The sequence below is a fragment of the Oncorhynchus gorbuscha genome, linkage group LG26, assembly GCF_021184085.1.
Source record: "Oncorhynchus gorbuscha isolate QuinsamMale2020 ecotype Even-year linkage group LG26, OgorEven_v1.0, whole genome shotgun sequence".
Taxonomy (NCBI): Eukaryota; Metazoa; Chordata; class Actinopteri; order Salmoniformes; family Salmonidae; genus Oncorhynchus; species Oncorhynchus gorbuscha.
In genome coordinates this window covers 10,938,245-11,079,975 of record NC_060198.1, presented here as the reverse complement: position 1 = coordinate 11,079,975, position 141,731 = coordinate 10,938,245, and the positions used below count along the sequence as shown (strand labels likewise).

Below are 141,731 nucleotides of genomic sequence, written 5' to 3'. Positions count from 1 at the left end.
TTGCAATTATTTAAATTCAAGACCAGAAGCAACATGAAATGATTTGATAACATTAAGTGCAAAAGCCATTTGACCCTTGTCTTTTAGAAACAGAGCGGTATTGTCCGCTAATTGAGATATGTATTTATTTTCCAAATATTGAAATACCCTTTAATTCAGGGTTGTTTAAAATGCTAATAGATAGTCATTCTATAACTAAAATGAATAAGAAAGCTGAAATAGGGCAACCATGGCTGCGGTGAATGAAATATTTGAGATGTGTTACGATGAATCGTAACTTCATATCTTTATAAAACATATTGATAGACAAAACTAGTCCCGAAGCCAAAAGTACACATCGAAAGTATTAGCATTGTGTTGAATTGTATCAAATGCTTCACAAAAGTCGAGGAATAAAATAATAGCCTCGGGGTCAACTGAATCAATCAAGTCTAAAACTAACCCAATGTCACAGCTGATGTGGCGACCTTTCATGAAACCAGTTTGGGTTTCAATAATAAGCCGGTTTAGGCCCATTTTAAGTCTATTAGCATATGCTAAAATTATCAATTTATATTTCACCCTTGCAGAAGGCAGGAATTGTGGTCACACGCAGGCAATGTTCATACACAGGTAGGCAAACAGGCAGGTGAATCAAAAGTAGGACTGAAGGCTATAACTCAGGGGTGTCAAACTCATTTCGCATCGTGGGCCACATACGGCCTAGGGAGATGTCAAGTGGGCCGGACCATTAAAATTATACCATACTCTGCTATAAATAACCAAAATATCATGTCTTTCCTTTGTTTTGATGTAAAGAAGCACAAGAACATTAGGAAAATATTGAAATTTAATGAACTATCCTTTTACAAAACATTTCATGAAACACCTCATATTTCCTTAGACAAATGTGCAATTTACTTTTATCATTCACAAATATGCATTGCAACTGATCCCACTGATTGTACAAAGGCACAAAACTTTAATTGGTACTGAAAAATATAGTAATGCACTTTAAGATTAAATGAGACTTTTAAAGAAAGGAATTTTTAAACCACTTACACATACGCATATAAAATCTAAATGTAATCCCTGCGTACACCTTACAAACTAAGGAGAGTGATTTTAAATGTGTAATGAAGAAAGTGTTGCCTGTCCTGTAAATCTGTAAACTTCATACATGAAACATACATACACATACAATACATACTGAAAATTTATGGAGTTGTATGAACAGTAGAATTCCATCACACAACTTTTGTTTTGAAGCTGCTGACTAACATTAAAGTGCACATTTTTTAAATCACCACAGTAAGGATTCATCTTCACAGAGCTGTATTCTTTCAATGCAAACAGTATCTAAGGCAGCATTTTAAAGGTGTTAGTCTAGTCTGGACTTGTATTTGTACCTGAAACTTGGCATCTTTTGACCTGTACAAGTGCATCAACACCAGGTGTCATGTCCTGACTAGCTGTCACTTTCAGAATGTCATTTAAGTGCTTGTTTGTGAGCCTTGAACGCATTTTTGTTTTATTGATATTCATCACTGAGAAAATTTGGTCACAAAGGTAGGTTGTCCCAAACATGCACAAAATTTTAGCAGCCAGGGCTGTTAATTTGGGGTACCCTGGTAGTAGATACTGATAAAATCTGTCCAGACCTACAGAGGCAAATTTGCCCTTCAAATCTGCATCACACTGCAAATCAATTATCTCTAGCTGAATTTCGACCGGCAGATCAGAAGCTTTAACTGTGAAAGGTGAGCGAAAAACTGAAAATTCTGTCTCAAGTTCACCAAATACCTGAAAACGTTTCTCAAACTCCCGCAGTAGTCCTGCAATTTTGTCTTTGTACCGTTTCATGTCCGCATCAGGTCTGGTCACACACACATCTCTCAGACAGGGGAAATGAGCAGGGTTGCCATTTGCCAGTTGCATCTCCCACAAAGTCAGCTTCAACTTAAATGCATGTATGTTGTCAGAAAACTGTGTGACAACTTTTTTTGCAGCCTTGCAACATTTTGTTCAGATTGTTCAAGTGTTCAGTAATATCAACCAAGAATGCAAGGTCCCGTAGCCATTCCTGAGATTGTAATTCCAACACCGGTTTTCCTTTTTTCTCCATGAACTGTCCGATTTCCTCTCGTAGATCAAAGAAATGCCTCAGCACAGCGCCTCGGCTTAACCATCTCACTTCAGTGTGGTATGGCAGGCTGTGGGTAATGTTGCTGTCGCTGAGAAGTTTGTCAAACTGACGATGGTTCAGACCTCTGGACCGGATGAAATTTACAGTGCGAACAACCACCTCCATGACGTGGTCCATTTTCAGCGACTTGCAACACAATGCCTCCTGGTGCAAAATACAGTGAAATGTCCAGAAACGATCTCCTCCATTAAGGGCTTGTACTTTGTCTTTGAACTTTGTCGCGGCACCTGCTTTCTTTCCGACCATGGATGGCGCGCCGTCTGTAGCCAGGCTGACAGCGCGGGACCAGTCCACTCCAACTCTGTCCAATGCAGCAACGACAGAGCCGAAAATGTCCTCGGCTGTTGTGGTGTCCATCATTGGCACCAACTCAAGAAACTCTTCAGTAACAGTCAATGTCTCATCAACTCCTCGAATAAATATGGCCAGTTGGGCCACGTCTGTGATGTCAGTGCTCTCGTCAATTGCCACGGAAAATGCAATAAATGACTTGACTCTCTGTTTCAATTGACTGTCTAAATCTGCCGATAGTTCGAAATCCTCTCTGCTATAGTATTCCTCGTCAGGCTAATATTGGCAAAAGCTTGTCGCTTCTCGGGACATACAAGTTCAGCCGCCTTCATCATGCATCGTTTAACAAAGTCACCGTCGGAATACGGCTTCGATGCTAATGCTATTTCGCTAGCAATTAGGTAGCTGGCTTTTACCGCTGCTTCACTGACTTCTCGGCTCTGGATGAAAGTTGACTGCTGTTTCCTCAGACCCGCCAGCAATTCGTTAATCTTATCTCTTCTCAGTTGTCCTTGCAAGCCGTCATATTTTTCGCTGTGATGAGTCTCGTAGTGGAGTCGAATATTATATTCCTTCAATACCGAAACTTGTTGCAAACACACCAAGCACAAAGGTTTTCCGTGCATCTCTGTAAATAAATAGGACGTGGTCCATTTTTCTTTGAAAATTCTACACTCCTTATCTACTTTTCTCCGTTTGGATAACGACATTTTGGCTAAAGAAGGTGTAGCGGAGAGGTAGAGACCAAGGTATTAACAACGTCGTAACAAGCAGCAGATGGCGCATTGATACCGTCTGCTGTTTTCAGTCTGTCTCAGTGATGCGGCTTGTCTTCTACTCTGATGGAAAGAGTGCGCCCCTTAGCGGATAATCCATGAATTGCAGCGAATTAAAAATATTAATTCCATGTCTTTTATGCATTTTTTCCACTTTCAAATTATCCTGCGGGCCTGATCGAACCTCCTTGGGGGCCGGTTCCGGCCCGCGGGCCGTATGTTTGACACCCCTGGTTCTCACACACGCGAGAACGTGTGTGAGAATGTCTTAGTAGGGTCAAAAACGAACAATACCTCACAAAGGCACAAACAGAATCAACTGAACTAAATAAGGAGCTGATGAGACCAGGTGAGTAACGAACACAGGTGAAATCAATCAACACAAATTAAAGACAGGGCTACCTTCAAGAATACAAAGAAACATAACACACGGTTGACTAAGAAAATAAATACAGAACCTTATACTTAGGGTTTTTACACAAGGTATTGTCAATATTTAAGGCAGAAAGATATTTTATCTTAAAGTTAATTTCTTTTCACCCTCTAACCCATTTTGCTCTTGATCTAATAAAGTCGGTTTTAGCTAAATCAGTTTACATTTGATCTAGTTCTATTCGAGATGTATTCAGATCTGTTTCTTCCTTTTCTGAAGGGATACGCTTTTCTAAAAGAACATTCCATTTATTCATATACTCATATTCTTTCAAACATTTCTGCTACTTGAATTCCTTACTGCGTGTAATGGCGATAGATCTTACTTTGAATTTAAATATTTCCCAGCTACTTCCATGCTTTGGTTCTAAAATAATTGAAATTAAACGAGTCTATGATCAAGTTCTTTAAGCTCTTGTTCAAGACTGGATAATTTAGGAGTGAATTATTACATTTCCAGTATCCTCGAACGCCACTGGATTTTTCTGAAGAATCTAACTTAAATACTATAATTTTATGATCAGTCAAAGAAGCAGGTTTTATGGCTTACTTCTTGTACATATTGTAAAAGTGGGGGAGAAATGAGATTGTGGATTTGACCATCATTTACCTAGTACACACAGGTGTATTTGTTTAAGTGTATTTGTTTAAGTGTATTAAAGAAGCGCCATGCATCAAGTCACTGTCAGTTTATTGCAAAATTAGGTTATGATGTCACTATTCTGAGATCTTTGCCCTATTCTAGGTGGAAATATATCTAAAGAGTTATAAGGTGTTTCGTTAGTCTCCAGCTATTATAAGCCATGCATTTGTGTACTTGTTTTGCAGCTCAGTAAGCTTATCAGTCTTATTTGAGGTAAGAGTTGTACCTATACACATTGCATATAATAAAAAAAACACGTATCTTGTTTGGAGATCAATATAACCCATCTCCCATCTTTGGACATACAAGACTCTGAAATATCACCTCTAAATTTTGAGGCAATATCATAGTACCAGCTGAGTGGTAAGACCCGTGACTATAATAAACAGTATTTCCCCATTGTGATTTCCAAAAACTAGAATCTGAATCGCAGGAGCGAGTCTTCTGGAGTAGAATGAAATCTGCGTTTACAAAATAAAATTTATGGTTATGGTTCGTAAACCCCAGTCATTTAGAGATACAATATTTAGTGCATCGAATTCAATGCGCCCTGTGCTTTGGAGAAAACATACATGTTGCGCGTGACCGGAAGTTGTAACACTGCTGATGCTACGTTCCGTTCCCCCTTGAATCCAAAGCTGTGAACAGGTATTTCAATTTATCTTGACAATTGTGTTACCCCAAATTGCAGAGAGAGTCTTGCTATATATATATACGCTTTATATCATGCAAAAGGAAATGTTTCATTAACTTGACGAACAATAACACACGCCGCTGGTGAGAGATTTGCCAGCCACTTATTCCAATGTTTACAAATGTCCCCCTAAGCGAGTGTGGCTGACTAGTGACAGTGACAGCTAGCTAGACTGCTTATAGAGACACAAACACATTTCTTATGACCAGCCAAAACAAAACATTTAGCTACATACGTACTGTAATTAGCTAGTACATAACTGTGTTGTAGCCTATGTGAACTCACCCTTAAAAGCCCAACCTGTTTGACGAGCTAAACACCGGTAGGCCTGGTTGTAGTCAACTGCAAGTGTTGCTGACAGATTTGATCAGACAGGTTGAAAAACGAATTACAGAAGTAGTATAGATATCTGCAATGTTTATAAACGTTTCCCTAGATGCTTGGAGAATGGGGAGAGGTGTGGTGGCTTATTTTGGCCCCAGTGAGTTGTTCTCTGGCCTGTGCCACACGGACACCCTTGACCCGTTCCCAGTGTGGCGGGATGGAGCCATCAGCCCCTGTTTTAACCAGCTGGTTCTGGGAGCCCTGGCTCACGCTGTAGTGGCCGTCTTCAGTGCCATCTACCTGAGTGCTCAGAGGTAACGTTAGGTCACACAGTCAGGCCCCTCACAAAATCACAAGGCATATACGATATGTGATACAGACCCACATATTTACCTACGTGTACCTAGATGTTTGATTTCTACCTCCAGAACAGTAAGTTCATGTCTGTACTAGATCCCTTTCTGTATATTGGCATCTTTATTATATCTATTATATCTAGCCAGGCCATATTTCAGACAGTTCATCGACCATTTTATCCTTTTGCATTACACAGATGCAGCCTCCTCCGGTCCTCTCCCCCGTGTGGTTGGGGCCTCAGGGTGGCCTCAGCCCTGCTGGTGACCCTGCTCTTCCTGGTGGACTTGGTCCTGGTGGTCCTCCTCCACCGGGGGGACATGTACCTGGATGTCCTGGCTGATGGATGTGCCATCCTGGCATGGCTGGTCCACTTTGGGGCCCTGCTTGTCCTCCAGAGGTCCATCTATAGAAGAACCAGGGGTCCCTCTGTGTTACTACTGCTGGTCCTGTTGCCTATCCCTAACCTGGTGGTCACCCTGCTGGCTTACGCCCATGAGGCCACCTACCTGGACCTGGCGGAGCCCTTTAGAGTGGCACGGCTGGTGCTCGCAGTCACCCGGGGACTCTCTCTCCTTGTCTACCTCCTGGCCTTCGCTGCTCCCTGTGTCGGTGAAGGGAGTTACACCTCCATGTCCGTCAATGACGCAGACAGCTCTCTCCTCATCCCAGAGAGTTCCTACCAGGACACGGGAGAGGTGGTGGCAGAGGATGGCAGTAGCATCATCTCCCGCCTGATGTACCTGTGGTTGAACCCTCTACTGAAGCGCGGCCGGCGTGGGGAGCTGGAGAGGCCATGCAATGTCTATCTCCTTCCCCGGAGGCTCCGCACCAGTGCAGTGCGCCGACACTTCCTCCGCTGCTGGGAGGACTGCCAACAGAGGGCAGCAACACAGAGAAGGAACACTACAACCAGGCCTGCAAACAAGAGCCTACAGAACAGAACATGGACTTCACCCCTCCAGGAGGGTATAGCAGTGGAGGAGGTAGGACTGTTAAAAGTGTTGCACAAAGCCTTCGGGCTACGCTACTACCTGCTTGGTGTGCTGAAGCTAGCGGGCAACATGCTGAGCTTCGCAGGACCCCTGCTCCTCAGCAGCCTGGTGCACTACATGGAAGAGGAGGGGGCCCCCGTCAGCCAGGGGGCCTGGTGTGCCACGGGCCTCTTCTTCAGCACCTTCTTCTCCGCCCTCATCCGGAACATCTTTTCCTTCGAAGTCTCGAAGGTCTCACTCTCAGCGCGCGCCGCCCTCATCTCAGCCATCTACGGGAAAGCACCGCAGGTCAGCGGCGGCAGCCTGGCAGCGCGGTTCACCCTGGGCGAGGTGGTCAACTTCATGAGCACGGACACGGACCACGTGATCAACTTCTTCAACAATTTCCACGAGGTGTGGAGTCTGCCCTTCCAGTTCTCCATTGCCCTCTACCTGCTCTACCTGCAGGTGGGTGTGGCCTTCCTAGGAGGACTGGGTGTGGCTCTGCTGCTGGTGCCGCTCAATAAGGTGCTGGCCTCGAAGATCATGGAGAATAACAAGCACATGCTCACACATAAGGATAGTCGTGTCAAGGTGAGAAATTCTCTATGGCTTTGACTATCTTTTACTTTTATCTTAACACTCCAACCATAGCAACACCTATATGAATGATATTATTTTTATTGTTTAGAGCAGTGCTACTAAGTAGTAATGAAGTAGTAATTACAACATACAACTTCTATAGCTTTTATATTAGAAGTCTTCGATGTCAAGCTGCGAAACTGCTTGCAGACGTTTCACCTAAAGATGTGAGCTCAACAATGTCGTCTGTCTGCCCTGTCCTTGCCTTCCAGCTAATGACAGAGGTCCTCTTTGGAATACGAGTCATCAAGTTCTACAACTGGGAGGCCTACTTTGCCCAGAAGATAGCAGATTTTCGGAGGCAAGAGCTGTCCCACCTCAAGGCCATTAAGTACCTGGATGCTGTGTGCGTGTACACCTGGGGATCTCTACCCATAGTCATATCTATTATCACCTTTGTCACATACGTGCTGCTCGGCCATGAGCTCACTGCAGCCACGGTAGGCATGGTCCATATTTCATTTTGTGAAACTAGAGTGCTTCATCCGATAGTAGTTACCATTTAAAAGTGAGCAAAATATTTTGCAATCAATCTGTTCCAATGTCCTCACTAGCAATACCACCTTGTATGAAGTAATGTTTCGGATAGAACATTCCAAGTGGTAGCTATGCTAGAATGGACATTGGAACAGACATACTAGCTATTTAAAGATCTACTAACTGATACCCAGGAACACAATGATGATGTGGCTGCATGAGACGAATTCGAATAGGGACACTTTCCCTCCTCCATTGCAGGTGTTCACCACTCTGGCCCTAGTGGGCATGCTGATCGTCCCCCTCAACAGCTTCCCCTGGGTCCTCAACGGCATCCTGGAGGCCAAGGTGTCCCTGGACCGCATCCAACGCTTCCTCAAGCTTCCCAACCAGGAACTCGATGCATATTTCAGTCTCGGTAGGTGTGTGTGTGCGTGCTCAGCATAAATAAAGTACATTTTGCTTGTACATACATTATTAATTAATACATGTGCAATAATTGTGTCTATGAAAGTGAGATATGCAAATATGTGCATTAAATGTTTTTCATTGACTTTGTGGCTCCAACTTACAGTGGCCCCTGAGGACCCCCAGGACACCATTGTGATGAGTCAGGGCATATTCTCATGGCAGGGGCCTGGGGGGCCAGACCACCCCACAAGCTCTGATACTGAATCCCCCAAAGGAAGTCTGATGCTCCATAGCCTCAACCTATCCATCACTAAGGTGTGTACCCTGCATCACAAACTATGTAACCTATACAGCTTGGAAATCATGGGGTCAACCATCTTATCACAGCAAAGATGTAGTATTTTTTTTTCTTGTCTGCCAGGGATCCCTAGTTGTTGTGGTGGGCAAGGTGGGCTGTGGGAAGAGCTCCTTACTGGCAGCCATCACTGGAGAACTCAACCGGTAGTGCTCACCGCCTCATTTACTAAGCTTACAAAGCTCAAGTAAATTTGTTTTGTTGGTTTATTTCAATGACCTTTTTGGATCTATCGTTGAGTTGTTACTTCCCTCTGTAGGCGTGGAGGTGATGTATACGTCCAGGGCAGGGAGGATGGGTTTGGTCTAGCCGCTCAGGAGCCGTGGATCCAGCATGCAACAGTTCGGGACAACATCCTGTTTGGCAAGGACTACAACAGTTCTTTCTACCAGGCCGTGGTGGAGGCCTGTGCGCTCACGGACGACCTCAATGTGAGACTCGCCTCTCTTTTTCACTTTCTTTATTTGTTTCTCTCTCTCTGCTTCAATCTCTCTTATCCTCATAGACAACCTCAATGCTAGCTTTATCCCTTGTTCGATTTTTATTTTGGCCAAGTCCAAACTTTACTTGACCAACCTCTAATATATTTGTTATATATCCAACGAATGTTAATAAACACAAATTCCAAACTCGGTGCATTTGAAAATATTTGACTGAATTGTCTTGTTTGTCCAGATTTTGCCTAATGGGGACAGGACCGAGGTGGGAGAGAACGGAGTGACTCTGAGTGGAGGACAGAAAGCTCGCCTGGCCTTGGCCAGAGCTGTTTACATGGTAAGAGTCCTCACCAGAATCCATGGTAACACAACAGCCATCTAGAAAAGACAGAGACTGTGTATCAGTGACTCTCCAACTTTATTTAACAAGCAAGCTTTTGCCAGGTTAGAAGTATGGATGGCAGAAAACATTACATCATTTGCTTTTTGTATTGAATGTCAATCTCTCTTTTAAACGAACAAGGAGAAAGACATTTTCCTCCTGGACGATCCACTGGCAGCAGTAGACTCTGACGTGGCCCATCACCTCATGAAGAGATGCATCATGGGGATCCTCAGGAGCAAGACCAGAATCCTATGCACCCACCGCATAGAGTTTGTGGACAAAGCTGATGTGGTGATTCTCATGGACAATGGAACAATTATTAAAACGGGTAGTGAACTCTGGCCTTACGTTCGTCTACTGATAATGGAATAATGAATTACATTTCTGTGTAAATGCATATGTCTGAATAAACTCTGTCCTTCTCATTCGTTTTAAATAGGTACACCTGAAGAGGTCCTTCCTTTGGTAGAAGCAGTGCCCAAGAACCGGAAGAATGACAGTAATGCAAAGGAGAAAAGTACCAGTATTCATTTATGTCTCTTAGCATTGTGTTTTGGAATATATTGCTTGCAACACAGTGCTAATATCACTGATGCAGAGGAATGAAAGTCCATTTGATTATTTTCTACACCTTGTTGTTGAATTGAGTGATGGACTACTCCATGGAAAAATTGGCAGGTGTTTTTATTTGCGTTCTAACTTGAAACAGATGTCATTGAGCGAGAGGAGAAGCAGGGTCCATCCAATGAGCTGTTTGCGGGGGAGGAGTCTACACTATCAAGGGAGGAGCAGAAGGGTGTGGGTGGGCTGGCCTGGAAGGTTTACCACACCTACTGGAGAGCGGTAGGAGGGTCCTTGGCTGTCTCCATCTTGCTGTCCCTACTCCTCATGCAAGGTACAGCTACCACCTGGCGCCTTAATATGACATCACACTTCTGTTGGCTTTGCTGGATTGTTTATGAATTTTACATTTTGCTGTCTCTGTCTCAGCCTCTAAGAATGTGTCTGACTGGTGGCTGTCCCACTGGATCTCTAACCTGAAGAACAATGGTTCCGCCCAGAGTGTTCTCATGCCTGCCTACAGCTCACCACACCTGCTGCTATTCTCTCCTGGAGGACTAATGTAAGTTAGAGGTTGTTACAACGTTGAGACTGATACACTGGATTAGATTCAATCACTCAGAATGTGCAGTGTCATTCCTCTTATATAATCCACTGTTAGGTTCTAAATAACATGGAAAAAACTGATGGACAACTATAAAAGCTCAAACCAAGTTTATTCACCCAAAGGGTCGGACAGCTGAGCAGACAAAAACAGCACAAGTTTCCCCCAGCACGAGTATATATACCCCAATTAGGGTGAAGTATCCTCCTCTTCTCTAAACATGACATTATCTTTATTGCTAGGCAGGAAGTTAAGTGATGCGGGCAATAAACAGTTCCTTCTCCCTTAATCTGACCTGACCTCTGCCCCACATTCCTCACTAAACCACAGCTCTCCACCCTTATCAGTGACTACAACGATGTGATTGCCTTTCCTTTACTCAGTACATTCCAAGCTTAATTGCCTCCACCATATACATTCCTGCTACAGATAACCATTTACTTCTGGTGTAGAAACCAGACTATGGCACTCTATATTTCAAGTTTAGGAGTCAGAACCCATCACCACTTATGACTCCACACTGCTTTAAGTCATACTTAGGTACTCTCCATTGATATTACAGAGCCTCTAAATCTAAATCCTTTAGATTGTGCAGTAAAAGGATTAGGTGTCAAATCGCAGAGACTTCCATGATGCAGCACACACGCATGACAAGATAGATTCAAATGTGTGTTTTATCCCCAGGTTCCCTGTCAATATTATGGAAACGACAGCTTTCGCCAACATGAGCTCGGAGGTGAAGTTCTATCTGACAGTTTACTCTTCCATTGCGGGTGCCAACACGGTCTTCACCGCCTTCCGAGCCTTCCTCTTCGCCTTTGGAGGCATCCGTGCAGCATCGGTCGTCCACAACAGGCTGCTTGACACAGTCCTCAAGGTTGAGCGTCTTCTGTTCAGTTGACCCCTCGGGAAACTGGTTTAGTCATGACCATGGTCATGGTTTCAATCATGTAAAATATGTATTTTACATTTTATAGCATAATTTTTTGGAAAAATTATCACGGTTCAACTCATGCTGTGGGAGCAGTGGAGGCTGCTGAGGGGAGGATGGCTCATTGTAATGGCTGGAATGGTGTCAATGGAATGGTATAAAACATCTCAAAGACGTGGTTTCCATGTGGTTGATAACACTCCATTCCAACCATTATCCATTCCAGCCTCTACTGTGTGAGAGTTGATGTTCTGTAGATAATTTACAGTGTACTTGTTTTGTCCACACATTCCTAATGTTGGGTACTGTTTGTAAAAAAACAAATATATATGTTTTATACACTTTGTAGTATTTATTTTAAAGGTATATTTTTTTGTACATAAACAAAAATACTTTATTGGATAGAGGTGAGACAGTGGGAAAGATAGTTTTAGGCTGAAAAGGCATTGATCTTGCTGCAGCCATATATATGATCTGAAGGCAGTGGTTCAGACTGCTAGACTACCTTAATACACGTGTTTGTAGTGTTTACATTGCCATGATGGAGTACAAACACACCTAACTAACCCTGACCCGCCTCTCTCTATATCAATCCAGGCTACAGTTACCTTCTTCGACAGTACACCGCTGGGCCGTGTCCTTAACCGCTTCTCCTCCGACCTGTACAGCGTGGATGACACTCTCCCTTTCTTCCTCAACATCCTGCTGGCTAGCATCTTCGGCCTGCTGGGCATGTTGGTAGTGATGAGCTACGGCCTGCCCTGGTTCCTAGTGGCCCTGCTTCCCCTGGGCCTGCTCTACTACCTCACACAGCGCTTCTACCGACACACATCCAGAGACCTGAAGTGTCTGTGCAGCCTCACCCTCTCGCCGGTGTATTCACATTTCTCTGAGACGCTGAGTGGCCTCGGTACCATCCGAGCAAGTTCCAGTGCCTCCAGGTGAGGACGGTAAAGTTAGAATGAGGAATTTATATTTTGGACCCACCCTCTAGATCTGGTGGTTACCAACCTTGATTTGGCTAGTTGAATCAGGGGTGTTAGCGGTTAGATCTGAGCTTGCACAAAAGCCAGTTCAACTTGTACCTCTCTAGGACCAGTCCAAGGTCCAAGCCAAAACATATATATATATTTTTTTGGAAGGAGGTTCATGTTCTCCGTCTGTCTGTTGTGGCTCTAGATTTGAGGAGGAGAACGAGAGGCGTCTGGAGCAGAACCAGCGCTGTCTGTTCCTTAGCAACGCCGCCATGCAGTGGCTGGACATCCGCCTGCAGATGATCGGCGTTGTCGTGGTGACGGGCATCAGCGTGATCGCCGTCGTCCAGCACCAGTTCAAATCCATTGACCCGGGTGAGCACCCAGCTAGCATGTTAGCATGTGTCCCATAGTCAGCACAGGTTTAGCACAACACAGGCCTCGATTACACTGTTGATGTCTACTAGTTGTTGAGGCTGCTGTAGAGAAGAATCTAGAAGTAGTATCAGTACATGTACTCTGAGTATACAAAACATTAAGAACACCTCTTTCCATGACGTAGACTCACCAGGTGAATCCAGGTGTTAGCTATGATCCCTTATTAATGTCACTTGTTAAATCAACTTCAATCAGTGTTGATGAAGGGGAGGAGACAGGTTAAAGAAGGATTTTTAAGCCTTGAGAAAATTGAGACATGGATTGTGTATGTGTGCCATTCAGAGGATGAATGGGCAAGACGAAATATTTAAGTGCCTTTTGAACAGGGTACTGTAGTAGGTGCCAGGTGCTCCGTTTGTGTCAAGAATTGCAATGCTGCTGGGTTTTTCTACGCGCAACAGTTTCCTGTGTGTATCAAGAATGGTTCACCACCCAAAGGACATCCAGCCAACTTGACACAACTGTGGAAAGCATTGGAGTCAACATGGGCCAGCATCCCTGTGGAATGCTATTGACACCTTGTAGAGTCCATGCCCCGATGAATTGAGGCAGTTCTGAGGGCAATATTGTTTTGTATAGAGTATACTCAGTGTATGTCTTGTTTGCTGTGCCTAGGCCTTAATAACAACTGTTTGTCCTATGGTTGTTCTCCCTGCCAGGTCTGGTGGGTCTGTCCCTGTCCTATGCTCTGTCCATCACAGGCCTGCTGTCAGGCCTCATCTTCAACTTTACCCAGACAGAGATGCAGCTGGTGAGTGTGGAGCGCACCGAGGAGTACTCCACCACCCTGCCCACTGAGCCACAACACAGCAACCCACAGGTGAGGAGTCCTGTGAGGACGTGTGTCTTATAGCATGCTACTCAGTTGCACCCCATTGAGGCTTCATAATTCCTTTTTTTCAATGTCAGAAGTGTACGCCACACTGTAGACCTTTAGAAGGTTATGTGGCAGGTTTTCAGTGGTTGTCTTTATGAGGTGTTGGATAGGTGTTATTTCTAAAATTACTAAATCTTTTTGTTCAAGTTCTTTGGGTATTTTAGCCTGGTCAGTTACTTCTTACTGAAGTGGCCATTCAGGGGAATAGAAAACAAGTAAGTTTGTTACATGACTGAGGACCCATCTACTTCCGTCTTTACCATAGGTGCCCACCTCGTGGCCGGAGCAGGGTTGGGTGGAGTTCCGTGGGGCCGTGCTGTCCTACAGAGAGGGGCTGCCCAACGCCCTGGACGGGGTGAGCCTGGTGGTCCGGCCTGGGGAGAAGGTGGGGGTGGTAGGCCGGACGGGCTCAGGCAAGTCGACCCTGTTCCTGGCCCTCTTCCGCATGGTGGAGCTGAACCAGGGTCAGATCTTACTGGATGGAGTGGACACCAGCCATGTGGGACTGGCCCAGCTCAGGTGAGAGGATTAAGAGATTATGGTGGTGATATGATTTTTTATTTTTATTTTTTTAACTGATGATGATGGGGATCTGTGCATCTGTAATAAAAGCTCTTTATAGGTGATGACATTCATCAAGCATGTCTGCTTATTTTGAACTACAAAAAAATCGATGACTCTAGAGTAGTTGACGGATCCATTTCCACTGTATTTGTGGCTCCCCCTTCAGGTCCAAACTGGCCATCATCCCCCAGGACCCTTTCCTGTTCAGCGGGACAGTGAGAGAGAACCTGGACCCATGTGGACGTCACCCTGACCCCCGGCTACTGGAGGCCCTGGAACACTGTCACCTCAGCCCTGTCATCAACCGCATCGGTGAGAGGGAGTGAGGGTGGGAGAGAAAGAGAGGGGGAAGAGAGGATTGAGGACAGTAGAGGAGGGAGATTGTGAAAAATCATGCAAATGAGAGGGTGATCTAGCAGATGAGAAATAGGAAGAGTAGTTGAATTAAACAGAGAAACTGAATGAGAGCCCAATGGAGAGAAGAGGGGTATCAAACAGAGGTGAAAGTAAGCCGGTACATTCCGGTACCAACAAAATAAATAGTGGTGGTACGCCGTACCAGTAAAACGTGACCCATCGCAATAATTTAAAGGAAATGCAGAAAAAACTATATTGAATTACACCATTATTTAACATTACCGCATGTCGGCTGCATGAAAATGAGCGAGTTGACTTGAAATTGGTCCGTATACCTGTGGTTCGAAGAAAACACTAAAATGTTGGAAAGACGGAGATAAGTGACCGAGATGAATGCGTACAGCATGGGATGCATAATTTCGGGATACAAGTGTAGTGGGTCTAATGACAATCGCCGAATGTCATTACACATTTAGTTTTTTTGTAACAGATTTGTCTTTCCATTCAGCAAATTGCAGGTGCACTGTGGATGCTGGAATTATATTGTGAGTGGCCAAACGTGCGTGGGTAGCCAACAGGAGTGCCTTTTGAAGTGATTGTTTCACAATCAAATGAAAACCTCATGACTGGTTAATATAGTTAATAGGGATTCTATATGTAATCTATGCATCTAAACTAAGCAAAAAAGAAACGTCCCTTTTTCAGGACCCTGTCTTTCAAAGATAATTTGTAAAAATCCAAATAACTTCACAGATCTTCATTGTAAAAGGTTTAAACACTGTTTCCCTTGCTTGTTCAATGAACCATGAAGAACCATAAACAATTAATGAGCATGCACCTGTGGAACGGTTGTTAAGACACTAACAGCTTACAGACTGTAGGCAATTAAGGTCACAGTTATGAAAAATTAGGACACTAAAGAGGCCTTTCTACTGACTCTGAAAAACACCAAAAGAAAGATGCACAGGGTCCCTGCTCATCTGTGTGAACGTGCCTTAGGCATGCTGCAAGGAGGCATGAGGACTGCAGATGTGTCCAGGGCAATAAAGTGCAATGTTCGTACTGTGAGACGCCTAAGACTGCTACAGGGAGACAGGGGAGACCGTGGCAGACCACGTGTAAGAACACCTGCACAGGATCGGTACATCCGAACATCACACCTGCGGGACAGGTACGGGACAGGTACAGGATGGCAACAACAACTTCCCGAGTTACACCAGGAACTCACAATCCCTTCATCAGTGCTCAGACTGTCCGCAGTAGGCTGAGAGAGGCTGGACTGATGGCTTGTAGGCCTGTTGTAAGGCAGGTCCTCACCAGACAACAACGTCGCCTATGGGCACAAACCCACCGTCGGTTGACCAGACAGGACTGGCAAAAAGTGCTCTTCACTGACGAGTCACGTTTTGTCTCACCAGGGGTGATGGTCGGATTCGTGTTTATGGTTGAAGGAATGAGCGTTACACCGAGGCCTGTACTCTGGAGCGGGATCGATTTGGAGGTGGAGGGTCCGTCATGGTCTGGAGCGGTGTGTCACAGGATCATTGGACTGAGCTTGTTGTAATTGCAGGCAATTTCAACACTGTGTGTTACAGGGAAGACATCCTCCTCCCTCATGTGGTACCCTTCTTGCATGCTCATCCTGACATGACCCTCCAGCATGACAATGCCACCACGCACAGAACGAGCAGGATGGCTGATTTCCTGCAAGACAGGAATGTCAGTGTTCTGCCATGGCCAGCGAAGAGCCCAGATCTCAATCCCATTGAGCACGTCTGGGGCCTGTTGGATCGGAGGGTGAGGGCTAGGGCCATTCCCCCCAGAAATGTCCGGGAACTTGCAGGTGCCTTGGTGGAAGAGGGGTGTAACATCTCACAGCAAGAACTGGCAAATCTGGTGCAGTCCATGAAGAGGAGATGGACTGCAGTACTTAGTATCTGGTGTGGCCACCAGCTGCATTGACTATTACTTTTGATTTGGAACCCCCCCCTCCCTTTGTTCAGGGACACATTATTCCATTTCTGTTAGTCACATCTCTGTGGAACTTGCTCAGTTTATGTCTGTTGTTGAATCTTATGTTCATACAAATATTTACACATGTTAAGTTTGCTGAAAATAAACGCAGTTGCCAGTGAGAGGACGTTTATTTTTTTGCTGAGTTTGTGTCATTCTATGATTAGACTAGTGCTGTTAGGGTGAAACATATTACCGCCACGCCGGCAGTCACGAGCCAGGAATGCAGTCAAATTCCACGTAACCGTTTAGTCATGGTATCTATGCTTCTCCAAGCTCTGATGCTGCTGCTGATCACTAGTAGCCTACCAAACTAGCTAACTGCCTGGTACTCAGCACTCAATTGTCACTCTGATGCAAACGTAATTGATGAGCTCATGTTGCGCAACATTTCTATAGGCTATGCAATTGTGGGGGAAAAGTGTTTTGATGGGATCCTCTTTTTAATAGAGGCCATCAGCTTTCTATAGGCTAGGCTTTCCTAATATTAAACACATTGTTTTGCTTTAAAACAGAAGTATAGCCTACCTGGCTGGCATTAAAATTAACCACGGGAAAACTCCATTCGCTATTTAAGCTCATAGATTACATGTATTTTTCCCCCTGCCCCTGTTCCGAGACAGGTCCATGATAATGGTCCATTATAAATGAAAACTAATTTGACACATATTATTTAGTATATGTAAAGGCAAGATTAAATCAAGAATAGTCTAATGGGTGACATTATTAGCCCTTCACTTGTGAATGATCCCACTTGTGTGCATTAAGGCAAGAAACAACTCCCTGTAGCCTAGCTCATAGGCCTATATGTTTTTGATAAGGTTTGAATCACAAGTAAAGTGGCCAAATAACTTCTTAAAATTTAAGCTCATTAATCAGTTTTTACAACCGGTGTAGAGCCTAACGTACATACATAGGCAGTGCGTGAGTTACACATTTGGGGAAAATCATTTTCACCATAAAAATGCACCTTTTATAATAAAGAATTACATGCATAATTGCATTATGGTCACTTTTGAGAATGGCATTTTCCCGCTAATTGATTGCATTTTGGAACATTCGTGCTTATAGCCGACTGCCGTGTACTCCCTTTAGAAATCGTTTGGAGAAAGCATCCTTTCTATTTTATTCAGCTATGTTCAATTGAATTCTTCATACTGTAAAATAATGCCACTGAATTCTAAGCAAATCTTGTCTGCTAAATGAACTAGTGTAGCCCACAGTCATATGGCATCGCCAGATCATTGCCTAACAAAAATGACAACTCAGAGGATGCTATTCTGTTCTTCTGAAACAGACTACATTTTCTTAATACCATGTCTCTTTAGACCTGTCTAAAATAAATAATGGATTTATTGTGATGGTGTAGGTTATATTACATAGACTTATTAGAACATGTAGAGGTCCCAAAGGTCTGCATCGGTGTGGAAGCCAGGAGATGCCAAATGTGTTTAATAACGGTCAATTACTGTGAGACAGGCAGTTATTTGCTTTAAAATCACAAAATGTCATGACCGCCACAGCCCTAGATTAGACCCATTTAAAAATGTTAAAAACGTGGCATGTCCTGTGCGGTAAGAAATGAATTCTACTTTCACTCCTGGTATCAAACCAAGTGAGAGTGAAAGAACAAGGAAGTAAAGGAGAGTGAGGAAAGGAAGAGAGTGATGGTAGTAATTAGTTCATGTTTGTGTCTGTAAGTGTTGGGTCAGGTGGCCTCACTAACCTCTGAGTGTATTTGTGTACCTTAGGTGGTCTAGGTGCTGAGGTGGGAGAGCGGGGCAAGTCTCTCTCTCTGGGACAGAGACAGCTGCTGTGTCTGGCCAGGGCTCTGCTGACTGAAGCTAATGTAAGAACCAGCCCACACCATCCATCCATATCGATTGCTAACATGGCTTTGAATTCTCAACCATCCGTATCAATTACGAGCATGGCTTTATTTCTCAACCATTGTTTCCTCTCTTTAGATTCTGTGCATTGACGAAGCTACAGCCAGCGTTGACCAAAAGACTGACAAACTGCTACAGCAGACAATCAGAGAGAAGTTTCAAGACAAGACCGTCCTCACCATTGCCCATAGGTAAATTATTCAGTGAACACAACTTTACATAATGATCTTAAGTGCTTTAGTAGACATTTATACTGAACTATACATAGCTTGAGTTTTTATGGTACATTTTTAACGTAATTTGATGTCCTAGTTTAATAAAGTGACACCTTGATTCTCTCTTTCTCTGTCACCAGAATCAACACCATCATGGACTCAGACAGGGTGCTGGTGATGCATTCTGGGAAGGTGGTGGAGTTTGATACCCCTGCTGATCTGTGCCAAAGAGATGACTCCATTTTCTGCAAGCTGGTTGGTGGGAGGGGAGAGTGAGAAGAGAAGCTATCAGAGGACTAATGACAATGGTAAATGTCAATGGGGATCTCTCTCTGTTTCCCCACAGGAGGCCAGTGGTGGACCAACCAACGTCCAACGTCCAACGTCCAATGGAGGTGGTAGAAGTTGGCACTATAATAATTACTGGTCCAGGGTCAGATTATATATTTTTTTATCCCCATGATCGTTAAGGTTAGGATTTGGTGTAGGGTAATTTGATCCTAGATCTGTAGTTAAGGGCGGCGACTTCTGCCTTGAGGCCCACCGACTGACATTTGACCTCAGAGAGTAAGGTCTGAATAGTCCAACCCGAGCGAGATTATTCTTTTACTACATTTTAGGGTGTCAGGTTAATTTTCTAACCTGGGCGTCATGTGGAATTTCTCTGCTTTTTATTCATGAAACACGTTAATGTGGTACGAAAGAACTGTCGATGTGTCAATGGCACAGAGGTAATGAAGAAACAATGAAAAAGTACTTGAATTGCTTTTGTATGAAGTGAGTATTTTATAGCACTATAATGATTTGGACTGAAAAGTTGTCATCCTAGACAAGTCAGTCATTCACTTTGCAGCATCGTCAATCATTTATGAATGTCTGAGATTCCTTTTGCACCTGGTCTGTTGACAGAATGATCTGTATAGCTAGAGTGCACAATAATGGACATTCTTCACATAGATAAAACACATGTTTACACACTGTTTTCTGTACGGACATGCTACAGACGAATATCATTTGTGATAAATAAAGACAATTTAAAGTTGCTATTTCTCTATTTGTTTACCATTCTCACAGAGCACATTTGTTTGGAATACAGTATTGTTACGTCTGAGGATTTCAAGCCATTCTGTAGCAGAACTACTGTATATCAGTCATTTGAGAATGTTTCTGTTTTGTAATATACTGAAAGAGAGAACATCTCAGGGAGAATCGCCTTTACATGCAGTGTTTTCAGTAGTGGTCAGTACTCTCATGTACAGTAATATGAAGGTGTAACATTTTCAAAATAAAATGGCTGCACTGGTTTTACACGTCTGGTCACTTTTTAGATTTATTGAGTTTGCTTGAACATCATTATGACAATCGTCATAATCGTCATATTTCTATGATTTACACATCTCATGTTATTGTTTTGTTGAGTTTGGGTTGATCAAAATGTCAGTGCGATTACATAATTGTCATTTAATGGTAATTGGAAGGAGTAGCCCCACCTTAAAGGTATAGTTACACAGTAAGAATGTTATGATGTCTCATAAATCAGTTCTATTCAAGTCGTAATCCCTAGATCATGCCACACCTTCATTGTTGTGCCTTATAATTACCATGAGTCATGAATGAACGCCTAGCAGTCCCTCCCTTGAAACGAGACAACTCTTTGGCACACCTGTATTTTTGCTATATCAACAGACAATCATTATTTTCCACCTGTCTTGGTATGTCAGAGAAAAACAGAGCACTCTCCATCTCACAGTTCCAATCTTGGGAGGCCAGGTTTCAGTGATCGCCCTGCCTACCTGGACTGGAGAATGTGTGTGACAGTTTGTGGCTGGGAAGGGATGCTGAAGATGGAACCAGTTTGTCTGTTTTGGGGAGGGTTTGTTTTCACTGAGTGATGCACCTGGAAGGCATGCCGAAGGTGGAACCGGTTTGTTTGCTTTGGGGAGGGTATGCATTCGCTGAGTGAGGCAAGGGGTAGGCAGTCCTACAGGAGTACGGAACAGCATGGACTGCTAACACTGTCACAACTTTCTCACATCGCTGGTAAAACTCCTCGGTGGCGGAGTAACAAGAAACTGCATGGTCAAAACAACCCAATGGAGACTAAGGTAAGATTTTGATTTGTTGTCTATTTACATTTTGAAACCTTTGCTGAAGTACTCTATCCAGAATATATGGTGCCAGGTACTATTGTAGTGTTTACAAAGTCCACAATGATGTCATTGTAAGGGTCAGTACAACTGAATGCATTCAACTGGAATGTGTCTTCCGCTTGTTACCTAACGCCTCTGAATCAGAGAGGTGCAGGGGGCTGACTTGGGGAAAATCTCAGTCGGCCTCTAATCTCTTACAGCTCTGCACAATGTGAATGAATGTCAAACAATAGGAATTATTTGAACAGAGTAAATGTCAATAATGTGCCATGTTTCATGAAATATGATTGCAGCATTTAGCTTACTGTCAGTGCACTCGTCTTTATGAGTGAATATACAGGTAACTGACAAAATAAAGGAAACACCAACATAAAGTGTCTTAATAGGGTGTTGGGCCACCATGAGCCACATCAGCTTCAATGCACCTTGGCATAGATTCTACAAGTGTCTGGAACTCTGTTGGAAGGATGCGACACCAGTTTTCCACTGGAACTTCCATAATTTGGGGTTTTGTTGATGTTGGTGTAAAATGCTGTCTCAGGCGCCACTCCATGGCATTTGGTTTTCATTGTTTTCATGCTCATCAAACCATTCAGTGACCACTCATGCCCTGTGGATGGGGGCATTGTCATCTTATGGGTGCATAGCCAAAATGGGGGCATAGCCATGGTAGCCAAAATAATGGGCAAACTAATGGCCTACAAAGCATACTTTGTATCAATATACCCTTATTTATTCAAGTGTTTCAATTATTTTGGCAGTTACCTGTAGTTATTGTTGGGCGTGTGGCATAATTACATTCATTCTCTGCTCCTGATTTAAGTTATTTAATTCAAAACATTATGGCGGACTTAAAAGCAATAGGGGAATACTGAAACACATAGTTTAATAAGTCTGAGTGATTCATATTTGTACATATTCATGTTTTGGATGTACAGTATTTGATGATGAAGTTAATGATGATAATTGTGGAACAAATGATTGTTCTTAGAGCAGCAGTCTCGCTAAGCATGTGACACAAATCACTTACAGGACCTGAAAGAACATACTGGAAGTGATTGTTTACAAATCGCTTTATTTGAGCCCCTGCCACGGCAAGCTTTTCATAATAGAAACTGATGGGTGTGGTCATTTCTGAGTTTACACCCGACTGTAGTGCACTTATATATATATATATATATGGACAAACCTGTTGTTCCCTCCATGTCCCAAGGCCATACCTCGAATACCTCAAATGGGCAGCTACCTGGGTGTCAACCATCTGCCAATTTACATATGTAAACAAGTTACAGCCCCACTTTAATTATGGTATCAGCTGATTTAGTGTTTTATGTTCAAATGGGTAAAATGAGCTGTGGCATTATTGTCTAATTATGTTCTTTCTTTACATTTGATACTCTTGAAGGCTATGAAAGTATGCTGCAGTATTTAGGCCTACATGATTTGATTATTATAGCATGAAAACAAGTTGAGCATTTCTTTTCAACTGATCCTGTCCTCCTCAACAGGTTTAGACAGAAGAGCTTTTCATAAAGGATCATGGTATGTGAGATCATTCATCCATCAGCCATGATGACAGTAATAACAAGCATATTCCAGCACAATAAGCTAAGCAACAGGAAATGTACTTTTTGAAAAACACCTATGCCTCAGCATTACTTTCTAGAAGTGTATGCCATTTAAAACGTCTATTTAGAAAGGTGATTGTATCATAGATTTGTAAGTTATTGTAAATAACATGTATTTTTAAGTTTATTGTTCATTGTTGGCATTTGATGTTCGGGTTATTGAAACATGACCAATGCTGAGGCCACACGCCTGTCTGCACATTTCTTATAACTATGTTTGTATGTCTGCTTTTAGCCTGGTGTCCGCAGCGGGTGGAGGCTCTCTGATGGGCTGATGCTGGAGCAATCAGAGAAAGGACAATTGGTCGTTTCCAGTGTTGTCGATGGCTCCTTGGCCAATCAGGGGCTGAAAGAAGGTATGACTTTTGAGTCTCTTATTTAATACATAAAAATGTTGTTGAGTCTCAAAGCTCCCAAAAAAACTAGAGATTTCACTCTTGGAATTTTTCTCAGGCATTTGTGCACAAGTAAAATACATAGCTGTTTTTAAGGACACATTTGGAATCATTTACATATTCAGTCACCATGCTTTAACTGTGTTTCACTTTGAGAAACGTTTTGTTTTTTCAGGAGATGAAATTGTGGGTGCCACAATCAACTTTGACCAACTTTCGAAAGACGATGTGTTGAAAATACTGAGGTTGATGGATGATAATGGATTTGATGAGAAGGTTCAAGTTCTGACGAAAAATAATTTGCGCAAGAGTATGGGGACCTTGGACAGCATCAAAGCACCAGAGGAGGTTTGTGGAATACATTTAAAGTTAAACAGAATTAGCTGAATAACAATTTAAGTCCAAAGGTTGTTAGATCAATTATATCCATTGTTATTGGATTGCTTCTCTTTGCAGATGTTGAAGGATTCCTATGACAGACTCAATGCCAAAATAAAGAGGTTCATGAAGGAGGACCGCTCTGGACAACCTACAGCTTCTGGGGAAAGACGCTCTCCTAACGCGCAGGTACCGAGACCTCTCTGGGCCAAGCCTGATGTCAGAGGAACAGACCCTACAGTGACTCTCAATAATCCTGGTGGAGAACTTTCGTTGCCTAATGTCAACATGAATACAAGGGATCTCTTCCTAGCTCAATTGAATGGGTCTATAGAGGCTGATCCTGATGTCAATATCTCCAATTTACCTTCAGTAGACCTTAAAGGTTCCAAAATAGATCTAGAATTTCCAAATTCAGACATTGGCATCCCATCTGGGAAGATCAAAACACCAAGTCTTGGTATGGCTGACTTTGCTATATCTGGACCAAGATTTAGGAATCCAGACCTGGACCTCTCAGTGGATGAGATGTGTGTATCAGATATCAGTTTGCCTGACCTCAATAGTCCAGATATTGACATACCCCCAGGTAAATTCAAACTAACGAAACCACATGCAGAACTCAAAGCTTCTGATTTTGATGTGAATGCCCCCTCTGGTAAACTGAAGATGCCCAAATTTGATAATGATGTAAAAAAAACAAAGCTAATTCTCAAAGCTCCCAAGATAAAAGGTGGACTTGATGCACCTGACTTAGACTTACCCAAAGTCGACCTGAAATCACCTAAATTAGATGTAAACACTCCAGATATTGACATTGATTCACCCACAGGGAACTTGAAAATGCCCAAATTGAAAATGTCAACATTTGGAATGAAGGGGCCACATATTGACAAAGATGGAGGCATAGAAGGACCAGACCTGAACTTGTCATCTCCCCAACTCAAGGGTTCCAAATTAGACCTCAACATTCCAGATGCTGATATTGGCCATCCATCAGGAAAATTCAAAATGCCAACTATCAAGATGCCACATTTAGGTTCCTCTGGACCAAAGGTTAAGGGGCCTGGCTTTGATCTTTCAGCCCCCAAGTTTAAAGCTGGGATTGATGCCCCTGACATGGATTTACCAGACATGGACCTCAACGCCCCTAAATTAGATGTAAACACTCCAGATATTGACATTGATTCACCCACAGGGAAATTGAAAATGCCCAAATTGAAAATGTCAACATTTGGAATGAAGGGGCCACATATTGACAAAGATGGAGGCATAGAAGGACCAGACCTGAACTTGTCATCTCCCCAACTCAAGGGTTCCAAATTAGACCTCAACATTCCAGATGCTGATATTGGCCGCCCATCAGGAAAATTCAAAATGCCAACTATCAAGATGCCACATTTAGGTTCCTCTGGACCAAAGGTTAAGGGGCCTGGCTTGGATCTTTCAGCCCCCAAGTTTAAAGCTGGGATTGATGTCCCTGACATGGATTTACCAGACATGGACCTCAAAGCCCCTAAATTAGATGTAAACACTCCAGATATTGACATTGATTCACCCACAGGGAAATTGAAAATGCCCAAATTGAAAATGTCAACATTTGGAATGAAGGGGCCACATATTGACAAAGATGGAGGCATAGAAGGACCAGACCTGAACTTGTCATCTCCCCAACTCAAGGGTTCCAAATTAGACCTCAACATTCCAGATGCTGATATTGGCCATCCATCAGGAAAATTCAAAATGCCAACTATCAAGATGCCAAAATGCCAACTATCAAGATGCCACATTTAGGTTCATCTGGACCAAAGGTTAAGGGGCCTGGCTTTGATCTTTCAGCCCCCAAGTTTAAAGCTGGGATTGATGCCCCTGACATGGATTTACCAGACATGGACCTCAACGCCCCTAAATTAGATGTAAACACTCCAGATATTGACATTGATTCACCCACAGGGAAATTGAAAATGCCCAAATTGAAAATGTCAACATTTGGAATGAAGGTGCCACATATTGACAAACATGGAGATATAGAGGGACCAGACCTGAACTTGTCATCTCCCAAACTCAAGGGTCCCAAAGCAGAACTCAACATTCCAGATGCTGATATTGGCCGCCCATCAGGAAAATTCAAAATGCCAACTTTCAAGATGCCACATTTAGGTTCCTCTGGACCAAAGGTTAAGGGGCCTGGCTTTGATCTTTCAGCCCCCAAGTTTAAAGCTGGGATTGATGCCCCTGACATGGATTTACCAGACATGGACCTCAAAGCCCCTAAATTAGATGTAAACACTCCAGATATTGACATTGATTCACCCACAGGGAAATTGAAAATGCCCAAATTGAAAATGTCAACATTTGGAATGAAGGGGCCACATATTGACAAAGATGGAGGCATAGAAGGACCAGACCTGAACTTGTCATCTCCCCAACTCAAGGGTTCCAAATTAGACTTCAACATTCCAGATGCTGATATTGGCCGTCCATCAGGAAAATTCCAAATGCCAACTTTCAAGATGCCAGATTTAGGTTTCTCTGGGCCAAAAGTTAAGGGGCCTGACTTGGATCTTTCAGCCCCCAAGTTGAAAGGGGGAATCAGTCCCCTAGATCCGAATCTGCCAGATCTCAAAGGCCCCAAACTAGGCCTAAATGCACCAGATGTAAACTGTAATATGCCCTCAGGTAAAATCAAAGTTCCTACATTGAAGAAACCAAAGGTTGATCTGAATGCTCCTGATCTGGACATTGATGGCCCCTCTGGTAAACTGAAAATGCCCAAATTTGGGCTGTCTGGTAAAATGCCAAAATCCACTAAACTTAATTTCAAAGCCCCAAAGATAAAGGGGGGAATTGATTCCCCAGACTTGAATTTACCAGATGCTGACCTGAAAGCCCCTAAACTAGATAGAAATTCCCCCGATTTTGACATCAATGCATCCTCTGGGAAATTCAAAATGCCCAAATTCAAAATGTCTAAATTCAGAGGCCTAAAAAGACCAGATGTTGACATTGATGGAGACTTAGAGGGTGCAGATATAGATATCAATGCCCCCACAGCTAACCTCAAAGGTCCCAAAACAGGTCTAAAAATGCCAGATTTGAAGATGCCTGATTTCAGGCTATCTGGGCACAATGTAGATAAACCGAACTATGACTTACCCGATATTGATCTCTCAGCCCCAAAGCTAAAGGGAGGCATCAATCCCCCCGATTTGAAACTACCTAAAGGTAAAATCAAAGGACTAAAACTAGACCTCAATGATCCAGATTTGGATGTTGACGCTCCCTCAGGAAAACTGAAAATGCCCAAATTTGGACACTCAGGCACTTTGCCAAAAGGACCAAATCTGGACATAAATGCAGGTGCGAAATCACCAAAGTTCAGTCTAAACATGCCAAAGATAAAAGCTGGGATTGATGCGCCTGACATGGATTTACCAGACATGGACCTCAAAGCCTCTAAATTAGATGTAAACACTCCAGATATTGACATTGATTCACCCACAGGGAAATTCAAAATGCCAAATTTGAAAATGTCTACATTTGGAATGAAGGTGCCACACATTGACAAAGTTGGAGATATAGAGGGACCAGACCTGAACTTGTCATCTCCCAAAGTCAAGGGTCCAAAAGCAGACCTCAACATTCCAGATGCTGATATTGGCAGTCCATCAGGAAAGTTCAAAATGCCAACTTTCAAGATGCCAGATTTAGGTTCCTCTGGACCAAAGGTTAAGGGGACTGACTTGGATCTTTCAGCCCCCAAGTTGAAAGGGGGAAACAGTCCCCTAGATCTGAATCTGCCAGATCTCAAAGGCCCCAAACTAGGCCTAAATGCACCAGATGTAAACTGTAATATGCCCTCAGGTAAAATCAAAGTACCTACATTGAAGAAACCAAAGGTTGATCTGAATGCTCCTGATCTGGACATTGATGGCCCCTCTGGTAAACTGAAAATGCCCAAATTTGGGCTGTCTGGTAAAATGCCAAAATCCACTAAACTTAATCTCAAAGCCCCAAAGATAAAGGGGGGAATTGATTCCCCAGACTTGAATTTACCAGATGCTGACCTCAAAGCCCCTAAACTAGATGGAAATGCCCCCGATTTTGACATCAATGCACCTTCTGGGAAATTGAAAATGCCCAAATTGAAAATGCCTAAATTCAGAGGCCTAAAGGGACCAGATGTTGACATAGATGGAGACTTAGAGGGCCCAGATATAGATATCAATTCCCCCACAGCTAACCTCAAAGGTCCCAAAACAGGTCTAAAAATGCCTGATTTGAAGATGCCTGATTTCAGGCTATCTGGCCCTTATGTAGATAAACCTGACCATGATTTACCTGATATTGACTTCTCAGCCCCAAAGCTAAAAGGGGGCATCAATCCCCCAGATTTGAGACTACCTAAGGGTCATCTCAAAGGGCCCAAATTAGATCTCAATGCTCAAGATTTTGATGTTGATGCTCCATCTGGTAAACTGAAAATGCCCAAATTTGGGCTTTCAAGTACAATGCCAAAAGGACCAAATGTGGACATTAATGCAGGTGCGAAATCACCAAAGTTCAGTCTACAAATGCCAAAGAATAAAGGTGGGATTGATGCCCCTGGTGTGGATCTACCAGACATCGACCTCAAAGCCCCTAAATTAGATGTAAACACTCCAGATATAGACATTCATTCACCCACATGGAAATTCAAAATGCCCAATCTGAAAATGCCTAAATTTGGAATGAAAGGGCCAAATATTGATCTAGATGGAGATATAGAGGGACCAGACTTGAATTTGTCATCTCCCAAACTCAAGGGTCCCAAAGCAGACCTCAACATTCCAGATGCTGATATTGACAGTCCATCAGGAAAATTCAAAATGCCAACTTTCAAGATGCCAGATTTAGGTTTATCTGGACCAAAGTTTAAGGGGCACGACTTAGATCTTTCAGCCCCCACGTTTAAAGGGGGAATTAGTCACCCAGATTTGGATCTGCCAGATGTTGCCCTCAAAGGCCCCAAAATAGACCTCAATGCACCAGATGTAAACTTTAATATGCCCTCAGGTAAAGTCAAAGTACCTACATTGATGAAACCAAAGGTTGATCTGAATGCTCCTGATATGGACATTGATGGCCCCTCTGGTCACCTGAAAATGCCCACATTCTTGCTGCCTGGTACAATGTCAAAATCCCCAGTCTTGAGGCTCAAAGCTTCAAACATTAAGGGGGGAATTGATGTTCCAGACATGAATTTACCAGATGCTGACCTCAAAGCCCCTGAACTAGATGTGAATGCCCCAGATCTTGACATCAATGAACCCTCTGGGAAATTCAAAATGCCCAAATATAAAATGCTTAAATTCAGAGACCTAAAGAGACCAGATGTTGACATTGTTGGAAACTTAGACGGCCCAGATATAGATATAAATTCCCCCACAGCTAACCTCAAAGGTCCCAAAACAGGTCTAAAAATTCCAGATTTGAAGATGCCTGATTTTGGGCTATCTGGGCCAAATGTAGATGAATCTGACTATGACTTACCTGATATTGACCTCTCAGCCCCAAAGCTAAAAGGGGGAATCAGTCCCCCGGATTTGAGAATATCTAAGGGTCATCTCAAAAGCCCAAACTAGACCTCAATGCTCCAGATATACCCTCAGGTAGATTCAGAGTTCCAACCATAGAGAGGCCAAATGGTAGCATCAAAGCCCCAGATTTTGACATCAACACTCCTACATTCAAAATGCCTACATTTGGGTTGTCTACACCAAAATTACCAGATCATGATATCAGTGCTGACCTAGGTTAAATTGTCAAAGATGAAAGGTGGGATTGGTTCACCAGATCTGGACCTACCTACAATTGACTTAAAAGCCCCTAACATAGATTTAAACACTCCAGATATTAACATTGGCTCACCGTCTTGGAAATTCAAAATTCCTCACCTCAAATGCCTAAATGAGGGCCTTTCTGGTCTGAAAGGTCCAGATGCTGGAATAGATGGAGACATTGAGGGACCGGACCTGAGCTTGTCAACCCTGAAAGTAAACACAGGGATTGGTAGTCCAGATTTAGACATAAATGTTCCCTCTGGTAACCTCAAAGGCCCCCAAGCTGATCTCAATTTGCCAGACAGTAACGTTGCTATACAATCTCGAAAATTCAAACTGCCGTTGTTAAAATGGCCTCAGTTTGGAAGTCCCAATTGAAGAGCAGTATCAGCTATGGACTTTATGAAAACAAATGACATTTCTCCTCCAAAAGCTAAAATGGATCTAAAAGCACCAGACTTGAAAGTTAGTCACCCAGATGTCAGCCTGAGCTTACCCAAAGCTGATAATCAGAGGCCCAGAATACAAAGTGGCATCCCATAGTAAATGCAGATCTGATATCCCAGGTAGAGCGCATATAAAAGATTTTGAATGCCAGGTGGAGTATATATAAAAGTGCCTGTTGGGAATTCTAGGAAGGTCAAAGGTACGGCTAGTTATCCCATTGCAGATATTGACTTGCCAAAAGTTGATTACCAAGTGTTTGGTGTGGATCTCAGAGGTTCAGACCTTAACCTTGACGACCTCACAGTGAAATTCTAAATTCCCAAATCCAAGACTTCTAAATTGGGTAGTTATACAAGATATACCAGATATAGACTCAAGTCTTTCCAGTATTAACACCTCAATCCCTATATTCCCACCCCAAAGTGTGGATTAGTGGTTTCACAGACAGATTTTAATTTGAGAAGAACTGACCTCAAGGGCAATAAACAATCTGAAAGCCCCAACTGGTGAAACCGGCAGATAAAAAGAAAAGTCCAAAACAGTCTAAAATTGTAGTTTGTGACCAATTTGACTCATGGTTCAAACCCCCAAATTTCTGAAGATCAATCATATTTAATCGCTGTACAGTATTTCCCAAACATGTCAAAGGGGATGTACCAGACGGAACTGGGAGCCTGAGAAATCGGCACAAGGAAGAGTCAAACCATAGATCTCAAACACTCAGATGTCTCGATTTCAGTGCATCAAATGTGGACCTTGAAGTTCCAGAAGATGAGAACTTAAAAGGGTCAAGGCTTACAAAGCTTATATAGCATTCAGACAACTGACTAAATTTAATTTTAGGCTTCTTTGAATAACAATCTTCTGTTGACACATAATGCAGAAAACTTCTGTTACTAGCACTTATTTGTACTTTTTATGTAAATTGATTGGTGTTTGTTTTGAACATGTTGAAAATGTATGTGTAAAGGGTTCTCATTTTGTCTTTGGTTTTACAAAATGGATGAAAAGCTATTTGAAAATGTGTTTTTACTGTACACTTGCTGTTTTACAATCATTTGTTTTATCTTTATATTAATGTATTAACAGTAGGCCTTATTTTCCATATTTTTGCATTTGAAATAACCTCTGGAAAATTAATTCTGTCAAGTATGATAAAACATTTAACTCAACTGCTATTTTTGTAGAACTATTTCTTTATTCGTTTGATTTAAAAAATTATAGTATTGCTTCACCTATTAGAGATCTTCACCTCCGCACCGCTCGGTGGTAGTCTTATCACGCTTGACTTTACAAAATATAAACGTCATCAGTACAGTATCTTTTGCACCACCTCACAACCTTTCTGGTATTTCATTCCAAATAATGTGTTTAATAAATTGGGAGGTCTTCAATTTTTACTGAAATGTAATTATATTCCTGAAAGATTACCCGCTAAATTGGCTAGGTTTCCACAACAAGCTTTAATCAAACCAAATCAAACTTTATTTGTGATATGCGCCGAATACAACAAGTGTAGACGTTACCGTGAAATGCTTACTTTACAAGCCCTTAACCAACAGTGCAGTTCAAGAATAGTTAAGAAAATATTTACCAAATAAACTAAAGTAAAAAGTAACACATTACCATAAAAATAACGAGGCTAATCGTAAACTGATACTTCCTGCTTTAGTTTTTGCTTGAAAGCAGGAATCATGAGGATATAATTATGGTCAGATTTGCCAAATGGAGGGTGCGGAAGAGCTTTGTATGCATCTCTGTGTGTGGAGTAAATGTGGTCTAGAGTTGTTTTTCCTCTGGTTGCACATGTGACATGCTGGTAAAAATGTGCTAAAACTGATTTGTTTGCCTGCATTAAAGTCCCCGGCCACTAGGAGAACCGCTACTGGGTGAGCATTCTCTTGTTTGCTTATGCCTTATAGAGTTGGTTGAGTGCGGTCTTACTACCAGATTCGGTCTGTGGTGGGAAATAGACAAATAATATAGATGAGAACTCTCTTGGTAGAAAGTGTGGTCTACAGCTTATCATAAGGTACTCTACCTCAGGCGAGCAATACCTTGAGACTTCTTTAATATTAGACATTGCGCACCAGCTGTTATTGACAAAAAGACACACACTTCCACCCCTCGTCTTACCAGACGTAGCTTCTCTGTTCTGCCGGAGCATGGAAAATCCCACCAGCTCTATATTATCCATGTCGTCGCTCAGCCACAACTCGTGAAACATAAGATATTACAGTTCTTCATGTCCCGTTGGTAGGATAATCGTAATTGTAGGTCATCAATTTTATTTTCCAATGATTGCATATTAGCAAGTAGAATGGATGGCACTGGGAGTTTACTCGCTTGCCTACGGATTCTCAGAAGGTAGCCCGATCTGCGTCCTCTTTTCCTCCGTCTTTTCTTCAAGCAAATTATGGGGATTTGGGCCTGTTCCCGGGAGAGCAGTATATCCTTCTCATCGGACTTGTTAAAGGAAAAAGGTTCTTCCCATTCGTGTTAAAGGAAAAAGGTTCTTCCCATTCGTGGTGAGTAATCGCTGTTCTGATGTCCATAAGTTATTTTCGGTCAAAGGATATGGTAGCAGCAACGTTACGTACAAAATTACTTTATTTATTTATTTATTTTGCTCCTTTGCACCCCATTATTTCTATCTCTACTTTGCACATTCTTCCACTGCAAATCAACCATTCCAGTGTTTTACTTGCTATATTGTATTTACTTCGCCACCATGGCCTTTTTTTGCCTTTACCTCCCTTATCTCACCTCACTTGCTCACATTGTATATAGACTTATGTTTCTACTGTATTATTGACTGTATGTTTTACTCCATGTGTAACTCTGTGTTGTTGTATGTGTCGAACTGCTTGGCTTTATCTTGGCCAGGTCGCAATTGTAATTGAGAACTTGTTCTCAACTTGCTTACCTGGTTAAATAAAGGTGAAATAAAAAATAAAAAAAGTTACAAATAACGCAAACAAACTAACAAAATAGCACAATTGGTTAGAAGTATGTAAAACGTCAGCAATCCTCTTCTGCGCCATCTTAATGTTGTCACTTCTGCTCTGCTTCTGCTTTGTGATCAAAGCCATTCCCAGAGAGTTTATTTCTGTGATCAAAGCCATTCCCAGAGAGAGTTTATTTTTGTGATCAAAGCCATTCCCAGAGAGAGTTTATTTCTGTGATAAAAGCCATTCCCAGAGAGAGTTTATTTCTGTGATAAAAGCCATTCCCAGAGAGAGTTTATTTCTGTGATCAAAGCCATTCCCAGAGAGAGTTTATTTTTGTGATGAAAGCCATTCCCAGAGAGAGTTTATTTCTGTGATCAAAGCCATTCCAAGAGAGAGTTTATTTCTGTGATCAAAGCCATTCCCAGAGAGAGTTTATTTCTGTGATCAAAGCCATTCCCAGAGAGAGTTTATTTCTGTGATCAAAGCCATTCCCAGAGAGAGTTTATTTCTGTGATCAAAGCTATTCCCAGAGAAAGTTTATTTCTGTGATAAAAGCCATTCCCAGTGGTCTAACTACACTAATGAAAACTCATCTTAGCTTTGGTGATGATCACAGAGCTTATCCAGAACTTAGTTTGGAAGGTGTGGGCATACTTGAAAAATCTTGTTGTAACAAAGACATAAGTCAAATTTTCCATTCACGGAATCAGCTTACGCCTAGAGGAATATTTTTGGTGGGAACATGCTTATTCCTGACATTGCCTGGAAAAAAGCTTGGTTGATGCCTTACCAATATTGTATACCAAACAAATGTAAGGAAGTGCACTTTAAGATTCTACATAATATATATATATCCATGTAATTCTATGTTGTCCAAATGTGTGGCTGTTGATGATATCTGTGTTTTCTGTGAAAAAGGTGAAAATCTGATTCACTTGTTCTAAGAATGTATAGATGTGTATAATGTGATAGATTTTGGGGGGAAACCGTGCAGAATACTTATTTACCTTTTTGAACATTACTTATGTTTTTGTCATGAAGGATATAATATGTTACTATTGCAATGATAACAAGACCATTGAAATGATTGTGATTTTAAAATTCTTGTTGCCAAATACTTCATACATAAACAAAAATTCCAGAATTCTATACCAAAATATGTTTTATTGTTTTATTATATCATTATAATTAGATTTTTTCCAGAGTGAATACAATTGCACTAGAATTGTCGTTCTTTTTTACAATTATTTTGTATATATATTAAAAATGACAGCACACAGTAACATAAAATGTGCCCAAAACACGGAACATAGACAAAAAGTAACGTGCGTAACATTATCCACAATATCCACACACCTTGCCTGACGAGGATTCAGTCTCCTAGCTGGCCAGTTGTACTCCAGGTTGCGATGGTCAATCCAGATGAGGAAAGGGTTTTTAGCCCCTCAAGCCAATGTCTCCACTCCTTCAAAGCCTTAACTACAGTCAACAGCTCCCGGTCCCCCACATCATAGTTCCGCTCCACCGGGCTGAGCTTCTTCGAGAAGAAAGCACAGGGGCGGAGCTTCGGTGGCGTGCCTGAGCACTGAGAGAGCACGGCTCCTATCCCAGCCTCTGACCCGTCCACCTCCACTATAAATACCAAAGAGGGATCCGGATGGGCCAGCACGGGAGCCGAGGTAAACAGAGCTCTCAGCTGCCCAAAAGCCTTGTCCGCCTCAACCGACCACTGCAGACGTACAGGACCCCCCTTCAGCAGTGAGGTAATGGGGGCAGCCACCTGGCCAAAACCCTGGATAAATCTCCGGTAGTAATTGGCCAACCCTAAAAATCGCTGCACCTCCTTTACCGTGGTGGGAGTCGGCCAATTACTCACGGCTGCTATGCGGTCACTCTCCATCTCCACCCCTGATGTGGAAATGCAATACCCTAGGAAGGAGATGGCCTGCTGAAAGAACAGGCATTTCTCAGCCTTGATGTACAGGTCATGTTCCAACAGTCGGCACGTGTAGCGGAGTATATCAGAATGTCATCGATATACACCACTACACCCTGCCCATGCAGGTCCCTGAAAATCCCGTCTACGAAGGATTAGAAGACTGGTGGAGAATTCATCAACCCGTACGGCATGACGAGGTACTCATAATGCCATAAGGTGGTACTAAACGCTGTCTTCCACTCGTCTCCCTCTCGGATACGCACCAGATTGTACGCACTCCTGAGATCCAGTTTAGTGAAGAAGCGCACCCCGTGCAATGCATGGGGGCAGACCTCCATCCTTCTTCTTCACAAAAAAGAAACTCGAGGAGGCGGGTGAAGTGGAGGACCGAATGTACCCCTGATGCAGGGATTCGGAGACATATGTCTCCATAGCCACCGTCTCCGCTTGCGACAGGGGATACACATGACTCCTGGGAAGTGCAGCGTCTACCAGGAGATTTATCCCACAATCCTTCTTACAGAAGGCGAGAACTAAATCGGCATATTCTGGGGGAATGTGCACGGTGGAGACCTGGTCTGGACTTTCCACCGTGGTAGCACCAACGGAAACCCCTACACACCTCCCTGAGCACTTTTGCGGCCACCCCGTGAGAGCCCTCTGTTTCCAGGAAATGGTGGGGTCATGACGAGCCAACCAAGGAAGGCCTAGTACCACGGGAAACGCAGGAGAGTCAATGAGAAAGAGACTGATTTTCTCATTCTGACCCCCCTGTGTCTCCATGTCCGTGGCCTCCATGATTAGCCCGGACCCTAATGGTCGACTATCCAGAGCGTGAATCAGATAAGGTCTATCCATGGGAATAATGGGGATCCCTAAACTAAGTGCTAACGCTCTGTCAATAAAATTCCCAGCTGCGCCTGAATCGACGAGCGCCATATGCTGGGAATGTGGGGAGAACTCAGGGAAACAAACAGGTACAAACAGGTGGACAACAGAGGACTCTGGATGAGAGTGGTGCATACACACCTGGGGTGACGTCAGAGTGCCCTGCCTGCTGCCTCGACTCCCAGAGGGACCAACCCGGCACCGACCAACAGTGTGACCTCTGCGGCCACAGATGATGCATGTGAAGGCCCCTCCTCCAGCCTCCCTACGCGCAGCCCTTCCCAACACCATGAGCACCGGAGCGGAAGTGCTGGGAGGTGGAACTGACAGAGCCCACTCAGGACGTCCACGGATGACCAGCAGGTTATCCAACCTGATGGACATATCCACCAGTTGGTCAAAGGTAGTGGTGGCATCCCTGCAGGCCAACTCCCGTCGGACGTCCTCACGTAAGCTGCATCAATGGTCGATGAGGGCCCTGTCGTTCCATCCTGCTCCCGCAGCGTGAAATCCTGTGCGCTCCTCGTCCCCTGCCTCTTTGCGGCGTTCACCCGCAGCTCTACCTTTGGGCGGTTGGTCAAAGACGGCCCGGAAACGGCGGGTAAACTCCTCGAAGTGGTCCAACACCGAGTCTTCCTCTCCCCACGCGGCGTTTGCCCACTCCAGAGCTCTCCCCGACAGGCATGAGACGGGGCGGATACTCTCTCCCTTCCTGAGGGAGCTGGGTGAACAGTGGCCAGGTATAGGTCCAGTTGGTAAAAGGAACCCCTGGCACTGTGCGGCTGTCCCATCCTACTCCCTGGGAAGGGAGAGACGTATTCCACTGGAGCTGGATCCAGGCGGGACGGGTAGTGTAAAGAATTGCTATTCTCTTATGCAAGTGATCAGCCTACTGCTAAATACATGGCTACAAATCACAGTAAAGGATGTGGGGCCCCCTACAGGATAACTCACGCACACACACCCCCATCCAGCACACACACAGTCCCCTTTAGCTGAACGGATGTGACGGCGGGATTCGAGAGTGACGGACGGCCCAGCTGAGCCAATGGCGGAAGACTACAGACGGACGGCCCAGCTGAACCAATCCAAAGATCCGATCTCCCAGAATCAACCTACTTTCTGTTTTGTATAAATTGTATTGTAACGGTTCACTCTTTCTCTTTTTCCTGCTGTTCTGTGCGAGCGAATGGGAGAGCCGTATATACGTGTACCAGATATTCTCACTCTGAATAAATCTGTCGCTTGTCGTACAATCTACCACCTTGTCTGAATCGATCCTTAACCGGCTCACCCTTCTACATATCTTTTATCAACAGTAGAGATAACCTGGTTGAGACCTCCTGCCTCTCCCAGCGGTTCATGGTCTGGACATTTCGATCCATCATGGCACCAAGATGATGTAGCATAGCCGCGTGTTCCTGGACGCATTCCTCAACTCCTCTACCGGGGTACCTGTAGGATTCTGTTAGGATTGTGTATTGGAGATGAAATCAGATGCAGGAGAGCAGAGTGTAGTGAACAGGCACACTTTTCATTCCGGTCAAAATGACAGCACACAGTAACATAAAATGTGCCCAAAACACGGAACATAGACAAAAAGTAATGCGCGTAACAATATCCACAATATAAAAATACAGGTAACACAAACAATCCTACACAAAGACATGATGGGGAACAGAGTATAGAGGAATAAATACATATGAATTGATTGGGGAATGAAAACCAGGTGTGTGGGGAACAAGACAAAACAAGTGGATACATAAAAAATGGAGCAGCGATGGCTAGAAAGCCGGTGAAGTCAACCGCCCGAACGCTGCCGAACAAGAAGAGGAGCCGAAGGCGGAAGTCGTGACAGTTACAGTGTGTGGTAGAGGCATTACTAAAAGTTTGAGTATTAAAACAGGCTAATGCTAACTTAGCTAGCTATCACTTTATTGTAGATATGTGGTGGCTGGTATGACCAGTAGTACATATAAATGCTGATCATCAAATGTCCTTTTTTAAGTTGCCTTTATCTTTCTTTGGAGTGAATGCTCTACCCTTGAATGTATCCATTCCTTACAAATTTGTCGACCTTGCAAGATCAAGTAGGTCTGCTTTTCATTCATTGCCTTCTTATTATGCACTTAGCCAGAAAAGATTCTGGAATCCGCAGTATTAAGGGTCAGAATCTATTAAGGCTATCATGCACTATTTATGATGTATCGTTGAACTGATGGTGCGAATTTAATGGGGCAGGTTTGCAAGTTCTTTTTTTTACATCACTAAGTTTGGTGTGGAAATCAGCCTTACAATACAGGCAGTATGCCCGTGTATCATCTCCAATAAACGGATTCAACCAGCCTTTGAATTCAGGGTTTGATTCCCACTCCTTTCTGTATTTTTGAGTGTACAGTTTAGACTGAGACACGATGAGCTAGCCAGCTAGATGTTTCGTTTATGTCACGGAGAGGCATACACACAGTGGACAAGGTGAATAAGTGACTGAGGCTGTGTGAGTCAAATGCAGTGATCTATTTTTGTGCAGTGATTTATTTTAGACAAAGAACATTTTACATTTACATCCCGCCCTGAATGTAAGCCAGGGCGGAATCAGCCAGTGGCGGCTTCCCGCATGCGCGATTCATTTACAGTCTGGTCTCTGAGGTGGGGGTGGGGCCCCCGGCAGCACCCACTGCTCATTGAGAACTGTAAGAACGATACGTGCTTTCACGTCAGTCTCCAAAAGTCTCCAATAACAACAGAAAAAGTCACTAGATTTGTCGCTAGTCGATTTAGTTTTTAAATGTGGCGCTAGAGGGGTCTGAATACTCGCTAAATATAGCGACTAAGTCGCTAACTTGGCAACACTGCGCACATACCCAGAAGCAAAGTCATTTACATAGTTTGAGTTTGAATAAAACCAGGTCATTTGGTAAATCTAGCCTGCTATAATCTTTTCAAGACATAGACCTAATGCCTGCGCTTGTGTAAAAATAGTCTTAGTTAGCTTGTCAACTATAAAACAGGTTGAAATAGCTTTGGCTACCGTCTATTGGAAAGAAATGGTAACTACACTGAGTCAAAGTAGACTTAAATAATATATGCTATTTAGCAGGCGCCTTTATCTGGGTACATGGTAGTCTAAACAGATCATAGAAACAGGATTACAATGTTGATGTCAAGGATGGTCAGTCCTTGCATCTATTGCTCTGTCTATGAATTTGAGAGTGAATACATTTCTCCAGCCACACCCCTCAGCTTTTTACCAGAAGAGGAGCAGGGAGTCACTTTGTTATTGTTGCTGATTGCCACTTTAAGAAGTTAAGATGCAGATTAAATACACACCAGAATATGTTACAGATCATATACAAATGTCCCATCACTCAGACAGTTAGTGAATACACAGCATTCAGCACAGCAAAACAATCAATCAATCAATCAATCAAATGTATTTTACAAAAGCCCTTTTTACATCAAATGAATAACCACAGTGGTTATAGAGAGTGCAACAGTTCATTGGCTTTTCATAGCTGCGCATTCATAGGTTGAGAAAGAGAGGTGAAACAGCAGGACCGGAACAAGGTAGCACATCCGTTGAAACGAATAAAAGAAAAAGAAGTGGAACAACAATTCCACTCCGATTCCCTTCATGGATGGATGTATCTTTGAATTTGTTGTTGAACGTCCTTTGCCATTTTCGGAACATCAGCCAGCTCCCCCAAGGTGATCTATAGTATGTCTTGGCTCGCACTGGGATTATTGTGATTCTGAGCTCACAGGTTCATACAGGGAGTTATGGTCTTCACTGATGTCACTCTTCGTCAGCTCCGTCTGTGGCGTATAGGGGCATGGCCTCTTCTCCACCGCAGCACAGGAACACTCTGGCACTCAGGGGTCAGTTTGGCATGCTGTACTAACCGTTCTTTCCTATTGGTAGAAAACAATTAAGGCATCTATAGTTATATTCAAGAAACACTGTATATACTTGAAATAAACAATAGTCTTAGAAATAACATTTGCATGTACCTCCTCTGCCTCCTGCACAGTCTCCTCCAGGATGAAAACATTTTCAGGGATGAAGATGTCATCCTGACACAAACAAATGTTTTGTTAAGACAACTGAACCCAAATATATCAGTTGGCATTAACAAGCTTCCGGTCTTGTAGGCTTTGTCAACACACACACACACAGCAAATACAGAGACATTTATTTTTCAGAAAACATTAGCTATGTCAACTTCAGTCTAGCCAAATGAGGTGGAGCTAACGAAACATTACAAAAACAAATCTGTCAACAAAATGTATTCCAGTACTTGACTAACTGAGGTGGAAGCTAGCTACAGTAACTATCTAATAACAGGAGTACACAGAGAAACTATGTTGCAATTTTCATTGCAGTTCAGTTGCTTGCTAACGTTATTTGCTGGAGGGTGTTACACAAAACACTTCAGACGCAATTAGCTAGCTACCTTCAACTAGAGTTGCAACAAAGTTATCCAGTATCTAACGCTAGCCTAGTCAACAACAGGCATGACCGGTTAACGTTACATCACTGCATTGACTGGCGTCGCCTCCTCCGTTCAGTCGCTTTCGCTTGACTCCAAAATCAGCGAAGTTGATGATGATCGGTCGGTAACACCAACACCATAAACCTCAAAATGTCAAATCGAGCCGTTAAATTCTACAACCACCGAAAAGGAAGTGATTCCCAAACCTTCCAAAACAAAGACATCATCTACAGAGATGAACCTGGAGAAGAGTTCCCTAAGCAAGCTGGTCCTGGGGCTCTGTTCACAAACACAAACACACCCCACAGAGCCCCAGGACAGCAACACAATTATACCCAACCAAATCATGAGAAAACAAAAATATAATTACTTGACACATTGGAAAGAATTAACAAAAAAAAAACAGATCAAACTAGAATACTATTTGGCCCTAAACAGAGAGTACACAGTGGCAGAATACCTGACCACTGTGACTGACCCAAACTTAAGGAAAGATTTGACTATGTACAGACTCAGTGAGCATAGCCTTGCTATTGAGAATAGTGATGGGTCGTTAGCGAACGAGTCAGCTCAAAGATCCGGCTCTTGTAGGTGAACGTTGGGAGCCGGCTCGCATATCAGAAGAGCCGAATCTATTTATAAAAATAATTTAAAAATTAAGATATGAATAATCAAAACATTTAAATTAATAGAATTAACTAATTCAAATAACGAAAAAAGAAATAAGATAATATAGGCAGGCCTACATGCTCAAGCACACACACATTCGTTCTGAAAGATCTGCAGATCCTCTGAGCTGGTGGAAGAACAAGGCCTTTGTCTACCCACGGCTTACTAAAGTCATGACAGAGAGACTCTGCATAGTGGCCACATCCGTTCCCTCTGAGAGGGTCTTCTCGAAAACGGGACAAATAATTACTGAGAGAAGAAACCTCATCAGCTCTCATAAGAGCAAAATATGGTCAGCATTGCTGTGTGTGTTATGCTGGTGAATGAGGACCCAAAAGCGACTTTACAGAAACAGAGTCTTTATTCCAGTCTATAACAAAAATGATAATCCTGGATATAATCTCAGGTAAAGTCAAACAGGAAAACTGAAATCCTCTAGGCAGTAGAGGGGAACAACTGGATATGCGACCACAGACTGCAGGTCGCTTCGGGAAGGCGCAGGCCGTAGCTGATATAGATACCTGCTCACACGCAGCATCTGAAGAAGGCAGAAACACGACAGGGCGGAACAAGGACACTGAACAGCAAACATCAAACAAGGATCCGATAAGGACAGAAGCGGAAAACAGAGGGAGAAATAGGGACTCTAATCAGAGGGCAAAATAGGGGACAGGTGTGAAAGAGTAAATGAGGTAGTTAGGAGAATGAGGAACAGCTGGGAGCAGGAACGGAAAGATAGAGAGAGAGAGCGAGAGAGGGAGAGAGGGAGGGGGAGAGAGAGGGATAGAAAGAGGGAAAGAACCTAATAAGACCAGCAGAGGGAAACTAATAGAAGGGGAAGCACAGGGACAAGACATGATAATCAATGACAAAACATGACAGTGTGCTGCTGGTTATAAAATGGCAATAAAGAAGAGAGAGAAAAGAGGGACCAGTCTAATGTTTTAAGTTGGATGCTGCAGTTTTGCACATTGTTATTTTTTGTTGTTGATATGGTGCAATATTCTATTATGCTGTTCAGATTGTATTAATTTTGAATGATTAGATTTATATGCACTTTGTTTATATACATAAAAAAGTTCTACTTTAAATGCAAATGCTTAATAGCTTTCTTTTTCATAACAAACCAATGCATTTTTAAATACATTGTGGTTAAGGTAGAGTATGATTTCATGTAATAATTTAATTAGAATTGTTTTAACACCAATCATAGTCAAACTATCGCAAACTGTTAGACTTGAAAAAAAATACGAAACATATTTTTTTTGAAGAGCCGTTTGAGAGCCAAAAAAGCCGTCTCTTTTTGGTGAGCTGAGCCTAACGTGCCGGCTCACTGAAAAGAGTCGGAATGCCCATCATTAATTGAGAAAGGCCGCCGTAGGCAGACCAGGCTCTCAAGAGAAGACAGGCTATGTGCACACTGCCCACAAAATGAGGTGGAAACTGAGCTGCACTTCCTAACCTCCTCTCCAATGTATGACCACATTAGAGACACATATTTCCCTCAGATTAGATTACACAGATCCACAAAGAATTAGAAAACAAACCCAAATTTGATAAACTCCCATATCTACTGGGTGAAATTCCACAGTGTGCCATCACAGCAGCAAAATGTGTGACCTGTTGCCACAAGAAAAGGGCAACCAGTTAAGAACAAACACCATTGTAAATACAATCCACATTTATGCTTATTTATTTTCCCTTTTGTACTTTAACCATTAGTACATTGTTACAACACTGTATATATACATAATATGACATGTGCAATGTCTTTATTCTTTTGGAACTTCTGTGAGTGTAATGTTTACTGTTCATTTTTTTATTGTTAAATCCACTTTTGTATATTATCTATTCCACTTGCTTTGGCAATGTTAACATATGTTTCCCATGTCAATAAAGCCTCTTGAATTGAATTGTTCTACTCCTCCAGGCTATCTCTATCTCGGGTCACACACACCACATCTTATCTATGGAATGCCAGCTGTAGGTCAGTTGTCAGCTCAAGCCCTAGAGGCCCAACCCAGTCCCACAGACACAGATGAGAGAGTACTCGTCATAGCTATTCGATGCATAAATGGTATTAACATCATCTTGTAATTTTTCTCTCACAATATATTTTGTTGACACTTCAATGGTCTTAAAATTCCAAGTCAAATAGTTAAATGATCCTTGGTGTGACTTTCTTAAAACAATTCCCCACACACATACACTAGCCTCCACACTAACACTCAATGGAAATGATGGGGGCATGTGAGCATGTTGAAAAAAAAGAAAAGAAATGTCCATATCACCTGAAATCAATGATGTCATTGTTGTAGGAGCTAGATGAGTATGTCAAGTCAGGGTGAGGTTTGTCTACACTAACTACTGGCATGGATGATGTTTTAATATGCTGATATGAAACATTTAATACCTGAAAAAAAGATATCAAGGATGCATATAGAGTAGGTAAAACCATACATTTTGAAGAGACACTCTGAATTGACATATTTTTGTATAGTGGTATGTAGAGTACAGTACATATTAAAAGTTAAATATTCACAAGCATACAGTTTGTCTTGAGTCAATAGAGAGCTCATAAAAAAACAACCTTAGATTTGGAGAAAATCTCAGTCTGCCTCTAATCTCTTACAGCTCTGCACAATGTGAATGAATGTCAAACAATAGGAATTATTACTTGAAATCAATTCAAATCAATTCCATATTTGGTTTGATGTAACTTTTTTAAAGGTGTTTTGGCCATTAAAAAAAAAACATTCTCATATGCTCACTTCCATTAAATGTTAGGTTGTGGTGGCTAAAGTTAGCTGAAGGTTGTAGTGGATGTTTAAACTAAACTGAACCATCAATTACAGTTTCTCTTGGCCCATTGTCACGTTCTGACCTTAGTTCCTTTGTTTTGTCTGTCAGGATTTGGCCAGGGTTGTTCCGGTTTTTGGTCACTAGATGCCCCCATTGTGCCTTTTGACCTTTTGTTTTCCCTTGATCCCCATTATTATTTGCACCTGTGCCTCGTTTCCCCTGATTGTATTTAAACCCTTTGTTTTCCTCTGTTCTTTGCTCTGTGTTTGTATGTTAGCACCCAGCCCTAGTACTCTGTGAACTCTTATTGATCCCGGTGGACTCTCTTGTGGAATTCTGTTTTTTGTTCTTGTTTGTTTTTGTGCTATACCTTCCACCTTGTGGATTTACCTTTTTGTCTTGGAGGATTACCTTTGTTCTTGTGGAATTCCTTTTGAGGTTGTGGAGTTACATGTTTTCCTGAAGAACTTCACTTTTTACTTCATTAAATACACCTTCTCAAGTACTGCTGTGTCTGCCTCATCTTCTGGGTTCTGCCGACTATTCGTGGCTCAGTTGGTTAAGTGACTGTTTCTCACTCCGGAGACCCGGGTTTGTAACTGGGTCCTGACATTGTCTTTGTTTTAGTATGGTCAGGGCGTGAGTTGGGGTGGGCAGTCTATGTTTGTTTTTCTATGTTGTATTTTGCGATTGACCTGGTATGGTTCTCAATCAGAGGCAGGTGTCATTAGTTGTCTCTGATTGAGAATCATACTTAGGTAGCCTTTTCCCACCAGTGTTTCATGGGTGATTGTTTTCTGTGTCTGTGTCTTCCACACGGAACTGTTTCGGTTTTTATTTCTGTCTTTCAATTTGTTATTTTGTATTTCCGTGTTCAGTGTTTTTGTTCATTAAAACATGAACACGTACCACGCTGCATATTGGTCCGATCCCGTTACACCCATAGACTACTTTCAGAGTGAGGAACCATCTAACATAACTGTAAAACAGTAAGCGACTCCTTTAAGTCATTTAGCAGAGGCTGTTATCCATAGCGACGTACATATTCAGTGCTTGATCGTTTGGTGGGAATAGTGACTCATAAAGACCTTGATTCTCTCTCTCTCTGTCAACAAGATCAAATCAAATCAAATTTATTTATATAGCCCTTCGTACATCAGCTGATATCTCAAAGTGCTATACAGAAACCCAGCCTAAAACCCCAAACAGCAAACAATGCAGGTGTAAAAGCACGGTGGCTAGGAAAAACTCCCTAGAAAGGCCAAAACCTAGGAAGAAACCTAGAGAGGAACCAGGCTATGTGGGGTGGCCAGTCCTCTTCTGGCTGTGCCGGGTAGAGATTATAACAGAACATGACCAAGATGTTCAAATGTTCATAAATGACCAGCATGGTCGAATAATAATAAGGCAGAACAGTTGAAACTGGAGCAGCAGCACAGTCAGGTGGACTGGGGACAGCAAGGAGCCATCATGTCAGGTAGTCCTGGGGCACGGTCCTAGGGCTCAGGTCCTCCGAGAGAGAGAAAGAAAGAGAGAATTAGAGAGAGCATATGTGGGGTGGCCAGTCCTCTTCTGGCTGTGCCGGGTGGAGATTATAACAGAACGTGGCCAAGATGTTCAAATGTTCATAAATGACCAGCATGGTTGAATAATAGTAAGGCAGAACAGTTGAAACTGGAGCAGCAGCATGGCCAGGTGGACTGGGGACAGCAAGGAGTCATCATGTCAGGTAGTCCTGGGACATGGTCCTAGGGCCCAGGCCAGTTGAAACTGGAGCAGCAGCATGGCCAGGTGGACTGGGGACAGCAAGGAGTCATCATGTCAGGTAGTCCTGGGGCATGGTCCTAGGGCTCAGGTCCTCCGAGAGAGAGAAAGAAAGAGAGAAGGAGAGAATTAGAGAACGCACACTTAGATTCACACAGGACACCGAATAGGACAGGAGAAGTACTCCAGATATAACAAACTGACCCTAGCCCCCCGACACATAAACTACTGCAGCATAAATACTGGAGGCTGAGACAGGAGGGGTCAGGAGACACTGTGGCCCCATCCGAGGACACCCCCGGACAGGGCCAAACAGGAAGGATATAACCCCACCCACTTTGCCAAAGCACAGCCCCCACACCACTAGAGGGATATCTTCAACCACCAATTTACCATCCTGAGACAAGGCCAACACACTCATGTACTCAGACAGAGTGCTGGTGATGCATTCTGGGAAGGTGGTGGAGGTTGACAGCCCTACTGATCTGTGTCAAAGAGACGACTCCATTTTCTTCAAGCTGGTTGGTGGGAGGGAGGAGAGAAAGTAGAAGCCATCAGAGGACTAATGCAAATGGGAAATGTCAATGGGGATCTCTCTCTGTTTCCCCACAGGAGACCAGTGTTGGATGGAATCGGTGGACCAACCAACCACCCGTCCAATGGCGGTGGTAGAAGTTGGCCCTATAAAAATTACTGGTCCAGGGTTAGATTTTTTAAATCCCCATGAGCGTTAAGGTTAGGATTGGGGTAGGGAAATCTGATCCTAGATCTGTGGTTAAGTGCGGAGACTTCTTCCTCGAGGCCCACCGACTGACATTTGACCTTTAACCTCAGAGTAAGGTATGAATAATCCAACCCGAGCAAAATTATTATTTTATTATCTTTTAGGAAGTCGGGTTAATTTTCTAGCTTTTTATTCATGAAATGCGTTAATGTGGTACGAAAGAACTGTCGATGTGTCAATGGCACAGAGGTAATGAAGAAACAATGAATAAGTACTTTAATTGCTTTTGTATGAAGTGAGTATTTTATAGCACTATAATGGATTTTGGCTGAAAAGTTGTCATCCTAGACAAGTCAGTCATTCACTTTGCAGCATCGTCAATCATTTAGGAATGTCTGAGATTTCTCTTGCACCTGGTCTGTTGGCAGTATGATCTGTATAGCTAGAGTGCACAATAATGGACATTCTTCACATAGATAAAATGCATGTTTACACACTGTTTGCTGTATGGACTTGTTGCTGACAAATAGACTGAGATAAAGACTATTTAAAGTTGCTATTTCTCTATTTGTTTGCCATTCACACAGAGCACATTTGTTTGGAAGCTACTCACAGTATTGTTACGTCTGAGGATTTCAAGCCATTCTGTAGCAGAACTACTGTATATCAGTCATTTGAGAATGTTTCTGTTTTGTAATATACTGTAAGAGAGAACATCTCAGGGAGAATCGCCTTTACATGCAGCGTTTTCAGTAGTGGTCAGTACTCTCATGTACAGTAATATGAAGGTGTAACATTTTCAAAATAAAATGGCTGCACTGGTTTTACACGTCTGGTCACTTTTTAGATTTATTGAGTTTGCTTGAACATCATTATGACAATCGTCATAATTAGTCACTATATTTCTATGATTTACACATCTCATGTTATTGTTCTGTTGCGTTTGGGTTCATCAAAATGTCAGTGCGATTACATAACTGTCATTTAATGGTAATTGGAAGGAGTAGCCCCACCTTAAATGTATAGTTACACAGTAAGAATGTTATGATGTCTCATAAATCAGTTCTATTCAAGTCGTAATCCCTAGATCATGCCACACCTTCATTGTTGTGCCTTATAATTACCATGAGTCATGAATGAACGACCTAGCAGCCTCTCCCTTGAAACAAGACAACTCTTTTGGCACACCTCTGCATTTTTTTACTATGACCAGTCTATTTGTTTTCCTCCTGTCTTTGCGTGGAGAGTGCTCTGTTTGTTCCCCCCCCCCCTGTCTCACAGTTCCAGTTTTGAGATGCCAGGTTTCAGTGCTCACGGTGCCTACCTGGACTGGGGAAGTTGTGTGTGTGTGTGACGGTGTGTGGCTGGGAAGACATGCCGAAGGTGGAACCAGTTTGTCTGCTTTGGGGAGAGTATGCTTTCGCTGACTGAGGCACGGTGTAGGCAGTCCTACAGGAGTAAACGGCAGGGACCAAAAACATTGTGTCGCAGCTCTCTCACATTGGCGGTTAAACTCTTCAATGGCTGACTAACAAGAACAAACACAGTCAAAATAGACCAATGGAACCTAAGGTAAGAGTTGTCAACTTTTGCTGAAGTACTCCATCCAGACTATATGGTGCCGGGTACTATTGTTGTTGTTTAAGAAGTCCACAATGATGTCATTGTTGTAGGAGCTAGATGAGTATGTCAAGTCAGGGTGATGTTTGTCTACACTAACTACTGGCATGGATGATGTTTTAATATGCTGATGTGAAACATTTAATACCTGAAAAAAGATATCAAGGATGCATATAGAGTAGGTGAAACCATACATTTTGAAGAGACACTCTGAATTGGCATATTTTTGTACAGTGGTATGTAGAGTACAGTACATATTAAAAGTTAAATATTCACAAGCATACAGTTTGTCATGAGTCAATAGAGAGCTCATAAAAAAACAACCTTAGATTTGGAGAAAATCTCAGTCTGCCTCTAATCTCTTACAGCTCTGCACAATGTGAATGAATGTCAAACAATAGGAATTATTTGAACAGAGTAAATGTCAATAACGTGCCATGTTTCATGAAATATGATTGCAGCATTTAGCTTACTGTCAGTGCACTCGTCTTTATGAGTGAATATACAGGTAACTGACAAAATAAAGGAAACACCAACATAAAGTGTCTTAATAGGGTGTTGGGCCACCATCAGCTACATCAGCTTCAATGCACCTTGGCATAGATTCTACAAGTGTCTGGAACTCTGTTGGAGGGATGCTACACCATTCTTCCTCAAGAAATTCTGTCATTTGATGTTTTCTTGATAGTGGCGGAAAACGCTGTCTCGGGCGCCAGTCCGGAATCTCCCATAAGTGTTCAATTGGGTTGAGATCTGGCGACTGAGACTGCCATGGCATTTTGTTTACATCATTTTCATGCTCATCAAACCATTCAGTGACCACTCGTGCCCTGTGAATGAGGGCACTGTCATCCTATGGGGGCATAGCCATGGTAGCCAAAATAATAGCCTGCCCAGTATTTTTTTTAATACATGATGGTATGTTAATTGCTTAATTAACTCAGGAACCACACCTGTGTGGAATCATCTGCTTTCAATATACTTTGCATTACTCATTTACTCAAGCTTTTCCGTTATTTTGGCTGTTATCTGTAGTTACCTTTCCTAAATGCATCTTTCATAAGGCGTTGTTGGGGGTGTGGGATAATTACATTCAATCTCTGCTCCTGAATGAAAGTTATTCCATTCACTGTCACGCCTGCTCCTGCTTCCCCTCCCAGGCGCTCAAGGGCGCCAGGCTGCCCATCATTACGCGCATCAGCGCAATATTGGACTCACCTCAGTTTGTTCCCCGTGTCAGCATTATTGTCGGTTTTCTTAAATGTTCACTCCCTGTACTTGTTTCTCGTCTCCAAACGTGTCTCTTCACAGAATGCTGTCACCACAATTTGAAGCATCAGAATTTTTTTTGTTTCTTTTGATCGGTTCCGGGTGCTGCTGCCGGTGCCTCCGCTGGCTCTTTGGGCTTCCACGTCTTAGCTGGCTCGAGAGGTTTCCTTGCTTCGGTTGGCTCGGCAGGCTCCCACCCCACGTCATGCCTAAGCCGGCTCGTCAGGCTCCCGCACCTCAGCCACCTTATCAGGCTCCCATGCCTTAGCTGGCTCGTCAGGCTCCCGCGCCTCAGCCGGCTCGTCAGTCTCCCGCGCCTCAGACAAGCTCGTCGGTTTCCCACGCCTCAGCCGGCTCGTCTGACTCCGATGTCTCGGCCGGCCCGTCAGGCTCGCCCAGGTGGGACACTCCTGCCCCCCTCCCTGGAGCTCGAGGGCACCAGGCTGCCCATCAATACGCACCCCTGTCAGCATCATTACGCGCATCAGCACAATTTTGGATTCACCTGGACTCCTTCACTTTGTTGATTGTCCCCTCCATACCTGTCTGTTCCTCCGTTTGTTACCTGTGTCAGCATTATTGTCATTATGTTTTCCCTGTCCAGACACTGTCCTTGTTTGTTTATTGTCGGTTTTATTACATGTTCACTCCCTGTACTTGCTTCTCGTCTCCCAGCGTCTGTCCTTATAATTCACAATGCAACAGATTGATGAGTTGGCTGACGTAAATGCAATAGAGAAAAATTTCAAGCAACACATACAATGAGCTTGTAAAACATTAAGGACACCTGTTCTTTCCATGACATAGACTGACCAGCAATGTTCCCTCAATTGTTTTGCATCACTGAGCAAATTTCAGCATTGTGAAATTTCTGTGCGCATTTACTGTAAACACTGAGGCTTTCCCACTTTAAGTTAGTTTTAACAGTGGCCAACAGTGGCCACAGTCTGGCCTACCAGACAGTGGCGGTCAGTGCCATTTAAGATGAGGGAGGATGATTTTTTTTCCTTTTCATTAGTAGGCCTTATTTCTATTACAGCATATTTGATGACTGTCGATCATATTCCATTCACCCAGTTGGTTGTAACTGCGATAGGTTTAGGCTACTTACTACATGATACTCCCTATACCCATCATGAGGTTGCTACAACCTAGCCTATGAATGAAAGTTTACAACGTAGGTGCACACAGGTCGAGAGAAAAATGTGAGATGACATACAGTGACATATTCAATACTGCCTTGCACACTTCTTGCCTGCTTCTAGCTGATATAGGGTGTAATTATTAGTCCAACAGTTGCAAACGAGAGTTTCTATTGGACAAATTCAGGTATGTTTATCCCTGTTTGATCAGTTTTCTTCAGTTTAATAAACTTTTTTCAACAGAATCTGCAGAATGAATTCACCCCTGATCACGCTTTAACACAGTTCACTTTCATAGCAGCCTTGTTGTATTCCTTCTCGCATCTATGCACTCTCCGGCTCTCACATTTTCCCTTCGCTTGTGGACTTCAATGCACAACCAAGGTGAAAAAATATTTCCAAGCCAAACCATATCATAACACACAGCCTACATCCTTGTCACCATATTAGCTAAAGCAATGTCATAGTCAACATAGCTAATAGAACTAACGCCTTAGTAAACACGCTACAATCATGTAGTAACGTTAGTGTGCAGTGAGTAAGCAGTTTAGCACTTACACTGGCAGTCCCCGGCGGCAAAACATTAGTAAAACCAAACGCGTACCTTGACTTGGAAGAGTTCCAATGTTGTGTTGGATAGTCATAGCTACAGTAGCTAGCTAACATAGCATTCCTCTGTTTGAGCAGGGTGTTTGAGTAGGCTGAACTAGCTAGCTGCATTTGCGAGCTAAGTAAGTGAAACTGAAAGTGGAAAAAATATGAAATCTCTCTCTCGCTTCTCCATTTTGAAAGAAATTAATTTGTTCAAAACTTAAAATATTGTCTTTCTCTCTTAGAGTAAACTACTCACAAAATGTTATGCACTGCAGTGCTAGTTAGCTGTAGCTTATGCTTTCAGTACTAGATTCATTCTCTGATCCTTTGATTGGGTGGACATGTCAGTTCGGGCTGCAAGAGTTCTGATACTTTGGACAACATCCTCCGGAAGTTGTCATAATTACTGTTTAAGCCTATGGAATGGGGTGGGAACCATGAGCCTCCTAGGTTTTGTATTGAAGTCAATGTACCCAGAGGAGGATGGAAGCTAACTGTCCTCCGGCTATACCATGGTGCTACTCTACAGAGTGCTGTTGAGGCTACTGTCGGCCTTCATTTCCAAATAGTATGTTTTAATGAATTACTTGGTGATGTGTTTTTATTTTAGTATAGCTTTATATGAAAAAACATACCTTTTTTCATGTTTATTTTAAGAAACTGGTCCTCTCCTTCCTCCTCTGACGAGCCTCCACTTCTACCAGAGTGGCCTACCCATAACATTTGAACATGAAATAACCTGTTTTATCATTGAGCCTACAGTAGCAGCCGATGTGTGTTGTTCAATGTAGACCAACATTCCATTAAACTTTTGAAAAAAACATGCAGGGCTCGACATTACCCTGTTTATCCACTTGTCCTTCAGACAAGGGAGGTGACAAAAATGTTGTTGTGTTGTTTGATGCAAGAAACCGCTTTACAAAATAAAATTGATTATTATATTCATACCAGACAAATTATTGCTACCCTCTGCCTATTTGCTACTGAGCTTATTAAAGCCTGTCACAAAATACAACATTCACCTTTTAAGACTAAAAAAACGATTTTCCTGACTGCTTTTCAAAGATGTCTAAAAATGTACTCCCTTATTGTTGACTACAAATGATCTATAACTGGGCTAATAACTCACTAACTAGCAAAGGAAATGAACAAAATGTGCACACATGGCTACTATCATGACACAAGGCGAGACCCAGATGCAGACACGGGAGGCAGATGGTTGGAGTCTTAAAGTGTTTATTCATCCAATAGGGTAAGGTAAGAGAATGGTTGTGGACAGGCAAAAGGGTCAAAACCAGTTCAGAGTCCAAAAGGTACCGAAGGGCAGGCAGAATCGAGGTCAGGGCAGGCAGGATGATCAGGCAGGCGGGGAAGTAGTCTAGAGTCAGGCAGGGGTCAGAACCGGGAAGACGATCAATAAGAGAATAGCAAAGGAGTACGAGAAAACTCCTTGGTTGACTTGACTAACATACAAGACGGGGTGGCAGCGTAGCCTAGTGGTTAGAGTGTTGGACTAGTAACCGGAAGGTTGTGAGTTCAAACCCCCGAGCTGACAAGGTACAAATCTGTCGTTCTGCCCCTGAACAGGCAGTTAACCCACTGTTCCCAGGCCGTCATTGAAAATAAGAATATGTTCTTAACTGACTTGCCTGGTTAAATAAAGGTAAAATAAAAAATAAAAAAAGACAAACTGGCACAGAGAGACAGGAAACACAGGGATAAATACACTGGGAAAAATAAGTGACACCTGGAAGGGGTGGAGACAATCACAGGAACAGGTGAAGCAGATCATGACAGCTACATGCAGGGCATGACAGCTACATGCAGCTCTTGCTTTGATCTCAAAACAGTACATCTACTCAAGACCACCCATGCTGTAAACAAAGTCCAATTCAAAGTAAATGGCATAGATCCATATACGGCAATGGTCTATTTGCATATAGGCCTGCTACAGCTCTGATTACATCCCTCCTCTCTCCCTTTCCATCCCTCCTCTCTCCCTTTTTTGACACTGGCCAAAAAGGGTCACTGTCTTTCAGCTGATGGAAAAACTCGAGTCGCACCGCATTATTTCTGCCTCATGCACAAATTCATGCTGTTACTCCTATGTTATATTTGAGTAAAAGTAAAGATACCTTCATAGAAAATGACTCAGGTAAAAGTGAAAGTCACCCAATAAAATACTACTTGAGAAAAAGTCTGAAAGTATTTGGTTTGAAATATACTTAAGTATCAAAAGTAAATGTAATTGCTAAAATATACTTAAGTATCAAAAGTAAAAGTATAAATAATTTCAAATTCCTTATGTTACGTATAGCCAGGGCCACGCTCCAACTCTCAGATATCATTTACAAACAAAGCATGTGTTTAGTGAGTCCGTCAGATCAGAGGCAATAGGGATGACAGGGATGTTCTTTTGATAAGTGTGTGAATTAGACTATTTTCCTGTCCTGCTAAGCATTTGAAATGTAATGAGTACTTTTTGAGTGTCAGGGGAAATGTATGGAGTAAAAAGTACATAATCTTCTTTTGGAATGTAGTGAAGTAAAATAAAAAGTTGTCAAAAATATAAATAGTAAAGTACAGATAACCCAAAAATCAACTTAAGTAGTACTTTCAAGTATTTTTGCTGAAGTACTTTACACCAGTGCTCATTCATTACGGCTCCAGTGCTGGTTGTAACGCTGAGTGGAAATAGGAAGAATGCACTGGTTTCTGGTTTATAAGTGTTGAATACAAAGCCTTAACAGTGCTGAATAAGAACTTACACATGAACTCACTCATAAAAATTCCTTGACAGTCTCTCTAGTCATGGTTTTCAACGGTTTGAAATATCACAGTATCAACTTTGCTGTTAGCTTTCTTTTATGCCTGCTACGTTACTGCAGGCACGGTAATCTGAGCCCTCGGATTGGCCAGCAGTAGGTATATAGTGGAACTTGATTTGCTCTCCGGGCCAGCCGGGAAGGCAGAGTTGTAACTTCAGACACATGAAATGGTTCAAAATCACAACAGTTCACCTACCAGGTGCGCAGGGCAGCTGAATTGGGTGCACCTACTGTCAACAGCCCGAGACAAATGAAAAAAAAATAGATTGACCAATTGGTGACCACTGCTCTTGAACGTCTCTCCATGGGCTGATATTTCTCCCGGGGGAGCTGCGAGCGTGCAGTCTAGAGGGAACATTGCTGACCAGGTGAATCCAGCTGAAAGCTATGATCCCTTATTGATGTCACTTGGTAAATCCACTTCAATCAGTGTAGATGAAGGGGAGGAGATAGGTTAAAGACAGATTTTTAAGCCTTGAGACAATTGAGACATGGATTGGGTATGTGTGCCATACAGAGGGGTGAATGGGCAAGACAAAATATTTAAGTGCCATTGAATGGGCTATGGTAGTAGGTGCCAGGCGCACCAGTTGTGTCAAGAACTGCAACGCTGCTGGGTTTTTCATGCTCAATAGTTTCCCGTGTGTATCAAGAATGGTCCACCACCCAAAGGACATCCAGCCAACTTGACACAACTGTGGGAAGCATTGGAATCAACATGGGCCAACATTCCTGTGGAACGCTTTCGAAACCTTGTAGAGTCCATGCCCCGACCAGTTGAGTCTGTCTGAGGGCAAAAGGTGGAGAGCATTAGGTGTTCCTAATGTTTGGTATACTCAGTGTAGTTTAGTAAGTCTGAGTGATGAATATTTTTTACATATACATCTTTTGGAGGTATTTTATGATGAAGTAAATTCTGATTATTCTGATCATTGTGGAATTGGTTGCTCATAGAGCAGCCGTCTCACTAAGCATGTGACACAAATCACTTACACGACTTATACTCTTAACGATTGTTTACAAATCACTTTATTTGAACACCTGCCCCAGCAAGCTTTTCATAATAGAAAGTGGTGGGTGACGTCACTTCTGAGTGTATACCCGACTATAGTGCACTTGTCTCTATTTCCCTGGGCAAACTTGTTCCTGTTGTTCCCTCCATCTCCCAAGGCCACACCTCGAATACCTCAAAGGTGCAGCTACCTGGGTGTCAACCATGTGCCTATTTGCTTATGTAAACAGGTTACCTCTCCATAGCCCCTCTTTAGTGGTGATTTCAGATGATTTTGGTCTTTATGGTAGACTGAGCTGTGCCATTATTGTATTTGTTTTGTATTTTTTATTCTAGAGTGTAAATATATATATTTTTGCATGTGATACTCTTGAAGGCTATTAAAGTAGGCTGCAGTATATATTCCAATATGATTTGATAATTATAGAATGAAACCAAGCGGAGCATTTATTTTGAATTGATTCTTTCCTCTTCAACAGGTTTAAACAGAATCACTTCTCATTAAAGGCTCTGCTGTGAAAACATCAGAAGGATCATGGTATGTGAGATCATTCAGCCATGATGATAGTAATAACAAGCATATTACAACACAATAAGCTAAGCAAAAGGAAATGTACTTTTTGAAAAAACACCTATGCCCCAACATGACTTTCTAGAAGTGAATTCCATTTTAAAAATCTATTTAAAAATGATTGTAAATGACATGTATTTTTAAGTTCATTGTGGAAATTCTGTTTGATGTTTGGGTTATTGGAACATGACCAATGCTGAGGCCACACACATTTCTTGTAACTACCTTTGTATATCTGCTTTTAGCCTGGTCACCGTAGGGGAAGGAGCCTCTCTGAGGGGCTGATGCTGGAGGAATCAGAAAAGGGAGGATTGGTCGTCTCCAGCGTTATCGGTGGCTCCTCTGGCAATCAGGGTCTCAAAGAAGGTATGAGTCTTTTATGTAAATGTATACTATTTTTGTTGAGGTACTTGTGTTTCTTTGAGAAAATGTAAGGTTTCACATTTTGGGTTGTTGTCTGAATTTTGTTGAATAGTAAAACACAGTGTAACAGTGAAGAAAAAAATGACATAAAATACATAGACACATTTAGAATCATTGAAATGTTCAGTCACTATACTTTGAACTGTTTTTTTCAGGAGATGAAATTGTGGGTGCCACAATCAACTTTGACCAACTGTCGAAAGACGATGTGTTGAAAATACTGAAGCTGATGGATGATAATGGATTTGATGAGAAGGTTCAAGTTCTGACAAAAAATAATTTGAGCAAGAGTATGGGGACCTTGGACAGCATCAAAGCACCAGAGGAGGTTTGTGGAATATAGTTAGTAAATAGAATAAGCAGGGGGGGGTATTATTTCAGAAATGTTGCTGGATAAAATATGTTGTTTTTTAAAGGGACAATTCGATATGTTGGCAATGAAGCCCTTTATTTACTTCCCAGAGTCAGATAACCTTGTGAATACCCTTTTTATGTCTCTATGTGAAGTTTGAAGGAAGTTGCTAACTAGCGTTAGCTCAATTACTGTGAGCTTGCATGCTAGCTGTTCCTGATGCTAGTTAGCATTGGCTCGTACCTCCAACTACCTCCAACTTCCTTCATACTGGACACAAAGACATAAAAATGGTATCCACAAGTTCATCTGACTCTGGGGAAGTAAATAAAGGGCTTCATTGCCAACATCTCGAACTATCCCATTAAGGATTGGTTTCTCTTTACAGATGCTGAAGGATTCATATAATAGACTCTACAATGCCAAAATAAATAGGTTCATGAAGGATGACAGCCCTGGACAACCTGCAGGTGCTGGGGAAAGAGGCTCCCATAATGGACAGGTGAAGGGCAAGGGACCGAGACCTCTCTGGGGCAAACCCAAAGTTAAAGGTGACCTCAAACCCCCTGTCCCCACCATGGATTACCCAGTTGTGGAGACACACAAAGTAGATGCTCCTACCTACCTAGAGTCTCCAGACCTCAAATTCTCTGCTCCAAAGTTAAAGGTTCCTAAACTTGATGTCAAAGGAGCGGTACCTGATGCTCGCGGTGGAGAACTTTCATTGCCTAATGCCAACATTAGTACATCAGATCTCTCCCTGCCTCATTTGAATGGGTCACTAAACATTGATGCTCCATCAGTTAACCTGGAAAGGCCATATCTTGAAACTGATATAGATGCTATCGATGCTCCAGAATTTGATATGTCTTTGCCCAAAGATGACCTCAAAGGCCCTGATCTTGACCTGAAAGTTATAGATCCACTTCCCAAAGTTAGAGGAGATATCAATGTCCCGGAAGCAGAGCTCAATCTACCAGAGGGGGTTGTCACTGGACCTACTTTAAATATCAATGCCCCAAAGCTTGATATTGAAAGAACAGGCAAAATGTTCAAAATGCCCAAATTTAAGATGCCTGACTTGGGTCTCTCTGGACCCAGTGTAAATGTACCCAGCCTTGAGGTTGGTACACCAAATATGAGGATCCCAGATAAAGATATGCCAGGAGTTAATCTTAAAGGTCCCCAACTAGACCTACAAGCACCAGATGTTAATCTCAAAGGTCCTAATCTAGACCTGCAAGCCCCAGATGTCAGCATGATGAATATGCCTTCAAGTAAAATCAGAGTCCGGTCCTCCAAGAAACTGAAAAACCCAAACCTTGATGTGGATGATCCCTCTGGTTATTTTGAATTGCCTAAGGTTAGGCTCTCTCGCAGAGTACAAAAAGGGCCAGATTTAGACATTGATTCCGTTTTAAAGACCCAAGACATGCATCTTAAAACCTCTTTGATTGGTGCCCCTGACCTGAATGTCCCTGATCTAGATTTACCTTCAGTAGACATTAAAGGTTCCAAAATAGATCTAGAGTTGCCAGATGCAAACATTGGTATCCCATCTGGGAAGATCAAAACACCAAGTCTTGATATGCCTGACTTTGATATATCTGGACCAAGAGTTAGGACTCCAGACCTGGACCTCTCAGCGGATGAGATGTGTCTATCAGACGTCTGTTTGCCTGACCTCAGTACTCCAGATATCGGCATAACCTCAGGTCAATTCAAACTAAGGAAACCACATGCAGAACTCAAAGCTCCTGATTTCAACGTGGATGCCCCCTCTGGTAAACTGAAGATGCCCAAATTTGGCTTCTCTGGCCTAAAAAGACCAGATCTGGGCATTGATGCTGATGTAAAAACACCAACGCTAAGTCTCAAAGCTCCCAAGATAAAAGGTGGACTTGATGCACCTGACTTGGACTTACCCAAAGTCGACCTGAAATCACCTAAAATGGATGCAAACACTCCAGATATTGACATTGATGCACCTTCAGGAAAATTCAAAGTGCCAACGTTTAAGATGCCTAAATGTACCCTTTCGGGCCCTAGAGGGCCAGAGGTTGGCATTGATGGAGAGTTGGATGGACCAGACCTGAGCTTATCATCTTCCAAATTAAAACAGCCAGATGTGGATGTTGGTAGTCCATCTGGAAAATTCAAGATGCCAATATTTAAAATGCCAGACTTTGGCTTCTCAGGCCCAGATGTTCAAGGGCCTGACTTTGAGGTAAAGAATCCAAACTTGGATCTTTCAGGCCCCAAGTTTAAAGGGGGAATTAGTCACCCAGATTTGGATCTGCCAGATGTTGACCTCAAAGGCCCCAAAATAGACCTCAATGCACCAGATGTAAACTTTAATATGCCCTCAGGTAAAGTCAAAGTTCCTACATTGAAGAAACCAAAGGTTGATCTTAATGCTCCTGATCTGGGCATTGATGGCCCCTCTGGTCACCTGAAAATGCCCAAATTTGGGCTGTCTGGTAAAATGCCAAAATCTCCCAAATTGAATCTCAAAGCTTCAAAGATGAAGGGGGGAATTGATTTTCCAGACATTAATTTACCAGATGCTGACCTCAAAGCCGCTAAACTAGACATGACTGCTCCAGATCTTGACATCAATGCACCCTCAGGGAAATTCAAAATGCCTAAATTCAGAGGCCTGAAGGTACCAAATGTTGACATTAATGGCGCTATAGAGGGACCAGATCTGAACTTGTCATCTCCCAAACTCAAGGGTCCCAAAGCAGACCTCAACATTCCAGATGCTGATATTGACAGTCCATCAGGAAAATTCAAAATGCCAACTTTCAAGATGCCAGATTTAGGTTTATCTGGACCAAAAGTTAAGGGGCCTGACTTGGATCTTTCAGCCCCCAAGTTTAAAGGGAGAATTAGTCACCCAGATTTGGATCTGCCAGATGTTGACCTCAAAGGCCCCAAATTAGACCTCAAAGCACCAGATGTAAACTTTAATATGCCTTCGGGTAAAGTCAAAGTTCCTACATTGAAGAAACCAAAGGTTGATCTGAATGCTCCTGATCTGGACATTGATGGCCCCTCTGGTCACCTGAAAATGCCCAAATTTGGGCTGTCTGGTAAAATGCCAAAATCCACAAAACTTAATCTCAAAGCCCCAAAGCTAAAGGGGGGAATTGATTCACCAGACATGAATTTACCAGATGCTGACCTCAAAGCCCCTAAACTAGATGTGAATAGCCCAGATCTTTACATAAATGCACCTTCTGGGAAATTCAAAATGCCCAAATTTAAAATGCCTAAATTCAGGGGCCTAAAGAGACCAGATGTTGACATTGATGGAGACTTAGACGGCCCAGAAAAAGATATCAATGCACCCACAGCTAATCTCAAAGGACCCAAAACAGGTCTAAAAATGCCTGATTTGAAGATGCCTGATTTCGGGCTATCTGGGCCAAATGTAGATGCACCTGATTATGACTTACCTGATATTGATCTCTCAGCCCCAAAGCTAAAAGGGGGAATCAGCCCCCCAGATTTGAGACTACCTAAGGATCATCTCAGAGGGCCCAAAGTAGACCTCAATGCTCCAGATATGTCCTCAGGTAGATTCAGAGTTCCAACCATAGAGAGGCAAAATGGTAGCATCAAAACCCCTGGTTTTGACATCAGCACTCCTACATTCAAAATGCCCGAAATGCCTAAATTTATGTTGTCTAGACCAAAAAGACCAGATCAAGACATAAGTGCTGACATAGGTTTGAAATTGTCAAAGATGAAAGGTGGGATTGGTTCACCGGACCTGGACCTACCTACAGTTGACCTAGAAGCCCCTAAGATAGATGTAGACACTCCAGATATGAACATTGATTCCCCCTCTGGGAATTTCAAAATGCCCCACCTCAAAATACCTAAATTCAGCCTTTCTGGTCTGAATGGTCCAGATGCTGGAATAGATGGAGACATTGATGGACCGGACCTGAGCTTGTCAGCCCCGAAAGTAAACACAGGGATCGGTAGTCCAGATTTAGACATAAATGTTCCCTCTGGAAATCTCAACGGCCCCCAAGCTGATCTCAATTTGCCAGACAGTGACATTGCTATACAATCTCGAAAATTCAAACTGCAATCCTTTAAATTGCCTCAGTTTGGAAGTCCCAATCTAAGGGCAGGTACAGATATGGACTTTATGAAAACACATGACATTTCTCCTCCAAAGGCTAAAGTGGATCTAAAAGCACCAGACTTGAAAGTTAGTCACCCAGATGTCAGCCTGAGCTTACCCAAAGCTGATATCAGAGGCCCAAAATACAAAGTGTCATCTCATAGTAAACGCAGATCTGATATCCCAGGTGGAGCGCATTTAAAATTGCAAGCAAGGGACATAGATACCGAAGAGACACTGCCACACACTGATAGGAAGTCTAGGAAGGTCAAAGGAAGGGCCAGTTATCCCATTGCAGATATTGACTTGCCAAAAGTTGAGTACAAAGCATCTGGTTTGGAGCTGCGAGGTTCAGACCTTAACGATCCCACAGGGAAATTAAAAATTCCCAAATCTAAGATTAAATTGGGTAGTCATACAAGAATACCAGACCTTGATGTAGACTCAAGTCTTGCCAGTATTAATGCCTCAGTCCCTAAACTCCCACAGCCAGGGTTTGGAGTAGAGGTTTCACAGCCAGATTTAAATTTGAGCAGAACTGACCTCAGGGGCAATAAACATCATAGAAAAGCCCCAGCTGGTGAAACTGGCAGAACAAAAAGGAGAAGTCCAAAACAGTCTGAAATTGTCATGTCTATGCCAAATTGTACTCATGGTTCAAACCCCAAAATGTCTGAAGATCAAGAAGGATATTTTGTCACTGCGTTTCCCAAACATGTCAAAGGGGATGTACCAGACGGAACTGGGAGCCTGAAAAATCGGCACAAGGAGGAGTCAAACCGTCGATCTCAAACACTCAGAAGTCTCGATTTCAGTGCATCAAATGTGGACCTTGAAGTTCCAGAAGATGAGAACTTAAAAGGGTCAACATTCTGGCTTTCAAAGCTTATATAGCATTCAGACAACTGACTAAATGTAATTTTAGGCTTGTTTGAATCACAATCTTCTGTTGAAACATAATGCAGAAAACGTCTGTTACGTATAAAACAAGCATCAGATTATTTTCACATATTTGTACTTTTTTAATGTAAATTGTTTGGCATTTGTTATGAACATGTTGAGAACGAATGTGTAAAGCTTTCTTTTGTCAAGTGATTAAAAAAATGTATGAAAGGTTTATGTTCTGCTGATAAGCTATTTGAATGGTATTTTTACTCTACACTTGCTACATTGTAATAAAATAAAATGGGATTTAGTAACTTTTATCTTTCTTTACATGAATTCAACAAAATAATTAATTCAAAACAACTTCAAAATGCATTAGCCTAGGCTTCATTTATTATTTCCCTTACTTTTTAATATTGAAATAATGTTTGGCAAATTCAAAATTTCAAGCTGAGAATTATTATATATATATTTTTTACTCAACTGCTATTTTTGTATAAATATTTATATTTGAAAAAACAATTATAGTATGGCTTCACCTATTAGAGGTGTTTACCTCCGCACCGCTAGGTGGCAGTCTTATTACGCTTGCGTTTACGCAACATAAACGTCATCAGTATGCGACAACACACCAGCATTGCCGAATGACCTTTCTTATTTGGAAATATCTAGAAAATGCATGTTTGTTTCAGAATATGATCTCTTCAAAAACTGTTTTCAAGAAATCGCACGTATTTGGTTGTCTTAATTAGGTTTACAGAAATGTTTCGTATATCAGTTGCAGCGTGTGGTAGAGGCATTTCTAAAATGGTGAGCGTTAAACTAGGCTAATGTTAACTTAGCTAGCTGTCACTTTATTGACGATATATAAAGATGTAGTGGCTGAAATGACTGCTGGCACATATAAAAGCTCATTGTCAGATGTCCCTTTTTTTAGTTCACTTCATCTTTCTCTGGTGAGAACGCTCTACCCTCAAATTTACGCATCCCTTCCAATCTCGTGGACCGTGCAAGAGCAAGTAAGGTCTGCTTTTTCATTCACTGCCTTCTATCATGCACTATGGATAATTGAACTGATGGTGCGAATTTGAAGAATCAAGTTTAGCTAGTTCTATACAGAGGCATGTAAACTGCAAGACCCTGCACAGACCCCAGACAAAGATTTATTCCCCCATTCGTGAATGCAATGTTGGTCTGTCATTTCAGAGCATTAATTTCCAACTAGGTCAGATGTAAGAAAGCTATTGATGTTTTATGATCGCTTTCCAGAGAGGCCCCCTCCTCCATCTGACTCCAGTCTTCCTGTGTTGAGGAGGTGTGATGCTGCCGTCCCTGTACACCTGAGCCCAGTACAGACATGGGTGGAGACGTTGGAGAGGCGGGACAGTAAACTTTTGGGTTTGGTTGACCTCCATCCCGATGTCTTTGCAGTCCCTACCAGGTAAAACTATCAATGTCTAGCCATTATATTTACATTTAAGTAATTCAGCAGAGGCTCTTATCCAGAGAGACTTACATATTCAGTTCTTTATCGTTTGGTGGGAACAGTGACACAAATTATTTTGTTCCCACCAGGATTGACATACTCCATGAAGTTGAACTCTGGCAGAGAAATTTCAAGAGAATTGTAAGTAGCAGTAGAAAACCAATAATGAACTTTCTCAGACTGCTGTTATGGCCATATTATAAAAATGAGGTGATGAGAAGTACAGGCATATTTCTGTAGGTTTATACCCAAAGCTCTGTACGAGAGGTCGACCGATTATGATTTTTCAACGCCGATACCGATTATTTGGAGGACCAAAAAAGCCGATACCGATTAATCGGCTGATTTATTTACTTGTAATGACAATTACAATACTGAATAAACACTTAATATAATACATCAATAAAATTAATTTAGCCTCAAGTAAATAATGAAACATGTTCAATTTGGTTTAAATAATGCAAAAACATTGTTGGAGAAGTAAAAGGGAAATATGTGCTAACGTTTCAGTTCCTTGCTCAGAACATATGAAAGCTGGTGGTTCCTTTTAACATGTCTTCAATATTCCCAGGTAAGAAGTTTTAGGTTGAAGTTAGTATAGGAATTATAGGACTATTTCCCTTTATACCATTTGTATTTCATTAACCTTTGACTATTAGATGTTCTTATAGGCACTTTAGTATTGCCAGTGTAACAGTATAGCTTCCGTCCCTCTCCTCCTGTGCTCGAACCAGCAACACAACGACAACAGCCACCATCAAAGCAGTGTTACCCATGCAGAGCAAGGGGAACAACTACTAGAAGGCTCAGAGCGAGTGACATTTGAAACGCTATTAGCGCGCGCTAACTCGCTAGCCGTTTCACTTTGGTTACACCAGCCTCATCTCGGGAGTTGATAGGCTTGAAGTCAAACAGTGCAATGCTTGACGCACAACAAAGAACTGCTGGCAAAACGCAAGAAAGTGCTGTTTGAATGAATGTTTACGTGCCTGCGTCTGCCTACCACTGCTCAGTCAGATACTTAGATACTTGTATGCTCAGTTAGATTATAGGCAACGCAGGACACGCTAAATAATATCTAGTAATGTAGTTAACTAGTGATTATGATTGATTGTTTTTTATAAGTTAAGTTTAATGCTAGCTAGCAACTTACCTTGGCTTACTGCATTCGCGTAACAGGTGAATGCACTCCTTGTGGAGTGCAACGAGAGAGGCAGGTCGTTATTGCGTTGGACTAGTTAACTGTCACGGTTGCAAGATTGAATCCCCCGAGCGGACGAGGTGAAAACCCACCGTTCCTAGGCCGTCATTGAACATAAGAATGTGTTCTTAACCGACTTGCCTAGTTAAATAAAGGTATATGGAAGGAAAAAGAATGGCAAATCTGCGCCCAAAAATACAGATTTCCGATTGTTATGAAAAGTTGAAATCGGCCCTAATTAATCGTCGACCTCTACTCTGTACTTATGAATTGAGCTAGATTTGACTAAATGCATCTGCTCCTACTATAATAACTGAAAGTCTCCCTTAGAGCCATGCCCACACTAAGGTCAGATCGGAGGTGAGCGGTGGAGGAAGGAAACCCTGGAGACAGAAGGGAAGTGGCAAAGCACGACATGGAAGCATTAGGTCGCCTATATGGAGAGGAGGTGAGGGTCTCAGTCTGTATGGGCCAAGTCAGTAGTATTGTGATAAGTGGAGGACAGCAGTTCAACGCACAGTGACAAAGCAAACATTACATTTTCAGATGCCAGTTCCAAGAATGAACATAGACAAATCAGTCAGCCCAAAAGAAGGAACAGTCCCAGCTAAGAGCCAAAGTCATTGGAGAGATTTAAAACAATTATAATTACATCATTTCTGTTTTGCAGGTGGTGTTTCTCATGGACCCAGAGGACCAACTAGTTTTTACTACATGTTGCCCATGAAAGTACGTGTTCAAGGACTAAAAATTGCCCTCAGCTCCAAACTGGCCCAGGTATGTACCATTATATTTGTGAAAACACTTTTCACAAGTACATTCGCATCTTAAAAACAACCTCTCTTATATGAATGTTTTTCAATTATGCCATCTACATTCCTACTGTATTGATGTTGGGTGTTTTTCAGGATTATCTCCATGTGGTTGACACTCTAAACATCCCCACACCTGACCCACAGTACCTCATGGACCTCATCAGATACAGACACTGGGGGGAGTCTGTTTTGATAGTGGATGCGTAAGTATCAGCAGTGAACAAACAAAAAAACTCAGTTCTGTGGACATCCTAGCTGAAGATTGAGTCTTCGATATTTTACAGGGGCGAAGAGCTTCCTGAGAACATCCTTCAGGCCACTGAGAGTTTGAAGACTGTGAATGTCATTCCAGCCATAGGTAAGTTGACGCTGATTTAGAAAATCGGGGGGGGTGCACACGCGTAACTCTATTAGTGTTCTTAATGTTTTGTACACAGTGTATAATTGACCTATGAGCAACATTGTTACATAGTACCATGCAAACTGTATTTACTGTTACTACACAGGCGAGGGCAAATGAATTAATGTAAAGTTCAAATGTTTCCTGATGACTTTTCTTCTACAGGCCTGAACGTTCATAGCATGCTAAAACACGAGGTCCTGGTCCTCACCCTGGAAGCAGTGAAGTTTCTGGAAAACAAGCTGCTTTGGCACGACGAACGCTTCACACCGCTGTACCCCTTCAAACACCCCTACACTGACCTGCCTTGAAGGCACTGGGTGAAGGAATACTGTCGTAACATATTCAATGATACAAATGTTTGTCATGCCTTTTAATATGTTCAATAAAAACTCGTGAATTAAATGAATGTCAATGATAAAATATATGCAAACTGGTGATTAAAAGAGAGCCTATTTAAGGCGTAAAGTACATAAGGCCTAGAGTCGATAGTTGTTTTGCGGAAGGAGTCCATTGGCCAAGTCATGTCGTATTTCCCATCTCAGGGCGGAGCGTTTCTTCTCTGTAGGCACCACGTAGGTGTTGGGCACAAATACTCTTCGAGGCTTTGGCTGGGGGAAACCATACAAGATGTCAATGTTTTCAGTCATCGCAAGGTATTCACACCCCACCCCAGAAAAACATTATATATTTTTCGTTAGGCCATGTATAAACCATGTCTGTGGTACTTGGTCCATTTGCCTTACAGTCCACAGAAATGTGTCTTAACACACACTGGGCATCAGGATACTAAAATACATTTCTTGAAATATTGAACGTTGACATGCATAATTTATGCGGGACTGTGTCCAACATGGCATGGACGAATTACATTGTTTTTTAGGGGGGGGTCCATTTAAGGAATTTTCTGACCTGAAATAATGACAGGATGGTTACAAGATTATAAATGAAGCATACTCACTGGTAGAGGTTGGTACGCAAGCTGTTCCTGAAAATACAAAGAGTGATTCATTCAGACATTATGGTCATGCATCATTACAATTCATCGTGATTTGTCCAATACATGCAAAAAGTAGTCTTCAAATAAAGTATGTAAGCAAAGAGTTTGTTATGGAGAAGGTGTTTAATACCCTGATTTCCCAGTGCAGTGCTTTCCTATCCTTCTCTCCTGGCACCTTGAACATTTCCCAGTCCTGCTTGTACTGGAAATACCTTTGGAAGATGGGGAACAATATGAAAATGTAGCACAGATCCACAGCAGTAATCTTTCAAAAGATGTATACTGATTATTTAGACATTTCGGTAATTATCCTCTTACTTTGCCACTGGGTCTGTCTTCTTCAGGCTTCTGGTGTGAGGGTGATCCATCACTGGGCGGATAACTGCAAGAGCAGACATGAGTGACTACGTTTAACGGTGGCACATTGCAACAGGACAGTGTGCAGTGAGCACGATGACGTGTAACAGCAGTGTGGGTACTTACAGGACTTGGGCCGGGGTCTGATGTCACTCTCACTCTGAGATCTGGCCTGTAAGAGATTTAAAACTACATTTGTTTTCAACAAACATACATGTGTACCCTTTGCAAAAATTCTCAAAAAAGATCCTGGACGTGAGGATAAATTATACTTATTCCAAAAACATCACTCCCTTCCTCTTCAAAGAGTATCCTAAATAATCCCACAGCACCCCCCTCGTGAACTAACACTATCTCCCCTCTTACTAGCTCAGACTTTGCTGATAGCTACTTTGAGGAAAAATGTACTTACTATGACTGATGTGGTTGTCCCACCTAGCTATCTTAAGATGAATGCACTAACTTAAGTCGCTCTGGATGAGAGCGTCTGCTAAATGACTAAAATGTACCCAAATGTAATCTTCTAAGATTAATAAACAAAACCAAAGTTAGCTCTCAAAAAGGCAAGAGTACCCACCATGCCTCTGATGTAAGCTTTGAAGGCACTTGGGAGACAGTCTGATTCAGACCTGTCACTCAGACTGCCTGCATCCTCACTCTCCAGCTCCAACTCCTGGTGGGTGGACATGGACACATGAATCCCTCCCAGACGCTCCCCCAGCCCACTCACTGCACCTGAAAGGGAAACAATTAACACATTAGCTTTAGTTACCACTGTGTAAGGCCATAAGCAATGCTAGTAAGCTCTAGGCAGGTGTTGTATGATCACTGAGCTGGACAGGCCCAGTACATCTCACATTTTAGTTATACAAGTGCTGCAAGAGGGATTATAGTACTATGCACTGGATCAGTGGCTCCCAACCGGGGAACTTGTCCCCCTAGGGGTACTTGGCCTATCCACAGGGGGATAGGACTCATGAGACCATAGGCTTACTGGTAAAATGCACAAGGGGGTACTTCAGGGGCAAAATTCAATTGGTGGTACAGTAACCGAAAAAGGTTGAGAACCACTGCAAATAAAATTTCAGGCAAGGTCTTTCGCTTTGTTCTCATGAACAGGGTGTCAGTCCATTTGGCACCTACTTGGACTAAGGGGATGTTACCTATGGAAATTGTATTTTCATACTATATTAAGGAGAATAGACCGGATATGCGGTTTACCCCTTTTGTGTCTTCTGTTATCCTCCCACTCTTCATAAGTCTTAGTAGACTTGGAATCAATGAACTTAAAATCTTTATTGCTCGCCGGCGACTCCAAATCCTCCCACTCCTGCTCATCCTCCGCTCCTTTCTCTTCTTTCCTGCCTTCCTCACTATATCCTTCTCCAGTGGGCCTCTCATTGTCATTGCACTCAATGAGAGAACTTTCTTCGGGACATATCCCATCTAATACTGCCTTGTCATTTTTAGTCTGAGCCAATGTATAGTCATCTTCACAGTAGTTCACATCAGTGCAGTCTTTGCTCTCCAATTCAACAGCAAGATGATCTTCACAATATGCCATATTAGAGAGGCTTTGACTGTCTTCCAACTTCGTCCTCAATCCGGTGTCCTCACGGCTCTGTAGATCAGTGGTATCCTCCTTACTGTCACCATCAAAATTGGCTAGCGACTGGTCATCCTCATTGTCATATCGCATCTCAGAAAGGCCCTGGTTTTCTCTGTCAAACTCAGCTATGGTACAGTCGTCTCTATAGTCCTCTCCCTCCGGATCGTCCTTAGGTGAAGAGTCTGGCCTACAGGTGCCATAACCAGATGTCAGTAAGCTCAGCACCGGGCTCCCAGTACGAGTGCTGTAACCCTCCTCATCAATCTTTTCCCTTTTCGCCCGGCCTAGCCCTTTCTCCTCTACGCTCCTCCTGTTCTGTTTCCTTTGAATCCCCCGCGACAGGTGGCGCCGTGACAGGTGGCTCCTCTTGTGTGTGTTCAGTGGTGCTGTTGTGCTCTGTATCTTCCTGGTTGTATTGCTCAACCTTCTCCTCTCCGTCAGACCAGAAAGCGGAGTTTAGGGAGCTATTCCCGTCCTCACTCTCTTCGTCCCACTGACTATCGTACATTTTATACATGGTAGCGAAGGGTAAGAAGCCTCCTTATGCTGCTGCTGTGGGGAGTGTGTGGTGATCTGCAGAGGCAGATGGCTAAAGAGTAGTGCTGTGGTCTCAAAGTTGCTCTACACTGCCACCTGTTGAAGGCTGGTCGCCTGAGGAACTGCAACTCCACAATGCTGTGTGGTGTTTTCCCTCTCAACAGCTTGTCAAAAAAGTCCATGGATAGTCTAGCACTAGGCTTTGTTTGTCAATATCAACAGTACATTTCCAATAGCGCCTAATGAACATATTCACAGTTGAAAATCTTGTGACATTTGTTTCCAAAACAGACACGTCAAACATTTCCAAACCAACAATCATAAAAGACAGGCTTAGCTTGCACATTAAACCGATATTGTACTCACAGTCTCTTTTGTCAGCAGAGCTGCTTTGCTCCAAGAGTCTTGATAAATCCATAACGTGTGGATCTTTTTACTTTAAATGTAGTGGCTTTCGAATAGCCATGGGAAAACCAGTTGCAAGATTTGAGCCACAAATCCAAAATCCCATAGAAAGTCAAGAATCCAATGGCTTTAAACTTTAAATGTTCTATATGTAGAATCCAAAATGATAAGTGCAAGGTAAACAAAGGTTCCAATATTCCATTTAAATTCAAATATCAAGGTAAGACTTATGTGGGTCCCAGTAACCCAAACATTTGCCATAACTAGCAGGCCCTACTTCTTGTCTCTAAATACCAATGAACCTATCTGGGCGGGCCTGTCCATACTTGAATTCTGGCATAATTGACCTATTCTCATTCAAATCATAAGACCACATAACCAAATTAATATATACACAACTTATATAGAAATTAAATGAAGTTATTCTAAATGGAACAATATGACCTAATAAACAAATATTTGCATAACCAAAGAAAATAGAATCTGGCTCCAACAACAGGCATCTGAAAACAAAATACCCTATAGTTTGGATCCTGGGTGCTGATTGGCTGAAACAGCATTTCAGCCATGTGTATATCAGACAATATACTTGTTTACTGTTCTATTTAGGTTGGTAACCAGTTTATAATAGCAATAATATACCTTGTGGGTTTGTGGTGTATGGCCAATACATCATGGCTAAGGGATTTATCCAGGCACTTCACGTCGTGCCTAAGAACAGCCTTTAGCCGTGGTATATTTAAGCAATAAAGAGTTGTGGCCAATATACCACACCCAAGGGTTGTTTTTAGACACGACACAAATCAGTTTCCAACAGAAATATAACAGTAAACAAGTAGTTGTGTCATACCCGTGGTTTATTTAAGCAATAAGGCCCGGGGAGGTGTGGTACATGGCCAATATACCACTACGGGCTGTTCTTAGGCACAATGCAACATGGCATGCCTGGACACAGCATGTAAACATGGCATATTGGCCATATATCAAACCCCCGAGATGCCTTACTGCTACTATAAAATGGTTACCAACATAATTAGAGCAGTAAAAGTAATTGTTTTGTCATACCCGTGGTATACGGTCGGATATAACACGGCTGTCAGCCAATCAGCATCCAGGACCTAAACGGCCCAGTTTATAATGACCAACATACCACACACCCTCAGGCCTTATATTTTAAATATAGTACTCCTACGCCTTTTTTCATAAATAATATCATGCATAACATTATTGAATTACCTGAATCTTCACTATGTGTTGATTCATCGCAGACGTGAACTTGGCCTTGATGTTTCCTTTAGGAAGAAACAAAGTGAGGTTGACTCAAGTATCCTCAATAGCACATGTGATCATTATAGTCTTTACAAAAGGAACACACGTGATCATTATAGTCTTTACAAAGCCATACATGTGACCATTATAGTCTTAACAAAGCCGCCTAGTGTAAACTTACCGTACCTAAGGACTTTCCTCTTAATAAAGGGTCTCCCATGCGCTCCTGTGTCTCGGTCTGGTGTAGACGACTGACTGGCAGCGAACGATAACTGCTGGAGGTCAGTTAGGTCTGGATCCACTTCCAGCCTATTAGGGGCTGTTGAGGGGCGTTGGTACTTGGGTGCAACAGAGTGCTGAGTGTAGGAGTCATACTCCTGTCTGGCATCATAGTTACTGTTATCTCTGCTGTATGTGGAGGTTAGCACCTGGGTGAAGCACAGAACGAAGTAACATGCCATTCTAGTATTATTATTATTTACATATAAATACAATACAGCTAGCTTATCTGCTGGATGAGAGGGGGACGAATGATCTGGGAAAAGAATATGTGAATATATACCCGTCTTTCATGGTGTGATGGACCAGCCTGCGCAAACACATTTCTGAAGGCTGCGGTGTTATCCTGATGTACTGTTAGGGGGGGGGGACAAGGAAATTACAATCAAGAGACTCAAGCGGAACCACACCGCTCATCAAAAGGTGCAACCAACACTTACTGACCAAGGCCCAGTTTCCCAAAACCATCGTATGGCTAAGTTCATTGTTAAAACCCATAGGAACCATAGGATCCCATGGCTCTAAGATGAACTTAGCCTTAAGAAGCATTTGGGAGGGAAACCGGGCCCAGTTATATTTGATTATGTAGTGGACATGAGAACACGTACAGTGATCTCACCTTTAACCTTGGTGACTGCAGGGGGACTTTTGAAGATGGTGCTTTGAGATCTTGTAGAGTTCAATTCACTGGATGAGTGGCTCTTAGATTTTTCATGTCGGATCAGTTCATCTAGATCTATATACGTAAACGCACACACACAAAGTTGCTTCTCCACCAATCTGACAGCTAACTTGCAGTGTGAACGTCACAAAACATCACAGTTATTTCAGATTTAGTCAGCATTTGGTCATTAAAATGAAGGCCTATATTTGCTAATTCTATCAACCCACCTCTTTTGAATTCATGTAGTCTGTGTCTTGGTATGTTGTTGTAACCAAGTGCCTCCAATTGGTGTTGTATTTCATCTTCTGAGAAATCCAACATTTCCATTTCCTGAAAAATAATTGTCCCATAAATGTAATATAAGCAAACGTAAGTAGTTAGTAGGTGGATAGTTAGATGGATAGCGTGATACTGCTAGATAGATAGGTACATGAGAAATGATGGATAGCAGAGAATAATGATGGAAGTGATCGACTGAAACCAGCAACAAGTTGTCAGTTAACTTCAGGCTAGACAACCACCAACCAAACTCTCGCTAAATCAATCCAACGTTCATGATCTCTCCCTTATGTAGCTAGCCCAAATCCACAAAAAAGGATGCACGCTAGCAACTAACGTTAGCTTCAAATACTCGTTAAATGGCCAGTTACCGTTAAGTAAGCTACGTTATAATAGAACTAGCTAGCTAACTTAGCACGCTAGCAGGATGACAAAGACAGCAGTTCAACACAACGGGCCATTTTGCCTATGCTAACATTGATTGATCAAATGTGTTTTACCTGTACAGTGTGAGCTTCTTAGTATAAATGCGTAACGTTAGTCATGTCTATTTTGCAACACAATTATTGAACTGAAACAGTTGGCTAGTTACTGCTTGTATTTTCAGTACCAAGACAACAACACAGCCGTTGTTCGAAAAAAACGACGTGCTTTAAAAACGACGCCCTTTCTGAATTTTCTTCGGTGGATTTAACGTTGTCCAGAAATATCGCCGCCTTGTGCAGGGAAGACCGTGTGGATACCCTGGCAATGCAGTCAGTGCCTAAAATGATGATGCCTTTACAATATTTTGTCTGAAATGTTTGTGTGCTAGCCAATTTGCGGTCCTTAGCCATCCCCATGTGGAAAATGAATGGGGCAAGAATAGGGTTTTGGAAAAAACGCCGAAAATATGGTCTAGTGGTTAGAGCGTTGGACTAGTAACCGGAAGGTTGCGAGTTCAAACCCCCGAGCTGACAAGGTACAAATCTGTCGTTCTGCCCCTGAACAGGCAGTTAACCCGCTGTTCCCAGGCCGTCATTGAAAATAAGAATGTGTTCTTAACTGACTTGCCTAGTTAAATAAAGGTAAAATAAACATGATTAGGAGCTTGTATGCATTTTGTTCTGAGATAATAGCAGTCAGTTAACATGACCTTTGTGAATTATGAAGCCTTTATGTGATATATGTATTTTGTATTATTATTATTGCAGAAATTATTCAAAAATCACAAAAAGTGATGTTAGTTTATGATGATTATCTCATAGAACAAAACGCATACGCCTGTTTACCACATATCTTATTTTAGGCGTTTATCCAAAAACGCCATTAATTTTCCTCAAAGGCTTTGTCCAATGAACCATGGCGGAGTTAGTGCCTATAAAAAAAGACGACATTACTACTGTATTTCTCTCTATGAGATGGCTATATAAAAAATAAGTATTAAAGCAAGTCAATCCAAATTGACAATGTAATCAGTGGGGATATGTGTTTGTTGAATAATAGATCTCACTCACGTTCATTTATTGTAGGCCGCCAACAATGTCTAAAATCAAATCAGGCTCACAGATTTAAATTCATTTTGCTCATTTACAAACTCTATTTTGAAGAAATATTGCATCGATGAATGCAACAGCAACATCATTTATGTTGTATGTTATACATGTGCAGAAGTAAGCTAGGTTGGATTTGTTATTTATTTTTAATTTTTCACAATATGTAATAAACAAGCGTTTAGTTGACAAACTACAAGTAAGCGAAAGTTGCAGGTATTTTTACATCTTGAGAGAACATTATAAATCCCACCCTTGTCTCACAGAGAAACTCTCGCCTTGTGCGCACCTTCCATCCCTCCTCCAACCACTTTCCAGCTCTCCAGTCCATCATGAATAAACATTCATTTTAATAGTACATGGTACCTTTCAGTCTACTGTGGGGTTCAGTTGGGGAATATTGACAGGTGGTCCGTAAATCCCAACTAATCCGGGAAAGGGGACTTTTTGCGACTTCCTTGTCTTTGGGACGACCATGACTCGCGCCAGGATATATCGGGATTCATTACTGGTGATTTTATTGCAAATCATCCTTATTTGCTCCGCTCAGGTAAGTCACAAAGTACGGCTATTTTCTTCTCAAGTGGTTCACATAGATTTGTTTGCCAGCCACAATGTATGACTGGTTTGTAATGACAGGCATGTATGACTGCTTTTCTTCATATTATATTGTCCTGTGTTATTGGGATGGAATTTCCCATGGATGGGATAGGCTGGGATGCTCAGACTCCCAAATGATTCGAAACACTTTCTATGCATTTACAGATTCGTTGAATCATATAGTTTACATATACATTAGACCTACCATAATATGCCTATTGATTAGTGGACTATTTCTTTCTTTTGTAAATAGCTGCATGATTTAGAGGTGTGTGTAGGACAAATAACTATCTGTGCCGACATATGGAACCAATAGGTTGGGAATCTCAACAAAAATATTCTCAACATATGCAATTACTTAAAGAGCGGTCCCTTGTATAGTGGATAAAGGCTTGTGGTTTTCTTTTCATGACCTTACTTCCCACAAAATGACTGATTTCACACAATGGATCTTTTTGTGTAAGTTGACCAACGGACCACCAACAGCTATGATTTGGAGCTACATTTAATTTAGTGTATTTATGTATTGTGTATTTATCCACAGAGGGGCCTGGTCGGTCCCAGAGGCCCCGCAGGACCCCCTGGAATAGCAGGAGTGCCTGGAGTTGACGGCATTGATGTGAGATATCTTTGATTTCATATTTTATTCTTTATTTGTGTCATTTCACGCTTTAGACTCGTCTTTTGTACAACACCTCACCTGGTATAGACCATAATTAATTGTGTTATTCTATCATTTTAAACCTAATGTGGATTTTTACATGGTTATTAAATAAATATTCCTTTTTCTATTTCATTTCAGGGAGACAGAGGGGACGATAACTTCACAGAAGGCGGCCCTGTGAGTAGACTATCATTTCCTTTGCCATAACCTACCAATAAATGGTTGATACATTTTAGCATGGTATTGAAATGGGCACTCTGTTCCTAGGGCCCTGATGGGGAAGACGGAAAACCAGGAACTCCCGGAACACCCGGCCTACCAGGGGCAGACGTAAGTTACACAGAATACACACATTTACCACCAGTTTGTTATTCATACTCCCAAAGCAGGAAAGCTTAGTGCAAAATCAGATAACAGACTTCATTGAGTCTATGGAACATCTGTAACTTCTGAAGCTCAAGGGGCTGTGGGTCTACTGCTGTGCCAGTCATTTATATTGGCTCCTGAGCAAAAGGTTTGGGGGGGGGGGGGGGTTGTCAGTGGGATACATCAACCTGGGTATTTAGAGAAGAGAAGAGGGGAATGCTTCAAATAGCTTCCTGACTGAAACAGGGAAACAGAGGTCCTTTTGTGTGAGTCGGGGGGGTGCAGGGGATTCGGCTGCCCAGTGATGGCTGACAGGAAAGAACTGTATGCTGGGAAAGGTGGAACAGAAGGGCCACAATGTGTGTGCTGTCCGTTTGGGCCATAATGCTGAACACGGTGTCTGGCAGAGTAGGGGGTGTCCAGGTGTGTTGAGGTATGCACTAGTTTTGGCTGGGTAGCTCTCTATTCTCTTTTGTTTAGCGAATAGTGATCATATTTTTAGGAATAGCAAATACCTTGATAACACTGACTTCAAGTAGTGAACTATAATACATTTTTTCTGTTCCTGATTTGAATGATTCCTGATTTCTGTTCTTTTGTTGCCTGCCAAAGCTATTGACTAGTTAGAGAGTGGGAGTAGTTCCTTGATCTTGAGAGGATAGTTCAGAGCATCTTCTCTTTTCAATCCATTGATTCAAGCTTGGCGGAGGACTAGTTAGCCTGGTTAAGTGACCTCCTATGGTTTATGTAGCTGGTGGAAGAGGAGGGGCTGAACAGTGTGAGAGAAGACACACCCATTTTTAGTCTTATAATTGCTAAATTACTGTACAGGAAACAAGGTCATCCATGAAATGTCAATGATGAAATGTACTTTTATGTAGACTAAAAATACAATGGTTTAGTTAGTACATGGTTTAGTTAGTGCATTGATCACATACTGTGTCATATATTATCTTCCAGATACAAACACAGAATATAAGAGTAGTCTCAATTGAGATGCCTTCCATAATTTGATTTACAAACCTTCCTTTGTGTTTATCAAATGCAAATGTTATTATGGAAATCAGATTTACAGTAATATTGCCTTGAAGTAAGGCAACCCTGTTACTGATGGCGATCTCAGAGAGTACTGTGTCAGCAACTCAGTGTTGGAACAGTTCTATTTGAAATCAATTTATTTCAGGAATTGAGGAATGGATGGATTGTTTCGAATGAATACTTTCACAATCATGTCCTTCTATAATTTCCCAGGAGTCCCATTGAATACTTGTAAAGAACAAAATATAAAATATCCCACTAATGGGGACAAGCATGAAATGACTTCTTTCCCTGGAGGGTATAAGACACGTATTGACGTTTTTATATAGTTTATTCATGGACATTCATATTTCTGTGTGGTTGATATAAACTTTGTTTCCTCTATAGGGTGCCACTGGACCTGTTGGGGGTCTCGGCTCAGATGGGCCTCCTGGACCAAAAGTATGTTTTCTTTATTTGAAATCAAATGTATCCGTAACCTCCCTATCTGTCTAATATCTATATTGCCGAAATATAATGCATGTACACTCTCAGTACTCGGTGTGTGGAGGCTGGTCAGAAGAGTATGAATGAGAAAAGATCTGTATGCTCCAAAGCAATGAAAGGTTGAGATTATTTCGCTGCCATACGTAGAATGTATGCACACATGACTGTAAGTCGCTTTGGATAAAAGCGTCTGCTAAATGGCATATATTATTATTATTATTATTATGTTATTGTCATCACCAATCATCGTGTCTGCTTCTCTATCAGGGTGAACCCGGAGAGGCTGGGGAAGTCGGGGAGATTGTAAGTAAGCGTGGTTAACTAAATGTGTTAACAGAATGAATGTATAATAGGGATGTAATAGGGATATTGTCCATTATGAGATACAGTTGAAGTCGGAAGTTTACATACACCTTTGCCAAATATATATACTCAGATTTTCACAATTCCTGACATTTAATCCTAGTAAAAATTCCCTGTCTTAGGTCAGTTAGGATCACCACTTCATTTTAAGAATGTGAAATGTCAGAATAATAGTAGAGATAATTATTTATTTCAGCTTTTATTTCTTTCATCACATTCCCAGTGGATCAGAAGTTTACATACACTCAATTAGTATTTGGTAGCAGTGCCTTTAAATTGTTTAACTTGGGTCAAACGTCTCAGGTAGCCTTCCACAAACTTCCCACAATAGGTTGGGTGAATTTTTGCCCATTCCTCTTGACAGAGCTGGTGTAACTGAGTCAGGTTTGTAGGCCTCCTTGCTTGCAAACGTTTTTCAGTTCTCCCCACAAATTTGCTATGGTATTGAGGTCAGGGCTTTGTGATGGCCACTCCAATACCTTGACTTTGTTGTCCTTAAGCCATTTTGCCACAACTTTGGAAGTATGCTTGGGGTCATTGTCCATTTGGAAGACCTGAACTTCCTGACTGATATCTTGAGATGTTATTCAATATATCCACATAATTTTTCTTCATCATGAAGCCATCTATTTTGTGAAGCGCACTAGTCCCCCCCTGCAGTAAAGAACCCCCACAACATGATGCTGCCACCCCCGTGCTTCACGGTTGGGATGATGTTCTTCGGCTTGCAAGACCAAACATAACGATGGTCATTATGGCCAAAAAGTTCTATTTTTGTTTCATCAGACCAGAGGACATTTCTCCAAAAAGTATGATCTTTGTCCCCATGTGCAGTTGAAAACCGTAGTCTGGCTTTTTTACGGCGGTTTTGGAGCAGTGGCTTTTTCCTTGCTGAGCGGCCTTTCAGGTTATGTCGATATAGGACTTGTTATAGGTCTACAATTTTTTTCTGAGTTCTTGGCTGATTTCTTTTGATTTTCCCTCGATGTCAAGCAAAGAGGAACTGAGTTTGAAGGTAGGCCTTGAAATACATCCACAGGTACACCTCCAATTGACTCAAATTATGACAAATAGCCTATCAGAAGCTTCTAAAGCCATGGCATCATTTTCTGGAATTTTCCAAGCTGTTTAAAGGCACAGTCAACTTAGTGTATGTAAACTTCTGACCCACTGGAATTGTGATACAGTGAATTATTAAGTGAAATAATCAGTCTGTAAACAACAGTTGGAAAAATTACTTATGTCATGCACATAGTAGATGTCCTAACTGACTTGCCAAAACTATAGTTTGTTAACAAGAAATTTGTGGAGTGGTTGAAAAATGAGTTTTAATGACTTCAACCTAAGTGTATGTAAACTTTCGACTTCAACTGTAGCCTCTACGGTAATCATGCAGAAATGACCAAACATAATCTGGAAAGGGATCGACCTCACTTGTTTCCGTGGATTGTTATACTACCATAAGGATGGGACCATCCCCTCCAAGGACTTGTCTTACCCATCCACTGAAATGACTGGACATCTGGAATAGGCTACTCCCTCTCAAGGACCATATAACGATAGGACACACCCATAAAATTATCTAATGCTGCGTTCATAACCAAGTGGGAAGGTGGTAATTACCAGTTGTGGATTTATAAATACGAGTTGGGTGCATTCATGTTTTGGGAAATATTATCAAACATGGAGATCAATAGAAGGCTTGTGATTGTTTAGCAAATTTCTGCCCATAAAAAGTATATATTGAGCTGCTTTCACTTTCTAAATCAAAAGGAAGGTAAACAGAATACATTTTCTATCAACAATGTGTATTTTTTTTTCTTACCATAAACAACAACTGCTGAAGATGCCGCAATGCTTGCTGTCTTGTTTGTTGACAAATGACACCAGAGAGGTGCAAGTGAAAACCTCGGAGTACGGGGATGATAGATGAGTTTCCCACTAGTAATTACCAGTGGATTTTCCACAGTTGTATGCTGGTATTTGCAAAATTCTGAAATGTTCTGAACTCAGCATTGTCTAAGAATTGTACACACACACCCATTAGTTGATCTGAAATCATATATGAAATGAATACGCCCACCTAGGATATGACAATTATAAGGGTATGACATATTATAAGGATGGATTTACTGAAATGGAATTGTTTAAAATGGTGACTTTTATTACTGTACCCTTGTTACTGCATTGATGAACTTGTTGATACAGACAAATGAAACTTTACCTCAGTTTTACACCTTCAAGCCTCTCCATGAATTCTCTCTTGTCTCCCACAGGGCGAGGGACCTGATGGGCCTAATGTGAGTGCTTTTACTATTGGTCCCACACCTGAATGAGGAAGAATGTATTTAAATACAAGAGAATACAGTACATTAGTACTGTGTCATGTCCATTTTGTTTTGCTGACAGGGAGCAGCTGGTGCACAAGGGTTGGTGGGCGAGCTTGGCAAAGTCGGAACCCCAGTGAGTACTGACTGCTTTTTTTTAATCATTTAGAAAAACGATGGCTAGATACACAGGGCTTCCAACTTTTTCAATATCTTATTATATTGCAGTCAATACTTCTAACTTGTTAAATTATTGTATTCATTTACTTGTAAAATGTGTTATTATTATTTATAGGGATCACTGGGAAGGAGGGGGCCAGTGGGGCTTCCTGGACCTGCAGGGCCCAGGGTAAATATATTTATTTTCATGATCATTTAGTTCCATATTAGTGTTGTCATCCTTAGTACAGTTGAAAACCCATGTGAGTCCCATGTGATGTAATAGCTGCATAGTTCTGTGTGCCATGAAATGCATTAAAGGGGAGCCCATTTACAGCATCCTGTACATTTTTAAGAGTGCTGCAGCAACCAACCTGTATGACAACCAGCCCCAGTTTCGCCGACAACAACTTCAAAGACAGAAATGTCATTAAAATGGTGTTTTTCTCTTTTTCTCCCCAGGGTCTTCCTGGAGTGTATAAGGGGGGAAGACCTGGTAAGGTGTTCACAAGTTTCCTTTAAGGGCACCACAGCTATGCATGTGTACCCTGATGCTGATGATGGGGAACTTTTCAGCGGAGCCCCCCTGTGGCAGGGCTCTTAGATGACCTCAAATAGGCTTTACTTGTGTTTTTCAGTGTCCCAATGCCTGTCCTTCTGGTCTTAACGGATATTCTGGCCTCCCAGGCATGAAGGTGACTATATAACAAATACTTATACTACGGTTGGTCGTTGATACTAATATACTATAGATGTTGATGCTGTATCTTGTCAGTGAAACTAGCTTGCATATAGCTGTAACATTGTATGGTTTCTCTTTAGGGCCACAAAGGGGTAAAAGGAGAGTCTGGTGAGCCTGGAAAGCAAGGACACAAGGTAACCTCTCTCCCTTTTTCATCCCAATAGAATATCAACAAATACACTAAAGGTCAATAATAACGATTGTGATATTTGTTTGATGTTCTCTACAGGGAGAAGAAGGAGACCAGGCAGGAGAGGGCGAGATGGGAGCTCAAGGACTACCAGTAAAATATTTGAATATATTCTCTCACAAATTCGTATCAATATGAATGTGCCATTCACAATGTGGCTATGAGACATGTATTTTTTTTAAATTGAAAATGGCTTCTTCCTCTCTCTCCTTTTCTCTCTATCTCTCTCTCTCACACTATTCTCTCTCTGCTGAGTGATTTTAGGGCCAAGGGGGACCCAGGGGAATAACAGGCATGATGGGCCTCAAAGGTGACAGGGTAAGGGTCATGAGGTCACACATTGCTTGACATCATCGGATTAATGCCCAAGATATGCTATGTACTGTATATTACTGCCATCCTCAGCGGGTGCAAAATTGCTGTAAAAAATGACTTCAGCTTGGCCTGTTTGAGCACTGCCAAATTTCAACATCCCACAACTTATGTTTGAGCACACTAGTAAATGCATTAAAAAATGTATATTTGACATCTGAAATGTGTTTGATAACAGGGACCACGTGGAACGTTTGGAGACCTCGGTCCCCAGGGAATTCAGGGTGGCTCAGTAAGTGCCTGTCTTGTTTTTAACACCGTGACGTTCACCTCTTTTTCACCATGACCTCTTTGCCACCACTCACATTACAGTAACATCTCCACTTATTTTCTACTATTTTGGTTTAAGAAATGTGTTTTTCCGTTTTTAGGGTGACGTGGGCCAAAGAGGATTAGTGGGCGAGAATGGACCAAACGGGGGTCAAGTAAGTACTAAAACATCACACCGTCATACAAATATATTATCACTGTTATATCATCATTATTATTTTTACTGTTATATAATCACTGCAAAACAACAGAGCACATGGTCATTCACTTTCAAAAGCAAAAACCTGCCGCCGATTCATACAGGTGCACTCTATCTATCAAATAATGTACAGCATAAAAACGTTTACTCACTGTGTGTTGTTTTGCAGGGGGCCCGAGGGCCACAAGGAATAAGGGGCCTTCCAGGGGGCAAAGGGGAGCCTGTAAGTATTGTACACACCACAGCCTTGCCAAATCGGATTTATTATCGACTAACATCTCATCCGTGACATCTATGACGTTACACACAGCACGAGCTTATGTTCATGGGACTCCATACAGCTGACTCAATACACATGCCATGAAGCTAATCTTCTTTGTTAACGCTCAACTCCCCTGTTCTTTCTCCCATGGACAGGGTCTTGCTGGGCCCGATGGACGTGAAGGAATCCCCGGATTGCCAGCATCTAAGGTACAGCTCAAACTGTTGTTCAAAGACATAGGCTAAATGAGGATGTACATACAGGAAATAAGTCAGATTGACATCTTTCTATAATTTGAAGGGTATTACTGGGAAAGTTGGCAGTCCAGGTGATGCTGGGCTCCAAGGACTCCCTGTAAGTGTGACCTCTGACCCCTTGCATCTCTGATTCATCATATCCATTCTACATTTGTATTTGTTCGGGTTTGTTTGGCTGTTCATTTGTTTTGATGTGATTCTCGCCATAGGGTTTGCCAGGCGCTTATGGTCCTAAAGGAAAAAGTGGCGAGATGGTAGGGGAACATTATAAATGTATGAATAAAACCAGTTATTGACCATGCAGTATATGAATCTCTATTGTGGAGAATCTTATGTTTTCCTCTCTTTGTTACTAGGGTAACTCTGGCGACCCCGGTTCTGTAGGACTAATGGGGTCTCCTGGGAAATCCGTAAGTCAAGAGAAAGTCTAATGATGAATATTAAATCACATGGATTGACAGTGATGAAACCAAATACTTTGACACAGTATACATAAGTCCCTCTCATACTTGCACCAGTAGCATGAGAGATCTCAGGGTGACTTGCTTTGTTTACAGGGGGAACGTGGCGAGCAGGGAGAGGTGGGACCTGTCGGAGCAAGAGGTGGACCAGTGAGTATGTTTTAAAGAATATGTGATTCAGAAAGCCATAAAACACTATCAAGTTGGATTGCTCTTTTCAAGGTCTCGTATGAACTTCAGCCGTTTGAAGAAATCATTTGGAGCTGTGTGATTTAGCAACCCTTTTAGGGTTAGGGAATTAGGGATCAAGGTGTAAGCTAAATAACTGAACAATAGAATGAACAAGATCAGCACAAAGCATTTGAACTCTATTGCCACGCACAACCTTTGCTCTATAGTACTACAAGCATTGTTCAACAAGCTCAGAACTTCATGTGATTCATTTGGGAAGGTCTTGGACCACTAGACTATAATAAATCTGTGATTGCAGCCCAATTTCTGCTCTATAACTCCCTACTATTCTTCTCTTATTTCGCTGTAGGGTGAAAGAGGAGTGCGTGGCCCAGACGGACCTGCAGGGGCACCTGGACCCAGGGTAAGTCAACAGCCCAACAGTCCCATATAACTGACATACTCATAGCCCCAAAACAAGCCCATTATATGTATCATGAACCACAATGAATAAAGCATTTGACAATTTGTCGCAAACATCCATACAATTACCACGGTATGAACCATGATTATCAAACTGACCAATGAACTTGAAGCATACAAATGAACTAGGCTAAGATGCTGGTGAAATCTGTAACCTGGGTAGTAAACAGGTGGAAGAATAGAAGGAGTTGAGCATCTTCTGCACAAGAATGATGGGAAAAGCCATGGGAAGTAAATGACCAAGTGGCCAAGCACAGAACCCTGTGGTGCTCCAGTCATCAGACTTTGTTGTGAGAAAATGCAAGGCTTGGTAAGGTAATATATAAAAATAAAAATATAATAATAATATATGCCATTTAGCAGATGCTTTTATCCAAAGCGACTTACAGTCATGTGTGCATACATTCTACGTATGGGTGGTCCCGGGGATCGAACCCACTACCCTGGCGTTACAAGCGCCATGCTCTACCAACTGAGCTACAGAAGGACCACGTAGGTAAGATGCAGACAAGGAAATATCGGAGTGAAGACAGTTCAATTCAGAATACAGAACAGGATTTTGTGGTTTGCAATGTGATGGGTTATGATGATACTGTGGTGGGGAAAGAAGAGGAAGAGAAGAACAGGATGAAGATGGTGTGAAAGAGGAGGAAGAAGAAAACAAAGAGTATGAAATAAATGACCTTTTGTTGGATTGTGCGCTGTGTGGCGAGAACAAAGTCGATGCTGGTCTCTCAACATTAAAATGGTGTTGATATAATTGGATATGTAATTATTCATGCTTACTTTCCTCACATGTTATTTTCATTACACTGCCTTTCCTGCCGGCCTTTCTTGGAACTAGGACACCGCAGAGTGCAAATAACACAAGCCGCACCTATCCACACCAACAATCTTTTGCTATTTATATATGACATGCCATCAGTGTAAACAATGCACTGAGTGTACAAAAACATTAGAATCACCTGTTCTTTCCGTGACTTAGACTGACAAGGGGAATCCAGGTGAAAGCTACGATCCCTTATTGATGTCACTTGTTAAATCCACTTCAATCAGTGTAGATGAAGGGGAGGTGACAGACTAAAGAAGGATTTTTAAGCCTTCAGACACTCGAGACATGGATTGTGTATGTGTGCCGTTCAGAGGGTGAATGGGCAAGACAAGATTTGAGTGCCTCTGAACAGGGTATGGTAGTAGGTGCCAGGCGCACCGGTGTGAGTTTTTCACGCTCAACAGTTTCCTGTGTGTATCAAGAATGGTTCACCATCCAAAGGACATCCAGCAAACTTGACACAACTGTGGGAAGCATTGGAGTCAACATGGGCCAGCATCCCTGTGGAATGCTTTCGACACCTTGTAGAGTCCATGCCCTAGATTAATTGAGGCTGTTCTGAAGGCAAAACAGGGGGTGCAACTCAATATTAGGAATGTTCTTAATGTTCTTAATGTTTTGTACACTCAGTGTGTATCGCTATCATCTGCTATCATTCCATACATATACCATTTAACATGGGCATAGTTACCATAGTAACCATTCAGATCAACCAAGCTGACTGCCAGTGCCTAAGAGCAAACCCACTCCAAGCAAGTGGAGCCGTATGCCCTCTCATATTGAAAGTGGCAGCCCTTTATAAGCCTCCAGACTGCAGTAATACTGTAATCCACCGATGAGGGGGCATGAATGGAGTCTTGTTACACTGGTCAATGGGCCCATGGGTATTTCTCCAGAGAGGAGGATTCAGGCCAGGAAAATAGGCTGAAAAAGCCTGAAAGAACCCTCTGTTTCCCAGGCATTCCTTAAACCAGTCGGCCGAGAGTATGCCACAATCAGTACCCACACTTCCAAAAACATCTCATGGAGTGTGCCCCCAATACCCTTTCCAGCTGACCCGTTTAGACATGTTTATTTCCAGCAACAACAAAAAAAATGTTTTGGTGCAAATGTAGTCAGCTGAAGTTGAGGGGGGGTTGGAGTGTTGCACAGGCAATCCACTGTGTTAAGAGTTTTTGAAGTGTGTGTATATATATTTATTTATTTTTTACAGGGAGGTAAAGGGGATCTCGGGCTTCTTGGTTTGCCTGGCCCTGCCGGTCTGGTTGGACAGAATGGAGACAGGGTAAGGAATAGAAAAGGTGCCACAAAAGCAGAAGCAGAAGTTCATGTGTAAAAGCAAAATATAATTGTCCTATTCCTATCTCTCCAGGGTGCAGTCGGTTTGACCGGTGCTCAAGGAGAACAAGTAAGTTCTATCAATACCATCTCAACCAACCGAATAGTGCATTCCGGCATAAGGGAGGTGACCATATTCTATGTAGCAATCAAATGATGGAAGACGATGAATGGAGTGAATTCAGATGAGTAACATCAAGCACTAGGAGCTACCAGAAGAGTACAGAAGGCCCCACCAAGGCCTACTTGGGATGGATACATGTTAATGATCCTGTAAGACATGTGTTTTCTCTAACAAAGACATTTCTACTCATTGATTTAGGGAGACGCAGGTTCAGAGGGCACCGCGGGAGACAGAGGGGACTTTGTGAGTAAATAAAGAAAAAAATGTTGCTGTGCCCAACATTTGTTTGTAAGTGAAAGAGTACTGATTCTGTTTCACTATAGGGTGACGAAGGGGAGCCAGGAGAGAAAGGATCGGTGAGTCCAGTTTATAGCATCGCTTACTGCTACAGCTCTCTGTTGGCATGGACTAGGCCAATTATGTCCATTACACATAATGTGATACCTGTTTGTCCCAAAATCATAGGGGACTCATCATGATTAGATGCCACAGCTTCATAGAGCTGTCTAATGCTAGAAGTCACGTACACGTGAGCATCATCATTTCTCATTACTGAATCACTGCACAGTGTTTGCGCCATGCCAAAAGAAAGCCTTGCACACTGTAGGATTACATGCCTGAAACACATGATCCTAGACCTAGACAGACAGCATTGTCTATCCTCCCAGTGGTCCAGTCTGTGTAATCCAATTTTACCTTTTGTTTTGAATGAATGCTGAATGCCATTGTGTCGCGCTCTGTCGCTGTTTTCAGACGGGCAGACCAGGAGAGACTGGAAACAAAGGGCCGGAGGGCGGCCGGGGCATACCAGGCGCAGAGGGCAAGCCGGGCCAACCTGGACCACGTGGCATGCAGGGAGACAGAGGGGTGCCAGGACTGCCAGGGACACAGGGGCCAGCGGTAGGCCCTTTAACAATTAACCAGATCTGGGGGCCTGAAACAGAGCAGGAGTCAAAGAGAGCTGTTTCTTAGTACTGCACTCATATGGACTAGACTGGAGGAGACAGCAGAATTCACATGATGACTTTACTAATTGAGGTAAAACAGTCATTTACATAGATTATGCATGTATGAACTACACATTGACACATACAGCCCAAAACGGGAGGTTCAAAAAAGACTTAGTAGAAGCCAAAGTTCGGGAGCATGTCTGTAACACTATGCCCATGTGTTAAAGACATGCTCCCGAACTTTGGCGTCTACTAAGTCTTTTTTGAACCTCCCGTTTTGGGCTGTATGTGTCAATGTGTAGTTCATACATGCATAATCTATGTAAATGACTGTCTTACCTCAATTAGTTACGAAATCCCTCGTTTTGAAAGCTGTGCTGCTCCATTTTCCCTACATATTCCCCCATGTGGGACAGCCCCCTAGCAATTCGAGTTCTAGCCAATGAGCTTCAGCCCCTCGCCATTTGAGTGACAGCTAACAAGAGGCACACAAAGCAGAGCGAGAGAGATCAATGACGTGTTGCGCCTATCTGCACACGTGACATAGTAGGCAATTTTCGTGGACCACTTTTGGCTCATGAGCGCTACATTCAGAACTACTGGCTAAAGAGTTTGCAAAAGTACCAGAGAATCTCTTTAAGTATGTCCCTGGGCTAAGACATTTCACGAAAAAAGCCTGCGTGGCTAGCTATGAATAGCGTTAGTTACCGGTTAACACCACAATTCTCTCAACAACCACCTGTTTTCCCAGGGGAAAAAACCAAGCGATACACACATCACACAAGTTTGCATGAGGGTAATGCAAGGTAAGTCAAGATCATTTTCATATCAAACTCTTATCTATTTGATATTGGCCATTACTGAACCCATCACATCTGATAAGGCAGGTCCATAGGTTTCATTGAACTGACCCCCCCCATCCTTTTCCCTTCCTGTGCCATAGAGCAGCTAGCCCAGCTAGCAGCCAGCCTGAGGAGGCCTGAGACAGGCATCTCTGGACTGCCCGGTCCCCCTGGCCCCCCTGGTCCTACAGGCCCCTCCGGAGAGAACGGCTACCCAGGACTGGACGGGGCCAGAGGACTACCAGGTCTCAAAGGACCTCCAGGACTACTGGGTCGCAAAGGACCCAAAGGTTGGTCTCTAAAGAGGGTGGAAATATATCCGAAATGTAATATTATGGCCTAGTTTGTTAAGACAATGACAAGTTGGCTGAAGCAGGCTGGTAGCAGTAGTGTCATGATCTCCATTTGAATAATTAGGATTGTTTGTGCCATCACAAGTGAAGTTCACTACAGCCATCCTTCATCCCTAAACGTCACTTGAATTGATGATCATGTATACGTTTTGCGTAGGTGACACGGGCGACAGAGGAGACAGAGGACCCACAGCGAGAGGGGTTAAAGGAGCACCTGGAGCACCCGGTCTACCAGGTAAAGATACCAGTCACAAGAGGTTTCACACCCACACCATAATAATGAAGGCTATAGCCATAACTACTGTGCTAACTCAATATGCGCCAAGTCTCTATATGCTCAGCATACAGACATGTCTCGCTAGCTTTTTAGAAGTTCCACATTAATTTACAAGTCTCAACCGACCACTCTATCTACAGGTGATCACGGTAGAGCCGCCTATGGCACAGACGGCCGCGACGGCGAGAGAGGGCCACACGGCGTTCCCGGTATTCCCGGTGTTCCAGGGTCTCCTGGTCGTCCTGGCCTCAACGGCTACTGCGAGTCGTCACAGTGCATCCTTCCTATGGTGGCATCACCGATATCTGCGAAAGATTCCAGCATGAAAGGGCCAAATGAGGAATAAGATGTGAGTTGGAGACCCAACGGGTCCCTGAACTGAGGGGCCACAGGAGCCAAACTATTAAGAGACTAATGGAGGAACTAACTAATGTGCCACGGAAGATCAGGGTTGGGGTCAATTCCATTTAAATTCAGTCAATTCAGGAAGTAAACTGAAATTCAAATGTTTCTCATTGAAAAGCAGGAAATGGAATAGAATTGGAATTTCAGTTAACTTCCTGATTTGAATGAATTCAAATTGAAATGAGATGAAAATGTACCCCCAACCCTGTGGAAGAAACATGACTTTGTTTGATGTGTTTTGACTGTTTGTTTGTGTATTGTTTTATTGTTTTGTTACACCCCTCTAAAATGCATTTCAATATTATTTAGCTGTTGGAACACCCCTATCCCTCTGACAAAGTTTAACAAGTTTTTTTTTTACCTCAGCTCTAGCTTTTGCTATCTTTGTACTGTAACATAAAAAGAGCATGGCATTTATTTGGGGCAAACTAATTGTGATATTATTGGGGACTGTAGGCTTTGTTTTTTGTTAAATATGAACCAAGTTAAAACCCCAACAGACCAGACTAACTGTGCTTTAAGCGACAATGTGCCAACCATTTTTAATTCACTGAATTCTGTATGTTTATGTATTAGTGTCAACACCGAGCTTTCATACAAATCACCGGTATACTGTTGGTATTTGTTTGCGAGTATCTTTGTTGCATATACACTCACCAACCCCTATGCTTTATCGTCTTCCTGATGTAGGATTTGCTTTGTCATGATGACTGTTTTTGTGATGGGAGAACTAGGAGGGCAGTGTTGTTCGAAGACATATGTAGAAATGTGTATATGCCATTCTTATTTATTATAAAAGTCAGAGGAGGTGACATCAAAGGTTGTACAAATGAGAAAATAAAAACATTTTGATAAAGTCCTGCATGTTTTGTATGAAAGACTCCAACGAAAATCCTGCAACATGTTTTTCAGCTAATTTCACACATCTCCAGTGGGCCTTATTGAGACATTTTCTGAGGCATGCAGAGTTCTACAGACTCAAATCATTGGATGGCCTGTGGTACAAAGATAGCCACAAGGGGACACTAGAAAGCTTGACTGTCCCCATATCTAGGGTGTTACCAACAGCCATTTAAAAAATATCTCCATAAAAGTATTTGATTCATTTGCTGAAAATGCTGTGTGTCTTTGTGCATTAGACTGTAGTTTTCCTATGCAGAAGAAGATGAGTGTTATTAAGTATGCCATGAGGGACATGTAACGAGGTAGGGGAGGGTTGAATCAATAAATGACTCTCCTGTAATTGAGCCCACGCTTCTCATTAAAACCAAAAGCACTTAAGTATACCTTAATTATGGCAAGTTATGTGTCACTAAATGAATTAAATGTACATTATCAGTTTAAAGCCGTTTACCATGGGAAAACCTCTACTGTGAGTGCTCACAGCTTATTTTTGTACAGTTAGTCATGTTTTTGGAAATATTCTAGTATAATTCATTCATTAGCTGAATTGGTTTCTCATGATCTTCTATGAAACAGTATGTAATCTGCTTCCTTCTCTGCCACAGTTCCAGTCAGCAGTCCCATAGACAGATCTAAATCTTTGTTAGTGCCAATGCTGGTACTACAGGCAGAACAAGCCCACTGGGAGACAATCCATTAAACCAAACAAGGCCAATGTAAAACAAGTAAGGCATTAAAGGCCTTCACTAATGGGAGTACAATTTTATATTAAAGTGCATTAAATGCCATTCAAAACTTCGTTTTCAATGTATCATTTTAATGTTCTCTTACAAGTTGGTGAACAGTTACAATTTGTTGCTCACAGTACTAAAACACACATCCATTGATAGTATAAATAGCCAACCTAATAATACACATTTTCAAATACATAAATCATCAAGTATCCAAGTATTAAGTTACGCACATCAAAATAAAAAGGCATACAAAATATCGCAGACGTTGAAGTCCAGTTTCAAAGCGAAAAAACACAAATCACATTTTGGACATGGCAGTAATTAATCAATGAGATTTGATAAGAGAAAATAAAAAAATAAAAGGTCCCAGACTTTCAATAAACAAATATTGCAACAATTAAGCATTTCATATTAAAAATAGTTACTGAAAGGACTTAAGTGTGTAGACGTCCTGCACAAGACAAAGGCAACATTCTTTTGTTCCAAGTAAAAAAAGAAACCTTTTCTAATGTAGTGGATGACAAACCCACTCGATTGCCTTTTTTGTTCCATTTTAATTGTAAGGCATTTCAAGTTTTAACCATGTGGAGGAAGGCATACATCTTTCTATTCAGTATCGAACTGAATCATAAAATTTAAAGGGATACCTAACTACTCATGTTAAATCATTGTTACAGTACTTTTTTTTTTAAATGTTATTTTTTAAAGTAATAAGCACCCTTGCCAATTAAAACCTTGGGTTGTGTTCAACATGTATAAATCAACATCTGGATGTTCACAAAATTACTTCACTGGCTGTGGTCCTTTCAATTCCAAGGGCACACATAGAGAACACTCACTCACTGTCACTTGTTCACTAACTAATCTCTTCTTTTTTTTTTGACACTTGACATTTTTTTAATTGAGAAGGGAAAACTTGAATTATTTACGAATGAATTTCCAGTGGAAATACTTTAACACAATGGATTTACCAAAAAAAAAAAAAAAAACAAGCCTGCCAGGTAGCTAAGATAAAGAAATGAATGTATTTTTATAGGGGCATTGTTGGCATGGACTATGAGTTAGTTGGCTTTACTACTGGATGCAGCAGTTGTTGCGGTGGCCGTTGGAGTCTTTGAAGCGCAGGCGCATCTTTGGACGATACTTCTCCAGGTAGAAAAGCTGCTTGCTGTTGAACGCTCCGCGACGCTTCCTGTTACGAGAGAAAATACATCGCCGTCTCACGTCATCTACATTTACAGGCCAGTGATATTCATTCAAAACAGTGGCTTTTATAGACTAGCCTCCCCTTTTGAATGAAAGATGACCCACTGTTACAATGTACTTACACTGTACAAAGGGTTGAGGCACATGTAAGCGCAATTTCAACTGTCAACTTCTCAATTGCAGCTTAGTCCGATTATTTCAAAACAATGTGTTTTAGCCTCCATTTTAAGATGCTGCAGCTACCAGTATATAGAGATCTACATGAAAGTGTATTTGCGTCAGACTTACTGCCGGATGAACTGGACAGCGTCTTCATATTTCATCCCACATTCAATCAAAGCCAGGGCAACCATGACAGGGGCTCTAGCAAGTACAACACACACAAAAACACATGGGTAAATACTCAGAAAAAAGTTGACAAAGGCAGTTAGGGTACTATGGGACTTTTTAATACGGTGTATTATGGCTAATCGTTGTTTTGGCATTCTTATCAAAGAACTAGCATCATCAATCTAACACAATTCTGAATTTAAATACTCATTACACGTTTTAAAATCCTTGTTACATGATTATATATGTTTCTATACTAAGAGGGGAAATAAAAAAAGACTAGTTTACCTCCCAAGGCCAGCTACACAGTGGACAGCAATGCAGCAACCCGGCTCCTCCCTAAACTTCGTCTTCAGGAGGTTCAACCAATCATCAACAATCTGGTTAGAGGGAGGAGCTCCATCATCAAATGCCCAATCCTATTGGTGGAGGAGAGGGAAATCAGTTCATCTGCCCTCTTTCTCAGAAACCAAAACAAAGACGGTAGTAACATAGTAGTAAATGAGTACTGCATCGGAGATGTAAACAGTGATGTTGAAGCTTACCAGAACCTGTATTCCCTCTTTCCCCACTAAGGTGGAATCATAGGTGGCCTCACATACTCTCACAACGGTGGTCACTCCATATTTCTTCAGTTCCTGTAGAAGAACGTACGTTTATTTTCATATGACCTGCAACATATGCCATTGTACATTTGACACACTACACAGGGAAAACATTAATATTTTCTAAACAGACCCTTTATACTATGGAAGAGAGGGACTAACTATGAGAATCCAGAACATTCATTACGTTTTATAACAAAATTCATTTCTGATATCGTCACTGTGTTAATGATGTGAGGGCTCACCTCAATGAATTTATTCAAAGTGGCATTGGTTGGATTGTGGGTAATGAGGAACCTCATGTTTTTGTAGGTGATCTCCACAGGGGCAGGTCGGTTCATACGCGCCATGGTGACAGACGGAAAAACGAGATCTTCCACAAAACAATCTAACAAAAACACTTATTTAGAGGGAGAGGTAATATCAACAAAATGTCAAACTATATTCCCGCAATAAAAATACACCGTGACCAGTGGGCTAAAGAAGAATATGGGGCGAAAGGAGGTCAGATTTGACAGAAAAAAGGGTGTGGACAACCAAAATCAAACCCTTCTCCTTTGGGAAAACAAGACAGGTTCCCCCTTGATTCTGACCAGGCAGAAGCCAACGAGGGCAGTGTGCAGCAGGTAGAGTTACCCCATCCAGGCTCGTTCCGCTGGTAGGTTAGGAGGTGTCCTGATCCTGCCAACGTTTCAGATCCTCCTCCTGTGGGTCCAATGTGTTCGGAGAGGAGGTGAGTTCTGCTGTTCACTCGTCTGCATAGGCAGCTGCGTGCTGTGCCTGGCAGTAGTCCCCACTGCCCTTCAGAAACTCCATAAATGTGTGACCCAGAACACCACAGAACTGCTGCAAGAGATGAGGGGGAGGAGGAGGGAGTAAGATACAAGGCCTCTAAACTCAAGGGGGAAATGGCTAAAACAATTGAAAAAGTGAAGGTTATGGAAACACATAATTGCTGCTCTTGTTCAGCCCAGATCTGGTCTAACCATAGGTCTAAATTTATGGGTCTAACATGACTGCCAATGTGTGAAGGATGGATGTAGCTTACTAAAGCCTACGTAGGTCACAGTTCAACTCTCTACATATTATTTCTCTTTATAATTGCATACAAAAAGTAGCAATATCTACATATTAAGCCTACTATATGCCTCGTTGACAGAAGGAAAGATTTGTTAGAATTTCAGCAAAGCTAAAAAAAAATTGCCACAAGCCCTAAGCATTGCATATATGTTTTTCTCTGGCTGGTGCTCCAAAAACAAGAAGCTTGGAGTATGGATAGTTAATCCGATATTCTCCGGCTGTAAAATAATGTTTTGTTCTGAACATTAGAGCCAAATTGGACCTTTAATTAAGAGACAATACAATGACGTCAAACCTAGACGTCAGTCCAACGACAAAAACCCCAAACAACCCGAAATTGACATAAGTATGACGAAAGAGGATTTCGATAAACTGTCCTTTGTGAGGGCAGACGGCGCCATCACCGGTATAGAGGCCTTATAGCCGAGCGCTTGTAAATGTCCATTGAGATAAGAGAAACGAAATGTTGAATAGTGAGGTATTTAGCGCCTCAATAGTGGAGGTATTTAGCGCCTCGTTTAAGTAAACTAGAGTTACTTAAGGTAAGAATGATTATAGAAACTGTCAATGATATTGCTGACAAGTTCATAAGAAAAATGCGTAAATTTTATACGACGGTAACAGCTACGTCGAAAATGGATCTCAAAGACAACCCACCACCTCGTTTTACTCGAATAAAATGGCAATCTAACGGCAAAGCCTATTTAATTTCGTATACACCTTTGACATACCGTTAATCATAGGAAAAACTCAGATGTATCAATTTCACAAAGACAACAAAGCATGTGTCGAAGAGGCCCGAGATTTAACATTTGACAAATTGAAGAGCAGTTGATACAGAATTACAACACGAGTAGCTAAAATGTAACAAAATATTGCTAAATGAAAATTGACACTTACTGGGATATGCTTACTCATTGAAGATTGTAGCTTAATCATACAGCCGGTCCCTAAAAATAAGTAAATATATTAAATGGTTTTGCACCATACAGTCAAGGCAATTCCTCCGTGCGGAGCCGGCGTCTACTCGACTAGTACGACGCAAGGAAAATGGACAATCACTATTCAGAGCTCTAGCTCTCTTGAAACCCCACCCTAGAAAGCCTACAAACTGTGCATGTTCTCTGGGATCAAGTTGTAGTCCTGCGCAAAAGAAGACAACTATTCCGTTTTATTCACCTCTGTTTGAATACTTAATAAGGATTACTGATTATTGACTATAAAGTGCTTATCATTTAAGGTTTCCAATAGCTTTCACAGACACAAAGTCAAAATAAGCTATTTTGTTTGTTGCTTTTTGGTCTTAATTTAAGGATTTAAGGGATTTATTTTTTATTTTACCTTTATTTAACTAGGCAAGTCAGTTAAGTACAAATTCTTATTTTTCAATGACAGCCTAGGAAAAGTACTTTTTTATCTCAAGACTAACTACCATGAAGTTTGAAAAGACAGGCTGTGGGGTAGATTTATATTCATGAGCTCGCCTTGACTGACAGCTCTTTGAAACGCCTATGTCAAGCAACTTGGATGCATTGAGCAGTGTTGCAGTAAAATCATCTCAAGCAAATTTGGTGATACACAAAGCAACAACATTGAAATTGCAACAACACTGAAATTGCATCAAAGATATCTATTTTTATTATCCCATTTGGCATGTCTCTTGTGATGCGGTTCACATCAGCACTGACAGATGTCTTGACTTGACAACTGCGTCAGAGTTTTGAACAACCCTCACCCCTTTTGTTCCATGCTGGCTGAAGACCTAGCTAGCCAGGAACTAGCTAACACCTGGCACAGATGAAAGGGGAGCTGAAATAAAAGATCCCAGAAATGTTCCATACGCACAAAAATCTTATTTCTCTCCAAATTTGTGCACATATTTGTCTGCATCCCTGTTAGTGAGCATTTCTCTTTGCCAAGATAATCCATCCACCTGACAGGTATGGCATATCGACAAGCTGATTAAACAGCATGATCATTGGACGGGTGACACCTGATGAAACTGAGGAGTATTTCTGTCTGTAATAAAGCCCTTTTGTGGGGAAAAACTCATTCTAATTGACTTGGCCTGGCTCCCATGTGGGTGGGCCTATGCCCTCCCAGGCCCACCGATGACTGCACCCCTGCCCAGTCATGTGAAATCCATAGATTAAGGCGTAATGAATTTATCTCAATTGACTGATTTAATCATATGAACTGTAGTTCAGTAAAATCGTTGAAATTGTTGCGTTTATATTTCTGTTCAGTGCATAAGTATCTGTGCCATAGATGAATAGGGTAAACTTTTAATTATATTTGCTGATACCCTACAGTCATACTTTGGCACGAGTAGAGTAGCTATCTAGCTATATAAACCATGCTCCTCTGCAAACACGCCTTCTCCATCGTTGGTTACAAGCGGTACTTGTTTAAATTAGGTAAGAGAATATCATGTTACCGTTGGTGTACTAAAATGAGAGTTAAGGTGATGTCACCTTTTCTTCTTAGTAATGAATAGTGTACCTCCATCCTATGCTAGCTTGCTACCGATGGCCCGGCTAGCTGTCTGAATCGCTGTGACCCCAACCAACCTCACTACTCACTGGACCCTTTTGATCACTCAACTAAGCATGCCTCTCCTTAATGTCAATATACCTTGTCCATTGCTGTTCTGGTTAGTGTTTATTGGCTTATTTCACTGTAGAGCCTCTAGTCCTGCTCATTATACCTTATCCAACCTATTAGTTCCACCACCCTCACATACGGTGACATCTCCTGGTTTCAATGATGTTTCTAGAGACAATATCTCTCTCATCATCACTCAATACCTAGGTTTAACTCCACTGTAATCACATCCTACCATACCTTTTTCTGTACATTATACCTTGAAGCTATTTCATCACCTCCAGAAACCTCCTTTTACTCGCTGTTCCAGACGTTCTAGACCACCAATTCTCATTGCTTTTAGCCGTACCCTTATCCTACTCCTCCTCTTTTCCTCTGGTGATGTAGAGGTTAATCCAGGCCCTGCAGTGCCTAGCTCCACTCCTATTCCCCAGGCGCTCTCTTTTCATGACTTTTGTAACCGTAATAGCCTTGGTTTCATGCATGTTAACATTAGAAGCCTCCTCCCTAAGTTTGTTTAATTCACTGCTTTAGCACACTCTGCCAACCCGGATGTTCTAGCTGTGTCTGAATCCTGGTTTAGGAAGACCACCAAAAATTCTGAAATTTTCATCCCTAACTACAACATTTTCAGACAAGATAGAACTGCCAAAGGGGGCGGTGTTGCAATCTACTGCATAGATAGCCTGCAGAGTTCTGTCCTAATATCCAGGTCTGTACCCAAACAATTTGAACTTCTACTTTTAAAAATCCACCTCTCTAAAAACAAGTCTCTCACCGTTGCCGCCTGCTATAGACCACTCTCTGCCCCCAGCTGTGCTCTGGACACCATATGTGAACTGATTGCCCCCCATCTATCTTCAGAGCTCATGCTGCTAGGCGACATAAACTGGAACATGCTTAACAACCCAGCCATCCTACAATCTAAGCTTGATGCCCTCAATCTCACACAAATGATCAATGAACCTACCAGGTACCTCCCCAAAGCCGTAAACACGGGCACCCTCATAGATATCATCCTAACCAACTTGCCCTCTAAATACACCTCTGCTGTCTTCAACCAAAATCTCAGCGATCACTGCCTCATTGCTTGCATCCGTAATGGGTCAGCGGTCAAACGACCTCCACTCATTTACATTTAAGATCTTCATAGGGTTGGAGCGAGCGGTCGCATCCGCATTTCGCTCCGCAGGTAGTATAACTTTTTCATTACATTTCATTACATTTCATTATAGTACAACGGTTTGATTTGTCTAATCTTAGCAATTTCTTCTTAGCTAGCTACATAGCCGTCTTTGTATCAAAGATAATTGCGTAATTATCGTATTTCGTCGTCCTAACGTTGTCTTCACTGCTCTGCCCAGCAGCTAGCCAGCTAGCAAACGTCCACCGATTAGCAGCACTGTAGAAACTATTACACTCAACTGAACGACTTGATTAGTGTAGTGTTAGCTAGCTAGCTGTGTGTGTGTGTGTTAGCTAGCTACATAGCTGTCTTTGCTGTCTTCGTATCCAAGATAATTGTGTAGTTTAGAGTGTGTAGTCTTAGAGTGATTATCTTAATTTACCGAGGTTACCGAGGTTAGCTAGCCAGCTATTTGTCGTCCTTAACGTAGGAGACACTGCTAGCTAGCCAACAGCTAGCCAACGTCTTCCGAATAGAACTCAACAACCCGGTCGCATTCCGCTTCGCTCCACAGGTAGTATCACATTTTAATTTCATTTCATTACAGTACAACGGTTTGATTTGTTTGATCGTAGCTAGCTACATAGCTAGCTACATAGCCGTCTTTGTATCAAAGATAATTGTGTAGTCTAGAGCGATTTTCTAGGTTAGCTAGCCAGCTATTGTCGTTCTTTTAACGCAACGTAACGTAATCAACACTGCTCACTCATTACTGTCAAACGCTCCCTGAAACACTTCAGTGAGCAGGCCTTTCTAATCGACCTGGCCGGGGTATCCTGGAAGGATGTTGATCTCATCCCGTCAGTAGAGGATGCCTGTTTTCTTTTTAAATGCCTTCCTAACCACCTTAAATAAGCATGCCCCATTCAAGAAAATTAGAACCAGGAACAGATATAGCCCTTGGTTCTCCCCAGACCTGAATGCCCTCAATCAACACAAAAACATCCTATGGTGTTCTGCATTAGCATCGAACAGCCCCCGTGATATGCAGCTTTTCAGGGAAGCTAGAAACCAATATACACAGGCAGTTAGAAAAGCCAAGGTTAGCTTTTTCAAGCAGAAATATGCTTCCTGCAACACTAACTCAAAAAAGTTTGGACACTGTAAAGTCCATGGAGAATAAGAACACCTTAACACCTAACTCCTCCCAGCTGCCCACTGCACTGAAGATAGGAAACATTGTCACCACCGATAAATCCACTATAATTGAGAATTTCAATAAGCATTTTTCTACGGCTGGCCATGCTTTCCACCTGGCTACCCCTACCCCGGTAACAGCACTGCACCCCCCACAGCATCTCGCCCAAGCCTTCCCCATTTCTCCTTCTCACAAATCCAGTCAGCTGATGTTCTGAAAGAGCGGCAAAATCTGGACCCCTACAAATCAGCCGGGCTAGACAATCTTTCTTTCTAAAATGATCTGCTGAAATTGTTGCCACCCCTATTCAACCTCTCTTTCGTGTCATCTGAGATTCCCAAAGATTGGAAAGCAGCTGCGGTCATCCCCCTCTTCAAAGGCCGGGACAATCTTGACCCAAACTGCTACAGACCTATATCTATCCTACCTAAGCCAAGTCAACAAACAGATTACCGACCATTTTGAATCTCACCATACCCTCTCTGCTATGCAATCTGGTTTCAGAGCTGGTCATGGGTGCAACTCAGCCACGCTCAAGGTCCTAAAAGATATCTTAACCGCCATCGATAAGAAATATTACTGTGCAGCCTTATTCATTGATCTGGCCAAGGCTTTCGACTCTGTCAATCACCACATCCTCATCGGCAGACTCGACAGCCTTGGTTTCTCAAATGCCTCGCCTGGTTCACCAACTACTTCTCTGATAGAGTTCAGTGACTCAAATCGGAGGGTCTGTTGTCCGGACCTCTCTATGCGGGTGTCACAGGGTTCAATTCTTGGACCAACTCTCTTCTCTGTATACATCAATGATGTCGCTCTTGCTGCTGGTGAGTCTTTGATCCACCTCTACGCAGACGACACCATTCTGTATACTTCTGTCCCTTCTTTGGACTCTGTGTAAACAACCCTCCAGGCAAGCTTCAATGCCATACAACTCTCCTTCCGTGGCCTCCAATTGCTCTTAAATACAAGTAAAACTAAATGCATGCTCTTCAACCGATCGCTTCCTGCACCTGCCCGCCTGTCCAACATCACTACTCTGGACGGCTCTAACTTAGAATACGTGGACAACTACAAATACCTAGGTGTCTGGTTAGACTGTTAACTCTCCTTCCAGACCCACATCAAACATCTCCAATCCAAAATTAAATCTAGAATTGGCTTCCTATTTTGCAACAAAGCATCCTTCACTCATGCTGCCAAACATACCATTGTAAAACTGACCATCCTACCAATCCTCGACTTCGGCGATGTCATTTACAAAATAGCCTCCAATACCCTACTCAACAAATTGGATGCAGTCTATCACAGTGCCATCTGTTTTGTCACCAAAGCCCCATATACTACCCACCATTGCGACCTGTACGATCTCGTTGGCTGGCCCTCGCTTCATACTCATTGCCAAACCCACTGGCTCCAGGTCATCTACAAGACCCTGCTAGGTAAAGTCACCCCTTATCTCAGCTCGCTGGTCACCATAGCATCACCCACCTGTAGCACGCCCTCACCCCCAAAACCAATTCTTTCTTTGGCCGCCTCTCCTTCCAGTTCTCTGCTGCCAATGACTGGAACAAACTACAAAAATCTCTGAAACTGGAAACACTAATCTCCCTCACTAGCTTTAAGCACCAACTGACAGAGCCGCTCACAGATTACTGCACCTGTACATAGCCCATCTATAATTTAGCCCAAACAACTACCTCTTTCTTTCTACTGTATTTATTTTATTTATTTATTTATTTTGCTCCTTTGCACCCCATTATTTTTATTTCTACTTTGCACATTCTTCCACTGCAAATCTACCATTCCAGTGTTTTACTTGCTATATTGTATTTACTTTGCCACCATTGCCTTTTTTTTGCCTTTACCTCCCTTATCTCACCTCATTTGCTCACATCGTATATAGATTTGTTTCTACTGTATTATTGACTGTATGTTTGTTTTACTCCATGTGTAACTCTGTGTTGTTGTATGTGTCGAACTGCTTTGCTTTATCTTGGCCAGGTCGCAATTGTAAATGAGAACTTGTTCTCAACTTGCCTACCTGGTTAAATAAAGGTGAAATAAATAATAATAATAAAATAAAATATGTGGCAAGCCTACCATTTGTAAAACACCAAAAAAGACGTCTGGTCCGGACAGTTTACGGATACAAACTTGAAACCTCTGATCATGACAATGGGGTGGAACTCCAGGACAACACATTGTCCATTCCATATTGTCCATTTTACTTTGACATGACCTGTTTTTGGGACATGTTGCTTGTTAACATGACAGTGCATTTTTTTTGGGGGGGGGGGTGTTGGCTCTTTTACAATGGGTGTCAATAGGACATAATGTTGGTTTATCTCAATTTGTGAGCGTGGTCGAGGGGAATTCCTTATTATTACTTGAATACCGACTGAGACTATAGTTTAAAAACTGACTAATAGAAGTATAAAGAGGGCTTCCTGCAGATGCAGGAATGCTCACATCCGATTTTCGGGCTGGAATAGCGTCCTTCTCATAGAAGCTATTGACAACCATAATTTAGGCCCTGTTAGGCCTATGTGGCAACAAATAGGCTATTCTTTCAAAAGTTGAGTAACCGGAATTGTAAACATCATGATGCACACATCTTAGCAGGTAAAATGCACTATTTTGTAGGTATTTATAAGTAGGCTATAGCTAGGCTATGCTGTACTGCGGTCTATATTACTAAAACATTTATCTTATTAGGTATTTCAGTGAAAAGTATTTTTGGATATAATAATAGTAGTATAGTTGTTCTTAATAACATTGTCATTAAGATGTTATCAAGTTGATACAGTGTCCTGGATGAGCACTAAATTCAATCTAGGTCCTATGCCAATGTTGCGCAAGTTAATCTAAATATAAATTAATCTCACTATAGAAATTATTATAGAAAAGAGAACATATTTGGTCCCAGTCTTGATATAAAGGTTTTGTGAAGCCATATCAAATCTAGTTTTATTTAATACAGCCAGTAGCCTAATTCTTTACCATCAAATAGTTAATATCAGCAAAAAGTTAGAGTTACAACATCAATTATAGATGCCTGATAAATATGTTAATGTTTCTCATTATTCTAGAAAAAGTACTTTTGAACAAAATGCATCTTTCTAGAAACTGCCTGAGTGTCATGATTGGAGGCACAAACAAAATAGCTGAGCTGTGTGTTTTTGTCTCCACCTCCCTTTGCATTGACACAAAGAGGGATATTGAATTGTCGATGTTAATAGCCACTGGGGTGAAAGCAGACGTGTTTCAGTCTCCACCAGTTGTCAGTGGATACCAGTGTCCAACAGGAGTGCTCATGGGTGTGGTGAGAGAATTTTCCAATCCATCACCATTGTGCCAATTGTCCATAAAGGAAATGTGCGAGCATAGCTCTGGTTTCAAATGAAGGCACTCAAATCTCAGGTCAAAACTCACAAATGAGTATGAAAGGAATACATGACTCAGAGGATCTCGTTCTCGAGGTAACATCTCTAGCTCTTTTATATTTTTTAGACCTGTAAATCCCAGTATGGTGTTTTGAATTTGGACACAACATTGTTGTTGTTGTTTTGCTCATGAATGGTAACTGAATTGAATAATCTTAAAGAACATCACTATTGAAAAAGAAAATGGTAAAAAAAAGTGTTCCTTTCCATTCCTTTTGTTTTAATATGGTGTAACAAATGCATGGTTCATTTCATTGTAATCTATTTGTTGTAAATATTAAAATGTGTATATATATTTATGAATATATATATATATATTAATAAATATATATGTTTATTAATAACTATATAATAACTATATTTTAAAAAGTACTTCAAATACTGTATATTTTTGGTGGTTGGGTGGTGTTTCCAGGAGGGCTCAAGTAAGCTCAGAGACCAGGTAGATGGCAGTGGAATGAGCCTGGGCAAGAAAAAGGGAGTGAAGGTGAGTGGGAAACACGTGGTCCCAGTGGACTGGGACAGAGGGGGGCCGTCCATAGTCCACCACTCCGACTACGTGAGCAGCCCCAGACCCTCAGAAAACAACCCCACCATCATCTCTATCAGCCCCTCTACCCACTCCCACAGGCCCTCTGGTTCTCAAGAGAGGGACCGGCCCAGGCAGGATGAGGGCCCTCCCTCCAGGGTGGAGTGGTCCAGAGAGGGTTGCACCTACAGCCAAAGGGCGTCCAACAGCGAGGTGGGGGTCTCCCGACAGACCATGGATGAGTTGAAGAGTATCCTGAAGGATAGTTCCATGCTTGGTGCCCGGGGGAAGGAGGAGGGGAGGCGTCCTGGAAGCCCAGCCCCTTACACCTACCTGCATGGGACCAACCTGCATGGGACCAACCTGCATGGGACCAACCTGCATGGGACCAACCTGCATGGGTCCAACAGAGGAGATGGACGTCCGGAGTCCCAGTCCTCCTTCACCACTTTCAAGCCCCACTCTGATGCTTCCAGGAGGGTGTCCACCAGGTCCAGGGACAGCAGCTCCCTCCAGCTTGGCTCCGGGATGGACTCGTCAGATGTGACTGGAGCAAACAGGCAATCCGGAGTTCGGTCGTCCACGTTCGAGAACAGTAGTGCCAACTGTGGAGAGACCTGGAACTCACAAACAGGTCAGTCTGGTTTGGGATTAGTTTTATCAAAAAGCTTTTATTACATTTTTTATCAACTTGTAGCTAATACAGTAGTTCCATCTCGGGCGAACATCTTTTTTTACAGACATGATAGTTGCTTTTGGCTCTTGTTCTCATAGATAACAGTAAAGACAACATGGATAAGTCTGGGACTCAGAGCTTCTCAGCCATGGAGCACATCAAGCAGCAGATTGTCCGGGAGAATATCAACTTTGTCCGCTTCGAGGCCACGGATCTCCATGGGGTGTCCAGGTCTAAGACAGTGCCAGTCCGCTTCTTTCATGTAATCATCTCACACACAGTACACAAACATCCTGAAACATACTAGCTATAGTGTATTGAGACAACCCACAATGTTATAATGCTATTTGTTTAAATGGTTGCTCAATGGTTATGCTTGCCTATAGGAAAAATCCCATGATGTACATTTATTTTAAATCTTTACAGGAAAAAGCAATGTACGGGGTGCCGATGCCAAGAAGCTACCTAGAGCTGACCCTGAGCCCTAAGAGCTGTGAGGTGGACCACGCCAAAAACCCTGCCAACTTCAGCAGCGACGTGCTGCTTATCCCAGACCTGTCGACCTTCAGGGTGCTGCCCTGGGCTGAGCAGACGGCCCGGGTCATCTGTGACCCCTGCATGATAACCGGCAGCCCCCTGCGCACCGCACCCCGCCTCATTGCCAAGCAGCTGATGGGGCAGCTCCAGAGCATGGGTTTCTCCCTGTACTCCTCCTTCACATACGAGTGCTGTGTCCTGGGAGCGCCCGACAGGGTGGCCCCCAAGACCATGCTGTTCCCTGCCACCACCCTGGCCAGCAACCACGACCTGCCCTTCTTCCAGCAGCTGGTGAATGGGATGTACTGCATGGGAGCCGACGTGGACAGTTTGGCCTCAGCCATGGTGCCCGGCCAGATGGAGATCAACCTGAGGCCGGAGTTTGGCATCGCGGCCGCCGACACCGCCTTCACGTTCCGTACCGGCATCAAAGAGATGGCGAGGAAACACAGCTACATCGCCAGCTTCTTCACCGACGACAGCCTGTACAATGCCGGGGTGCTTTCCCACTCTCTCTGGGACGCCAACGGCCGCCGTAGTCTCTTCCATACCGGGGACCACGGCGGAGGGGAGCTGTCGGAGATTGGCAGGAAGTGGCTTGCGGGGCTCCTGAGCCACTCGGCCGCCCTGAGCTGCCTGCTCTCCCCTGGGCTGAGCTGCCGCAGTCACATCGCCAAGAAGGTTAAAGACCCCAAGCACAACGTGCTCTACGCCACCTACGGCTACAACGACAACAGCAGCGCCTTCAATGTAAAATGCCATGGCGGGCGGGAGATGCATATCGACAACAAGCTGGGCTCGGCCATGGCTAACCCATACGTGGTGCTGGCGGCCACCGTGGCGGCAGGACTGGACGGTATCAAACGCAACCTGGCGGCTGAGACGGGTCTGACCAGGGCCTCCACCCACACCCAGCTGGGGAAACAGCAGTTTTCCATCCCTGTGAAGCTGGAAGACGCTCTGGTGGCTTTGAGCGAAGACCATGTGATTCGCGGAGCGCTGGGAGAACCATTTGTGCAGTATTTTATTGCTCTGAAGCAATTTGAGATTGAGACTGAAGAATTGGATGCAGAGAGGAACAAATGTCTGGAATATTTCATATAGAAGTACTCAATGTTGTACAGTCGGATTCCTGTTAAACAAATGGATTGATCGAATTCACACAATGCTTTCTTTCAACATATATCTTTTTTTATTCCATATTTGACAGAAAACAATAAAAACATGATTGAAATATCAACATCTGTGTGCAGGGCCCAAATGAATTGAAAATGAATGATCACATTTAATCAGATTTCTTTAAAAAGAGAGTAGGAAACATATGGGGTTTTGGGTCTTGAATTATGATGCCTTACAGTAGATAGCTGTCAGTATGGTACGCAAACATAAATAATATTCTCAACCTATTACAGTGCCATGGGAAAACGTTTGAAAGGAAACTGCCCACTTCACACTGAATACTGACATTGAAACTTATTTTACATGTATAGCCGAACACACAACACAGGGTACCTTATATTGAAGCAATTATTTTCATATGCATGTATGCACTTTTTTAAAACGAAATGTCTACTATGAACTCAAAACAAAGGACAGTAATATACTCACATTTGGGGTATTCAATTGACAACTAAGGGAAAATCTAACTGACCATTTCACAAGTAAGGCATAAAAATGATATTGCTTTATCAGAATTAGCACAATTGCCATATTAGAACATTCCAACATATAACAATTTGTACAATAAAATGTATCCCATAACCAGTGCAAAAAAAATACATGCAAATTCCCTTAAGACTTAACAGTCTAATTTACAATACAAACCCTGTCATAGAACAGTGCTGTTATTGCCTTGATCGTAGACAACATTGACACATTCACTTCTTGCTGATGAGATTCCCCACCCGTTGTATGAATCGACCAAGCTTATTTTCATTGGGAGTAGTTTCAGTCTGATAGCGGTGCATGGAACTAACAGGGGGGATGTCTCACAAACAAACTCCCGTGTTTGTCTGAGTCATATCGGTTCGTAGTAGCTGTTGTCGGTTTAACAGAAGAAGGCTTATTGTCAAATGAAACAAAACTCTCAAACCGGCTATACGCTCGTTTCCGCCCGGTGTCTGAATGAATTGATGCTTGACTCTCCACAGTGTTTGTGGAGCTCAGGGAGTCCTGGTCCGGTACACATTTCTTTCTAAAGCTCCTTCTAACCCAGCTAGTCGTTAACCCAGGAGATGAGGATTTACCTGCTGGGCTGGGAGAATTATATAGTTTTTCCTTTTCGGTTTCAGTGTCAGCTGCAATGTGTGATGACCTGGACGGGCTTGGAGAATGACCTTTGGGTGATGTAGTAAGTCGCACAGCTGACGGTTTTCCAGGAGGATCTGAGATGGTTCTCTGCTCTGCGGAAATGTCAGCCTGCACTAAATGCTTTGATCTTACTGAACCTATCCTTTGAATTGTGGATCTGAATGAATTCTGCCTTTGGAGTTCTGCTCCTTCTTCTTTGTGTGACGTTTTCTCCACCATTTTCTCCACTGAAACATTGGCATGCACTATATTCATTATTGATTCCACTGAAGTTCTGGGTTTCAATGGATTCGCACTTTGGCATGTTTCCTCTTTGTCTGCGGAGAGCACCAAGTCAGAGCTGTTGGCCAGCTGGTCAGCGGAGCCATGACTCTTCCTGGTGGGGCCCTCCTTCTCCTCTGGTATTCCAATCAAAGATGTTAGTGCTTTAGAGCTCTCCACATTAAGTCCAACTGGTCTGAAGTTGGAGGGCTTGAGCAAAGGTTCCTTTAGTTGTATTCCCAGTTGGGCTGCCGACATCGTCCTGGAGAGAGGCTCTTGCCAGTCATCAAGAGGATTCCTCTCTGTCTTGGTCGTGATATCGTATTGTGAGACAGACTTTTGCGCATCACTAAAGTTGGTTAGTTTACATTTTTGGTCTTCAACTCTGTTTTCCTCTTCCTGTTGACCTCCTGGGTTGAGTTCCTCTCTGTGGCTGGAAGGTCCTTGAATAGAACTGTGTTCTGAGCTGCCTGCAAGCTCTGCCGCACTGTGCCTTTTATCCAGGCCTCTCTCTGACGACCTTCCTTTAGCTCTTTCCAGAGTAGAGAAAATAGACAGCCGGAGAGAATCCTGGCTCTGCCCTGGCCTTAAGTTGCTGACAGGTTCCTCATACTCATGTAAACTGAGCCTTTTCCGTCTGATCTCTTCCAGTCTCGTCTGACTCTCCCTCAATCTAGCAGGGGTCAGTTGGGTTTGGAAGCTGCTTAGGCCACCTAGACTGCCCTGTGGAGATGTCACTCCTAGACTGCCCTGTGGAGATAGCATCCATAGACTGCCTTGTGGAGATGTCACAGAGTGCTCAGACATATAGTTGGGAGTTTCAGACTGCTCTGCCAGACGGCTGTTGAAGAGGACTGATGTTCTCATCCGGGATGATGTGTTTGGGTTCTGAGTGCTGTCAGGCAGATGCAGATTATCAACTGGCTCCCCTAGGGTCACATCACTGTTATTGAGGTACGAGTCGATTTTCCACCTGTTAAGAGAGTTCTCACTGCTGTAAGGGAGTAGATGCTGTTGGTCAATGCCGTACCTCTTCTGCGTGTAATGATTAATCCTGCCTGGTAACAGTAGATCCTCGCTGCATCTGCCTCTCTCAGGGGCACCGTGAGCGCCGCCAGCTTCATCTCTTACATTCCTCAAGTGAGTTGTGGAATTCCCTCTCTGCGGCAGCTCTCCGGCGTAGCTGTGTCCCCTCACAAGTTTCACCATATCGGTGCAGTGAGCTTGATTCAGTCTGTCCTGAAAGCTCAGTCCTCTTTTGACCATCTGTCCATTGTTGTATCGATCGTCCTTCTGTTGACCGGTAGAGCTCATCAAGCCAAGCTGTTTCCCGCGGGATCGCATGTGAATCTGGTCAAGCGAGAGTCTGCTCCCGAAGTGCCGACCAGAATAAGGGTCGTATGTGGACGTAGCCGGCTCTTTCAGGGAGTCTCTCTCCTGAGAGAGAGTGGCGGGAAGAGTGGATCGGGCGAACAGACGTCGGAACTCCTCGTCGTAGGAGCCCACCAGCTGCCCTGTGACCACCAGGACCATGCTGAGGTTGATCTTCTCAAAGGACCACATGAAGCTGGAGAAAAGGGAGATCAAAAGAAAGGTATTATAATAAATAAATGCAGTCATCCGGTTAGTTTTATATAAAACTCCATGAATACTTTAGAAAATGTTAGTATGCTATGTAATGTATAATACTATATTTAACATACTGTTACAAGAATAAGGAAGAGTTTGTGAACAGATTTATGTTTGAAATGCAATAGAGTGGACAGAGTTGGTTGTACTAGGTTAGACATACCTATATGTGCCGTACAACACTGTTTTGCAGTCCACCAAAAGAAACCTCTGCTCCAAAGATCCATGGAACTTTGCTCCAGATCGACACATGTACTGCTGTCCTTTCACTGTCCGAACTCGCAGGTTCTGAACAAGACAGAAGAATTTTTCGCACACACACACACACACACACACACACACACACACACACACACACACACACACACACACACACACACACACACACACACACACACACACACACACACACACACACACACACACACACACACACACACACACACACACACACACACACACAGAAATTTGGTTTGGAATGATTAAGCGTTACAGCGAGATAGCAAACACATTTCATCCTTCATCGGGAAATGTTGTTTTTGCTCAAAAACAAGTTCTCGATCTATCCATTTGAGACAAAGGGTAAAGACACTTTGCAACAGGAACAAGCCTGGCACTGCACCATAAACGCCATGAAATAAACCCGCTGATGACATCCAGCATGTTAATACACTGATGATGCTTCAGGGGAAATGACTACTGCATTTCCACCAAGGGTGTGGAGCAAATGTCATTGCTAATGTGCGAAGACTCCTGCCAATAGTTAAAAGGTCAGGCCACTGACAAACTCCTGCTATGCATTGAAAGAGACCTTGGTCTCAGTATGACGCCCTGATAAAATAAAGGTTAAATAAATCAGATAAATACAATTTAATCAGGACTTTAAGCTCTTACAGTTCCTTTGTGAATATACGCTGAGTGTAGAAAACATTAGGAACGCCATGACATAGACTGACAAGATGAATCTGGGTGAAGGCCATGATCCCTTATTGATGTCACTTGTTAAATCCACTTCAATCAGTGTAGATTGAAGGAGAGGAGACAGGTTAAAGAAGGATTTTAAAGCTTTGGGACAATTGAGACATTGATTTTGTACTGTATGTGTGCCATTCAGAGGATGAACAGGCAAGGCAAACTACTTAAGTGCATTTGAAAAGGGTATGGTAGTAGTTGCCAGGCGTACTGGTTTAAGTGTGTCAAGAACTGCAATGCTGCTGGATTTTTTGAGCTCAACCACTTCCCATACGTATCAATAATTGTCCACTGCCCAAAGGACATCCAGTCATCTTGACTTTAACTGTGGGAGGCATGCGAGTCAACATGGGCCAACATCCCTGTGGTACGCTTTCGACACCTTGTAGAGTCCATGCCCTGACTAATTGAGGGCAAAAGGGTGTGCAACTCAATATTAGGAAGGTCTTCCTATTTTTTTATACACACAGTGTAATGGGATACACAAATTATGTGTAGAAAAATTGTGGTATTTCATTGGACGAAGCAGAAGGTTTTGTTATAGTTCATTTACATTTTGGCGAAGTATTTCAAATACAATTCCTTACCTTGAGCTCTTGGATTTGGACACCTGCGCTCTTAGCCATATTCAGAAAGCTTTTGAATTGGAAGTTATCAAGAAGTATGTAGACCATCACTCCCCTAGTAGTCGCATTGACAATCTCCGTCAAAATATCAACGTCAGTGAAGACATCCATCGCTATAGCAATAACCTAGAATAGAAAGAAAAGAAGAATACGCTTCATTATCAGTTGTGGGAACAGCAGAGGTTTATTGAAAGTAGAAGTCTCAGAACTTGGTCACCAAATCTGAAACGGTGCCTCATGTCTTTTTCTGTGTAGCAATTGCTGTGTTGGAGAGGTGTGAACTACATGTAGTTCAACTGGTCATTTAATTGCAGTTTTTCAGTAGCTTGGTGGTAGTTGAACTAAATTCAAACATTTTCAGTAGTTAATTGCTTGTTTTGCAATGTAGTGGTGTGGAACTAGACACTACTTTTTTTCTAAAAATAAAACATGGGTGAAGTAGGCAAGAATTTCATTTCTTTTTCTGCATCAGCCCTGTCCTATTCTCACTTTTTGTGTTTAATAAGCTAAATTACACATCTGACTTCAGAGCAATCTGTTCTTGCAATTTGGCGTCAATGACATTTCAGATTTATATATGATCCCTTTTTCACAAAGTAGTGAACTACTTTTTCAAAGTAACTTTAGATAAGTAAACCATATTTTTCTTAAGGAGTGCTTCAGTGTAGCTTAACTTCTTCCAGTGTGAAGTAATTGGTAGCTCGGTAAACTATATTTTCAGAGTAGCTTCGCCAACATTGAGTAATTGCGGTATTCAAAAGTGCACTGTCTGTACAGCACAGTATGTGCTGTTTTGAGAAGTAACAATGACTTTTGTTATCCGCACACACCCTTTTTTTAACCTTCTGGAATTACATATCCAATTGTAAGGATGATAAGTGGAAACCTTTCAGAGCACAATAAGTCTGGCAAGCAGCCATGACGTGGGAAGCTAACATTTCAGTAGGCCTACCTTGAAACCGGTTGAGACAGGCTTAGGCAGTTGATATGCCACAGACATTTAACTGAACATTAAAAAAAAGCTCAACATGTGCAGCTGTGGGAAATGCTACTCTGTGAGAAAGACAATTCAAACCCGGGAATGTGAATTTGTACAAACCATAACAGTAAATACCAGACACTGCAAAATGATTGATGGGAAATTATATTATTGTGCCTCGTTACCTGTCTTGCGTCTTGGATTTGTTTACGTATCGTCTCTTTGATGGTCGGTGTGTTGTGTCTGGGAGGGTGGAAAAGCAGGCTGATGTTTGTCTCCACGTTCTCATTGGTGAACTCTGGCCAGCCGAGGTCAAGGTCAGGAACCTCCTCATCTGACTCAGTGGGGAAGTAAGTCGAGGGAGCTATGACATTTTCTTCACTTTTACGTTTCCCTGCTTCATAATCTTCATCCTCCGGGACTGGCAACTCTGCATTGTCCAAAATGAAGATGACCTCCTCTTCAGAGAGAAAGTCACTGAGTTGTTCGGCTTTGAGGTACTCCTGGTAGGCATCTCTACCCCCACTGACCAGAGCAAAGATGGCAAGCCGGTAGGACTCCTTGTAGTGTGGCTGGATGTATTCCACTGGAATCATGTCTTCTTTGAAGGACAACAGACAGGAGAGCTTGGATTCCATTTGTATGATCTCCCCCTGAGAGGATCTCTGATTTATGTAGAATGGGGTTATTACCTTAAAAATATATACAATATATCATGTGTTATGACAGAACTGAATAAATTGTGACTTGTGCTATTTTCATCTTCACTATGTGTAATGCCACAACCTAAGGCCAAACCCATTTAAGTGAAACAGTCGACTCACAAACTAGCACATGTGAAACTTCCAATAACTGTTTGCTTTTAGCATATTTGTGTAGACATTCTTCAGTCAGTACATTTGTAGAAAATACACTCCACCTGTGTGGAAATTCAAGTACAGACAGTACACCACAAAGGATCTTTTCAAATCTTCCTGAACATTTCAGGGGAGAGAGACAGAAAAAGAGGCCTTGCACTCAACTGAATGTCATAATGTGAACAAACTAGACTTACTTCATGGTCAGCAATGATAACCAGCTCTTTCTGCTTTTAAAATCCCATTGAATGTGTTAAATTGTCCAGCAAGTCGAACATTGTGAATCGCATCCAGCAAGTCAACCCTGACCGGCACCGCTGTCGTATGACTGAAGTTCAAAAGTGAGCAGTCGATGATGCTGCAGATCAAACCTGCTGCAGTCTTTCACCCCATTTACCGCCTTGACGAAACACATCACTTGAGAGTCAGTCCCTCCCTCTCCTTTCAGAGGTTTGGAAGAAGTCAGGCTAGTAGTATCTTGTTTGGGTGAAAGGAAACACAGTAGTTTTCTTTATAGGTAGAGTTGTTACTCCAAAGGTGACCTCTTCTGTGGAGTGTACATTTGTATTAAGGTACAACATGTTCTTAATACATATTGGAGGAGAATGTCAAAAGGATATTGTGCCATACAGACGTCAGTATCGTCTAACGCTATTGGCTAATGACTAAAAAGGTTCTTCCTTAAAAGAAAGACAATTGGGAGGTGAGAGGAGACAAGTGAGGGAAATAAAAAGAAAGAATGACAGGAAAAGACAACAGAGGTGATAAATGAGGTTTATTTCTAACACAAAGCAAAGGGGGGGGGGGGACACAATATGGTGCAGACAAACGTAACTTCTCTGGCATAGCGACTGCAGTGCGGACGGCACTGGCTGTGTGTCTTTCCGTCTGCACTCTCTGACATCTATTCACCATCCACAGAGAAATGGACACAGACATTCAGACCTGGGCTCAAATACCATTTGAATTCACTTCAAAATACTTTAGCTGTGCTTGATTGAGCTTGCCTGTTGCAATGGAAAATTCCACCCCCTTGGCACCACCTGGCACAAACCCTGCCCACCAGGCACTTTAGGCAGGCTGATCCCAGGTCTTCCGACATTCCATTATATAGTACAGTATAGTGGAAGGTGCAGCTTTTTAAAAATGATTAACACTTATGATTAACATCTACTCTGTTCATTTATTTTTTCAAACATTTCTTGCATGTTAAAGCTCAGTGACCAAGCTATATGACATATGACACCTAAAATGGACACCTTCATGTAACAGCTTCGGGTTTCACTCAACTCATGCTATAAATCAGTAGCAGAAAGCCAAGTCAAGCCTTCTCAGGCATCAATATTCCTGGTTACTTTCTAGGGGGGGTTGGTGACTTGAGAGATCTGGCAGGGCTGGGCGACTTAACATGCCTAGGGGGGTTGGGGATTTGGCGGTTGGGGTGGGGGACCTTAGGGAAGGGGTGGGGGACTTAAGGGATGGGGTGGGAGTCTGGGGGTGGGGGTTTGAGCAGGGGTAGGGGTTTGGGCAGGGGTCTTGGAGGCCAGGGGTGCAGGTGTTGCTCCTCTCCCTCCCATTTTGGGCTCGGGGGGGCTCTCGCCGTGCTTGTAGACGCTCACGGTGATCTCCACGAACTCCCCGCCATATTTGTTCCGTACATTGATGCTGTACTTGCCGGAGTCCTCCGGCGTGACGGCGGTGATGGTGAGGCTGGCGAACTTATTGGCCTCAAGCGTTATCTTGGCGTGCTCAGTGGAGACTACCTCATTTTCATTCTTGAACCAGGTGACCTCTGGACTAGGGTCACCCCAGACTGTGCAGGTCAGGCTCAGGGTCTAAAGGTGGACAGAGGGAGGTGGAGAGGAGAGGTCAGAAGTCAGAGAGATAGAGGTCAGAGAGAAAGATATCTTGAATATGCACGCAATTCTCTACAAGAGACCACGTATTTTCAATACAATCACAATCTTATACAAGCATATGTCATCATGATATAAAGTTTGTTCAGAGTGCATAGTATATCCCACCTTCTGCTCCATAATGGTGACCACATCTGGCAGACCACCAACCACTCTACCACGGTCTGAGGATTAGAACAGTCAATTAGTGCTTGTTGTCACGTAATCACTAGGATAATATGTATTGTGTAAATATAGTCTACTCACTCTTCTCAGCGAAGGCTGCAGCCCTGAAAGATAAAATAACGACATTGTTATAAATCAAGGACTTGGTGTATTACCAAAACATTTGGCAGTGTGTATACGATGAGGACAAATTCATGCCTTATAAAACCTGTGGAACTTTTCATTCTTTGATTGTTATTTTATGTGTTGCATTTTGCACAAAAAAAAAACGTTAAAAACTTTGAACTAAAAACCATAAGAAGAAAAGCACAGAAATAAGTATCTTACTTGAGTCTCAGGTACTCCTCATAGGCATCGGTATATGCTACAAAAAGACAAATTGACATGATAAGACATTGTCTACAAAAGACAAGCTGAGTGCAATTTAAAACAATCCTAGTGGTCAAAACTTCTGGATGTAATGACATGATTTCAACATTGTAACATCGTTTTACCCGCTGGGATTATTTCTCTCGCAATGCTAACCTTGTCCGGAGAGGTCGAATGTGCGAGTGTGGGACTTGGTGGCATCCATAATCTGGATGGAGTAGTGTCCCTTCTCCTTCTCTGATGGCTCCCTGATCTGCATCCAGGCCATCTCAGCTGTGCCGGCGATCCTCATCTTCTCAGACGACGAGATCTTGCTATCCCTAAACGGACATGGTCAGGTTTATTCGTCTTTCCACAGTGATATTTAAAGGATGGATACTTTACGTTGAGGTAAGACCAACAGACAAATCTACCCTACAGTCTAAACTTAAATCAATAAAATGAGTATCTAGAAACATCCATTGATTGGCGTAGGTTACAGTATGCCTTCAAATCTCATCTCCAAAATGGCTGCATACTGTGTAACTGGCCTTGCTGAGTGTGATGCAGATGAGATGTGCGTACTTGTGCAACCAGGCAGTCCTGATCTCCTCTGTGTAGTACTTCATGTAGCACTGGAGCCTGATGCCTTCTGGGGTACACTGAAGCACCAGCTCAGAGGCAGAAGACCCTGAGATGAAAAGGAGAGGCAGAGACACAACCACACCAACACTAAGTAGTTTCACAACCACACCAACACTAAGTAGTTTCACAACCACACCAACACTAAGTAGTTTCACAACCACACCAACACTAAGTAGTTTCACAACCACACCAACACTAAGTAGTTTCACAACCACACCAACACTAAGTAGTTTCACAACCACACCAACACTAAGTAGTTTCACAACCACACCAACACTAAGTAGTTTCACAACCACACCAACACTAAGTAGTTTCACAACCACACCAACACTAAGTATCTTCACAACCACACCAACACTAAGTAGTTTCACAACCACACCAACATTAAGTAGTTTCACAACCACACCAACACTAAGTATCTTCACAACCACACCAACACTAAGTATCTTCACAACCACACCAACACTAAGTAGTTTCACAACCACACCAACACTAAGTAGTTTCACAACCACACCAACACTAAGTATCTTCACAACCACACCAACACTAAGTAGTTTCACAACCACACCAACACTAAGTACCTTCACAACCACACCAACACTAAGTATCTTCACAACCACACCAACACTAAGTATCTTCCCAATCCAACCAACACGAAGTGCCTTCACAACCACACCAACGCTAAGGAGAACATCAATATTTTTCAAAGCAGGTGTTTTGATACAAAGTACTTACCAGCAATGTGGGCAATGGCGTTGATAATATCATCAAATACTGCAAATCAAAAACATAATATTTTTAGAAAGAGGAATTAATTTTCAATATGTCCTGATAAAGGAAATTATATTGTATCAATAATCAGATTATAGATAGTGGAGATCCTGGAGCAGGAGTTTACCTTGGCCAGAAATGTCAAAGACAGAAGTGTCTTTCCCTCTGTCATCACTGAGTTTAGCTTCGTAATGGCCCTGGTCTTTCCTGGAGAACTGAAAAAATAAAGGTACTATTTACTGAGATTATATGATCAATTCAGAAAAATCTTGCAATATTTTAGATAGTATCGTTTTTTGTTCCGAGATCACGATACTGTGGGAAATTGAAAAATAGGGTCAATATTCATTTAAGAAAATGTCTGCAAAAAACAGAGTTCCCTTGAGCAGTTGTATTCCTTCTGCAGTCATTGCTTTCAAGGTTCACAGCAGTAGTTACCAAGGAGATGGGGAGTGCAACGGATCCAGACATCACGTTAGGAGGGGTCGCCAGAATAATCTCCTCCTCATCCTTGAACCAGTGGAACACAGTCTCTTTCTTCACATTGGCAACCTGAGACAAAAACACATACAGAATACAATCTGTCCTGCAACTTTTAAATCACTGCAGAGCCTAGTAGAAAAGCATGAGCTGAAGCACACCCAAACATGTTTGTAGAGGTGCTGACTAACAGAGAGTAAACTATATCCCAACAAAGTCCCAAAAAGTATATATGCTCCCAACAATTTAATGGGTACACTGCAAAGCCCCAATGATTACAAATGTGTACACAGTTTCAACCTGAAGTAAATTGATATATGTAACCACAATAACAGGTCCTAGAAAACGTGTTTGTTACCTTGCAGACGAGCAGAACAGTACAGTCGTCATCCACATGGTAGGAAAGGTACTCAGCAAAGTGGGGACCTAAACATGATAAGAAATATTACATCAAAACAATTATCACAATATACAGTACATTTGTACATTTCCGTAATTTAGCACACAATTTTCATACGGGTCCCGCGTAGGAATCAAACCAACAACCCTGGCGTTGCAAGCACCCTTCTCTACCAACTGAACCACGCGGGACCAGTACAAGCGTTATCTACAGCGCAGTCTGAAATGTTGAAAATCAAACTAACAGACCAGCTGATTACTAATGTATGATATCAAGACAACAAAGTCTTCACTTTCTTGTTGACAAATTACACATAAACTTTCATACTAAATCGATCAAATATGTGCCATCATTCATCTGTGTACTAGAATAGAATACCTTGTTTCCTGATGTGCTCTGACCTCTGGAACTCAGCCTTCTTCAATACAGCCTTGAACACTGAGAATAGAACACAACAATGTCAGTACTTCACCTAATACCCAACCTCTTACACTCTAGCACCATATTAAGAAGTCAAATTTATCAAATCATTTTAGTGTTTGCTTTAGTTTACCTGGATTGCAAGATGGGCAGAGTTTGTGGTTTTTATTGACTTATTCTATTGGTTCTATTGCGCCAGGAAACTGAATCAAGCCCAGATAAAGTATTTGAAATCATCATTGAACCCAGGTCTGACTGTACTGTATATTAAATCCCCTCTCACCGTCTCTCACCAGGACCAGAGAGCTCTGGTTCTTGGCTCTGCCATCGTGGATCTGGACGGTGTAGGTGGCCTCGCTGGCCTTGGAGAAGTGATCCACAGTCATCTGGATCACCCCGGTGTTCACATCATGGCTGATCTTGTGGCTCTGTGGCACATACAAAAACACATACCATCATTACATCAGGCATGTTTCCTAATACCTTTATGTTTCACTGTTTATATGTTTCATGTGATTATTGTCTCATGTTATTTGTTATGTATATTCACACTGCATAATTGCCCCCGGTGGGATTAATAAAACACTATTGAATTATATTCATCAGTGAAATTCAGAGTACAGGAAAAGGCATCATGTTTACATGCATTTTTGAATGTTTTTTTTCTGTTGCTTTGTTAACTGTGCCATATAGCACAGCTTCCTTATCCTTGATTAAAAAGCAATGTTTGAGGTTGTCGGTTTGGCACCTACATCACTGCTGGTGACCTCCTTGTCGTTGACAATGAACCTATAGGTGACGGCGGGTGACATCTTGAGGCACTGCAGCCAGAAACGCACGTGGCCCTTCTCTAGAATCTCATAGTTCAGTTGGTGCTTCAATGGGACAACTGGACGAAGAAACAAACAAAGAAATGATCAATTCTCAAGGGATGTTTGTTGTGGTATTGTGAGACGATTCCTATGTGATGCTTCACCCCTGACAAAGATAGAAAGATAATACTCACTTGGATGTCTGATGTTGTAGCTGAGTTCCAGCATGGTGTTCAGGGCTGCAAGATAAAATTCAAGAATGAAGAATATCGGTATAAACTTTGACAAGAAACATATCTATATTCTTAAATCTGAGTCTAGGGGCGTATCCAAACCTACCATCCTCTGTCACGGTGTGGCTGGCAGAAACTCCATCAGTGTCAGTCACAACCACAGAGAAGGCACCCAAATCACTCACGTCTGGGTTGATGAAAGTCAGCTTAGAGCTGGAAAAAAGAAAAATATCGAGACAAATTATGTTGACAAAAATATTTTGTATGGTTGTATGGTCAATAAAGACAACAAAAAAACCACTTACTGTTTGCCCTTAGTTTCTATGGCAACTCTTGGACAGTCACTGATTTCTTTGTAGTTCTTAGACCAAGCAAAGTTGGAGGTCTCAGAAATCTCACAGGCCTCGAATGACAGGAAAATATCACCAGTGTCCTCATCCACTCCACACTGGATCTCCTGGGTGCCTTAACACATGAAAACAAACAAAATAATAACCTTTATTGCTGAGTGGTGGAGAGGAAATGTACATAATATGCATCAGCAAAACTGTTCAAACCAAAAGCTAATGAAAATACTGCTCAAAACCAATGGATGTGTGTGTGTCATATGTTCCTATACCAAAACCGTTCAAACACAAATCTAACAGGCTATATCAGACTGAAGTTGTCACACAGTAAATGTCATACAGTTGTCATATAGCTGTCATATAAGTGTTATTACCTGGCAGAGCCTTGGCCACCACTGGCTCAGATGCCTGGGAGGCCTTTCCTACTCCCTCAGCGTTGACAGCCTTCACTTTGAACGTATACTCTGCTCCTGCCTCCAGACCAGTCACCTATACAGCGCCAACGAATCATCACATCCATTAAACATTACATCGTTCGTTTGTAGTTTTACGCACACATATTACAAGTTAAGATTCAATATACAAACGCTGCAGAGATGATGTGAATCATCATGTCTGCAGGTCTACATGCTGTAGCTGCTTGTTTACCTGCAGGTAACAGTGGCCAATAGCCTCTTCATTCAGGGGGTGGTAGTGGTGGCCCTTCTTGGCCATCTCCACGATGTATCCAGTGACGCCACTGGCGCCGGTGTAGACAGGGGCCTTCCACAGGAGGACCAGGGAGTCACCTCTGACCTCTCTGAGGGCCAGGTCATAGGCTGGACCTAAAGGTCAAAGGTCAAACAGTAACCTTGCACAATCTCACTGCCCATAGCTGGAACATTCAAATGAAAATAACTTAATTTCAAATTAAATAAGTAACAGGGATATTATACAGTACCACAATACTAATGATTTAAAAAAATACTCATGATAAGATGGTTACTTTACCAGGTACTGCGGAAGTCCAGGCCTCACACTTCAGAGGTGTGCTGGGAGCAGAGGGCACGCCCACACCTGCCAGGTTCCCAGCCTGGACCTTAAACTCGTAGAAGGTTCCCTCCGTCAGACCGTCGATCTGAAGAGAAGGGGACAGACAATATTGCGTCAGGGACCCAAACATATCCAATATTTTCAACAGTGTTGCTACAAGTAGCTACATATTTGCTCTTGGTTTTGAACGGCAACGTTTTATTACAGCTCTAATCTGTCATTTGGATGCAGAGGGAAGAGTACATACCATTCACACTATCAACACCGCAGTTATTAAACCATTATGTATGAAGAAGCAAACCTATTTATCCTAATCAGATGCCACTTCTGATACCACGTGACGTACCATGTAGGTCTTGGTCTTGGTAGGGGCAGAGTTGACCTCCTTCCAGGCCAGGGTGTCTGCATCACGCTTGTCGACATAGTAGGCGTTGATCTTGGAGCCACCGCAGTGCTTGGGGCTCTTCCAGGCAATGATCATGGAGGCTCCGTCACAACTCAGCATGGTGATGCCATGAGGTGCACTGGGAGTCGCTGTGGCACAGAATCACACAGGTAAATTCAGGATTACTTTCCATCATGTAAAATTGACCCGTTTTTTCATTTCAAACTGATTTTCTTTTTAAATATGGGATTTGTCATACAGTTGCGTGAGGGTTTTTTGTTATACAGTGATATATATAGTGGTTAAACTGCATGTACAGTATGGTGGGTGATTTGAAAGGAAACACACGATAATACTGTGATACTCTGACAAGAGTTCAGAGCACAGATACATTAAAAGTTGGGGGAAGGGACAGTGAATAAGTCTGGTGGTGAACCTGTTCAGGAGCAACACTGTGCATTAAAAACACCCCTAGATAACAGAACAACTCAATACATACCATACTCCACTCACCTCTCTAGATGAAATAATAAAATCCTTCATATATTAGGCATTGGACAAAGGAAAATAGTCAAAGTCAAGTATTGATAGTAAGGCAATAGAGCTTGCTCTTTGGGGGTCTAGTTAAGGTTACTGTATGTGACAACTGTTGGTGTAAAAATTGTATTCACTTTTTAAATATTGTATTAACTGATGGCTATTCTGCATTTCTCATATGGCAATATTCTATTGATACTCACTGAGGGCGGGCTCCACAGCAATAGGAGTAGACTCCTGGGACTCATCACTGAGGCCATAGATGTTGACAGCCTGGACACGGAACACATAGGTATCCCCCGGGGTCAGTCCATGGACCACAAACCTAAAACAGGGAAATTAAACATGATCATCTATACGTCTTGAATTTAAGGTAGAATTGCTGACTCTAAGACCTGGACAATATACACAATCGATCAAAAGTTTGGGGTCACTTAGAAATGTCCTTGTTTTTGAAAGAAAAGCACATTCTTTGGCCTTTAGACTACTTGAGTATCTGGAGCATCAGCATTTGTGGGTTCGATTACAGGCTCAAAATGGCCAGAAACAAAGGACTTTTTCTAAATGAAGGCTATTCCATGAGAGAAATTGCCAAGAAACTGAAGATCTTGTACAACGCTGTGTACTACTCCCTACACAGAACAGCGCAAACTGGCTCTAATCAGAATAGAAATAGGAGTGGGAGGCCCCGGGGCACAACTGAGCAAAAGGACAACTACATTAGTGTCTAGTTTGAGAAAAAGACTCCTCACAAGTCCTCAACTGGCAGCTTCATTAAATAGTACCCGCAAAACACCAGCCTCAACGTCAACAGGTAAGAGGCGACACTGGGATGCTGGCCTCCTAGCCATCTGGTTCTTGGTCACCTCCCTGACCAAGGCCCTTCTCGCCCGATTGCTCAGTTTGGCCAGCTTTAGGAAGAGTCTTGGTGGTTCCAAACTTCTTCCATTTAAGAATGATGGAGGGCACTGTCTTCTGGGGATCTTCAATGCTGCAGAAATGTTCTGGTACACTTCCCCCGATCTGTGCCTCGACACAATTCTGTCTCATAGCTCTACAGACAATTTCTTTAACCTCATGGCTTGGTTTTTGCGGTGACATGCACTGTCAACTGTGGAACCTTTCATAGATAGTTGTGTGCCTTTTCCAAATCATGTCCAAACAAGTGAATTTACCACAGGTGGACTCCAATCAAGTTGTAGAAACATCTCAAGGATGATCAATGGAAACAGGATGGACCTGAGCTCAATTGTCGGAGGGCTAGGGTCAGTCTGTTATATCTGGAGTATTTCTCCTGTCTTATCCGGTGTCCTGTGTGAATTTAAGTATGCTCTCTCTAATTTTTTCTTTCTTTCTCTTGGAGGACCTGAGCTCTAGGACCATGCCTCAGGACTACCTGGCATGGTGACTCCTTACTGTCCCCAGTCCATCTGTCCGTGCTGCTGCTCCAGTTTCAACTGTTCTGCCTGTGGCTATGGAACTCTGACTTGTTCACCGGACATGCTACCTGTCCCAGACCTGCTGTTTTCAACTCTCTAGAGACAGCAGGAGCGGTAGAGATACTCTCAATGATCGGCTATGAAAAGCCGTCTGACATTTACTCCTGAGGTGCTGACCTGTTGCACCCTCGACAACTACTGTGATTATTATTATTTTACCATGCTGGTCATTTATGAACATTTGAACATCTTGGCCATGTTCTGTTATAATCTCCACCCGGCACAGCCAGAAGAGGACTGGCCACCCCTCATAGCCTGGTTCCTCTCTAGGTTTCTTCCTAGGTTTTGGCCTTTCTAGGGAGTTTTTCCTAGCCACCGTGCTTCTACACTTGGATTGCTTGCTGTTTGGGGTTTTAGGCTGGGTTTCTGTACAGCACTTTGAGATATCAGCTGATGTACGAAGGGCTATATAAATACATTTGATTTGATTTAAACTTCCAGTCTGATAGCAAAACGGTCTGAATACTTATGTAAATACGATTTTAATACATTTGCTAAAATTTCTAAAAACCTGTTTTTGCTTTGTCATTATGGGGTATTGTGTGTAGATTGCTGAGGATTTGTTTTTATTTAACCCATTTTAGAATAAGGCTGTAACGTAACAGAATGTGGAAAAAGTCGAGGGGTCTGAATACTTTCTGAAGCAACTGTAGGTGTCAGGATTTTGCCAAATCAGTGTCTCGTTTGCAAAGATTTGATTTCTGTATTATTCTCAAGCCAGAGGCCTGTCACACTACATTCACTGTCCCATCTCCTTTAATAACATATCTAATATTAAATCACTGCCATAGCTTGAATTGATAACTATTAGACAAACATCTCTGTTTAAATGACTACCTGGTGTGCTTGTAGGGCTTGTGGTTGCATGGGGCCCAGGCCTTGGATCCCACCAAAGAGGCATCTATGTAGTACCCAATGAGGTGGTTGGGGTGTTTGGGGGGGTCCCACTGCACAAACACAGAGGACTTGGTGTTCCTGGTGGCAACCACCTGACCAGGAGCGGAGGGAACACCTACACAGGCAAAACACATGCATGTTGGGGACTGGAGATATTGAATTGATGTATCATTTCTACACAGTAACAGAGTAAAGGGGTTAGGAATGAGAAAAACATGCATCTTCATTATAAATCTTCAAATAAATGATTGTCATCATTTATAAACACCATTTAAGACGGGAAAAAGAAAGCATTTCTCATTATGCATTTACATACCTGATGTGGCGGGATATCAATGTTGCAAGGTGCAATGTTATGAGGAGATACAGACATAAAGAACAATGGACACAATAACCATCCTGTAAACCTGTGGACTATATTCCACAAAACATACCCTCAGCAAGGGATGACATTATTTTCGGTTGTGATACATGATGTCATGCATCTTTCATGACGGGAGTTCGTGTCAGACAAGAGTGTACCATTATCAATCATGGATATTGTGGGGACGAAACGTATTTTGGGATTGTGACGTTAGGGTGAGGATACTGTAGGATTTGATGTGACTTAATCATGCCCATCATCATTGGTAGTTAGTTTCTCCAAAATACGATCAGGGGTGAAAGACCGATTTGTGACTGTGACATTACAGGAGTGTGATAGTCACACTACATAAATCTCAGTGTGTTTCAAGTAAGGGATAAACGTTGGGCTTTATATTGTACATACCAACAGGCCGCTCACTACCTGAAACATATGTTAAACAGAGTCTCATTTGTCAAAGTAGAATTGGAAGGATTCCTTCACTGTCACTGTTTGTTAATGCATGTATCATATGCATTTTATACATTTTATGTGTGTACCCGTCTGTGTGTGTGTGTGTGTGTGTGTGTGTGTGTGTGTGTGTGTGTGTGTGTGTGTGTGTGTGTGTGTGTGTGTGTGTGTGTGTGTGTGTGTGTGTGTGTGTGTGTGTGTGTGTGTGTGTGTGTGTGTGTGTGTGTGTGTGTGTGTGTGTGTGTGTGTGTGTGCTAAACCCCACTCTTACCATGCTCATCCACCTTTTCGATGGGATCTGTAGGCTTAGAGGCCTCGCTGGCCCCGTACAAGTTCTCAGAATGCACACGGAACTGGTACTTTTTCCCGGCTTCCAAATCGAAAACGGGGTAGCGAGGGGACTGCAGTTTCACTGCTGTGTTGATCCTCTGCCAAGCCCCAGTGCCTGACACGGACTAGTGGATATTTGGGACGGGGAAGGCAAATGAGAGGTAAAAGCCTTCTACAACATCATTGAATCACTAATCTCATTCGAAAAAAATGCCTTTAGCAACATACCTGCCAGCTGTTATTTCTGCCATTTTGCAAAAAATATTACTGCACTTTAGACAGATTGAAAGTTGTGAAAAGATGAAATGGGCTGTCTAATCTACTACAGTAGACTGTACTGAGAGATCTACATGCTGTAGATGGGATGGGGAAAGGAGCAGCCACACACCTTCTCAATGATGTACCACAGTGGTGCCCGTCCACGAGGGCTGGGAGGTTTCCAGCTCAGCACGATATATGATTTGAATATCTCTGAGGCATGCACATCTGTAGGCTCCCCCGGCAATGTAACATAACCTATGTTGGGATTGGATGGCATTGAACAATACTTCATAACACTTATTATTTGATTAGTTCTAACTTTAAAGTACATTTGGGGTTCATTTAGTATTATGGAATTACATTTGGGGTTAGTTTAGATCGTTTTAGTTACAATGTTTGCGTCAAGAGTTAGATGATGGGTGAAAGGTTATACAACGCGAAGGATGACGTTTGGATACGAAAAAATGAAGGATATAAATTAGAATCTACCCATGTTAAATCTAAGTTTAAAGAGCTGGCTGGTTAGTTGCCTATTTGTTATGGTGCTCGTCTCACCGTTAGTCCAGTGGTGTCAATGAAGTTGCTTAGAAAAGTTGTTTTTATTCATTCTTCTTATGAAGTTTTGATATTATTATGACTACTATCATTAAGAGTTGTTACGATGGCAATGCCAAAGTCCAATCTAAAAGCAGAAGGTGAGCATGAAGCGCCAGGGTTTATGGATTAATAAGGACGAGACCATTAGGAGAGAAATCCTTCAACTTCTCTTTTAAGGTACTGAGAACACAAGTATTTATGTGTACATGCATTCATGTGTATAGTATTGTATATTGTAAGGGCTTTTGCCGATACGATATATTCAACAGGTATCTGCTTTGATGGATATCGGTCAGTTAGGGAAATGTTGTGGATATGTTGATTTCAACGCTGAGTGGAAGATTAATTTGTTACCCAGTGTTTTTGTTTAATAGACGAGAGGAATAGAACAGACTCAACACAATATTTTTGTCCGTTACCATTGTTGGCATACTCTACCTTCCAGGTCATCCTCTTTAATCACTACTTCATGTTTCCCATCCAGTTTAATCACTGTTTCAACAGAGGACAAACCAGAAAGGTCACGTGTGACACAAAGGTACATCTGCTGTCTGATATTTCACCCAAAAACATAAATACAAAAGATGTCCTTTGAGTATGCACTCTCAAGTAGACATCATGAGTCTGTGTGTGGTTATGTACCTTGCAGTCTCTCTCGCTCAGCTGGGTCCAGGGCAGTCACCTTGTCAGACTCGCGGGACGGTCTGCTGATCCCGGCACTGTTGACAGCCCTGACCCGGAAGTGGTAGGCGTGACCCACGCTCAGGCCGTGCACGGGGTACTTACAGATCCGCACTGAGGCGTCGTTACACTGGGACCAGGTAGCACTACCAGACTCACGTCTGTACAGGAGGAGGAGGAATTACATCATAAACCATCGAATGTATTGACGTGTGGAAGTGCTTGGTCTGAATGGACATCAACAATGATACTGCAGATGTTTGTAGTTCCATCAGTCATTTCTCTAGAAATCTAATTCGCGTGCCTTCGTCACTTTGTGCTCTGTGAGATCCGGTAGCTTCACAAAATCAATTGCTCTACCAGATTAGATCTGAAACATCATGTGACCGTGAAGTTTCTCACAATCACTCCACTGTCTTACACTCTTCAATGGCCATCCTTTATGTCTTCTACATCTTCTAACAACTACAATCAAATCTGCTTTTATTGACTATTGTTGGAGATTCTGTATGAGAGAGTCTAACGTAAGGTTCTAAATGACTAAAACTGACTTGTCCACAAAGTATCCGGTGATGGCAGCCTCGTTGGTGGTGTTGGGGGGTTTCCAGGCAACCAGGACGTAGTCCGAGTTGATGTCAAACGCCTTGACGCTGATTGGTGCACCAGGTGCTCCAGCCACAGAGGGAGCAGCATCTGGGGAATAAGGAAGAGAACAAGGAAGCAAGGTGGGACTGTAGAGAATAAGGAGACAAAGCGGCAACACTGTATAAATCACTTGGGTTATCACATGCAAATATGTATGGGATTATGTAAAATGCCTAGACCATATATTTGTGTTGAGTCAGGCCTGAAGTTTAAAGGGCCCGTTGGAACTGTGTCATTTATCCCTAAATTAACAACAAACCTCAAACCTGGTATTGTTTCTAATTTATATAATTATACTAAACATTCTTTCCTTTCTAATGTATAACATTAAATCATATTTCTCAAATATAAATATGTTGTTTCTACACTCTTAGAAAAAAGGCTTCCAAAAGGGTTCTTCCACATTAGAGAACCGTTTTTGGATCCAGGTAGAACCCTTTGGGGTTTCATGTAGAACCCTCTGTACAAAGGGCTCTACATGGAACCCATCTACATGGAACCCAAAAGGGTTCTACATGGAACCAATATGGTTCTACCTGCAACCAAAAAGGACTCTTCAAAGGGTTCTCCTATGGGGACAGCAGAAGAACCCTTTTAGGTTCTAGATAGATTTCTAACGGTGTTTGCTGCTTTATTGTCAAATTATAATATCATTTAATTATAAGACCATATGACTTTACCTTTCACAAAGAGGTAGGCGCTGTGCTCGGTGGTGCCGTCCTTCGTCCACATGCGGAGGGTGTACAGACCCTCATCATCCTTGGCCAGGAGGGGCAAAGTCAAAGTGGCAGCGCCCCCACCAACCTTAATCTCAGCCAACTTCCCAGCCTTCAGTAGTTTATCTGATCAACAACAGAGACGGAATAACAACACTTTATCGAGTAGTTGGTTGTTGTTGAGAGTTGACCGTAAGAACATGATGGTAGAATGTTTTCAAAAACTGTTGCTTCATTCTATGTCATACTGTAATATGCTGGGCTGCGCTGTACGGACATGTGCTGTGAATTAAGATGCACTGTGCTTTCTACACAATGTACTGTTATGGCTTTCCTGTGTGGTGCTGTTTGTGATGGTGTACCATTGAGTAATGTTCACTCGCTCACCATCTCTGTACCACTGGGCCAATGGTGGTACGTTGGGCAGATCAGGGACCACCACCATGGTACACACCAGACTAATGGAACCTCCCTCTGTTCCGAACGACACTCCAAACCTATCCAGCATGGTGATCTCCAGCTTACTGTGGTGGATCACAGTCAGGTGGGGCACTGAGGAGAAGACAAGGACAACACATGCTAATATATTAGTACATCTCAAGTATACCAATAATGCCCTATAGTGCTTGCTATGATCTGTGTTAACCAAACACTTAAACAACATATACCTATATCAGTATATAATACATACAGATAGTATTATGCAGCTTGTGGATGAAGAAATGTCATTATGACATGTAAACAAACCAGTTTAGCACAATCCAATATTATCATGGTTGATGTGTTCGTAAAAGTGTGTTGTATTGTGACATTGTAAGGTCCTTCAGTGTGTGTTGAATATAAGTCGCCCCTTGTTTCCATTCGTTGACTGTCTCAGGGCCAGAACAACACAAAGTCACACTCACAATAGTTTCCAGTGCTTATCAGGCCACTTAGATAGAGACTGTTATTTGTGGACTCTGATCTCAAGCAAAGCCTGCCATGTCTGGGCCCCACTCCAGCAGCACTGGGCTGGTTCTCCACCCTCCTTCTCAATCCACTCTTTCCTCTCACCTTGACCAGAAAGCTGACAGGACCCATAGGCTCCTCCTGCTGGTCCTATGAGGAATACAAATATTTTTTAGAAAGGGAAGAAGGAACTTTTTTTTTTAAATGAAAACCTTCATTCAGATTAATATACTATGGGTGTTTGTTGTGTTGGAGAGTGACATTTGAGGGAACTTTTAATAGCAGCTCAAGTCCAGTGCAAATACTTCAAAGACACAGAGAGAGAGAGAGAGAGAGAGAGAGAGAGAGAGAGAGAGAGAGAGAGAGAGAGAGAGAGAGAGAGAGAGAAAAAACCTCACTATTGATAGTGACAAAGGCCTTGCTGGTAGTTGATCCATGGGAGTTCGTTGCCACGGCGCTGTACTCTGCAGTATCACTCACCACGCACCTAAGTGAAGGAAATTAGATATTAGTATATTATGATTTCATTGGCTCAAATAAACGGTACATGTGTATTGTGCTGTTCATTATCACTGTTTCTACAACAGGTCGGTCTAATCCTGAATTCTGATTGGTTAAAGACTGTTAATGTCATAGGGGGGGTTATGTTAAATTACTTCAGGACTGTGTAACATACAAGAAATGCATTTAGTTCATAACATCCTCCCCTTCACTTTCATGCCTTTTAAAGGACGACTTTTAATCCCAGTCAAATGTTTGACGACATGAGTGAGAAGAAGGAGACATTGCATTTTAGAAGGTGATCTCATGGCTTGAGAGAGCAGTCGAACGGAAGGCGACGTTCTGAAGCAGCAGAAGGCGTTAATAAGAAGGCGGCACATCGTGAGGACAGACATTCCCAAGGAGAATGTCATAAGGTGGATGTCATAAGGTGAATGCACCAATTTGTAAGTCGCACTGGATAAGAGCGTCTGCTAAATGACTTAAATGTAATGTAAATGTAAATGAGAAACCGAGGTTGAGAATAGAAGAGGAGAAATGTGACCGTCCCCCCTGGAAGTACTATTTTAAAGACGATTCCTTTTCCATTTTCCCAGCTGGGGTGATATGGATCTCCGGCCATTTTATTCCCACCGTTACGCTCTTTCGCTTCAAATATTATCAAAGACAACTAATTTATTAAGTGAGGAAAAGAAAAGGGTATGAAAGAGAGCGTGTTGGGGTGGAGGGGCTACCTTAAACGGCAGTGTCCTTTTTGACCTAGTAACGTAATGACGACGTAGGAGAGATTCAGTGCAGAGAGCGAGAGAGCGAGAGAGAGAGAGCGAGAGAGGGAGAGAGCAAGAGAGCGAGAGCGAGGGGGGAGGAGGAATGAACAGATCGAATGACACGGAGGTCAGCACTTCGGTATGAACAGCTGAGGCGTCGTGAAGACGAGGGCCGGGCGGGCCAGCTGCATGCAGGCTGTCTTTAGAGGCTTTAGACTAAATAGGAAATGCAACAACCCCCTCCCCCATTCACTTCCACTGGCAACAGGGAACAACCAAAGGGGGACAATGGGTACCGCCTGACAACAAGTGGAAAAACAACACCTGTTCATAGAGTAGAACAAGGCAAGTGACAATTTCATTTGAAGTCAATAAGTTCAAGAAATGAAACACAATTTAATGTATGTAATAATGATTTCAAATACTACATTATGTGAATTGAATTTCGGTTCATGTCCTTAATCAAGTTGAAATTAACCCGAACTTGACCTTGGTCAAATTAAACCAATTAACATGAAAAGAGACAGTGAATTAGAGAGAGGTACAGTACCTGCTAATAATCAGACTGTGTACTCCATACTTGCTCTCAATCTTGTACTTTCCTGGGGCACTCAGTGGGTCAACAGGTTTTCCTCCCTTATACCTGAAAATACAAGGCATCAAATTAGTAAGTGGGTTCTGATTGAATTTTTAGTACAGAAGTGTTTTTAATAGATCTGTTATGTGACATATAACTAATATTGCATAATTTTGACATAATTAATATGTTAGCATATTTGACATTACTTCAATGGTTAAACGTCACTATTTTGAAAATTTCTAATGAGACTGTGTTGACAGGAAACCTTTTTTTTCTCCCCAATTTCGTGGTATCCAATTGGTAGCTACAGCCCTGTCTCATCGCTGCAACTCCCGTACGGACTCGGGAGAGGAAGTTCGAGAGCCGCGTGTCCTCCGCAGCACAACCCAACCGCACTGCTTCTCGACACAATGCCCACTTAACCCGGAAGCCAGCCGCACCAATGTGTCGGAGGAAACACAGTACACCTGGCGACTGTGTCACGGTGCACTGCGCACGGCCCACCATAAGGAGTCACTAGTGCGCGATGGGACGAGGACATCCCTGGCGGCCAAACCCTCCCCTAACCTGGATGACGCTAGGACAATTGTGCGCCGCCCCATGGGTCTTCCCGGTTGCGGCCGGCTGTGACAGAGCCTGGACTCGAACTCGGAATCTCCAGTGGAACAGCTAGCACTGCGATGCAGTGCCTTAGACCACTGTACCATTCGCGAGGCCGTTGACAGGAAACATAAACAAAATATAGCCTAAATATCTGTGAAGTTCCTCCAATAAACAGTGAAATGTGCAGAGACATTTATAGCATTAGACAAGACCAAGGTGCTGGCTGTTAAAGTAGAGACGGTGTAATTGGTGCTAATGTGATCATTAACATAGGGCTAATGAGACCCATAGAGTGAGGAAACCTCACTAAAAAGCTCCAATAGACACCATAATGAAGGCCAGCCAAGTACTGTCCCAGAGGACAAATCTGGTTGAAATGACGTCATTATAACCAGTTTACAACCACAACTGCAGGTAAATGCTCATTAAAAGTGCATTCAAATCCATCGTATGCAAATGTCTCTAAACTGTCTATCTATAAATGAAGCAGTTGCTAAGTTGTTGGTTAAACATGTCACATCTCAAAGACTACATGGCTAATCATAGTGGTTACCAGATGCAGACACCATATGGAAACGGATACATAATGAAGTACAACAGTGGTTCAATAAGAGGCGAGCGCTCCTAACCATTTGACAATAGGCCTGGGGTGACCGTCCACGGTGCAGAACAGCTTGACAGGAGTCTTCTCCCACGCGGCGTGGGGCCTCAGAGCCACCAGGAAGTCAGGGGCCTTGTCCGTCTGCGTACTCGACGTCCCCTTCTTGTGCATCATCTCCTGCACCTGAGGAGAGACAGTAAAGGTTGCATTAGCAAATGAGGGGCAACCTTTCATCCAGCAGTGCTAAGGTTAGTATAGGTAGAAACAGGATAATAGAAACTATAGGCAAAAAGCTATCAAATATTACATAACTGTTTAACTGTGATATTTGCAAATCACAAGGTTTCATCAATGATATCTGATCCTGTGTCAGCAGCACTGCATATAACATGATCCTTCCACAATCCAGTGTATTACCTCTCTCTTAATCTCAATTTTCTCCACTTGGGTCTTTGTGGCCACTCGCATCCTGTGGAGCTCCTTCTGAATTGAAGCGAGTCCTTTCCCAACATGACTAGACACTCGCTGGTACTCCTCTATCTCATCGGTGCTCCTACATACATATTCCATAGCAGGAAAGATAATAATTTATATATCGGTACAATATACAGTGTTTAATAAAAAACGACAACAACAGACGAACACTTCAGCGTATTGTCCAGTGATAGGTCAGATAGGTTATTAACATCTAACCAACTCATCCTGTATAACAGGGTTCCACAACTGGGGGCTCGCTTTTTCCCCCATTGTTTTTTGTGTTCATTGTTGGATATAAAAATCGTCCCGCAGCTGAATGTATTTTGACGATCCCTGCTGTATAATGAAACACAACACATGTACCAGGACACAATTTGACATATTTTCTGTGTTTTTCAGTCACCATTGTAGCTCCTGCTAGTCTTTGCCTGCAGTCAGCTCTGACTGTGGTAAATATTCCCTTACACCTAAAACAGCATGACATATGGACCCTGTCCAGAAACAACCCCTAGCCCCTTCCCCTAGGCACTTCATGTAAACCTGAAAGAATTGAATATGTATGGTAGTAGTTCCATCATAGTTGGGTGGAGATTTTGCCAAATTGCTTACACCTATCCAATCCTTTCAGATCTACACAAGTGTCAAGGGGTAAGAGCTAGGGGTTGTTTCTGTACTGGGCCAATGTAGCTGTGAGACACTGTTCTATTGGACCCACCTCTGGCTGAACGCCGGCACTGTATAGGCTGGTTCAGCCATAGCCTCTGTGGCGTGGGTGTGCTGCACCTGGTTCACGGACTTAGAGCTTAATTTCCTGTGGAGAGAGAGCAGTCGTTAGAGTCATTAGAACAGGTAGATAGGAAGATTTTTTTGAAACACTTAGTGCCAGCACTGTTTTGGTGGTACTGTGATTTTAAAATGTAAAAACAATTGTAGAATATACTTCATATGAAAAACCAAAAAGGGACATAAAAGCTAATAAAAGCAATTAATTTAGTGGTTTTCACTTAGGTAGTGAGATCATTGGTATTGGACAAAAGTTCACTTTTCAACCTCATTTTCAATCTCCAGCACAATACCAGTGTCAACATATGTGAAAATTGAGCATTTCTAAAAAAATAGAAAGTCAAAAACGTCTTCCCGATGACATCACAAAAGTGAAAATTTTTAAAAACATGGATTTTCAAACACTATGAGATTCGTGGTGATGTGAGGAGCAAGAAAATAACCATCCCTTGGGCTAGAAAATCACCATGGCCTACCCTGTGATGTCACAGAGAAACATTGTTTTTTGTACTTTTCTTCTTATCTTTTTAACCACAGATCATAGAAACGTGCTGTTTTCACATATATGGACACTGGTTTGGTGCTGGAAATGATGAATAGGAGGTTGAAAAGTTACAGAATTGCCCTTTTAATTTCTTAGCAAATATAACCAATAAAAGAGTCCAGTAACTGGATAGTTTTTTTCTTGATGGGTTGGGGTCTAGAACAGGGTTCAGCATATGTTTCAGGCACAGTGAAGCAGTGGCACGCGCACTAGACATGGGTTGCATAACAACATCAACGTCACGGCCTGCTAGGACCTGGTCAATAGGTCCCAACACTTTGGCTTCTGCTTGCAGCGTGACAAATTCGGAGTTTGAGGCTTCATTGGGTACAGTTCCATTTGAACGCCACCACTTCAGCTCACCACAGACTCCTATAACCTTGGAATTGCAGTTTGAAGCACAGCCGATGGCGTAACCACCAAAGGGTTGGGGTGGTCTGAGGAGCGCTAAAGCAACATCTAGTGGCCTGATATGACCCTACGACCCTAAAACAAGGCAGAATCCATCGCTGCAAGCCGCATAGCATCGGCATGGGGTGGTGTACATTTGAAGTTGGAGACCATCTCTTGTCCACTCCACTTCCCTCTACACCAGCACCATGTGCATCCACGCTATTGTGCTCCAGCTGCTGTATTGCCAAAAAACTGCTTTCTATAGTGCTGCAGGTGAGCAATAACACTAATCCCCTACCTTGAAGAGTGCTCCTTGACAACATGCTTAGTAGTGTGAGAGCTGTGATGGCTGACGTGGCTCACGTGCTTCTTCTGATTAAAATGCATGACCTTGGTAGCCATGGCTGGAACACTTCAAAAGAGACCTGGTCACAATACCAGGTAAGGAGAGGGAGGAGGGAAATGGAATTGTTTACCTTTACTTCACATGCAACTGAACATTGGAGGTGGTTTGCTGTGTTAATGATGTTTTCAACATTAACATCAATGTATTTAGCATGATCAGACACAATAATGACTTCCCATTGAGCGCTTTTCACGCTGCTTTTGTCAACTATAGTTGTCAACCTTCTACAGTTGATGAGAATCTGCAAAGCCTTAGTACATGAATATCCCCTATTATCATCAACTTTCACATAATTATTGACAACATAGCCTAACTGCAGCGCCTGCACTTATAGGCACACAGGCTCTCTCTGTCTTTGAAGGCCTCACAAAATGGCTGTCGAAGGACTGATACGCAATGGTTATTATTTCTCCAATAAACTCCAAATACTTTGCCAGAGAATATATCTTTCACGTTATCTCCCTTGCGTACTAATTCTATGATATTTATCACACAAATGACATGTTCGGGCATAACTTTATGGTTTATGAGGGGCCATGAATGTTGCCTCCACATACCACCATATAAACAGGGGTCAGCCCCTCAAATGTTTCACCCTGCACAGCTCATCTATGAATAGCTGAAAGAAGTTTGAAGGCTAATGCACTGGAGAAATATAGTCAAAAGCCACAGAAGAAAATTAGTAGCCTGCACATTTGGCTGAATGTAGGCCAATACTCATTAGAAAATAAATTGGCCTAACATAAATAAGACAAGTCATCAACATCCTGATCAATCAATACATTCATTATTCAACTGCCTCTAAATAAATGCAATACTAAACTGTTTATGTACTCTCCCAATACAGTACACTATCCAACTTTCCAGGACATGTCTTAGGTATACAATCATTCGTTAGGTTGCCAAGCTGATGCACCCAAGAAAATAGGTTCAGCGACCTCTTCATTCAAAGGCATGCCATTAGTGCAGTGAAAGTATAACTGCCTTCAGATAAATTTCAACACAACCCCTTATCCCTCACCGGAGACTAATGATCAATCCCCAAAACAACTCCAGACATTTAAATCTGTCACTCTTTCACTTAGCCTACATGTATGACCCCATATATGGCCATTATCAACGTTAATGTACTGGAAAGGTTCTCCTGAAATAAAAATGTTGGATTTATAACAACCCGCTCAGCGTAATTATGATAAAATAACAGATAGAAACGCGACTCACCCCTTGAGATTAAAACAGCGCAAAGCGGTAGCAGACGAGCCTGATGCCGCTTGGGAGGCACTTGCTGATGGTAACAAAAATATTACCCTCTCACTCAAGGAATGGCTTTCCCCGACCACCCCATGTATGGATGCACTTATGACTATATATAGCATTTACAGACATTTTCTGACCCATTCAACACTTTCAGTCAAAGTTGACGAGGGCAGGTGGCTGTTGAAATGGTCAAATAATTAACACAAATATTTGCGTCCTTTTCGTCGATATTATTGTAGGATTTTTCAACAGGTTATTTATTGGATAAACTGTGTTTTCCTTGCAAAAGATTCGTGATTTTTTATTTCGTCAATAATGTAATAGACATATAAGTATGTGTTTTAGCCTATTTTTTGTTTTCGAGAAGATGACAACCGAATGTATAGGTCGAATGGAGAGCTCTCTTGAAGGTGATTTGCTCACTCCCACTTCAATTAGTTTGACCAATTTCCTAATAATGATTTTCTCTCTACAAACTGACACAATTAACTATCATTTTCTGCAACAGTAGTTGAATTTGACGTGATTTATTTCCTGTGTGATATTAACACTGTTAAGTTTATGAGACCTTTTTAGGGTTCTCAAGATTGCCTCCCACCCAGGTCCAAACACTTGCCAGCAGCTATTTTTAACCAGAGATTAAGTTCAGAAACAGTGATACCCTCACCGTTTACAGTAAGTGGACTACTGTAGCCCTACAACTATTTTAATCGACATCTTTCTATTTTGAAAATACTAAAATTAAATAGCTGGAATTACACCTGATATGATTTAGCAGATAAACTTTCAAGCTGCAAAATCTACAGTCATTTCCAATATGGTGCGATTTTCACGAGTGCTTTATAAACCCAGTTGTTGACAACTTTTTGATGGATGTTAGAGTGCAGGTGCAGTGAATAATGGGACAAGCCTACTCCTGGACTAAAAAGCATTGTCAAGGCAAATCTCCTTTGAAAGTGCTTTATTAGTAAATTATGAAATATTCTTATCTGGGTATGCAGCACATTGAACAATTAACCAGATCATGATGTAAATCAACCGCCATACAATAAACTGTAGATCAGAATGTTCCTTAAAAAGCTACGTATTATAATATACAATGTCACAATTTGACACCTGAGCTGAGACCTGCATATGAGACTCTGAAGCTAAAATCCTTCATTGTAACAATAACAAAGCGGTTGCCTTGCCTGTTTTGGCAAAAGCTGATAGTTGGGCCTGGAGAAATGCAACCACTCAAATTCATAGAGCTATGGATGCAAGGCCTGACCATCCATGATATCAAAATAATAGTTATAACCATGTTTTGAGGCTGTACAGTGATTGTTTACATTCACGCTGTTTACAAACATTGGCATTTACCAAGCTAATATTTGGGGTTCTGATGGGGTACAACAGTTAATCAAAGCTCATAAGGCATTTACACTGAGTATACCAAACATTAGGAACACCTTCCTAGTGCTGAGTTGACTCCAATGCTTCCCACAGTTGTGTTAAGTTGGCTGGATGTCCTTTGGGTGGTGGACCATTCTGGATACACATGGGAAGCTGTCAAGCGTGAAAAAACAATCAGCCTGGCACCTATTACCATACCCAGTTCAAAGGCACTTACATTTTTTTGTCTTGCCCATTCCCCCTCTAAATGGCACACAAACACAATCCATATCTCAATTGTCTCAAGGCTTAAAAAATCATTCTTTATTCTGTCTCCTGCCCTTCATCTACACTGATTGAAGTGGATTTAACAAGTGACATCAATAAGAGATCATAGCTTTCACCTGGATTCACCTGGTCAGGCTATGTCATGGACAGAGCAGGTGTTCTTAGTGTTTAGTATAATCAGTATATAAGTTGTATTCTTGAAGAATCAATGGGTATATATCATTAATTTATAAGTCCAAAAATGTATTCTAGCTTTACCTTACACTGCTAGAAATATTTGTATTTACATAATAACAATGATAACACAATTACTATTGCGTGTGGAAGCTATGAGAATCTGAGCAGCTCGCCCCCTGCTCTCAACAGCAGCCCTATCAGCTGACATTTGACCCGAGCTACCGTGCCTTAGCCCTTAGCGGGGAGCAAAATCCAAATGGCTGAGGATCACAAAGTCTTGGTAGTAAGAAACATTGTTTTGAGGCATATAAAAAGGAATGAAGGTGGAGCACATCTCAGACTCATTTACCTTTAAACTTTTAGCAAAAGTTATTTTGTTAAATTTGAAATGGGTAGCCTAAGTTGACTGAACTCCATCTGCAGGATTCAGTGCATTAAGGTATATATTTGTTTTATACATCTTTCTGGGTATTGATCATTGATCTTCTGGGAACAGATCTGTGTAATAGGTGATTAGTAAAGTCATTTTACTGTACTTATCTTCAATAGAGACCCTGTAAAGTACTTTGAGACAGAAAGCCTTTAGCCTTCCTAAACTGCATCTTCTTATTTCTCAGAGGAAATGAGAGAGTTATTGGGCCAATACATCTCAGACACCCTCAGCTATGTCCACACAGTGAAGGAATTCTGTGACAGGCATCCAAGGTGGATCCTGCAGAGAAAGGAGGAACAATCCAAGATGAAAAACATCAAGGAAATGGCAGACAGAATCGATCTTAAATTCGGCCGAGTCTTGAATGCAGAAGACAAGACCAAGGCATTAGGAGAGTTCACGAAAGACTATCTGACCCAGGTGACTGCAAACCGTAGGCTTAAGAAGCTGGAGAAGGAGCTGGAAGCTGTACTGAAGGACACTCTCAATGGGCTGGAGGAGCTGGACTGCTTCATGGATGCTGTGGAGAGGCTGGTGGTCACCTCTCTGTTTGTATTTGCTGATGAAAACCGGTTGTGTCCTCTGCCTCAGGGGAGGGAACCAGCAAGTGTCCGAGCTGTCATCACCTCCGCTAGAATGACCTGTCCTCTCCTCATCCACTTTAAGAGGGACGCTTCAGCCTTCTTTTCCCCATGCCTCCTCAATGTGGAGGTGCTGCATGTGTACTTGGAAAATTACATACACATCTCTGAGCAGCTGTGTGAGAGAATACGATTGGGAAAAACGTAAGTGGAAACCAGTTTAAATAATTTAACACAATACTGGTTTCAGACATATTTATTTATATTTTCTATGTAACATTACAGCAACTTCTGCTGTAGCTGAAAAGTGCTTTCTAAATAACTTTTTATTATCAATATTAGAAAAACATTTTGCCGAGAGAAGAATGACAACTTGATGATTGACACCAGCACTGAAGTGAATGAAAAGTCCATGCAGACCATGTTTAACCATTTGCGCCATTTGAGTGATATCAGGTAAACCTTTACAGTTTTGTTTTATGTTACATTTGCAAATACTAGCTTACTAACACTGAGGGCCCACATTTCTGATCGTTCATCGATTCCAGCTACATGTCTCAATGTCTCTGATGAAAAAGTGGAATATGTTTCTCCTGCTAGGATGGACCAGCACTTCAGACTGACGTTCCTGTTCCAGGAGTCTGCCCTGCACTTCATTGGTCTGTTCAGTCAGCGCCACTCCAGAATGCTGGACTGTCTAAAAGAGCTGGAAAGGAGAGCTGGCAAACTAAATAAGATGAAGAAAGGGGGTTATATCTCCAGTGTGTTAGGCAGTGCAGTGGGGGCGACAGGAGGGGCTCTAACCATCGCAGGCCTTTGTCTTGCCCCTGTTACTGCTGGGCTGTCACTGGGACTCACCATCGCAGGGATTGGAATGGGTGTGACCAGTGGGGTCAACAGTCTAACCACCGGTGTAACAAAGGTGGCATTTAAAAGCTACCAAAACAAGAAAGCCAATACAATCTTTCAATGTTTCTTGGAGGACATGCAAAGACTCCATGGTAGTCTGGAGAAGGTGGCCAGCAACATTTGCCCTTTGGAGCCGAAGGTGGTGGCATTAGTGGTTGGGAAGAATATAGGCAAAGGTGGTGCGAGTTTAGGAAAGAAGATCAATGCCATAGTAAAAAATACCTCTGCAATAGAGGCCTTAATGGGAAAAGGCATGGTTATGGGTGCAGGCAAGGTGGGACTCCAAGAGGGCAAAACATTTGCTGCAGATTTACCTGACATTGGGATGTTGGCACAAGGCACTCCACTCGCCCTCTCTAGGACATTAAGGCAATGCGCTGTGGCCTCAAATGCCCTATTCATTGGCCTGGACATCATCACTATCTGTAAAGACAGTGTCAGCCTGGCCAAAGGCAGCAAGAGCAAGAGATCCCAGCTCATCCGAGCCAGAGCAGCACTGTGGCGCACAGAGATTGACTCATGTCAGAGGATCCATGACTCACTGTGCCGAGGCATCTGGAGGTTCAGTAAGAGTCAGCGAATCCTGAAGAAGCCATTTTACCTCGTGAAGGAGTTAGAAAGTCTAGAGCCGCTTGTGGAGATGGGACTCATGGAGCAGCCTGCGAAGGAGATGGAAACTCTTGGGCAGCCTGAGGTTGATATAGAAACTCTGGTGCCGCCTATGGAGGAGACGAGACTCCTGGGGCAGCCTATGGAGGAGATGAGACTCCTGGGGCAGTCTATGAAGAAGACGAGACTCCCATGGCTGCCTATGGAGGAGACGAGACTCATGGGGCAGCCTATGGAGGAGACGAGACTCATGGGGCAGCCTATGGAGGAGACAAGACTTCTGGGGCAGCCTATGGAGGAGATAGAAAAAGGTACAAAAGTAGTTAAATTGATTTGCCCTAAAACATGTCACATGCTGTACACAGCAGATGTTGAATGATATTATGTGCAAGTATTAGCAAAAATACTCAAGCTCTACTAAGTTTTTGAATTTCACCAAGCTGGCATTGCCATTGTTTAATTAATTGCTTTTCCATTAAAAATCCCTGTCTCTAGGTTTTTGCAACTGGATGTGGCATTCGGGCATGATGTTGTTGCTGTTGCTGTTAGCATATGTATGGGCTGAGAACATTTCTAAGTAGTAATGGAGAATATCAAGAAGTCAACACACCTGCCGTTTGGACTGCATCGTTTCCTGTGCATCACTTCCTGTACGACTTAATTGCATAACATGTAGATTTGACATGATTACTGTGCATGGTTTTAAAGCTACTTGGACTTGAGAACATATTTTTTAAATTAAATGTATTTAAGATTATTACAATTTTAATTCAAACTACCCCTTTATCTGGGCGGTGTTCATGTTGTGGAATAGTCAGATCTAATTGGTACTAGTTGTACCAACTGAACATAGCTGTTCTACGTCAGATTCTAGAACTTTTCACTGTACATTGATGTAGTGTAACAATTGATTTAGTTTCAAAAGAGTTTAATCCACATTATATTGTTGAGAAAATCTAATAGGCCTGCATAGTTATTTCAGCATGGTTAATCAACGTCTGAATTGTTTAGGCATGTACTGCCCTCTAGTGTATTCTACTTGTGTGACATGTCTTGCTGTTATTGATTGTTACTCACTTCACTTAAGATATGTGCAGATAAAAGTGCATTATTTTCTACTTTAGCCATGTTTAAGTATCCATACATAGTTCAATTACAGAACTCCAGAGATGACATTTTCAGAAACAGTGATACCCTACTATAGCCCTACAACTATTCTGATTCACAACTTTCTCATTTGAAAATGCTAAAATAGCTGGAATACACCTACTATGATTTGGCAGATTAACTTGTGCAGAAATAAATTAACCACATAGGCAAATAAAATTACACCAAAAAGATCTAAGTGCTTTTGGCCAACATTATGATCTACACTCAACGGACAGTTTATTAGGTACACCCATCATTGTGCGTCCCAAGATGCCGATCTTCACACCACTGCGCGGTTATTTGCCTGTTTGTGGCCTGCCTGTTAGCTTGCACGATTCTTGCCATTCTCCTTCGACCTCTCTATTCAACAAGCTGTTTTTGCACACAGGACTGCAGCTGACTGGATGTTTTTTGTTTGTCGCATCATTCTCAGTCAATCCTAGACACTGTTGTACGCACAAAGGCCCAGGAGGGCGGCCAATTCTGAGATACTGGATCTGGCGCGCCTGGCACCGACGATCATACCACGCTCAAAGTCGCTTAGGTCAGTTATTTTGTCTATTCCAACGTTCAATCAAACAGTAACTGAATGCCTCGATGCCTGTCTGTCTGCTTCATATAGCAAGCCACGGCCACGTGACTCACTGTGTGTAGGAGCGAAACATTTTCATGAACAGGGTGATGTACCTAATAAACGGTCCAGTATGTACGTATGTTACAGGTGTAATTACAGAGCTGGTCTAAAAATAAATGCCACTACATTACAGTACAGTATTAACACTTCCTCCCATTTAGAATTGTATGACAAGACAACAAATAATGATTCTATCTGAGAATGTAATTTATGCCGATTGTTTGCCAATGAACCAATCAAAATGTTATAACAGTAGTGACAGAAATGGCAATAACATTTAGTAAGTTCAGATTTAATACAATATTATCCCATCCTAAAAGCCAATGTTATATTTTTGTTCTACCATTTTTCCAGAACATAACTTATTCATAACTTTAAATGAGTTGTTAAAAAGACCAATATCTCAATATACAATAAACATATTTATCATACAAACTCCAAGTGACGTTTCAAATGTTTACTCAGGGAAGATGTCCAGCTTAATACATACATTCAATCCAGTGCAGTGTCCACTCAAACCCTGAGCTCTCGCCCTCTCCATTCCACAAAGACATACTTCAGTACTTTTCCATCAACCAGGATTTCTCCATGATTCTCTGTGCATATTACATGACTTCTCATCAGTCTGGAGAGTCCTTGAGTTATTGGGAGTACACATTCCTACAGTCCACTCCGGTCACCTAAATAATTGCACTCTTCAAATACACAGAGCTTGAACCGAACACTACTTTCAATCTCTAAGGATATAAAAACAATCTATTCATTCTAAGAGTATATAATGATATTAAACAGTAATATAAAACAGTCATTTTCAATCATCAGTTTAAAGAAAAAGTTAAAGTAAAGTATCAACTAGGGTTGCAAAGGGTCGGAAACCTTCCGGAAAATTTCCATGGGAAGTTAAGCCCGGGACTTTTTCTTAAATTCATCAAAAAAGTTAGGTTATAACAGTGAACCTTTTTTGTGGGATACATATAAGGCAATTCTAGATCTTGTGGCATATTTTAGTTAAACTATCATCAATTTAATGGAATTGCAAACCTCTGCATGCACAGTGCATTCTTCCATCACATGTGCAGTGCATTCTTCCATCACATGTGCAGTGCACTCTTCCATCACATGTACAGCTGATTCTCAAGATCTTGAGCCCACACCACTACACTGTCTGAGCCAAGGACTACATGCTTTCTGGTAAGTTTTGATTACAATACTGGGTGGGGTGAATATATTTTATATGACAAACATGCTTTTTTGTTAACTAGTAAATAGTAGCCTACAGCAAAGTGTGTTTAAATCATGTTAACAATTTCTGCTAGTTTGTTTTTGCTACCATGTGGATTTTAGCTTGTTTGAGCCTGCTAACTGAGGAGTGTTAATTCACCTGTTTCCATATATGTTTAATTTTAAAACATTTCTCTTACAAATTAGTTGTTTAATCTAACTGCTTAACTTTTTATATGTACATGGAATTGTATTTGGGTTTAAAAAAATATATATATATTCTTTACATGAAAATGCCATGGGCACTATCTGATGTGTGGAGACATTTCACTGCAGCTAATGTAGAAGGAAAAGCTGAGTACATTTGTGAATACTGTGCCAATGCAACAAAGATGCAGAATCATCTGGCCAAGTGCATAAAGTTCCCTCAGAGCTCACAACAAGCAACCTCTGACAAAAGTCCCTCTACTTCTAGTCAAGGTGAAAATGATGGATCAGACACCTTATCTATAGCAACAGATCATGGTCCTCCTGGAATCAGACGTTTTTTTGACTCAATGGATGAACGTAGTCAGAGAAATGCTGATGAATGTCTTGCTCGGGCTGTGTATGCAACTGGTTCACCTCTGATGCTCACAGGCAATGTGTATTGAAAGAGATTTCTGAATGTTCTTTGCCCAGCATACATCCCTCCAACCAGACATGCTTTATCTACTCATTTGCTGGATGCAGAGTTAAATAGAGTTCAAGTGAAGGTCAAGCAAATCATAGAAAAAGCAGACTGTATTGCAATCATCTCTGATGGGGGGGGTTGAATGTTCGTGGACAAGGAATAATTAACTACATCATCCTCCACCCCTCAACCAGTATTCTACGAGAGCACAGACACAAGGGACAACATACACACGTCTCCACATTGCAGATGAGCTGAAGGCAGTCATCAATGATCTTGGACCACTGAAGGTATTTGCACATGTCATGCCCTCTTCACAACTGTCAGTGTGTTTGGACCATGAAAGTTTTTTGGTGATGTGGACAAGCTCTCAACCTGCTCCACTACAGCCCCGCCGATGAGAATGAGGGTGTGCTCGGTCCTCCTTTTCCTGTAGTCCACAATCATCTCCTTTGTCTTGATCACGTTGAGGGAGAGGTTGTTGTCCTGGCACCACACGGCCAGGTCTCTGACCTCCTCCCTATAGGCTGTCTCATCATTGTCGGTGATCAGTTCTACCACTGTTGAGTCATTGGCAAACTTGATGACTGTGTTGTAGTCGTGCCTGACCATGCAGTCACGAGTGAAGAGGGAGTACAGGAGTGGACTGAGACATGCACCCCTGAGGGGCCCCCGTGTTGAGGATCAGCATGGCGGATGTGTTGTTACCTATCCTTACCACCTGGGGGCGGCCCGTCAAGAAGTCCAGGATCCAGTTGCAGAGAGAGGTGTTTAGTCTCAGGGTCCTTAGCTTAGTGATGAGCTTTGAGGGCACTATGGTGTTGAATGCTGAGCTGTAGTCAATGAATAGCATTCTCACATAGGTGTTCCTGGATCTGTGGATCTGTTGGGGCAGTATGCAAATTGGAGGGGGTCTAGGGTTTCTGGGATAATGGTGTTGATGTGAGCCATGACCTGCCTTTCAAAGCACTTCATGGTTACAGACGTGAGTGCTACGGGTCATTTAGGCAGGTTACCTTAGTGTTCTTGGGCACAGGGACTTTGGTGGTCTGCTTGAAACATGTTGGTATTACAGACTGAGTCAGGGACAGGTTGAAAATGTCAGTAAAGACACTTGCCAGTTGGACAGCGCATGCTCGGAGTACACGTCCAGGTAATCCATCTGGCCCTGCGGCCTTGTGAATGTTGACCTGTATAAAGGTCTTACTCACATCGGCTACGGAGAGCGTG

At 42.4% G+C, this 141,731-nt stretch overlaps 10 protein-coding genes and 1 pseudogene across 17 annotated transcripts; 7 read left to right on the top strand and 4 right to left on the bottom strand.

The window, feature by feature from the left end:
* Positions 1-3,578: 3,578 nt before the first annotated feature.
* Positions 3,579-20,107, top strand: LOC124015515 (ATP-binding cassette sub-family C member 10-like). 5 transcript variants are annotated; one of them, XM_046330769.1, is made up of 23 exons: positions 4,922-4,975; positions 5,458-5,659; positions 5,899-7,267; positions 7,528-7,755; positions 8,054-8,210; positions 8,367-8,518; positions 8,625-8,704; positions 8,818-8,989; positions 9,234-9,332; positions 9,519-9,708; positions 9,820-9,897; positions 10,090-10,275; positions 10,371-10,503; positions 10,671-10,739; positions 11,230-11,422; positions 12,074-12,417; positions 12,656-12,825; positions 13,590-13,708; positions 14,031-14,284; positions 14,496-14,641; positions 18,451-18,548; positions 18,667-18,779; positions 18,944-20,107. In XM_046330769.1, exons 2-23 carry the CDS (start codon positions 5,469-5,471, stop codon positions 19,077-19,079), a joined length of 4,677 nt encoding a protein of 1,558 aa, XP_046186725.1. In that variant the 5' UTR covers positions 4,922-4,975; positions 5,458-5,468; the 3' UTR covers positions 19,080-20,107. The 5 variants fall into 5 exon arrangements, with proteins under 5 accessions (XP_046186729.1, XP_046186728.1, XP_046186725.1 ...); XM_046330768.1 differs by having other exon boundaries at positions 13,548-13,708; XM_046330773.1 differs by lacking the exons at positions 4,922-4,975; positions 5,458-5,659 and adding an exon at positions 3,579-3,601 and having other exon boundaries at positions 13,548-13,708.
* A 345-nt stretch (positions 20,108-20,452) lies between these two features.
* LOC124015904 (neuroblast differentiation-associated protein AHNAK-like) lies at positions 20,453-30,801 on the top strand. The gene is made up of 6 exons (XM_046331387.1): positions 20,453-20,908; positions 22,462-22,495; positions 22,817-22,937; positions 23,152-23,324; positions 23,433-24,393; positions 25,149-30,801. Exons 2-6 carry the CDS (start codon positions 22,493-22,495, stop codon positions 28,976-28,978), a joined length of 5,088 nt encoding a protein of 1,695 aa, XP_046187343.1. The 5' UTR covers positions 20,453-20,908; positions 22,462-22,492; the 3' UTR covers positions 28,979-30,801.
* Positions 30,802-47,141: 16,340 nt separating this feature from the next.
* Positions 47,142-60,922, top strand: LOC124016344 (neuroblast differentiation-associated protein AHNAK-like). The gene is made up of 5 exons (XM_046331896.1): positions 47,142-47,425; positions 54,798-54,856; positions 55,135-55,255; positions 55,468-55,640; positions 56,053-60,922. Exons 2-5 carry the CDS (start codon positions 54,854-54,856, stop codon positions 60,697-60,699), a joined length of 4,944 nt encoding a protein of 1,647 aa, XP_046187852.1. The 5' UTR covers positions 47,142-47,425; positions 54,798-54,853; the 3' UTR covers positions 60,700-60,922.
* A 363-nt stretch (positions 60,923-61,285) lies between these two features.
* mrpl4 (mitochondrial ribosomal protein L4) lies at positions 61,286-64,997 on the top strand. Its single transcript, XM_046331739.1, has 9 exons — positions 61,286-61,500; positions 61,628-61,709; positions 61,960-62,131; positions 62,266-62,317; positions 63,708-63,825; positions 64,048-64,154; positions 64,286-64,395; positions 64,477-64,550; positions 64,758-64,997. Exons 1-9 carry the CDS (start codon positions 61,453-61,455, stop codon positions 64,901-64,903), a joined length of 909 nt encoding a protein of 302 aa, XP_046187695.1. The 5' UTR covers positions 61,286-61,452; the 3' UTR covers positions 64,904-64,997.
* On the bottom strand, positions 64,951-71,826 carry LOC124016199 (hydrolethalus syndrome protein 1-like). The gene is made up of 12 exons (XM_046331738.1): positions 71,492-71,826; positions 70,940-71,042; positions 70,668-70,784; positions 70,332-70,402; positions 69,956-70,197; positions 69,737-69,792; positions 66,527-66,684; positions 66,076-66,121; positions 65,911-65,974; positions 65,723-65,804; positions 65,554-65,580; positions 64,951-65,203 (listed from the first exon to the last, which is right to left on the bottom strand). The coding sequence occupies exons 2-12, from the start codon at positions 71,037-71,039 to the stop codon at positions 65,072-65,074; spliced, it is 1,095 nt and encodes a 364-aa protein (XP_046187694.1). The 5' UTR covers positions 71,040-71,042; positions 71,492-71,826; the 3' UTR covers positions 64,951-65,071.
* A 1,180-nt stretch (positions 71,827-73,006) lies between these two features.
* LOC124015057 (collagen alpha-1(IX) chain-like) lies at positions 73,007-87,911 on the top strand. Its single transcript, XM_046329953.1, has 32 exons — positions 73,007-73,073; positions 73,668-73,742; positions 73,926-73,964; positions 74,055-74,117; positions 75,579-75,632; positions 75,945-75,980; positions 78,317-78,340; positions 78,450-78,503; positions 78,663-78,716; positions 78,989-79,022; positions 79,165-79,221; positions 79,349-79,402; positions 79,498-79,551; positions 79,723-79,776; positions 80,009-80,062; positions 80,202-80,255; positions 80,469-80,522; positions 80,717-80,770; positions 80,862-80,915; positions 81,028-81,072; positions 81,175-81,228; positions 81,376-81,429; positions 81,821-81,874; positions 83,979-84,050; positions 84,138-84,173; positions 84,426-84,470; positions 84,551-84,583; positions 84,981-85,127; positions 85,929-85,983; positions 86,121-86,309; positions 86,530-86,607; positions 86,790-87,911. Coding segments are annotated over exons 2-32 (1,917 nt in total). The 5' UTR covers positions 73,007-73,073; positions 73,668-73,740; the 3' UTR covers positions 86,996-87,911.
* Positions 87,912-88,753: 842 nt separating this feature from the next.
* On the bottom strand, positions 88,754-92,974 carry LOC124016178 (protein tyrosine phosphatase type IVA 1-like). The gene is made up of 7 exons (XM_046331716.1): positions 92,813-92,974; positions 91,469-91,678; positions 91,078-91,220; positions 90,773-90,865; positions 90,516-90,646; positions 90,186-90,260; positions 88,754-89,883 (listed from the first exon to the last, which is right to left on the bottom strand). Exons 3-7 carry the CDS (start codon positions 91,180-91,182, stop codon positions 89,766-89,768), a joined length of 522 nt encoding a protein of 173 aa, XP_046187672.1. The 5' UTR covers positions 91,183-91,220; positions 91,469-91,678; positions 92,813-92,974; the 3' UTR covers positions 88,754-89,765.
* Positions 92,975-100,106: 7,132 nt separating this feature from the next.
* Positions 100,107-103,268, top strand: LOC124016176 (lengsin-like). Its single transcript, XM_046331713.1, has 4 exons — positions 100,107-100,322; positions 100,702-101,449; positions 101,590-101,753; positions 101,918-103,268. The coding sequence occupies exons 1-4, from the start codon at positions 100,278-100,280 to the stop codon at positions 103,130-103,132; spliced, it is 2,172 nt and encodes a 723-aa protein (XP_046187669.1). The 5' UTR covers positions 100,107-100,277; the 3' UTR covers positions 103,133-103,268.
* Positions 103,179-110,216, bottom strand: LOC124016175 (protein FAM83B-like). 2 transcript variants are annotated; one of them, XM_046331712.1, is made up of 5 exons: positions 109,860-110,216; positions 108,991-109,470; positions 107,788-107,952; positions 106,392-106,516; positions 103,179-106,166 (listed from the first exon to the last, which is right to left on the bottom strand). In XM_046331712.1, exons 2-5 carry the CDS (start codon positions 109,441-109,443, stop codon positions 104,000-104,002), a joined length of 2,910 nt encoding a protein of 969 aa, XP_046187668.1. In that variant the 5' UTR covers positions 109,444-109,470; positions 109,860-110,216; the 3' UTR covers positions 103,179-103,999. The 2 variants fall into 2 exon arrangements, with proteins under 2 accessions (XP_046187668.1, XP_046187667.1); XM_046331711.1 differs by having other exon boundaries at positions 108,991-109,497; positions 109,860-110,215.
* Positions 110,217-110,420: 204 nt separating this feature from the next.
* On the bottom strand, positions 110,421-132,587 carry LOC124016174 (annotated as a pseudogene). Its single transcript, XR_006835314.1, has 37 exons — positions 132,418-132,587; positions 129,786-129,881; positions 129,011-129,146; positions 128,622-128,776; positions 127,360-127,452; positions 125,940-126,028; positions 125,647-125,691; positions 124,981-125,145; positions 124,558-124,719; positions 123,784-123,925; positions 123,194-123,393; positions 122,990-123,043; positions 122,082-122,209; positions 121,635-121,818; positions 121,319-121,336; positions 120,490-120,664; positions 118,357-118,478; positions 117,578-117,765; positions 117,190-117,316; positions 116,848-117,023; positions 116,574-116,688; positions 116,158-116,317; positions 115,959-116,065; positions 115,814-115,858; positions 115,560-115,696; positions 115,091-115,235; positions 114,766-114,825; positions 114,346-114,413; positions 113,946-114,059; positions 113,635-113,722; positions 113,472-113,510; positions 112,677-112,782; positions 112,269-112,432; positions 112,071-112,107; positions 111,825-111,847; positions 111,687-111,742; positions 110,421-111,497 (listed from the first exon to the last, which is right to left on the bottom strand). The product of XR_006835314.1 is annotated as a myomesin-2-like (transcript).
* LOC124016177 lies at positions 126,554-139,029 on the top strand. Of its 2 annotated transcripts, XM_046331715.1 has the most exons (6): positions 127,423-127,476; positions 127,694-128,841; positions 134,910-135,510; positions 135,649-135,762; positions 135,907-137,135; positions 137,320-139,029. In XM_046331715.1, exons 3-6 carry the CDS (start codon positions 134,915-134,917, stop codon positions 137,403-137,405), a joined length of 2,025 nt encoding a protein of 674 aa, XP_046187671.1. In that variant the 5' UTR covers positions 127,423-127,476; positions 127,694-128,841; positions 134,910-134,914; the 3' UTR covers positions 137,406-139,029. The 2 variants fall into 2 exon arrangements, with proteins under 2 accessions (XP_046187670.1, XP_046187671.1); XM_046331714.1 differs by lacking the exons at positions 127,423-127,476; positions 127,694-128,841 and adding an exon at positions 126,554-127,154.
* Positions 139,030-141,731: the final 2,702 nt, after the last annotated feature.

Excerpts from the sequence above, each read along its gene's own strand:
- LOC124016199 (XM_046331738.1), bottom strand. The coding sequence starts at position 71,039 with ATGGAAATGTTGGATTTCTCAGAAGATGAAATACAACACCAATTGGAG. Across the intron at positions 70,785-70,939 it reads ACTACATGAATTCAAAAGAG|ATCTAGATGAACTGATCCGA; the intron begins GTGGGTTGATAG and ends TTACGTATATAG. Across the intron at positions 65,805-65,910 it reads AAGACAGACCCAGTGGCAAA|GTATTTCCAGTACAAGCAGG; the intron begins GTAAGAGGATAA and ends CATCTTCCAAAG.
- LOC124016344 (XM_046331896.1), top strand. Across the intron at positions 55,256-55,467 it reads CAATCAGGGTCTCAAAGAAG|GAGATGAAATTGTGGGTGCC; the intron begins GTATGAGTCTTT and ends TGTTTTTTTCAG. Across the intron at positions 55,641-56,052 it reads GCATCAAAGCACCAGAGGAG|ATGCTGAAGGATTCATATAA; the intron begins GTTTGTGGAATA and ends TTCTCTTTACAG.
- LOC124016177 (XM_046331714.1), top strand. The coding sequence starts at position 127,037 with ATGCAACAACCCCCTCCCCCATTCACTTCCACTGGCAACAGGGAACAA. Across the intron at positions 127,155-134,909 it reads TGTTCATAGAGTAGAACAAG|AGGAAATGAGAGAGTTATTG; the intron begins GCAAGTGACAAT and ends CTTATTTCTCAG. Across the intron at positions 135,763-135,906 it reads CGCCATTTGAGTGATATCAG|GATGGACCAGCACTTCAGAC; the intron begins GTAAACCTTTAC and ends TTCTCCTGCTAG.
- LOC124015057 (XM_046329953.1), top strand. Across the intron at positions 74,118-75,578 it reads CCGGCCTACCAGGGGCAGAC|GGTGCCACTGGACCTGTTGG; the intron begins GTAAGTTACACA and ends TTTCCTCTATAG. Across the intron at positions 80,256-80,468 it reads ATGGACCAAACGGGGGTCAA|GGGGCCCGAGGGCCACAAGG; the intron begins GTAAGTACTAAA and ends GTTGTTTTGCAG.
- LOC124016178 (XM_046331716.1), bottom strand. The coding sequence starts at position 91,182 with ATGGCGCGTATGAACCGACCTGCCCCTGTGGAGATCACCTACAAAAAC. Across the intron at positions 90,866-91,077 it reads CTTTGAATAAATTCATTGAG|GAACTGAAGAAATATGGAGT; the intron begins GTGAGCCCTCAC and ends GTTCTTCTACAG. Across the intron at positions 90,647-90,772 it reads AAGAGGGAATACAGGTTCTG|GATTGGGCATTTGATGATGG; the intron begins GTAAGCTTCAAC and ends CTCCACCAATAG.
- LOC124015904 (XM_046331387.1), top strand. Across the intron at positions 23,325-23,432 it reads GCATCAAAGCACCAGAGGAG|ATGTTGAAGGATTCCTATGA; the intron begins GTTTGTGGAATA and ends TTCTCTTTGCAG. Across the intron at positions 24,394-25,148 it reads TATCAAGATGCCACATTTAG|GTTCATCTGGACCAAAGGTT; the intron begins GTTCCTCTGGAC and ends TGCCACATTTAG.
- LOC124015515 (XM_046330768.1), top strand. The coding sequence starts at position 5,469 with ATGGGGAGAGGTGTGGTGGCTTATTTTGGCCCCAGTGAGTTGTTCTCT. Across the intron at positions 8,519-8,624 it reads TCAACCTATCCATCACTAAG|GGATCCCTAGTTGTTGTGGT; the intron begins GTGTGTACCCTG and ends CTTGTCTGCCAG. Across the intron at positions 11,423-12,073 it reads TGCTTGACACAGTCCTCAAG|GCTACAGTTACCTTCTTCGA; the intron begins GTTGAGCGTCTT and ends ATATCAATCCAG.
- LOC124016175 (XM_046331712.1), bottom strand. The coding sequence starts at position 109,443 with ATGGAATCCAAGCTCTCCTGTCTGTTGTCCTTCAAAGAAGACATGATT. Across the intron at positions 107,953-108,990 it reads AAATCCAAGACGCAAGACAG|GTTATTGCTATAGCGATGGA; the intron begins GTAACGAGGCAC and ends TTTCTATTCTAG. Across the intron at positions 106,167-106,391 it reads GTGTTGTACGGCACATATAG|CTTCATGTGGTCCTTTGAGA; the intron begins GTATGTCTAACC and ends CCTTTTCTCCAG.
- LOC124016176 (XM_046331713.1), top strand. The coding sequence starts at position 100,278 with ATGAGTATGAAAGGAATACATGACTCAGAGGATCTCGTTCTCGAG. Across the intron at positions 101,450-101,589 it reads GACCTGGAACTCACAAACAG|ATAACAGTAAAGACAACATG; the intron begins GTCAGTCTGGTT and ends TTGTTCTCATAG. Across the intron at positions 101,754-101,917 it reads TGCCAGTCCGCTTCTTTCAT|GAAAAAGCAATGTACGGGGT; the intron begins GTAATCATCTCA and ends AAATCTTTACAG.
- mrpl4 (XM_046331739.1), top strand. The coding sequence starts at position 61,453 with ATGTTTCGTATATCAGTTGCAGCGTGTGGTAGAGGCATTTCTAAAATG. Across the intron at positions 62,132-62,265 it reads GTCTTTGCAGTCCCTACCAG|GATTGACATACTCCATGAAG; the intron begins GTAAAACTATCA and ends TGTTCCCACCAG. Across the intron at positions 63,826-64,047 it reads GTCGCCTATATGGAGAGGAG|GTGGTGTTTCTCATGGACCC; the intron begins GTGAGGGTCTCA and ends TCTGTTTTGCAG.